The sequence below is a fragment of the Coffea eugenioides genome, chromosome 5 (assembly GCF_003713205.1).
Source record: "Coffea eugenioides isolate CCC68of chromosome 5, Ceug_1.0, whole genome shotgun sequence".
Classification (NCBI taxonomy): domain Eukaryota; kingdom Viridiplantae; phylum Streptophyta; class Magnoliopsida; order Gentianales; family Rubiaceae; genus Coffea; species Coffea eugenioides.
The window spans coordinates 44,654,646-44,773,567 of NC_040039.1; the positions used below are offsets into that span (position 1 = coordinate 44,654,646).

General features: G+C 36.9%; 18 protein-coding genes, 1 long non-coding RNA gene, 1 other non-coding gene and 1 pseudogene across 21 annotated transcripts in view; 8 read left to right on the forward strand and 13 right to left on the reverse strand.

Moving 5' to 3' along the window:
* Nucleotides 1-722, reverse strand: part of LOC113771800 (myricetin O-methyltransferase-like) — a 6,275-nt gene extending 5,553 nt beyond the window's left edge. The window contains exon 1 of the mRNA XM_027316359.1: nucleotides 714-722. Coding sequence (XP_027172160.1) covers nucleotides 714-722 — 9 coding nt within the window. The remainder of the gene's footprint in view (nucleotides 1-713) is intronic.
* A 5,883-nt stretch (nucleotides 723-6,605) lies between these two features.
* On the reverse strand, nucleotides 6,606-8,504 carry LOC113771801 (annotated as a pseudogene).
* Nucleotides 8,505-8,554: 50 nt separating this feature from the next.
* On the reverse strand, nucleotides 8,555-12,668 carry LOC113771802 (trans-resveratrol di-O-methyltransferase-like). Its single transcript, XM_027316361.1, has 4 exons — nucleotides 12,626-12,668; nucleotides 10,272-10,278; nucleotides 9,359-10,127; nucleotides 8,555-9,010 (listed from the first exon to the last, which is right to left on the reverse strand). The coding sequence occupies exons 1-4, from the start codon at nucleotides 12,666-12,668 to the stop codon at nucleotides 8,696-8,698; spliced, it is 1,134 nt and encodes a 377-aa protein (XP_027172162.1). The 3' UTR covers nucleotides 8,555-8,695.
* Nucleotides 12,669-13,690: 1,022 nt separating this feature from the next.
* On the reverse strand, nucleotides 13,691-15,673 carry LOC113770131 (trans-resveratrol di-O-methyltransferase-like). Its single transcript, XM_027314501.1, has 2 exons — nucleotides 14,837-15,673; nucleotides 13,691-14,223 (listed from the first exon to the last, which is right to left on the reverse strand). Exons 1-2 carry the CDS (start codon nucleotides 15,608-15,610, stop codon nucleotides 13,909-13,911), a joined length of 1,089 nt encoding a protein of 362 aa, XP_027170302.1. The 5' UTR covers nucleotides 15,611-15,673; the 3' UTR covers nucleotides 13,691-13,908.
* Nucleotides 15,674-23,058: 7,385 nt separating this feature from the next.
* Nucleotides 23,059-25,510, forward strand: LOC113771803 (putative OPA3-like protein CG13603). Its single transcript, XM_027316362.1, has 4 exons — nucleotides 23,059-23,407; nucleotides 24,265-24,399; nucleotides 24,487-24,538; nucleotides 25,389-25,510. Exons 1-4 carry the CDS (start codon nucleotides 23,279-23,281, stop codon nucleotides 25,508-25,510), a joined length of 438 nt encoding a protein of 145 aa, XP_027172163.1. The 5' UTR covers nucleotides 23,059-23,278.
* A 347-nt stretch (nucleotides 25,511-25,857) lies between these two features.
* LOC113772514 lies at nucleotides 25,858-27,982 on the forward strand. Its single transcript, XR_003468557.1, has 2 exons — nucleotides 25,858-25,953; nucleotides 27,630-27,982. It is a non-coding gene; the product is annotated as an uncharacterized LOC113772514 (long non-coding RNA).
* An 894-nt stretch (nucleotides 27,983-28,876) lies between these two features.
* LOC113771804 (putative disease resistance protein RGA3) lies at nucleotides 28,877-31,408 on the reverse strand. The gene has a single exon (XM_027316363.1). The coding sequence runs from the start codon at nucleotides 31,406-31,408 to the stop codon at nucleotides 28,877-28,879; it is 2,532 nt and encodes an 843-aa protein (XP_027172164.1).
* A 1,854-nt stretch (nucleotides 31,409-33,262) lies between these two features.
* LOC113770510 (putative acyl-coenzyme A oxidase At3g06690) lies at nucleotides 33,263-34,648 on the reverse strand. Its single transcript, XM_027314980.1, is given in 4 exon segments — nucleotides 33,263-33,663; nucleotides 34,038-34,139; nucleotides 34,224-34,328; nucleotides 34,412-34,648. Coding segments are annotated over 4 exon segments (564 nt in total). The 5' UTR covers nucleotides 34,520-34,648; the 3' UTR covers nucleotides 33,263-33,414.
* Nucleotides 34,649-44,882: 10,234 nt separating this feature from the next.
* On the reverse strand, nucleotides 44,883-48,347 carry LOC113771805 (putative disease resistance protein RGA3). Its single transcript, XM_027316364.1, has one exon. The coding sequence runs from the start codon at nucleotides 48,345-48,347 to the stop codon at nucleotides 44,883-44,885; it is 3,465 nt and encodes a 1,154-aa protein (XP_027172165.1).
* A 408-nt stretch (nucleotides 48,348-48,755) lies between these two features.
* Nucleotides 48,756-55,260, reverse strand: LOC113770509 (acyl-coenzyme A oxidase 3, peroxisomal-like). Its single transcript, XM_027314979.1, is given in 14 exon segments — nucleotides 48,756-49,160; nucleotides 49,572-49,673; nucleotides 49,758-49,862; nucleotides 49,946-50,007; nucleotides 50,010-50,091; nucleotides 51,355-51,474; nucleotides 51,553-51,688; nucleotides 52,436-52,566; nucleotides 52,689-52,763; nucleotides 53,074-53,173; nucleotides 53,287-53,459; nucleotides 53,584-53,691; nucleotides 53,786-53,903; nucleotides 54,697-55,260. Coding segments are annotated over 14 exon segments (2,061 nt in total). The 5' UTR covers nucleotides 55,197-55,260; the 3' UTR covers nucleotides 48,756-48,911.
* A 3,127-nt stretch (nucleotides 55,261-58,387) lies between these two features.
* LOC113771806 (probable E3 ubiquitin-protein ligase ZFP1) lies at nucleotides 58,388-59,209 on the forward strand. Its single transcript, XM_027316365.1, has one exon. The coding sequence runs from the start codon at nucleotides 58,388-58,390 to the stop codon at nucleotides 59,207-59,209; it is 822 nt and encodes a 273-aa protein (XP_027172166.1).
* A 259-nt stretch (nucleotides 59,210-59,468) lies between these two features.
* LOC113770004 (ras-related protein RABA1f) lies at nucleotides 59,469-62,287 on the reverse strand. Its single transcript, XM_027314350.1, has 2 exons — nucleotides 61,900-62,287; nucleotides 59,469-60,381 (listed from the first exon to the last, which is right to left on the reverse strand). The coding sequence occupies exons 1-2, from the start codon at nucleotides 62,118-62,120 to the stop codon at nucleotides 59,949-59,951; spliced, it is 654 nt and encodes a 217-aa protein (XP_027170151.1). The 5' UTR covers nucleotides 62,121-62,287; the 3' UTR covers nucleotides 59,469-59,948.
* A 2,700-nt stretch (nucleotides 62,288-64,987) lies between these two features.
* On the reverse strand, nucleotides 64,988-78,344 carry LOC113770003 (GTP-binding protein TypA/BipA homolog). Its single transcript, XM_027314349.1, has 19 exons — nucleotides 77,915-78,344; nucleotides 76,077-76,151; nucleotides 75,632-75,782; nucleotides 74,382-74,450; nucleotides 74,078-74,250; nucleotides 72,767-72,904; nucleotides 72,163-72,288; nucleotides 71,691-71,789; nucleotides 69,666-69,786; nucleotides 69,422-69,485; nucleotides 68,507-68,561; nucleotides 68,307-68,431; nucleotides 67,730-67,803; nucleotides 66,939-66,988; nucleotides 66,726-66,812; nucleotides 66,205-66,255; nucleotides 66,038-66,121; nucleotides 65,560-65,610; nucleotides 64,988-65,302 (listed from the first exon to the last, which is right to left on the reverse strand). Exons 1-19 carry the CDS (start codon nucleotides 78,278-78,280, stop codon nucleotides 65,219-65,221), a joined length of 2,043 nt encoding a protein of 680 aa, XP_027170150.1. The 5' UTR covers nucleotides 78,281-78,344; the 3' UTR covers nucleotides 64,988-65,218.
* On the reverse strand, nucleotides 77,238-77,336 carry LOC113772715. Its single transcript, XR_003468672.1, has one exon. It is a non-coding gene; the product is annotated as a small nucleolar RNA snoR113 (small nucleolar RNA).
* Nucleotides 78,345-81,784: 3,440 nt separating the features above from the next.
* LOC113771807 (LOB domain-containing protein 2) lies at nucleotides 81,785-83,076 on the forward strand. The gene is made up of 2 exons (XM_027316366.1): nucleotides 81,785-82,568; nucleotides 83,006-83,076. Exons 1-2 carry the CDS (start codon nucleotides 81,785-81,787, stop codon nucleotides 83,074-83,076), a joined length of 855 nt encoding a protein of 284 aa, XP_027172167.1.
* Nucleotides 83,077-84,187: 1,111 nt separating this feature from the next.
* LOC113771809 (glucosidase 2 subunit beta) lies at nucleotides 84,188-87,075 on the forward strand. Its single transcript, XM_027316367.1, has 4 exons — nucleotides 84,188-84,254; nucleotides 84,559-84,672; nucleotides 86,714-86,893; nucleotides 86,972-87,075. Exons 1-4 carry the CDS (start codon nucleotides 84,188-84,190, stop codon nucleotides 87,073-87,075), a joined length of 465 nt encoding a protein of 154 aa, XP_027172168.1.
* Nucleotides 84,291-90,441, forward strand: LOC113772312 (pentatricopeptide repeat-containing protein At1g06270). 2 transcript variants are annotated; one of them, XM_027316904.1, is made up of 6 exons: nucleotides 84,291-84,420; nucleotides 84,559-84,672; nucleotides 85,675-85,770; nucleotides 86,714-86,893; nucleotides 86,972-87,104; nucleotides 89,066-90,441. In XM_027316904.1, exon 6 carries the CDS (start codon nucleotides 89,124-89,126, stop codon nucleotides 90,153-90,155), a length of 1,032 nt encoding a protein of 343 aa, XP_027172705.1. In that variant the 5' UTR covers nucleotides 84,291-84,420; nucleotides 84,559-84,672; nucleotides 85,675-85,770; nucleotides 86,714-86,893; nucleotides 86,972-87,104; nucleotides 89,066-89,123; the 3' UTR covers nucleotides 90,156-90,441. The 2 variants fall into 2 exon arrangements, with proteins under 2 accessions (XP_027172705.1, XP_027172706.1); XM_027316905.1 differs by lacking the exon at nucleotides 85,675-85,770.
* An 851-nt stretch (nucleotides 90,442-91,292) lies between these two features.
* On the reverse strand, nucleotides 91,293-92,711 carry LOC113771810 (ervatamin-B). The gene is made up of 2 exons (XM_027316368.1): nucleotides 92,237-92,711; nucleotides 91,293-91,888 (listed from the first exon to the last, which is right to left on the reverse strand). Exons 1-2 carry the CDS (start codon nucleotides 92,709-92,711, stop codon nucleotides 91,293-91,295), a joined length of 1,071 nt encoding a protein of 356 aa, XP_027172169.1.
* A 5,088-nt stretch (nucleotides 92,712-97,799) lies between these two features.
* Nucleotides 97,800-100,710, forward strand: LOC113772015 (basic leucine zipper 61-like). The gene is made up of 4 exons (XM_027316552.1): nucleotides 97,800-98,470; nucleotides 98,889-98,979; nucleotides 99,115-99,241; nucleotides 100,514-100,710. The coding sequence occupies exons 1-4, from the start codon at nucleotides 97,923-97,925 to the stop codon at nucleotides 100,669-100,671; spliced, it is 924 nt and encodes a 307-aa protein (XP_027172353.1). The 5' UTR covers nucleotides 97,800-97,922; the 3' UTR covers nucleotides 100,672-100,710.
* A 3,459-nt stretch (nucleotides 100,711-104,169) lies between these two features.
* Nucleotides 104,170-108,975, reverse strand: LOC113771811. The gene is made up of 2 exons (XM_027316369.1): nucleotides 106,065-108,975; nucleotides 104,170-104,432 (listed from the first exon to the last, which is right to left on the reverse strand). The coding sequence occupies exon 1, from the start codon at nucleotides 108,973-108,975 to the stop codon at nucleotides 106,108-106,110; it is 2,868 nt and encodes a 955-aa protein (XP_027172170.1). The 3' UTR covers nucleotides 104,170-104,432; nucleotides 106,065-106,107.
* A 3,798-nt stretch (nucleotides 108,976-112,773) lies between these two features.
* On the forward strand, nucleotides 112,774-118,221 carry LOC113771812. Its single transcript, XM_027316371.1, has one exon. It carries the CDS (start codon nucleotides 112,774-112,776, stop codon nucleotides 118,219-118,221), a length of 5,448 nt encoding a protein of 1,815 aa, XP_027172172.1.
* Nucleotides 118,222-118,922: the final 701 nt, after the last annotated feature.

The window sequence follows — 118,922 nt, forward strand, 5'->3', positions numbered from 1 at the left end:
GTTCTCTGCCGTTATCTTTTCTTTCATCCGCCGTCCCCAGAAACCTTAGCTTTTCACAGCTTTTTATATCCGAAACTTCCTTCTGAAACCTAACATCTACGGCCCGAAAAAACTCCCTCTTCTCTTGCATTTTTACAGCCTTAGATTTTCATGTTTTCTGATCAACTTTGAATCAAGCCAAGTGTCTTCTATTAAGATCATCGGACGGAAGAGAAATTTGAGCCAATAACGGAAGAGAAAACCATTTTTGTATCTGCGGTTTTTTGTAGATGAAAATGTAGAGGAGTTTTGATTGTAGGCTTCTCGGGTGCATGGGCTCTCTCTTTTTTTTTAGTCCTCATTAATAGCTTTGAAACCCGCTATCGGGTTTCCTTCTTTTTTTTCTTTTTTTTTTTTTAACAAAATAAATAACAAACCTTCCTAATTTGAATCTAAAAATTTAAAGAATATTTTTTTGTGAGCAATTCTCTCTTTTTCGAAAAATCTTGAAATTAATAGACACATAAGCAAAAATGAATAAAATTAACAAATAAAACTAAATTAAAAGATTTGATGTCCAAAATGCTTAAAAAAATGTCTAAGATAAAATTTTGAGATAATTAAAACAAAATAGTAAATAAATCAACGAGTAAAAATTTGGTGTCTACAGTTTGCCCCTCTTTGTCTGAGTTTTGGAAAAACTTGAGACAAAGAAGTAGACACTAAATGCTTACCTGTGTCATTCGACCACAAAATGGTTCCGACGGACAGGAATTTAAGACGGGACCGACCCGAACATGAATTTAAAACGGGAATGACCCGAACAGGAATTTGAAGCGGGACTGACCCGAACAAGAAATTTAAAACGGGATTGACCCGAACAAAAATTTAAAACGGGACTGACCCGAACAGGAATTTAAAATCATGGGACTGACCCGAATTAAATCATGGGACTGGCCTGAACAAAAATTAAATCATGGGACTGACCCGAATAAAAACATCATGGGACTGACCCGCATAAAAATATCATGGGACTGACCCGAATAAAATTTAAAATCATGGGACTGACCCGAATAAAATTTAAAATTATGGGACTGACCCGAATAAAATTTAAAATCATGGGACTGACCCGAATAAGATTTAAAATCATGGGACTGACCCGAATAAGATTTAAAATCTAGAATTACTGGTGTAGATTCTTGAAGTTGGATTTGAATGAATTTTTGTGGGTTGCTTTCGTTTTAGTTTGTTCTTACCTGATTAGGGTTACATTTGATTTGATTGATGCTAATGAATTAATTTGGCTGCTGAATTTTGGGGGTTTTATGATTCTAGGAATCTGATTATTAATTTCACTGGCTTTTATCTATTGGGAACTTGAACTTGCAATTCTGACTATCTTTAAAGATTTAGGGTGGAGAGTTGCTTGACTTAGGCATTCAGTTTGTTCATTTGGAGCAGAGTTTCTTCTTTAGGATATGGACTATTGAGGAAGTTGTAATTGAATATGTTTGTTACTGTTGTTGATGGATTATCATTTTGTCCTCCTAAGCTTCTTGTAGATTTCAATTGTTGGCATTTGCTGGTCTTCTAGTGTTGTATACTAGTTTGTTTAGAGCAATGTCCTTTAATGATTTTTACGAAGCTGCACAATGGACATGGGAGCTTGGACTGTTTCATTAAGCTTACATTCTTGTTTTTGTTGTAATTAGTGGTTATTGCTTGTAGTATGATCAGATGAACAAGATGTTGATTGTGACTATTTAAAGACACTAAGCAATTTTCTCTTGGTGGAAACTGACCTTTGGAGAGTGCTCTATTTTTTCTGTCTGGAACCATAGTTGTCAAAAGAAGACATAGTTGTTAGAATCAATGTTGCAGACCTAACTGCATAATGTTGGCAATAGCGGTGTTGGTGTTGCTGCAAGCTGTGTATTGATGTAAATTCCTAGGATAAAGGTTTCAGTTATGATTATTTTCTGATTCAAAAGGTGTGGGTATTGGTAATGGTTATACTGAGGTATTCTCCTTGGCTTGTTACTTAAGTTGATCATCTGCTTACATCAAAGACGAATTATTCTTTCTTCAATTTTGTGTCGTAAATGACTGCATGTTTTGTGGTATTCTGCTTGGCTTGTTGCTTAAGTTGGTCCTTAAAGAAGATGATAATTATCTTTCGTCACCAGATACCAAATATCAAGTTGGTTGATGACCTGGCTGCACAATTTGTGACATTATTTATGTATTCTAGTTTATACAGCATAAATAAAGGTTGATTTGGAGAGAAAATTGCACAGCTTCCTAAGTTTTGGGTTTTGGAGAAGACGGTACAGCACTTGGGGCTGGTTGAACAATTTGTTGCAGATCGTTTCTGTGGCTGACAGTAAGATGTGCTTGCGATTGAACTTGTGCATACTGGATTCGCCATCAAGCTGGAGTAAAGAGAAAATATTCAGCAGTTTGGTCAGGAAAGAGAATTGGCAACGTGTGGTATTTTATGTATATCAGTGAAAGTTTTTTAAATTGTATCACTCACAGTAATGTCTTGCTGTATCCGGAACTGAGTACTACTGAAGATATATCATTATTCTGCAATCGACAAGTTGCAGTTGTTGGCTAATGTTATTACCCATATCCAATGTATCATTGAATGCGTTTCTCCTCAGAATCTTGTTAAAAGTTAATGCTATCAAAATAAGTTCTTTCACTTCTCCAGGTAGCATCCAAATGCTTTCTTTCTTCGAGATTGCTTATTTTTAAACTTGTACTATTTGGATCTGAGGTAAACTAAAAAGTTGCTAGGGTACTTGTCCCTGGAGTGGACCATTTTCCAAAGCCCTGATCACCATTCCAGAAATTTTAATAAGAAAAAGAAAGGAGTTCTTAGTATTGATTCCATAGTGATTAATACTCACAAAGTGGTTAGTGACTTAAAGGTTGAGAACCATGCTGGAGCTTGTGACGGTCGAAAAGAGTTGTTGCTCAGGTTCCTGTGAAGAGAATGTTGGTGACCATGTTCATCCTTGAGATTCACATATAGAGATCTCAAAGGAAATTTAAGTTTTAGATCCTTACACATAATTTAGGAAGCTGTATATGAATAAATATTTTATAGAAATGATAATATGATTATAATGGATAGAAACTAAAATTAACTTGTAATGAAATGAATGTTTTGAGAGTAGAAAAATATTTGCAATATATTAACAAACATATCAAAAAATATTTTCATTGACAAACCAAACACCGGAAAATTATGAAAAAAGGAATTTGGAAAATATTTTCACTTAATAACCAAACACTGGAAAATTATGGGAAAGGAAGTGATTTTCCAGGAAAATGACTTCGATGGAAAATATTTTCTCTAGGAAAATATTTTCAGTCCAACCAAACGGACCCTAAATAGATTGAAGCAGCCCCATTGATGGTGACATAAAAGTTGAAACAAATGGTTATGGGGGCTTGACTAGCTTTCCGAGGATCGACGGGGTAGCATTTGTTTTGCCTTATTCTTGATGGCAGACCTCTTCCATGTTACAAGCATTTACAGAAATGATAATCCAACAAAATGTTATCATCTTCCTTGTTCACTACAATGGTGGTCTGGAAATTTTTTTTAAGAAAATCTCAAATTAGTGTCGGGATGCTTTTTAATTTTGAATGGGCTCGCGAAAGGTCGATTCTCTAATTTTGACTCGTCAAGGAAATTTTGTTTAATGTGGCCTCTCACATAAAATAGTAGAAGGCTAAAGCCTATAAGCTGTATGCAAAAGATGATATTGTATTACTCAAGTAATTTTTTGTTGTGATCGCTAGATTATATTGGGATGACGTTAAAAACAACTTCTAGAATTCTAAACAAAAAGAAAAAATCTGGAATTCTAACAGGTGGTTTGAAAGATTCAACTTTATACGGCTGGATTAAGCCAATCTAGTAGTTAGAACGCAAACTGAGATAGGATTTGCCTAATGAAGTGCTAAGATACTGATTTGTTGCAGATAGCTTCGGGCCCGGGATTGCATTTTGAATGTTTTCCAAGTTGATTTTATTTGCATCTCTTGTGTATAGTATCGGTGTTCTTATGTGTACTTGAGGGCTTTTTCCATTGAAAAAATGTTATTGCAAATATTAGCATAAGTTTTACAGTTTGGGGTAAAAATAAATTATTAATTAATTTGGGCCCAAATGCATTAAATTTGAATTTTTCGATTTGGGCAAATAGGCATGCAGATTTTGCAGTCTGGGTGGAGACACTAACAAGTGGTTTTAGGCATAGTTATTAAAATCGACCGGGCATCAACTCGATGGGAGCAATGGGTTGGCAGATTAGTGATTTAACGACGGGTCACACTATATAATAAAAAAATATATAATATAATTAAATAAACATATAAATTATAATATAAGTAAAAAAATTCTTAAATATTAACAAGTCATAACATATTTATATTTCATAATTTATACATACAAGCTATACCTATACGTGTTCTTTAGTTCATGAATTCATGTTGATATTATACACAAATATAAATGATAAATCTAAGTGTCAAAGAAAGAAAGAAACCCTAATTCCCAAATTTCTTTTCAATTCTTCTCATCTAATTGTCAAAAAGACGACAATGCCAATGTTGGTGTGGTTGGTCAAATTTAAAAAATAAGTAAAAAGGTAATTTTAGAAAAATTTTCAAAACCAATTGGATTCATCAAAAACTACCAGATTTAATGGGTCATAGGTTCGACTATTCGAGTCAAATGGTTCGAAACGAATCATTTACAACTCTGATCCAATTGCTAAATCGACTCGGCTTCATGGCCGATCCACGGATTTGACCGATTCAGCATTGGGGCGGGCCGAGTTAGGCAAGAAAGTGTGGCATGGATCTTCAGAAATTAATTCATTTACAGAAAGAGCTCTCCTTTTCTTTATTTCTGTTTTTTTTTCAAAGCTTCACTAGTCAATAGTTAGTGACACCCTATTCTATTCATCTTCAGTTTTCATGCACAATACGCAAAGTGGAACGGAGTATAACCGACATGTAGGCACATTTGACTGTTAGCAACAAGGAATAAAGATTACGAGCAAACCATGAGTTTCAATCCTGGTTACGTATATCTATCTATGAAATAAAAAACTGAATTTATAAATCTTCAACTTTGGCCCGTGAACTTAGAAAACTACTCGTACATCATCAAGTCTCCAGGTGTTAAAAGCAAAATATATAAATATAGTGAGAGTAATCCAACTAGAAACGATTGTCCATCTCTTTTTAAAGTAAAAATTTACCTTGAATATATGGTAAGAGTTTGACATGAGCTCCTACACGTGATGTTTTCATATTGGATGAAGGGAAGCTGCAATACTGGTTAGGTGATACTAGTGCGAGTGATGTTTGCTTGAGCTCTAAAAGCTTTCCTTTGTAGAAAATTAAGAGGTTGTTTGAATTGCATTTTGAGGAAGAGATTTTGGGAAAGAAATTGCCATTATAATTTTTGGATGTAATGTTCATAAAATAAAATGCATTTTTGAACATCAATGGTGGCAATTTTGAAATTACTGTTATACTTTTTATCACTGTCCTACATTTTCAATCAGTACAATCTTGAACATCAACATGTTTGGTTGCACCTACAACTTTGGGTATTTGTCCAGCTACTCTATTGATTTTTCCCCCCTTCCAATTTCTGAATTGATTGGGTTGTGTAAAAAGTTTTGTTTATGTGCTATTTCTTTGCTTATTCGAAAAAAAAAAAGTGAAAGGAAAAAGTAACAAAAAGGTCAAACATGCTGTAATTTCATTATTGAGTTGTGTAAAAGCTTTTTCATTTTGATAATTGAACATGCATATAGAATTTATAATACCTTACTCTTGAAATTCTTGCCTTATCGTGTGAAGGTGAAAAGAAATTACTGCATAGTTATATTTTGATAAGTTGTATAAAACAATCAAAAAAGAAAAAAAATTAAGGTTTTGATGAGGAATTCAGAAATTGAAACCGCACGATTAGAGTTGATAGATGAATTAATCTATTCGATACTTGAACTGAATTTAAGAGTTCGCTCTAATTAGATTCGCCAACTAATCAATTCAAACTTGAATAGCATTTGATATTCGATAGCATTCAAATTCGATAAAAACTCGTTCAAGTTCGATTGGACAAATAAACAAATCAAAATTAAATAAAATTTTTAATTCATTAAAATAATTAAACCAGTTTAAACACTAGAGTGTTCATTTTGATTAAACTCATTTACATCCCTACGCACAATGGGCTAATTGTTGGGTCTAAGTTTTCTGCCCTATAGGCTGTCTCCTTGGGTTATACGAATGATTCCTCAAATACATTCCCTTGGACGGGCCATGAAATAAATAAATACTCAAGATCGTCCTAGGAGCTGTTGAGCATGAAACTTACAGGCCCGCCCTACAGAATTGCTCTGCAGAAAATTCTTGCATAGCTATTCCACCTCCAAAAAATTTTTTTTATTGATTTATTGAAAACGAAAAGAAAATGCCATAAAAGATTACAATTCTTTTTTGATATTTGTACGTAAAAGAAGAAAAGATAAACGAGTTGACTTCATACACGTCTAACAAAAACAGTCCAAAGAAACTATCCACAACTCCTAATAATAAACCTCAATAAGGGATCTCAAGCCCAGTACTGAAGTTATCTTATAGTCATTGAATCCTGCCTCTGAAAAGAGTTCTGCCCATTCTTTTTCATTTCTTTGTTTCCCTGTGACAAGGACCATCATCAGCATATCAAAGAAAAGTTGAGTTTCAATTGCCTCATCATCATCAGCTCCCTTTTGCTGGTCATTCAGTACCATGTCTATGATTATCGCCTTCCCTCCATTTTGCTTGCTAGAAATTGCTTCTTTACACTTCTTAAGTTTTTGTATACATTCCTCATCATTCCAATCGTGCAATATCCACTGTTTAAATTAGCATTCATATCACAAAGAATTCAAATTAGTCAAGAACACCATGTTAAAGTTATTAAAGAGAATTGAAATTGAAAACAGGTACAGAAGCCTTCCCCCCCCCCCCCCCAAGACAAAGATTTGCTAGTGCCCTATTTGTGAATAAACTTCCATGACTGATCCAATGCTTTACTGTAATATAGACATGGTCGTAATGAATCAGCAGCATATATAGATGTGTTTAGAATCAGTACTAAGAATGCCTTTAACAACAACAAAAAGGTGAATATGGATCTGTTGCATCTTCTTGGAAAGGTGGACTTACCTTCATTATAACAGCATCTGCAGGAGGAATAGCTACAAACATATCTCCTCCAACAAAGGCTAAATTCTTGTTGTTCGCTACCTAGCCATCAACCACATGAGTAAGATCGAGAACAATACAGTTCAAGTCAGGAAAAGCATCAGCAATTTCCTTAGCCAAAGTTCCCCAAAGTTCCGGTTCCACCTCCAACATCCACCAAAGAATTCAACCCTGAAAAAACATCCTTGCAATCCCTGATCAGAATACTGCCAACTAGCCTAGAATCGCTAGCCATTCCTTCATTAAAAAAATTATTAAGCTTCTGATCCTGGCCTGCAAGCTCCCACGCTACCTTGCCGTGACAAGTCTTGAAGGGATTCACATCACTGTTATTTTGGAACCACTAGCTCTGGTGGTACCATGGATCCATCAAGGTAGGATCAAGCATGGATAATAAAAATGGTGTCACGCTAAGAGGCTCATCTTTTAATAGAAGTTTAGAAGAAGAAGTGAGCATAAAACCTTCCTCTTCATCATGCTGACTAATTTTTGCCTCGATGAAGAAGTCTCAGTGGATTAGAATCCTCATCAGACGATAGACAAAGGGGCTTTTGCATTGCCAATTGGAAGAGCATTGGTGAGTTCATCCAGGGTCATTGGCTTACAATGCTTGTGTATAATGTCTGGTATGCCGAGTTGAATTGCACATTTGAGAGGCATGGAGTTTATGAAGTTGAATATGTGATTCCATATGTGAGCTTGAGCTTGAAGTAGCTCATTAGCATCACCATTTCTACCCAAATCCAAATCTAATATATTTGCAAGATCCAGAAAGGTGTATTTATGGAGAATGGGCTGGGACGGTCGTCAGGTGCCACCGTCCCAAATGATGAATGGGAAATATTTTCTCAGCAAGGCAGATTTTGATAATGTGCAGCCAAAAGCAAGTCACATAACTTTGAAATCACAAATATACACGGATTTACATGAACATTACTATATATGTCGGCATTTCAAAATTGATTAAATAATTTACACTGAATCACATTTTGTTCAAAAAGTGTTGTACAATTTAGGCAAGTTAAGAACTGAAAATCTTTCTCAGTTTTTTGCCCCTCTCATGTTTATCCTTTCTTTCTTCAATGTACATTCAATTGTAATCACTGAATTTAAAGTGGAATCAATGCATCCACTTCAACAATGTTGGAAACAATTATTGTCCGTGGCTACCTCAACTCCATAACGTTTGTACATAATGTGCTTGCTGTGAATTCCAGGCTGGGATTTGGACGCATCCCAGTAAAGTTTGAAGTACAAATATTTCGATTCTTTTCCCACATTTTGACATATTTGGTCACTAAAATTCAACTACCTTCCTGGCAGCAAACTTATATAACATGTTTAATAAAACTTACTCCGAATACCCTGACTAAAGATTCATCACTAGATCTTTAGCACAAACAATGTTAACAAGAAACTTTGTTAATTAATAATAATAAACCTCAATGATAGATCTCAAGCCCAATGCTGCAGTTATCTTATAGTCATTGAAGCCTGCCTCAAAGAAAAGTTTAGCCCAATCTTTCTCATTTCTTTCTCTTCCTTTGAGTAGAACCATCATCAGCATATCAAAGAGCAGTTGGGTTTCAATCGCCTCATGATCATCATCCCCTTTCTGCTGGCTTTTGAGTAAGATGTCAATAATTATCACCTTGCCTCCTTTTTCCTTGCTAGGAATTGCTTCTTTACATTTCCTAAGTATTTGTACACACTCCTCGTCGCTCCAATCGTGCAATATCCACTGCTTGATTGCAAATTGTATCACAATGAAAGAAAAATTTTGTCTGAAGCATAACACCCCATCTAAAGCTTTTGCGTCAGAAACAAAATCAAACTATTTTCTTATGGTACCAAATACATGCCATCAATTTGACGTTTAAAAATTGTTCCTTTTTTTTTCCCCATCTTCATGATTCAGTTCTTAAATTAAGCATGGACTCAATTTCCACTACTCAATCCTACCTTTGAAGTTGACACTTCTTATAATTGGTGAATTTTAATTTTATGAACTCAGGCAATAAGTATTAAAATCTAATAAAACTCCTAAAAAAATTTGTCGACTAAAAAACAAGCAACATCGATTTCATACCTTCAATAAAACTGTATCTGCAGAAGGAATGGCTTCAAACATGTCTCCTCCGACATAGGCTAAGTTCTTACTACTTTCCAGGCCATTAACAACATGAGGAAGATCAAGCACAGTGCATTTCAGGCGAGGGAAAGCATCGGCAATTGCTTCAGCAAAAGTTCCAGTTCCACCTCCAACATCCACCAAGGAATTCAAACCCTCAAAAACATGCTTATAATCTTTGATCAGCAGGCTACTAACCAGCCGGGCATCGCTAGCCATTGCTTCGTTAAAGAATTGATTAAGCCGCGGCTCATGGCCTGCAAGCTCCCAAAGTGGCCTCCCATGGCAAGTATAAAATGGGGATTCATCACTGTTCTGAAACCACTGGCTGAAATGGTGCCATGGATCAGTCAAGATGGGATCGAGCATGGCCAGTAAAAACAGCGTAACGCTGAAAGGGTTAGTCTTTAAAAGAAGCTCAGAAGCAGAAGTAAGCAGATAGCCCTTTTGATTATCATTCTCAGTTCCAGGTATCTTTGCTTCAATGAAGAAGCCTGAGTGGATCAAAATCCGCATGAGACGATAAATGAAAGGGGCTTTTGCATTCTTGATGGGAAGAGCATCGATCAATTGATCAAGGGTCATCGGCTGACCATGTTTGTGAATAATGTCTGGAATGCCTAATTGAATTGCGCATTTGAGGGACATGGAATTTATGAAGTTGAATATATGGTTCCAAATGTGAGCTTGAGCTTGAAAAAACTCACCACCATGATCACCAAGATTTCTAGCCAATCCATTTATTTAAAAAAAAAATTGTAGGAATTTTTTTTTTTTTGGTTGTGGAAATTACAAGTAGAACTGGCATTTTATAGGCGGGGAATGGGAGTCACATGAATAACATTGCAATGATTTCTTCTAATAATCTGACAACAACCCTGTTAGAAAAATCAATAAACAATGAAATCAACTCAGAAACAAGGATCCAAAGGCAGCTGATTGTTGTCAACAAGGAAAAGCTTGTGGGCAATTATATCAGTTTCATTTTCTTGACCAATTCATATACGAGTATATGGGTTACTCTAGTGTCCTACTTGGTGCAATAATTCAGTGTTTCTAGAGACTTGCTTAAATTCAAGTGTATAATCAGTACAAATTAATTAATTGTTCTTTGTGTCGACGTGTATTATCACTTGAGAAAATTGTACAATTCACGCTACTGCCGGTGCTTTCTTGTTTGGAAGACGAAGAAAAAGAAATTTAAACAGTGACAACTTTTGAGTCATGATTGAGTGGAAGCTTACATTGGTGTGTCATCATTCTTGGGCATAATTGCTATTCACAACAATCTGACCTATTGCAAATTTGCAATGCGTAAGAATCTTAGCTTCTTGTCCTCAAAGAAAGAAATACAGTTTTAGTTGGTAATGTTGGGCACCTGTCTAATTTTAGCTCCTAATGTTTCGACGCAAATAAATCCGGTCTCCAATATTTGACACTTGAGGCAACTTAGTTCCTAAAAAAATTTCAATAAAAACAAATATGGTCTCCAATATTTTCAATTTGAAATAGATTGAAGATAATTGATGAATTTTTTAAATTATTGATGGAATTAGACACGTGTTTGTTAAATTAAATTTTCTTTTTATTGTTTCTTGGTTAATTTATTAGTCACATATCATCACGTGAGTTATTCTTGGTGTTCAAAGTTAGCCGTTGTCAAAATTGAATGAATTAAAACTGCACAGATACTAAACATTGAAGCCTAAAACTGCATTTCTTCCCATCCTTAAATTAGGGATCAGTTTCTTAATTGGAACTTTGAGCCATGTTTTCTTCCTTTTATGATAGATTTACAACTCTGATGAATTTGAAATTAATACTAGCTATTGTTAATCAATACCAAATACTAGAATTTGATGAGAGGTGGAATTCAACAGTTTTTTTCTGACAGACATTCTTGATGCATGTAATTTTGGATAGCTTTCCTCCTAATTGTATGAAAGGAGAAAGGAAGTTTATACAAGCGTTAGAGGAACCAAAATCCTCACAAGAAAAAAAATATAAATTTGTAAAAAATTTGGTTTTGGATATTTGAAGAATTTAAACTTTTGTCCGTCATATTATTTTGAACGCCAGAATGGGCTAAAGTTTGTTTCACGACTTTTGCTGCTAAATTTGTTGTGGTGCAAATAGTCTGTCATTTGGACTTACATTGCACCATTTTGGCCTACAAAACCTACCACTGCTTGGCAATACTTTCCCAGGGTTCCTCTATTATAGGAACATTGGGCTTCTTACATTTTAAAAAGGAATTATCACGCCACAGATTTAAAATATACACATTTCTTTGGTGTAAAAAAAAAAAAAGAGATCTTTAATTATGTTTTGTCACTTTTGGTTTTGTTCCCAACATTACTTGCAAATGTCTGGATATTGGTGTCTGCAGATAACCCTTTACATTTCATTATCAGGAAGCTAATTTGCTTTTATGAAGAAGTCTGAATGGATAAAATCCAGTTGAGACAATAGACTAAAAAAAAAAAAAAAGTGCTGCTGTTTTCTTGATTGGAAGAGCAATGAATTGGCAGGCCATGTTAATATCTGCTTACGAAGATAAATCACACACCGAGGAAAAGAGAGTTTATGAAGCGGATTACATTAACAAATTTTTTTTTTGTTTTTTTTTCCACTCTGGAATGGTTTCAAATGCAAGTTTAGTAGAAATTGGAATTTATAACGCAGGTCACGAGGCTAAAATAAATAACGTAGCAATAATTTCTGTGAATAAACTTAACAAAGTCAACAAACAACGTCCTATCAAAATGAGCTTAGTGAGAAATATATATATATATATATATATATGTAAAAAAATGAAAAAAAAAAAAAAACATTACACAATGAGATCAACTAAAAACGCATTAAATTTGACAAATTTCAATTAACCTTTGTCACAACCATCTACAGCCTACCTCAACTCCATTTCAATGAGTTGCAACTCATCCAAAATTGGCTAGAAAACTTGTCCAAAGATTGATTTTTTACCGTAAATTCAACATCTTATTAGAAATTAAGAATTAAAAATAGCATAAACAAAACTTAATGCAATAATGGCCTCATATCCAGTTCCTTTCAATTAGTCATAATTCATCAAATTACGCAAGTAAATCAATGTGATGCTACTTTAATTTAACATTCACTTGAGCAAATTTAACTTGTTACTGATCCAAATTTGACTTGATATCTGTATCAACTCACTTGAATAAGAGATTAGTACCACTCAACCAGCAGCAGGACCACAATCAGCATCACCATTGCCAGACACCATTGCCAGACCGTCAAATAAACCAAACCAGAACAAGAGACAAATAAAGCCCCACCAGTAGAATGGTGGATAACTACATGGTGATTTCAGACTAAAAAGTGGTCAAAAACTTGGGTTGGCATCAAATTTTATTCATTTGAATCTATGAAGGAGGAAAATTTAACATTTTAAAAGTGAGTAGCAAAAAAATTCATTTAACAAATGTAAAGGGCATTTTGAACGATTTCTCCTTTTTTTTTCTATATAATGTCCAAATAATAGGAATCCAAATGAATCTCTCACGTTGCTAGACGCATCAAGAACGAGGCTGGCTTGATTACAAGTTTGTCCGTCAAACGCATTAACTGTTCTAGTGTTTAACCACTTATTTTGTTACTTCTTCAGCTTTCAAACACACACTAAACTACCGGTCCTCAAAACCACTGTTTTCATTCAGTCCAAAATTCCAGGTGGGGCTTAATGCTTTCTCCTCAATCCTTTTCACATAATTCAGCTTCATTGGTCAGGACAAATCCCAAGTGCATGGATATTATTCCAAGTTCATAATTTTTTGTAGAGTAGAAGTAGTGATATTCCCAGCAGCAAAGCTAGAAATATTTGCCTTGGAAAGCAAATCTCTAAACCAATTGCTAGACACATCAAGAGAGATGCTGACTTGTATACTCTCAGGTCACCGACATTCGTCACCGACATTGCTCAGGTCTGTTTCTACTTCAGGATAAGAAATTCATTTTTTCTCCACCTCAAGTTATTTAGCTGTTTAGCTCTTCTGTACTTCTGGGTCACTGAAAACATTGATGATTAATGCAAGAATCCTGATTGCAGAATTAATGGTCATTTCTGTGCAGTAAATTCTATTAGCGTAGAATATCTTGTGAGCTGATGGTAAAAGAATTCTTTCCACTTAAACCTTTTATTTTCCGAGATTGCTTAAAATAATCTCCTTTCCTGTCATAAGTTGTCAGCAACATATTTGTGGAAAATAAAAGCAGCCCAGATGTTGTATGAAGAACTGATGCATGATATTTGAAAATAAATGTGTTTTGCAGTTTAGGTTGATAATTCTGTACCATCAGATCATTTGAAGATTAAAAGAGTTATACTTCCTTCTCTATTAATCGACATATTTTGGTAATACAAATCATAGCATCAATACATATGTTCCATGTTTAAGGAAACTTATTTTGAAGGCCTTGAACGTAGATCCATCACTCTTTAGCACAAACAAAGTGCAAGAAACTTATTAATAATAATAAACCTCAATGATCGATCTCAAGCCCAGTACTGGAGTTATCTTATAGCCATTGAAGCCCGCCTCAAGGAAAAGCTTTTCCCAGTCTTTCTCATTTCTTTCTCTTCCTTTGGCATGAACCATCATCAGCATATCGAAGAACAATTGGGTTTCAATAGCCTCTGCATCATCATCTCCATTTTGCTGGCTTTTCAGCAGCATGTCAATAATTATCACCTTGCCTCCCTTTTCCTTGCTAGGAATTGCTTCTTTACATTTCCTGAGTATTTGTACACATTCCTCATCGCTCCAATCATGCAATATCCACTGCCATTAGCATCATAAAGCATTGAAGAATTTGTCAGAAAACTCATATATCCCATGTAAAATTTGTTGACTAAAATGATTAAAAGAAAATGATAGATAGTGTGGGAGAAGTTAGAAAATGATAGATAGTGTGGGAGAAGTTAAAAAGCAAGACTATCGTTATTTTTATCAATCAAAAACATAAAAGTATCACCAAGTTTAGTGAATGAAGAGTAATAAGGTGATATAATGTTTGATCACATACGCAAGGGGCAAAGATGAATCGCTCCATTGTATAAAATTTCATTTTTGAACGTGGAAACCATACCTTGACTATTCCGGAGGACATGAAACACAATTTGTTCTATTAATCATAAGATACGACTAGCAGTACTAGATCCTATCTTAAGAAATTAAAAACAATAGAAGGGTATTGAAATTGTATTTGTTAAAACATGTTTATCCTTTTCTTCATGGTGCAGTTTCCAAATTAAGCATGTGCCCAAAGCATACTTTCTTGTTTACTTGAAGTTGACACTTGTCTCTTTAACAGGTGAAGTTTAATAGTGGAAACTGAAGCAAAGTACACAAAGTTAGTTATTAAACCAATAAACTATTTCTGATTGATTTATACCTTCAATAAAACAGCATCTGCTGGAGGAATGGCTTCAAACATGTCACCTCCCACATAGGCCAAGTTCTTACTACTTTCCCAGCCATCAACGACATGAGGAAGATCAAGCACGGAGCATTCCAGATGAGGAAAAGCATCAGCAATAGCCTTAGCCACAGTTCCAGTTCCACCCCCAACATCAATCAACGAATTCAGCCCCGTAAAAACATCCTTACAATTCTTGATAACCATGGTACTAACCAACCGGGCATCACTAGCCATGCCTTCATTGAAAAACTGGTTTAGCTGCGGTTGGCGACCTGCAAGCTCCCAAACTGATGTCCCATGACAGGAATGAAATGGGGTTTCTTCATTGTTTTGAAACCAGTGGCTAAAATGGTGCCATGGATCAGTGAAGATTGGATCAAGCATGGCAAGTACAAACGATGTCAAGCTAAAAGGGTCATTTGCTAGTAGAAGTTTCGAAGCAGGAGTGAGTGCATACCCCTCTTGGCCTTCATTATCGGGAATCTTTGCTTTGATGAAGAATCCCGAGTGGATTAAAATCCGCATAAGACGACAAACAAAAGGGGCTTTAGCATTGTTGATGGGAAGAGCATCGATCAATTGAGCAAGGGCCATTGGCTGGCCATGCTTGTGAATAATGTCTGGAATGCCTAATTGAATTGCACATTTGAGGGACATGGAATTTATGAAGTTGAATATATGGTTCCATATGTGAGCTTGAGCTTGGAAAAGCTCACCAGTATGATCACCATTTCTAGCCAAATCCATTTTTTTTTTTTTTGAGATTCTAGGATTGTTTCTTTTTGGTCGTGTGAATTGCTAGTAGATCTAGCTAGCAATTTATAGGCAGGGTATGGGATTCATATGAACCATGTTGCAATAATTTTTTCTATCATACTGACAACGACGGAATAAGAATCAGCCTCGACGACCAATAGCTTGCGGGCAGCCAAGCTAATTGTTTTCCAGTTTCCTTTTCTTTAACTACCAAAGCACATGCTAGTATTTAATTAGCAACTCCCATCCCCTAATTTGTACAATCAGGATCAGGCCTCATAAGTTGAGTTTTGCCGAATTCAAATCGATTTCTGTAATTCTTTTTTACATTTAACATAAATTTGTGTTGTTTTGATGTGATCATGAATATTATACCAACTTACTCGTATAATTTAACAAATTTAAATTCACGTCTAAATTGTACAAATTTATATATAAAATTATAAAATTTATATCAATCAGTTTGTTCTAGATAGAACTCAACTTGTAAGGCTTCATTTTCATGCGGCTACAAAGTGTATCTAAACTTACTCAAAATTAGGGGCAAAATATAACAAGCAAGTGTACACTTTCTTCGTGTCTACATCCTCTGTATCCATATGTGTACTCTTTTACTTCTACCAGGATCCTGGGCACAAAGAAGAGGTACTTCTGTAAACTGATTGTGAATATGGCATTTGAGCATTATATTAATCTATCAGGTGTTTACAAGTGCACGTGTTGATACCGAACAATTTCTGCAACATACAATTTTTGGTGTGAACCATTCATCAATTTCATATCCAGTAAAAGAACCCGTTAGATAGTAGATATTGACCAAAAAAAAAAAATCAATGTCAATCTTAGTACAGCCAAATGACAGATTGTTGGGATTAGATGATGGAAGACCAAGCGTCAAGAGCTACCATTTTATATGATGTTCGATCGGATTACCTAAGCAGTAAATCTCTGACATTTTGATAGAAAGTTCATAAATTACAAGATTTGGTTCTTTATGTCGAGGCATATTAGATGGTTACAAAACCACACAATGCACAAGGCTGATGGGGCTTCTTGATTTGGTAGGTAAAACTGTGGCAATGGTTGATTCACACTGTGCAGAGTTGGCAAGATGGCATGGAAGTGCACAAAAACTTACATTGATATGTCATTCTTAAGAAAATTTAGATTTCACAGGAGTCTGATCTATCGCAATGGTTAAGAATCTTTCTTCTTTTTTTTTTCCTTCGTTTTATGATAGATTTACAACTCTGTTGAATTTGAAATTAATACTAGCTATTGTTAATCAATACCAAATACTAGAATTTGATGAGAGGTAGAGTTCATGTCATTTTGGGCTATTCGTTTTATTATTATGTATATAGCCAAAATTTGCAGCTCATAGATTTAGAGTCTTCGACCTATAAAGTATGGGTGTAATTGAGCATGGCATGATGCCAAAGCAAATGAATAACTCTTTCATCTGGAAGTCTTTTTTAGAGTCATCACTGACTTTGGCAACGTGTGAGCCCGCATTCATTTACCAGGAGTTTGTTTCTTTTCTCACCATAGTAGTAGTTTGTCACAAGAATTAGCAAAGGTCAATTTTTGTGATTTGAATGTGACAAATGTTTTACTGCTTAAGCCACGCCTGAATCTAGAGCTGTCATGGATGAGATTTTATTGGATTCTAGCATTTGATTAATGAGGAAAATTGGTGCTGCATGTCGAGCACCTTACTATTATAAATAACAGTTCATTGGAGTGCAGCACAGTTTGGGAGAAAGATAGGAAATAAATGAATTCAATTATTAAGTGAATCTTTGAGGAGATACGTCAAGAGTGAAACTCTAATAAAATTAGAACAGATATTCTCAAGAGCCAGACTCAATTATTAGTGTCTAGTATAAGTTAATTTTATGAGTATAAGAATACATGGTTTCATTAGCAAATTTTTTTTAGTTTTTTTTTTCACTCTTGAATGGTTTCAAATGCAAGTTTAGTAGAAATTGGAATTTATAACGCAGGTCACGAGGCTAAAATAAATAACGTAGCAATAATTTCTGTGAATAAACTAAACAAAGTCAACAAACAACGTCCTAACAAAATGAGCTTATTGAGAAAAATATATATATATGTAAAGAAACGAAAAAAAAAAAACATTACACAATGAGATCAACTAAAAACGCATTAAATTTGACAAATTTCAATTAACCTTTGTCACAACCATCTACAACCTACCTCAACTCCATTTCAATGAGTTGCAACTCACCCAAATTGGCTAGACAACTTGTCAAAAGATTGATTGTTTACCGTAAATTCAACATCTTATTAGAGATTAAGAATTAAAAGTAGCATAAAAAAAACTTAATGCAATAATGGCCTAATATCCAGTTCCTCTCAATTAGTCATAATTCATCAATTACGCAAGTAAATCAGTGTGATGCTACTTTAATTTAACATTGACTTGAGCAAATTTAACTTGTTACTGATCCAAATTTGACTTGATATCTGTATCAACTCACTTGAAGAAGAGATTAGAACCACCCAACCAGCAGCAGGACCACAATCAGCATCACCATTGCCAGACCGTCAAATAAACCAAACCAGAACAAGAGACAAATAAAACACCACCAGTAGAATGGTGGAATATTGGGTTGGCATCATCAACAACGTTAAGGAGGAGTAAAAGGCTACTATACCAAACATGAATAGAATCCGAACTCCAAAAGTCCACCACTCGTACATATCCTAGGCTACTCATAAGTCATATTCACCAATCAGTCCTCAACAGGCAAGTCTCCAAATTTTTTTGAAAGTTTTGTAGATTAGAGGGATTGCATTTTTTAGGAATTTTCTTTACTATAGCAACAGGCTCGGTTCTTATTTTTTCGGTCAAACCGGGGTCAAATCGGATTTTGACTTGGTTTGACTGAGTTTTAAATTTTCTGATTTTTAGAGTTAATTCGGACCGGACTAATGGCCGGTTTTCGGTTCGACCGGCCGGTCCGGTCAGAGTTTTAAAACAGTGCTAAAAAGTGGTCAAAAACTTGGGTTGGCACCAAATTTCATTCATTTGAATCTATGAAGGAGGAAAATTTAACATTTTAAAAGTGAGTAGCAAAAAAATTCATTTAACAAATGTAAAGGGCATTTTGAACGATTTTTCCTCTTTTTTCTATATAATGTCCAAATAATAGGAATCCAAATGAATCTCTCACATTGCTAGACGCATCAAGAACGAGGCTGGCTTGATTACAAGTTTGTCCATCAAACGCATTAACTGTTCTAGTGTTTAACCACTTATTTTATTACTTCTTCAGCTTTCAAACACACACTAAACCACCAGTCCTCAAAACCACTGTTTTCATTCAGTCCAAAATTCCAGGTGGGGCTTAATGCTTTCTCCTCATTCCTTTTCACATAATTCAGCTTCATTGGTCAGGACAAATCCCAAGTGCATGGATATTATTCCAAGTTCATAATTTTTTGTAGAGTAGAAGTAGTAATATTCCCAGCAGCAAAGCTAGAAATATTTGCCTTGGAAAGCAAATCTCTAAACCAATTGCTAGACACATCAAGAGAGATGCTGACTTGTATACTCTCAATTTGGACCATTCGTCACCGATATTGCTCAGATCTGTTTCTACTTCAGGATAAGAAATTCTTATTACATTTAATGTAAATTTGTATTGTTTTGGTGTAATCATGAATATTATACCAACTTACTCATATAAGTTAACAAATTCAAATTCATATCCAAATTGTACAAATTTATATATAAAAAAATTATAAAATTTATATCAATCAGTTTGTTCTAGATAGAACTCAACTTGTAATGCTTCATTTTCATGCGGCTACAAAGTGCATCTAAACTTGCTCAAAATTAGGGGCAAAATATGACAAGCAAGCGTACACTTTCTTCGTGTCTACATCCACTGTATCCATATGCGTACTCTTTTACTTCTACAAGATTTGGTTCTTTATGTCGAGGCATATTAGATGGTTACAAAACCGCACAATGCACGAGGCTGACGGAGCTTCTTGATTTGGTAGGTGAAACTGTGGCAGTGGTTGATTCACACTGTGCAGAGTTGGCAACATGGCATGGAAGTGCATAAAAACTTTACATTGATATGTTATTCTCAAGGAAATTTTTAGATTTCACAGGAGTCTGATCCATCGCAATGGTTAAGAATCTTTCTTCTTTTTTTTAAAAAAAAAATTTCCTCCCTAAAGTATGGGATCAATTTCTTGATATCAATAGAACTTTAAGCAATTGCTATCTTCCTGCTATGAGGGATTTAGAAATTTTCATGAATTTGAATTATCAGTAACGGCTATGTTAATTAATGCCAAATACTGCTAGACTATAAAGAAAGGTCCTCCGTGAGCCTTTGGCAAGAGTCTCGTGTTTCCCCTCCCCCTTTCCCTCTATCCCATATCGATTATGAGTGGTGTGCGTGTGTACTACTTAAGGTCCTCAGTGTAGCCTGAAAGTCAGCATGCCTTTTGGGTTGGGCTGTGGGTTTCCCTTAGGCAGTTTGTGTGTGTTGTTCCCTGTTGTTTGGATAAGGAAAAATAAAGAAAGGTGGAACCCATTTCGTTTAGGAGCTATTCATTTTCTCACAATGCACCCAAAATTTGCTGTTTTAGAATTTTTTTTTTTTTTTTAACTTAACGGCATATCTAGCCTAGTCTAACCTACTCCTACTCCTAAGTAGGGGTGGCAATTCCTGACACGACCCGAAAACACGACACGAACCTAACACGAAATTAATGGGTTTGGGTTGAGGTTTCGGAAGTTCGGGTCAGAATCGGGTCGAACCCGATGAACCCGAAAAAAAAACAGGTCAATTTCAGGTCAACCCGTGGTGACCTGATATGACCCGATGTGACCCGTTTACGAATTAAAACTAATTTAATAAACATTAAAATTATTTTATCTAACTAAACTAAATCATTCTTTTTTTCCAAAGACATTAATTACTTAATCCTAAATGAATTTATTTAACTTGTGTGAAGTTAAAATTATTATATTTGGACAAATAGTATATTATTTTATTTTTTACTTTTATGCTGTTTAATTTATTTTATATTTGGTTTGGGATAAAACACTTTTATGGTGTTTAATTTATTTTAGATTTGGTTTGAAATTATTTATTAAAATTTTTATTACTTGATGATGTAATTAATTTTGTGAAAAATTGATTTTATTAGAAATTACAGTGATAAATTAATAAATTAAAATTAAGTTTCGGGTCATTTCGGGTCGACCCGCCAACCCGCCAACCCGAAATTTTCGGGTTCGTGTCAGGTACCCTGACTCGTTTCGGGTTGGCGGGTCGGGTTCGAGTCAGCAGGTTGCTTGTTATACTTAAGCCTCAACCCGACCCGCCAACCCGAACCCGACCCGATTGCCACCCCTACTCCTAAGGGGAGGGGAAACCTACTCTATGGGGTGGCCCAACTGAGTCGGGGGAAACCTGATGGGGACTGAACCACCATCAGACCAGACGGATGTACCATACACCCGTATGGATTTAGAACAAACCTCATATCGAGGGACATTTATGGGAGTCAAGGTTTGAACCCTTGACCTCCCACCCCACAATTAATGTGGTGGCCAACTCCACTAAAGGAAGTTGGTTGCTGTTTTAAAATTAGAGTACTCCTTTTTTTTCACTCAAGTTACAACATCTATTACATATTCTATCTTATTTTAAGGGAAGCAAGGAACCCAACTTGGCTATCATGCGAGGAGTTAGAGGGAAAAGACTCGTCAAGATCAAAGATGTGTATTATTACACGTTCTTTGAATTTTTTTAAACTACAATCGCACGAATTCGAATACTTGATCCATAGCTCAGCGGAATTTTAAATCTCTCATCGGTGGCCAACTTACTAAAGGCAAGTCAATCTATAAAATAGGGATGTGGTTAGTGACGCCAAAGTAACTGAATTAGTCTCGAAAAAAGTAAAAAGGTTTTTAGTTTGAAAATTCAACATAGATAAACATTTACCATACCATGTGATTTGGAAAGCTTGCACTCCCAATTGTGAAGGAGAGAAGGAAATTCAACCTAACAGATAACTGCTAGAGGACCTGAGTCAAGTAGAGGGCCTTTGATCAATTAGAGAAGCCCTCGCCTGTACTGCTGTTTCCTGCGCGTAGGACCGTCTCCTACTCCGAAAATATGTTCATAAAAAAATATAAAAGTTTTTTTTTGAGGAAAAATGAATTTCCAAACAAGTTTGAATCTTATTCTACATTTTTACTTTAAATGTTTTTCATGGGTACACGCTTTCAACTCTCAATCATTATCTGAGAGATATTGCAAGGGGGACAACAAATGTCTCTGTTTGGATTGTAAGTTATTTGAGATTATTTGGGATATTTTTACTGTAGCACTTTTTGTGATGTGATGTATGTGAGATAAAAAGATATTGGGAAGATAAAAAGGTGTATTGGAAATTGTAAAGATGATGTAAGCAAATAAAATTGGGGAAATATGAAGCAATCCAAACAAACTGTATACATACTAGTTGGACTCTAGAAAAAATGTTGAGAACTAAATAGGAAAAACCAATAATATAATATGCTGCACTAAATAAAAGATTTTTAATTAATGCTTTTAGCCTTGTAGAGTTTTGTAGTGTTTTTAACTAATCCATAACGCAGTAATCATGGATTTTTGAAAGAATTAATTTCAATAAAGCCCTCCAATTGTGAATATGTGATACTTGAGTGCTCTCTAAATACTTTTGTCTATTTGGCCCCTCAAGTTATGATGTGTATCAATTCGACTCTCAAATGTACTACTACTTTAGTTTACACCCTTTATTTCCATTCTTATTACTTAGTTTCATTAGCAGCACTTAGAGAGCTTCTAGGAGCAAATATCATTAGGGTAGCTACCCCTCGTCTAATTCCAATTTAAGGGGCCTTAGGCCTCTCCTTTGTCCTTCAAAAAAATAAAAAAAAAATAGAAAAAAAGCCTCGCCTTTGTAACCAAAAAAAAAATACACACACAATTGGTCAATTTCACTATTTATCTTAAATAAGGGGAAGCATTGAAACGACAATTGATAGATAAGGGACCAAATTAGTAGAAAGGCTAATAATATATGAAGGCATGGAATGGTGGGGGTGCAATTATAAAATTTAAAAGAGGCAGAATTTAAAGTTGACAAATTGATTGGCATTTTCATGTTTTGGAGGATTCATTTAGACAAAATTACCCCAAAAAAAATTTAAAGAAAAATCCATTCTCCAAACGTAGTACTCTATCATGGCCTATAAAAGTAAGAAATGGCACGTATAAACCCATAGTGTGTGTTTTGTCCATTTTTTTTGGGTCGGATTTTTTTTTTTTTGGGGTGCCATCAAGCAACGTGAATGAACTCAGAAAACCCCACGATAAAATGCAAAGAAGAAAAAAGGTATCCACTCGTGGTACTGAAGTCTCCTAGTTGTCCGTACTGGAGAGTCTAGACAACTCCACTCAATCAACGAGTCCTCAAATCTCCAACTCCTTTTTCCTTTCAGTCCAAAATCAAACACCTGGTGGGTCTTCATGATTTCTCCTCAATCTTTTTCACATAATTCAGAATTACCCATCAAGACAAAGCCAAGTAGTTTGATATTTTTCAAGTTGATAATTTTGTAGAGCAGTAGTAATGATATTACCAGTAGCAAAGCTAGGAACACTTGCCTTAAAGACAATCTGCAAACCCATTGCTAGACGCATCAAGAAAGAGGCTACCTTTCACCCTCAATTTAGATTGTTCATCACCAATATTGCCCAGGTCTAGTTTCTACTTGATGATACTACATCCCTTTTTGCAGCTCAGGTTTTTTAGCTATTTAGTTCTTTTGTTTTTCTGGGTTATAATTGAAATTGAATGATACTGCAAGATATCTTGATTGTAATGTTAATGCTCAGTAAATTCTGCTGCTGTAGAATCTTGTAAGTTGGTGTAGTTAGATTTGCTTTCCCCTTCAGTATTATCTTCTGATATTTCTTAGAATTGATCTTCTGATTTGTCATGAGTCGTCTGCATTATATTTGTGGAAAATAACAAGGAGCCCAGATATTCTATGAAGGATTGATGGAATGATGTTTTGGAGAATAATTTCAAAGCTATAACATTATTTGAAGATAAATATATAATAAAACAATTGGTGGCGTTAAAGAGGAAACAAAAAGCATCGAGAAAGAATAAGGCTATTGTATTTTTTATTTGCTTTGGATAGAAGCCATTTGGAAACCATTGTGACTGTAACAAATGTATTTACTATTTAGGCCCTAAAGGACATCACGAAATGATCTGAAACATGTCACTGCTTTGTTTTTCAATGTAGGCCCTTGCTTGAAAACAAAGATTGTAGTTATAAGAAGTGCACTCACACGTTTGCGTGATAGCTGTAAGCAAATAATGACTCAGGGAACTTGATATTGCATTATTGCAATTTGAAGCCATACCTGTATTGTGTCGAACTGTAAGGGTAAAAGGGCGTAGGAGATCTGTAAAAGCTGAATCTTTCATCAGAGTTGGTGGAAGAATCTGTGAGTAGTATATTAGAATGATGCTCTTTCTTCTCTGCTTATGGGGATTTTCTTTCCTGCATAGACTTCACAGATTCTTTTCTGTTCTTGCATCAGGCAAACCACAGATTAACAACAACTATACAGAGGCAAATTTATGGACATGCGACAGACGTTGCAATTCGCCCTCTGAATGAAGAAAAAGCTGTTCAAGCTGCTGCTGACCTGTTGGGTGAACTCTTTGTTTTTGCGGTAATACTGAATTTCTTCTCATGTATCATTTTAGATTGGGTCTCTGAGTTCATTATTCTTAAAATCCTTTGTCTTGAACTTTTTTAGCGTGTAATTGATTTTTCTACCCCGTGGTTTGACTTGCTCTCAATTTGCTCTGGTGAGGATGTCCTGCCTTTTGGTCTATTGTTGTTAATAATTGTTGTATTAACAAATAACAATAGGTATGTTTCTTTTCAGTGATATTTAGAATTTGACCATGCTTGACTAACTCTGATGGTCATTGTGGGTAGTGATCCTGTCCACTTCAAGACATAAATGCCATCTTGCTTTATATTTGAGCAATTTTGTGCGTTCTGCTTTCTTTTGTTGTATTTAACTCTTTCAACAATATAAAAGTACCAATATTTTATGCCTGAAAGGACAGAACAAAACATGCTTGTCAGACAAGAAAGATTTATATATCTTAGAAGGATCTCACTGTTCTTGAATTTTTTCCCCTTTATGTAACTTTTAAAATTGAAAATATTTGTCATTAGGCTGTCAATGATTGTTCTACAATACGCTTAAGTTGTTCTACAACAAAATTTGTTGTTCTTTGTATTTAAAGGAAGTTAATTAAGAAGTAAAAGGTTTAATTTTTTATCACTACAAATGATGGTTGCAAAGAAAAACAAAAACTGACTGAATCAAATGGAGCACTTTTCTAGGCAAGAAGGAAGTAATAAGAGAGTATACCTATGAACAAATTCTATATATGGAAGTAAAAGATTTGCACCTACAGTGCAATGCTACATATGGTTAAATGAAAAATTAACCCTCTACGGACAAACTAATAACACGAAGAACTATGAAAATTAATTGAAGGTACATTTAAAGAGGAGAAAGGACCATAATATTTTGAGGGAAAAAATCAAACGGAGGGGAGGGCAAGAAAGTATAACAAAATCTTTTGGGGAAAAGTTAGGAGATAAAATAAAATTTATATAATGTTAGAAGTAAAAATGCAGTTTGTCAGAAGTTAGGGGCTACTGCTGCTGCTGCTCCCCCATTGCCTCCGCCACTGGTGATGGATGTTGTGAGTTGTGACTCAACTATATCCATGAATCACGTGAAAGAGTGCAACTTGTAGAATCAACCAACAGATGGCACTTAATTTTCGTGACTATATGGTGAAAAGTAGGATCTCTTCTGAAGGACGACATGCTTTATACTTGTTCTCGTTTGTTTTCAAGTAAAGGTAACAAATTTTACAGTTTTAGGCCAAATTGGAAATGGTGTATTGTTGGGTGCAAGTAGTAAGATTACCGTTCGGGAAACAAATTGTAACAAGCACAGTTGTTTGGAGGTGTAAGATGAAATTATTTACTTGTGTTATTTTGTAGTGCTAAAACTGGATGTGCATACTCTTTCAAGTTATTTGTTGTGATTCTCTTTCTTTGTCTTTCTGCTTAAGACACTATCTCATGGTCCATTTCTTTTTATTAGGTAGTCGGAGTGGCTGTTCTCTTTGAAGTGCAAAGAAATGCTAGATCAGAAGCTAGAAAGGAAGAAATGCGTAAACAAGAACTAGAGGTCTGTATTTTTTGTTCATGTAGTTTCTTTTTTCTCCTTTTCTGATGCTTTTTGTCTCTATTCTCTTTAAGATTTCTCTTTCAAAATAATTAGGCGGTATGTTCAATGGGGAAAATGATTGTCTGGACTTTTATGATGACCTATTATTAAAATAGTTCTCCATTTTGCTGTGATGAGTGCTTTTCTGTTGTCATATTCTGGTATACATCACTTTCCAAAGTCACTTGTTCCCTTTGAACTGTCTACATAAAGATAGCAACCGGATCAACTGCCAAAAAATGTAGGATATGGACATTCCCCTGATGGGATCCTGTAAATGTCCTACGCTTGTGAAATTCTAATGGTTTTGTGGACATCTCATCTGGAACGCCTTTGTTAGGTCGAAAAGAACATTATAATGAATTAAATGGCACACTGTAAAGACTTGTGAATATTTAAAAATCAAGATGGGACACATATCATAAAATTGTTTGTTTGAAGGAAGGTAAAGTGGATAAGGAGAATTGAATCTTGTTCTGTTAATGACTTATTCTTATGGTAAGTTCAATGTTCTGCACTGATCAATGCCAGTTGTTATTGTTTCCTTGTTATGGTGAGTCCTGTGTTCTGCAGTGATGAATTCCATTCGTTATTTTTTCTAATCACCTCATTTTTTAAATTTACCTGTTTCAATTTCACTAGTTCATCAAAGTCCTTTTTAAGAAGTATGGGATAGGAACACTTCCAATATCCCATGATTTTTATGGCTTACATGTGTAAGGCTATGACACTTGAAGGACATCTGGTGTGATATTTCTTTTGCTAATTGTAAAGTGAACATGAGTTGTTCAACCACATCGCTTGTTAAGAGACTTGTTAAGACTTGAACATGGCTCACCATTTTATCTGTTGAATATTGTAAAGACTGCCTATATTTAATCATTCTGATATATAGCAACTTGGAGTGCTCAGAAAATAAAAGCAACTTGGAGGACCCTGTACACTTTGATTTCCTCATGGTCTCATGGTGCATGGTCATTTGTGATAAAGCATAAATGACTGTGGAGACCATATAATGCATATGCTAAGAAAGTTGGTTGCCTTTAAACAACTCATTGCTATACTGTAGATTGCTAAATTACCATCTAGAAACATTGTGCATCTAGTACTGAAATAGGCTGCACATGTCTGCTGTGAAATTTTGATATGGCAGATTATCATGGGTTCTTAGCTTCTGTTGCTTTGGTCATTTGTGTCTGTGCAGTATGCTAGCTAGCTAGGTAAAGCCATACACTATAGCTAGAAGATGCTTAATCATATCATTCACAGGGAAGAGAAGTGCCTGTCTATGCGACATAGTTATTGTCAAGAATTTCTTGACATTATTCTTTTTGTTTTTTTTTTATTTAATACATTGTTGAGCAATCAAGCAGTAGTTTCTTGGTCCTCTTTTTAGCAGCAGAGTATCAGAGTAAAGTCCATGAAATTATCCCTTTGCTAACTTTGCGCATTTTCTTCACTAATTTGACATGAAACATGCTTATTTCTTCAATTAGTTTTTGAGCACGTAGGAAATCATGGTGTTAAACATTTTTCTGCGCAGGAAACCGAGTAGAGTTGAGGTTATTTCTCTCAATGTGAATTCCTTCTGCTTCTTTTTTTCATATGAGAAATTAATTTGTTGTCATTCATATTAGGCATTGAAGCAACGAGATGAAGATTTGTCCAAAGAAGTTGAGATTCTCAAGTACAAAGTCGTGGAACTGGAGCACCTTGTTAAAGGACGAAGGCATAATATTTTCAGCTTGACGCAAGCTGATAGCATGAATGACAAAGTTAAAACTTGATTTATTGTCGTGTCATGGCAGTAAAAACTTGTACAATGGGAGTCGAAATACTCAGAATGGAACTTTGACCAGAGATGCAAATTTTAGGCATTTCTGAGAATCTGTAGCTGCTCTTGCCAAACTAATATGACTCAAAAATTCTTGACTCCTTGCGGGAGCAAAATCAGATAATACAAGTTGTAGAAAGATGTATGTTCACCATCTTTTTATGTGGATCAGCTGGACTAGATAAAGCGCATTTGGATATTAAACTTGCAATAGGGAGCCGAAGCAGAGTTCTGTCTCTTTTGCTCTGCATGTCTATTAGCGCGAGTACATTTAGCTGTACTCTATTTTGTAGCATTTTCCTAATCAACCACCATCATCAGCCACTGTTTCATGTCATTCCTTCCACATTGAAATCGCCAACCAAAAACCAGAACCACTTCAAGCAATGGCTAAACACAATATCCAGAGAGTTTATTTGCAAAATGAAAAGATTTATCATGCTATTAGACCACCAGAGTGTGAATTTCGGGGACCAAAAATCTGGTGGCTATGGTTTCTTTTATGAAACTCTTATTATTATTATTTTTTGGTTGGTTATTGTGATTTCAATCTTTTTCTTGGTGGTAAACTCTTGCAATTTATAGGCAAAAACTAGTAAATTAAATCGGTGTTTTTTTCCCTCAATTTTCTGGTTTTAACACCATATATGATTGGGCAATTTAATGTCAAATTGACTCTGTGTATAAAAGGATTTGTTTTGAAGTGGTAATTTGACAATATGGTTTTGTTGGAGCAATGGAGGTGCAACAAATGTAAAAGAGCAATTGAAGGAAGAGTCGGGATTTGGCAGTAATATAGTAGCATTTTAAGGAAGCAGTTTTTTTCAAAAAAAAAAAAAAAAAAATTCTCCTTGTTCCTTCCGGGGATTAAAAAAAAAAAAAAAAAAAGAATTATAAACAAACCGAATAAGTAGAATAAAAACAGAACATTGGAAATATTAACTTACAACTTACAGTTAAAAACAGAACAGATAGATATCAATACGTACATTAAAACATCGGAAATATTAACTACTTAAAACATTAATTGTTTCCCTAATGCGAAATGAGTCAAACTTTGTTCAACGGATAGATATGAATACGGGGAATATGTGCAATCTTGGGCCACTCTGCGCCACTTCCTTTGGTGCATCTCTCTGCTAAAAGAGGACACCTGGTGATAGATAGATAATTTAAATTGGTGAGGTGTCGCATTGCTTCTGCAGAGGGCAATTGTCTGAGGTTAGAGCAATTACTAGTCACCAATTTTCGAAGATTCCGAAGGCTACCCATCCACTCTGGAAGAACTTCCAACCCCTCAAACCTGCAAAGAAGTAAAGTTCCCAAGGTAGAGAGATGCTGAATTTGGTCTGGGAGAGACGTGATTTTTGGCCATCCATACAATCCAAGACTCTCCAGAGAGACGAGATTGGTGGTGGAGTGTGGCCCCGGAAAATGATCAAGGTCGTCAGAGAAGCCACCAAGTTCCAAGTACCGGAGACTAGGGAATACCTTAATTGATGAAGAAGAATTCGAGGGAACCATTGCATCTGACCACTCCTCTAGACTTCCCATGTTCCGAAGCACAAAGCGCGACAGTTTCGGAAACAGAGTGACTGGTTTCCCATCTCTATTACTAGTGCCGCTACTACAAGAAGCGCTGCTCCTTGCATTAATATCGAGACCATAGAATTCAGCCCCAATGCGCTTCACATTGTGTAAGGAGACCATCTCTAAGGACTCGAGACAAGGCAAGTCCCCTAGTGGTGGTACTTGTTCACACTTACCCAATTCCTCCAACGTGAGGCGTACCAGATTCCGAAGTACCGTCACGCGATCCTTTGCCACCATCCACGACGGAAACCTTGAACCTTTGAAACCACTAATGGCTAAATCTTTCAAGTTTGGGTGAGGTTGGAGACCTTCCATGACACTGTTGATGTTGTCGTCACAATCTTCTTTCGTGCCATCCCATGAAAGTCTTAAACCTTGAATGCTTGATTTTTTGGACAAATTTGCTTTTGCTGCGGATTCAAAGCTGCTCACATTCTCAAGTCCAAAAATTTTTAGCTCGCCTCGGAGGTTGCGCAAGCATTCCAACTCCTCAAGTTGACATCCCTTGGCTTGGCTTATCCTGAAGTGGGGCAACGTCCGAAGATTAGCCAACTGCCCAATCCCTGGGAAAAAACATGATTGGCCCATAGCAGATGAACACTCGAAATGCCTCAAGTTAATTAAATTGCTAAACTTCTCAGGTATCTCTTTCAAGTAATACACTTTCAAGGTCATCAAATTGTAGAGCTTTGTGATGGAATCTGGCAGAACGGTGATTTTTGTTCGACTGATATCAAGATGTCTTAAATGTTTCATATCACCCACTGCAATCGGGAGATGAGTAACAAACCAGCAATCTACTATTAACACAGAAAGATATCTAGACCTTTCCAAGATGTCTTCGAGCATGATACCATCACCCCCAAAATAATAAAGCGTTTGCAAATTTGGAGGAATCCCTTCGATATTCTTTAACACCTTCCCTCGACTCTGAATGACGGTCAAATGCATAACTTCGTCATCGTGACTGACTACCATGCCATCCTCTGTGTTTAAGAAACAATTATTTGACACTTGCAATGAAAGATCATGCACAAGGTCGTGCATCCTGCAGAACTCGATTCCGTACTCAGGAGCAGCTTGCAACAAAGAACTCCGAAGCAATATGTTGAAGTAGTCGCTGCCTATATCCTCCATTTGCAAATGACCTCCTCCCATGGCATCATTAATCAATCCCTGGGCCATCCAAATCTGTATCAAGTTTTTTTTGTCCATGACAGTGTCCTTCGGGAAGATGGAACAACTTGCAAAGCATTGTTTCACTGGCAATGAAGGTAAGTTGTCGTAACTCAGCCTCAGGACCGACATGACTCCACCTTCATTATTGGTCGACTCGTTCCATAGTTCATTCTTCTCAACCTTCAACCATTCCGAGGCATCCTTTTTGGAATACAACAAACCCCCAATCACTTTGATTGCTAATGGCACGCCGCCACACTTTTTCAATATCCTTCTGCCAATGTCCACCAAATCTTGAGTCTTTCTTGCACCACCGTCTGCAAATGCTAGTTTTTCAAACAACATCCAGCTATGATCATCTGAGAGGATGCCTAGATGATGTAAACCAGATGTTTGCATTGCTGAGGCTACCTCATCACTACGTGTGGTAGCCAATATTTTGCTTCCTGTAGCACCCCCTATTGCCAACAGACATCTCCTCATGCGATCCCATTTCTCTCGATTGTCATTCCAAATATCATCAAGCACAAGCAAGCAACTTTTTCCTTTCAGATTTTCTTGAAGCTTCCTCACCAATGCTTCCCTGGTTGTCGTCTCAGCGCTTTTTCCCCCGAGGGATTGAAGCATATCATTCAACAGCCTTTCCACTTTGAAATCATCACACACACACACCCATATTGTTTTATCAAAGTGCTTCACTACACTGTCATTTTTTAGCACCAATTGTGCAAGGGTTGTTTTACCCTGCCCACCCATCCCAACTATTGAGATGACAGGTAAATCCTTCTTATAGTCTGAGCTAATTAACATGCTTACAACTTGAGATACCTCAACCTCCCTCCCACCGTTTCTGACTCGTCCACAAAAGGATCAGTCGACCGATCCTCTTTGTGATCAGCAGATGTCATGGGTAGTTGAGCTGGATGAAGCCCTTCTGATTTGCTTCTCTGTAAGCTTCCTCTAGAGATGCGCTAACTTCTTGATCTTGTTAGCCATCTCTGACGAAAGGAAATAGGATTTGAGAGAAGAAAAGAAGTTGCGTACCTTGTCGCGCTTCCGATTCTCAACCTTGTGCCGCAGAACTTCATATCCGAAGTCATCCAACACGATCTCAGCATCACGTGCTATGGACTGGAGCCTTTTGAGCCAGAGCTGCACGGCTTCTCTGGTTGATTCTCTGGTTGATTGCTTGCATTTAGCATCAGAAATCAAAGCTTGCATCATCTTTAGTTTGTCGGCAAGCTTCTTAAGGTCTTTCTTTACACCCCATACCCGGCTGACCTCGTCGGCAGCGAGTGGAAGTATCTTATCCAAGATCACACTAACAAAACTAAGCACGGTGTCAGCCATCTTCAAGGGAAACTCTTTAACAGATGAAGGTAAAATGCTTTGCTTGAAGTTGAACAGTTGAACTATATTTTTTTCAGGCAGAGATGGTCAACATTCAACAGCTAGCGTTAGAAAGCAGGGAATCCATTACTTATCTTCCATTTCACTTTTAACAAAACGAAATTTCCTACCAAGTCGGAAAACTAATAAAAAAAAGTACTGCTCCAAGAAAAGACTAGAGATGATGTCCAACGACCAATTCAGGACCACAGGGCTTGTGGGGTACCATTCAAATAATTGAATCCATAGACCAAACCAACTTTTTGTTTTCGTGGCAGCATTCATGTATTTGGGTAAAGTGACTACTACACTTGCAATCGAGTAATGCATTTTCAATCATCTTTGCATATGTGACAAAACTTATCTGTGCCTATGCTTACACTACATTACCCCAATGTTCTCATAATTCATTGCCTAACGCTGGAGAGAAGTGTTAAAAACAGAAAAAAAAAAAAAAAAAAAAAAAGAAGAAGCTTTGTTTCTTTCTTGAACAAAGCAATGCAGCAGCATGTATCTTCCACTTATTTTTTTTTGTTTTTCTTTTCCGTGGCTTTTGGTTGGGTCTTCACATGTTAATGCAAAATATGGTGCTTATGATAACAATAACTAGAATGGTATAAAAGTCTGGTCGGATGCAATGTGGGTCTCGTTTGGCAAATGAATTTTTGAGCGTTTGTTTAAAATTTTACTGTAATTTACTATAAAAGTTGTAAAAAAAAATTTTAAGATATAAAAACTTTTAGATATTTTTAAATGCATAATTTATAAACTTTGAGAAATTTTTTTAATGTACTACTATAATTAAATTTGCTAAAAAATTTGTAACAAATAAATTAATTTGTCAAACAGGATTTTGGAACTCAAAAGAAGACATGAGTAAAAGATTCTCAGAGAAAGGGTGTGAAAAATTAAAGAAAAGATTTGCCCAACATTGAACTTTCAACCTCTAGATGCTCAGAATGGTCTATACCTATGACTAAGTGTGCCCAGACAAGATCCTACAATATATGCAAATGCCTAACCATACATCCAAATCGTGGTCTCCACCAGCACATGTTCATAAAGCAACTACTGACTCACGGCACCAACCATGAATGTGGAGGGCCGGGAATCAAATTATTCCCATCTACTGAATTGATGGAAATATATCAGCTTGATGAGAGAATCAAGAAAAGAAACAAGAATGTAAATTCCCATGGACGCATCACAACAGCATTTGGTTGTATCATTTGACAATTTCAATACCTAAAGACCCTTTGACTAAAAGTGACAATTAACAACACAGTTAACCGAATATTGCGAATATAATACATACACTACAAGGTCTTTCATTCATTGAATCCAAGAGAAGTTTATTGGCAGACGCTATGAGCCGGAGATGTTTCGATTTTTCCTCAGTACATGCAAATATTATCAGGTACAAGAAGCTAGTGTTGAACAGAGGACCAAGAGTTTGTCTCTAACCAATTGAAGGCTATAGGGCTCAAGAACGCATCAGGAATGCCAAAGGAGCTGACTAACGAAAGTGCATGCGGTCTCAGTTCCCCACAAAGCTTTGCAACTTCTTTTCTCACTGCTGCAGCATTGTCTACTGACAGGAAGCCGTATCGGAGAAACGCAGAGTCTTCTTCCAAGGTAACGAGGGCATACATGGATCTCAAAAGACCTAATATACTCTGCAAGAAGGTTCACAATCGATTAACCATGCGCTGTAAGATGATAGTTAGCCAATGGATGTTGTTCATCTTATTTGTAAACATTCAATTATCAACTAGATACAGAAAATCGTATCAAAATTTCCATCCACACACAACATGATACTTCTCTGAAGTTTCCTAAACAAAGCCATAACAATCTGTGCTATCATTCCTCAAGAGGAGGAATTCTTCTGTTACTTGTGTTTTTCATATACGAAGGTTAAGTTGGACGCCAGAGGCTTCAGTGTAGGACACATTACACCAGAACACTTCATGGGTATGACGGCTTCTGTTTAAAACATATGGACATACAGAAACCGCAAAATGCTTATAGTTTATGCGGTGGCTATTACCTTAAGAGTGGCATCCGTTACAGTAGTCTCAGCATCCACAAAAGTTTGAAAAATTGCCCGGTCGGAAAACGCTCTGCCCAAGTCTTCAGCGAGCTGATAGCTCTGGGAAGATGGACACAGTACCCTTGAGAGAGAGAGAGAGAGCAGGTCTCACAATGGAACTTATATTTAAGAAGAGAATCTAACCATTACAAAAGCGTGTTCTTTGCTCTCTCCTTGTGCTTGGCGTTGTGAAATTTCAGAAGCAAAACGGTTCAATAGGTCTCTCTCTCTTAGACATCACATATCATGCTGTGACAAAAATGTATCAGAGAATTTACAACCTATTTCAAGAGGAATCAACTTAACGAGGAATGAAAGAAAAGCTTCATCACCTCAAAGTCAATGCTCCTCATGACAGTACTTGTTAGCTGAGAAGGTATAACAGGGGAAGGCTTGTTCATGTGCTCTAAACCCAACCCTTCGAATGGTTTATTCCGCATTTTTGCCGCTACATATTCTGCCAAGAGTGCCTTACTAACCTGGCACCAGACATCCCATTGTTAGCTGCTAGCATTAGTTGCAAAATCAACACATCAGTCAAAGAGTGCCATTTCAAATTACTAGCAACATGAGTGTCATGAACTGGATGACATTGTCATATGGCCTTAGAAATTTAGTTTGAGAGCTTGATGCATGGTAAACTTACTAGAGCAGATGGCTTTGTTTCATTCTTGAACAAAGCGATAGAGTAGCATATATATTCCATTTCAAAAATTTAAGAAAGAAAATACACTTGTTGTCTATCGTCTCTGAGAATCAAGAAAAATAGACACGTGCGCTTCGCGTCCTGCCTTGCAAACCAGCCAAAACTCGCGGGAGTCACACATGTGAAGTGAAACCCTTTTCATGGCTGAGATTGAGACTACTGACTGAATATTGCAAATATAATATACACAGTACACGATGCATAATTCAAATAATCACATTACAAGGATTTCATTCATTTAATCCAAGAGAAGTTTATATAATGACCGAATTTATTGTATTGTATTGAGATATCTGACATTTCTGCAGTTATTTTAGCACTAGAATAAAATAAAGGGATAATTGCTGAAACCTCCCCTGAGGTTTCTGACATTTGCACTGACCTCCTCTGTTGTTTGAAAAATTACACTGACCTCCCCTGAGATTACTAATCCTTTGCAAATTTAGTCTAAACAATTAAAATATTATTTTAAGGAGTAAAATTAGAATTTTGTACCAAATTTGCCCTTTGTGCTATATATCCAATGAATGACAAAGTACTATAACTATAAATCAATTAACAATTAATAAACTTTAAGGAGTATAATTTATGGGCAAACACGCATTACTCATTTAAAGTACCGGCTCTTTATGAGTATTTTACTTTCAAATATTTAATTTATGATAAATATATCAATATTTGTAAGTAAAATTAAAAAATTGTTATAGTAATATTCTTGCAAAAAGGAAATCGATAGGTTATTTATGTAATATAAATTAAATATTTTTTTAAAAAAAAATAAATGGCCCATAAAGTATTAATTTTTTATGACTTTCATCCATTACACGAGTAAAGTATTCGCTCTTTATGTGCATTTTATTCTGAATTATTTAATTTATGTTAAATACATAAATGTTTGTAACTAAAATTGAAAAAGTGTTATATTAATATTTTTACGGAAGAGAGATTGTTAGGTTTTGTATTTAACAAAAATTAAATATTTGAAAGTAAATACAAATCTGTATTTGAGCGTAAATATTTGTGTTAAATTAAATGTTTAAAAGTAAAATACCCTTAAAGAACAGGTACTTTAAATAGTTACAGGCTCTTTATAGGCAAACACACATTACTCATTTAAAGTACCGGCTTTTTACGGATATTTTACTTTCAAACATTTAATTTATGATAAATATATCAATGTTTATAATTAAAATTCAAAAAGTGTTACAGTAATATTCTTGCAAAAAGGAAATCGGTAGGTTATTTATTAAATATAAATTAAATATTTTTTTAAAAAAAAAGAAATGGCCCATAAAGTATTAATTCTTTATGGTTTTCATCCATTACATGAGTAAAGTATTGGCTCTTTATGGGTATTTTATTCTGAATCATTTAATTTATGTTAATACATAAATGTTTGTAACTAAAATTGAAAAATGTTATATTAATATTTTTACGAAAGAGAGATTGGCAGTTTTTGTATTTAACATAAATTAAATATTTGAAAGTAAATACAAATATGTATTTGAGCGTAAATATTTGTATTAAATTAAATGTTTGAAAGTAAAATACCCATAAAGAGCCGATACTTTAAATAGGTAATGCGTATTTGCCTATAAACTATACTCCTTAAAGTTTATTAATTGTTAATTGATTTGTAGTATTTTGTCATTCATTGGACATGTAGTACAAAGGACAAATTTGGTAAAAAATTCTAATTTCACTCCCTAAAACAATATTTTAATCGTTTGGACTGAATTTGCAAAGGATTAGTAACCTTAGGGGAGGTCAGTGTAAATGTCAGAAATCTCAGGGGAGATTTTTGCAATTATCTCTAAAATAAATTAGTAGTGATTGAACAGGTCTAGTTCTTTTTTGCATGATCTCAACTTTTGTTAATGTTGAGTCAAGTCGATCATTTGACCGATCACCTCATAAGTAGCTTGCTAGCTCTGTTTGATTAGTTTGCACCCCTATAACCCTATTGCAACTTGTATCTTTGACTTGCACCCACACGGGGTCAAAAATTTATGAGTCATATTAGTTTGGTAAGAGCAGCTACAGATCCTCAAAATACGCATTTAGCAAATCTATTTGGATCCTTCAATATTTCAAAAATTAGTTTTTCAAATAAAAATTTTTTAAAAATATTCTAAAAAGTAGTCTAAATTTTTTTTAATATTTAAAAAATATTCTAAAATATATTTTAAAAACTCTGCTACTCTTAAATATTTCAAAATACTTTTTAAAAACTATTCTAAAATATACTCTCAGAACTTTGTTATAGTAAATTTTTTTAAAAATACTTCCAAAAATAGCTAATCGAAACGGAGCTGCCTGATCAAAGTTCCATGAAAGTATTCTGGCTCCCAGTTTAAAGGTTTTTAGCGTCTGTGCCAAGTCACTAAATCAAGTCTTGAATTTGTCATCCGTGCTACCAGCTGGCCAGAAGTTGGAAATATGATGTCCTCGTCAAGGCGCTCCAGTTCTAAGACTTTGTGCTTAGGAATCTCAACTTCTTTGGGCAAATTTTCACAGACGACCAATTAAATAATATCTCATAGAAAAAAGCAAGGAGAATTAATCCCTAGCTCTGCCCTTTTTTTTGGGGCAACCCCTCACTCTACTTAGTTTCCTCCACGGTAAAAATGTTTCATTTGCCCAATTTGGACAATAGTGCATGATTTCCTATGTGCTCAAAAACTAATTGAGGTAATAAGCAGGTTTTCTCTTCTGGATGCCGCTTCTTTTTACTTCTTCAAAATTCAAATGGCACCTGAGGATGCTCACATCGGCGGTCCCTGTATGGCCGAGGTGATCTCATTTCGTCTCTCACACGGGCGAAATCTTGTCCTGAACATGACTCCCGAGCTCGGCCAGGTCCTGGTCTCCTGCTTAGATAACCTCTGCACCTCAGGCTTCCACCTCGATTGCCGCTGATGACGTCAACCCACCTGACACCATCCGGGACCAGTGCTTTATCTGAAAAGCACCTGATGCTCTTAATGGCTACTACATGAGCGTCTCCGTCACCCTGCCCAGGCGGCTACAGTGTCAGAGTCAGACCTCCTGACAGGAAACAGAGTCATAATGACAGGACATGGGTCCCACTAGCATGAGCCCTCCGTCCTGTCCTCCACCCCTGCTCTATAAATACCCCTCATGTACTTCCAACAAGTAAGCATACTGTTCATTCACATATACTATTGCTTTTCTCTCGTTCTCATATTAACTTGATCGTCGGAGTGATCCCAGGGGAGAAGTCTCGCCATTCACTTCGGATAAGCAAATACACTTCACTTCATCTGAGAAGGGACTAATTTAAGTCGGTTCAGTTACCCACAAAAAATCACCTCTTCAGCACCCATCAGGGAGCAATGTTGCATCTTCGTGTAACTTCTCTCTCTGTTTGGTCTGTTATTGTTTGCAAGATTCAACCCATTCATATTTTGGGCCAATTGGAGTGATCTGTCAGAGTCAAAAATTTCAGAATCAGCAACAACAACAACAACCCCCACCCCCACCCCCCGGCGGGCCAAAAAAAAAAAGAGAGAGATTTTGGTCCTAAATTTCTGTGTCACTGTCCAGGCAGCCTTCATGGAGGATCAAATGCAGTTGCACCATTGGCTCAAGAAAAATACCTATATTAGACGGGAGTATTTGAAAAGAAGATTTTCATTTCAAATTTGTTAATTTTTTTTTTTTTTTTAACAGAAGCACATGTCTATTGTAGTAATTTGATAGCAGTGTTCACAAAATGGGAAAAAAAAAAGTGAATTTTCATAATGTACTACTTCAATTATCAAATGTCTAGTGCTTTAAAGTTTTCTAGATTAATGAATCTTTTCAGTTAGAAAACTTTTAAATTACTTTAATCAGTCTTTTCAACAACTATAGAGCTCTTTAGAGTTTGCATAAGTTACAGCTTGATAAATAAATAAATAAATAAATAAAACAGAAATGCAACTTAAACGAGAGCAGGTAATGCATTAGAAAAGAATATTCAGAACATAAGAGAATGCTGAGTAACTCGAATAATTAGAAAGCAAACGAAAATGAAGAAAAAGGTGTTCATTCATTTACATGCAAAGAAGTTTATAATGAGAATACTTGCTGGCAGAAACCACAAACCTGAGATATTCCAAATGCTGTTAGCATGTAATACATGGAGAATCAAACAAGAAGCTAGATGAGAACGGAGAAGCAAGAATTTGCTTTCATCTGATTGTCATCTAGAGGGCTTAAGAAAGTCTCAGGACTGCCGACAGAGCTGACAAAGGAAAGTTCAGGTGGTCTCATTTCATAGCAAGCTCTGCAACTTCTTTTCTACGTCTATTCACCCATAATATAACAGGGCGGGCACACAATCACACATGGGCCTCAAGTAGCCATGGAAGCACTAGAAACAATTTGAACGACGATGATCAATTCGGGTGCCCCCTTGCAGATATCATGGTATTCACAAGCCAAGCTTGATGCACCTGCAGCATGAATTGATAGACATTAGTTAAATGGATAAGCAGTCTTTTGCTGAATCAAGAAAAATTTAACAGAACTAGGTGTTAAGAATTCTTGTAGCGATTACGTGCCAAAATCTCGACGAGCCTGACTGATTTCAGAGAAAATTTTCAGTTGTTCCTAAGGCTCTGCAGGCTGGAGCTGTCAGATCTTTATTGGCCCGAGAATGACATGGAGGATGATTACATTACAGAGCACAAAACTATCTCTACTGCATTAAGCAAAAAGCTATGCTTGTAGTTTTGAGCAATTGCTACCGGTAAAGAATCCCAGTAATCCACAATGATTGACAACGAACCATCTATGCAAATGGGCGATTTAGGATCAGATGCATATGCACCTGCGGCTAAGCTACCTTTGGCTCAAGGGAAATACCTATATTAGATGCGAGTATTTGATACGAAAATTTACACTTTGCTCCTAATAATTTGTAAAATTTTGTATAGCAGCACATGTCTATTGGAGTAATTTGATAGCAGTGTTCATAGTCTATACTACTAGACAGCTTCATAGCTTTAAAGTCTTCTACACAATTTAATGGAACTTTTCATTTTTTTTTTTTAAAAAAATTAAATTACTTTAATCAGTCTTTTTACTACTAGACAGCTTCTGACAATTTTTTTGGTTCATGTCACCATCTTCGTAGGTTACAGCTTGAGACAAAAACAGAAATGCACCTTACTGGACAGCAAGTAATGCGAGGGAAAAAAAAAAAGGACAATCAGCAGATATCTGGTCAATAATTGCCTCCAACAGCTAAAGCTTCTTCTCGTGACAGAAAGAGCATTTTCTTTCTCAGTGAAGAAGGGCAATGAATAACTTGCCTGAATTCTAGGCATAAAACAAAAAATAAAGATGCAAATAATCTATTGTAAGAAAACTGTAAAGATCAATTAAAGAATCAGGATTTGATAGTAGAATAGCATTAACGCCCCCCCCCCCCCCCCCCCCAAAACACACAGAAAACAAAAAAAAAAATCCTTCAAAAGAAACAATATAATAACAAGGGTGAATTACATATAACTCTTTATAGCTTTATCTATTGCTACTTAACCCCTATGATATTTCAAAATGTCCACTTCATCCTCTTATGGTTTTATGTAAAGGAAAATCGTTCAAAACATCCCTCACATTTTGTAAAATGACTTTTTTTGTCCCTTACTTTTAAAAGTATAATATTACGTCCCTTACAAATTTATATTGATCAAATTTGGTCCCTATATAGCTTTTCAACTAGTTTTTTGTCAGAATCCACCACGTATCTTGTATGTGATCATTTTTAAGGGTAAATTTGTCAAATCAAAATTTATATAATTCGATTCATAGTCCCTCACATTTCACAAAATAAATTGTTTCGTCTCTCATATTTCACAAGATAAAATTTTTCAACCCTCACATTTTCACAAAATGGATTGTTTCATCTCTCACAACTTACAAAATGAATTTTTTCATTCCTTACATTTCACAAAATAAATTTTTTCATTTTTCATTAATCATGTGTACAAATAGTTTTTTTTAAACCCATGTATATATCTATTTGGTGATGGAGGCCGGCCACGGGAAATAATAAAGGTCATCAGAGAAGCTACCGAGTTCCAACATGCTGAGATTGGCAGGATGGTTAGACCCTTTGTTCAAGAACCAGGGTCATGAGAAAAGATCAGCAAGAACTCGAGTGAAGTAAACTTCTCAAGATTATTACTCAATGAAGGATTCAACTTATCACATCCTGTACTATACTGTAGAATGCTAAATTTCCATCTGGAGACATTGTGCATCTAGTACTGAAATATGCTGCACGTCTGCTGTGAAATTTTGATATGGCAGTTTATGATGGTTTCTTATCCTCTGTTGCTTTGGTTATTTGTGTCTGTGCAGTATGCTAGCTAGCTGGGTAAAGCTATAGACTATTGCTAGAAGATGCTTAATCATATTATTCACAGGAAGAGAAGGGCCTGTCTATGCGACATAGCTATTGTCAAGAATTTCTTGACATTATCCTCTTTGCTTTTTATATTTAATACATTGTCGAGCAATCAAGCAGTAGGTTCATTTTTTTTGGGCAAATTACATTTTACCCCTGTGTGATTTAGCTTTTTTTTACATAACCCTCCTATGGTTTCAAAATCTATACATAACCCCCCTCATGATTTGGATTAAAGTGTCAAAGTGACAGAAATAGTCATTCGTAACGGAACTTCTAAAAATGTCGAAATTACCCTTATATATATGACACACTAATCCCGTATAATTTTTATATTTTACCATATAACTTCCTTATGGTTTAATATTTTACCATATAACTCCCTTATGATTTTTAAAATATACACATAATCCTCCATTGGTTAATAAATAATTTTCAACTTTACGTAAGGGTATTTTTGACATTTTAGGTGACTCCGTTACGAATGATCATTTTCGTCACTTTGACACTTTCATCCAAATCATGAGGGGGTTATATATAACTTTTGAAACCATAGGGGTTATGTAAAAAAGCTAAAACATGAGGATAAAATGGAATTTGCCCTTTTTTTTTCTTTTCTTTTTCTGCAGTAGAGCATCAGAGTGAAGTCCATGAAATTATCTCTTTGCTTACTTTTTTTATTTCTCCTCTAATTTTATATAAAACATGCTTATTACTTCAATTAGTTTTTGAGCACATAAGAAATCATGAATTAAACATTTTTCTGCACAGGAAACTGAGTAGAGTGGAGGTTATTTCTCTCAACGTGAATTCTCTCTGTTTTTTTTTTGTCATATGAAAAATTAATTTGTCGTCATTCATATTAGGGGTTGAAGCAACGACATGAAGATATGTCCAAAGAAGTTGAGATTCTTAAGCGCAAAGTCGTGGAACTGGAGCAGCTTGTTAAAGGATGAAGGCATAATATTTTCAGCTTGACGCAAGCTGATAGCATGAATGACAAAGTTAAGACTTGATTTATTATCGTCTCATGACAGTAAAAACTTGTACAATGAGCGTCGTACTACCCAGAATGGAACTTTGACCAGAGATGCAAATTTTAAGCATTTCGAGGATCTGTAGCTGCTCTTGCCAAACTAATATGACTCAAGAATTCTTGACTCCTTGTGGGAGCAAAATCAGATAATACATGTTGTAGAAAGATGCATGTTCACCATCTTTTTGTCTGGATCAGCTGGACCTTATTTTGTAGCATTTACTTTGAGCCGTAGAGGATCTTTTGGAATTCCTCTTCTGAATGCCGTGAATTTTTACTTCTTCAAATGGCACATGGTAGCCTTGTTGCATCTTCTGTGAACTTAAATTATTTTTGTTTCTTTTTGGTACATTACGCTCTGCATGAGTCAACTCTTGGATCTGAATATCTAAATTGGCCCCGTTTGGAGAGGTTGGGCTGTAGTCAACCTTTTTTGAGACAAAATAACAAAACAAAAATAAAAACAATTTTGGCCATAAATTTTTGCCGAGGTAGCCTTTTGATTCGTCCGGAAACTCAGTTTTCATTTTTCATGGATGAGAGTGATTGATTTTTATTTACCACCAAGGTTGATTTGCTAGTTAAGTACTGGAATGGCCCTCCCTACCGTTTGCATCTTTTTTTCCATTGACAAAAGAGTCACTATCCAATGATGCATCATTTCCAAATGAGAATGCTGCATATTACACTTGAATCAACAGTGATGAAACCATTTGAGATTTCTTCTCAGTTCTTGGGACGTTATTCATGAAGAAGGAAATTTTCACAGTAATGCTTGGCACAAGTACATAATGTCTAGACAGCTCTGTACAATTTTCTGGTTCACGATGAGAAATAAAATAAGAAATGCAGCTCAAAATCAAAAGAAATCTGGAAGCAAGATCATCATATTTTGCTGGATATGGACATGGGAACTGAATTTTAGGAATAGAAAGGCCAGAATTATACTTCCAGAAAATCGATTGTAATTGTGGGAATGTGCCCAAGATCCCAGCCTGCTCCACTTCCTCTTGTTCATCTCTGTGTTAGAAGAGGAGAGTCGATGATATGCAGTTCTTTTAAATTGGTGAGATGTTGCTCTGTTTCTGCAGAAGGCAATTGCTTGAGGTGACAGCAATCCCACATCCACAACTCCTCAAGATATGGAAAGCTACCCATCCACCCCGGGAGAGCTTCCAATCCGTCGAACTTCTCTATTTGTTAATCTTCTCAAGGTAGAGACATGTTGAATTTGCTCAGGTAGAGACATGATTCTTGGACATCCCGGCCATGCAAGCTCCTGCAGAGAGACAAAATGATGTTGCTGTTTCGTTGAGCCGGCATGCTTGACAGCGCTGGCAACATTGGAGATGGAGTATGGCCAAGGAAAACAATCGAGTTCGTCAGAGAAGCCACAGAGTTCCAACGCCCTTAGATTAGCTAGATGGTATAGATCCTTTGGCCAAGAACCAGGGCGCACACAAAAGATCTTCAATAACCCGAGAGTGGTAAATATCTGAATACTACTCAATGAAGAATTTAACTTGTCACATCCTGAGACAACGTAGAGAATGGGTGTTTTCCTTATCTAGGGAAGCATCTAAATTAGAGCAGTTACTCAGGGTAAGTGTTGAAGAGATGCAAGGCTCCTCAAATTCCTCATACAAGCCAAACTTCCACATTTCTCTATGCTTAAGAGATAATCAGAGTTGGTGGATATGAAAATAGAAAAGAGTTAGTGTGGACGAACAGGATTCATTAATCCCCCAAACATGTGCATGTGGTCTCAGCTGATCGCATGCAAGCTTTGCAACTCTTTTCCTCACTGCTGCACCATTGTCGACTCCCAGGGACTCAGTCACTCATAATTGGACGGATGCTGATTCTTATTCAGTTGTCTGCTTACATATAGCACTGTAAAACTGTAATTCTTTGGTCGTTCTTGGTGAGGAAAGGTCGTCGTTGTCCCAGCAGCATAACAAACATGAGCTCAACAAATAGGCAGTCATTTGCTGAATCATGAACAAGGAAAATAGTAGAACGTGTAAGAATTAGTTTAGCAAGCCATTAAATGCCAAAAACAAAATCAAGCTAAGTGACCGCAGCTAAATTATGAGTTGGTCGCAAAGGTGCAGGCCAAAACTATCACCAGGCGTTCGGTTGGATGGTTTATCCCTCCTCAATGGCTATTAAAAGTGTCTCGTACCCACAGATGGTGCTTGGTACACTTCTAAGGGTATGAAACAATCACTATCAAAGACCCAAATTTGGGTAATGGTGATTACCGACTAAATAAAAAACATTAAGAGCTACACGGAGGCGAAAAGAATAGCAGCAACTTGAAACAAGAATAGTACCTTAAAGGAGAGAGCAGGTAAATCCAAAAATAAATGAGACAATCAGCAGACACCTGATGTCAACAAGGAAGCAAGCTTGAGAAAACTGCGCTTCTACTTTATGGAGAGGAAAATGTAAAAGAGCAATTGAAGGAAGAGTCAGGATTTGGCAGTAATATAATAGCATTTTTAAGGAAGCAGTGGCATTTTTTATTTCCTTGTTCCTTCCAAGGAGGAACAAAAAAAAAAAGGTACTACTAGAATAATAAACAAACAGAATGAGTAGAATACAACATTGGAAATATTAAGACTAACTGTGTAGAGATTATGGAAATATTAAAACATCGGGAATATGTGCAATCTTGGGCCACTCTGCACCACTCCCTTTGGTGCATCTCTCTGCTAAAAGAGGACACCTAACGATATGTAGTTGATTTAAATTGGTGAGGTGTCGTATTGCTTCTGCAGAGGGCAATTGTCTGAGGTTACAGCCATCACTAATCCGCAATTCTCGAAGATTCCAAAGGCTACCCATCCACTCTGGAACAACTTCCAGCCCGTCGAACTCCCGTATCTCTAACCTTCTCAAGGTAGACAGATGCTGAATTTGGTCTGGGAGGGACGTGATTTTTGGCCATCCACGCAATTCAAGATGCTCCAGAGAGACGAAACGCCGTATTGTAGAATCCTTGGCATCATCACTGGCAACATTGGTGATGGAGTCTGGCCACGGGAAATGATCAAGGTCGTCAGAGAAGCCACCGAGTTCCAACCTGCGGAGGTTGGCTAGATGGTGTAGACCCTTTGCCCAACAACCAGGGTCACGAGAAAAGATCCTCAACCGCTGGAGCGTTGTGAACTTCTCAAGATTATTACTCAATGAAAGATTCAACTTATAACATCCAGAGATGCTTAGAGTGCGTAGGGATTGGGGGTTTTTCATATCCAGAGAAGCATCTAAAGCAGGGCAGCCTCCACCTAAGGATAAGGATTCAAGAGATGTAAGGCTATTCAAATTCCTTATACAAGACAAACTTCCGCATTCCCATATGTCTAACTCCGCAAGAGACGTTAAGTTCTCCATATCTGGTAAAACAGCCAACCTGGGGAGACCTTCGATTGTCAAGCACTGGAGATTAGGGAATACCTTAATTGATGAAGAAGAATCCGAGGGAACCATTGCATCTGACCACCCCTCTAGACTTCCCATGCTCCGCAGCACAAATCGCGTTAGTTTTGGAAACAGAGTGATTGGTGTCACCTCTCCGCTACCGCTACTACAAGTACTGCTCCTTGCATTAATATCGAGATGTGTTAGGAGACCATAGAATTCAGCCCCAATACGCTTCACATTGTGTAAGGAGAACATCTCTAAGGACTCGAGACAAGGCAAGTCCCCTAGTGGTGGTACTTGTTCACACTTACCCAATCCTCTCAACTCGATGCCTACCAAATTCCGAAGTACCGTCAAGTGATCCTTTGCCACTATCCACGACGGAAACCTTGAGCCTTTGAAACCACTAATGGCTAAACTTTTCAAGTCTGGGTGAGGTTGGAGACCTTCCATGACACTATTGATACTGTTGTTGTCACAATCTTCTTTCTTGCCATTCCATGAAAGTCTTAATCGTTGAATGCTTGTTTTTTCGAACAACTTTGCTTTTGCTGCTGATTCACAGCTGCTCACACATTCAAGTCCAAAAATTTTTAGCTCGCCTCGGAGGTTGTGCAAGTGTTCCAACTCCTCAAGTTGACAGCCCTTTTCTTGGCTTACCCTGAAGTAAGGCAACGTCCGAAGATTAGCCAACTGCCCGATTCCAGGGAACAAACATGATTGGCCCAAATCAGCACCCAATGAAAACTCGAAATGCCTCAAGTTAATTAAATTGCTAAACTTCTTAGGTATCTCTTCCAAGTAATACACTTTTAAGGTCATCAAATTGTAGAGCTTTGTGATCGAATCTGGCAGAGCAGTGATACGAGTTTTACTGATATCAAGATGTCTTAAATGTTTCATATTACCCACCACATTCGGGAGATGAGTAACAAACCAGCAGTCTACTTTTAATACAGAAAGGTATCTAGACCTTTCCAAGATGTCTTCCAGCATGATACCATCACCCCCAAGATAATAAAGCGTTTGCAAATTTGGAGGAATCCCTTCGATATTCTTTAACACCTTCCCTCGACTCCGAATGATGGTCAAATGCATAACTTCATCATCATGACTGACCACCATTCCATCCTCTGTATTTAAAAAACAATTATTTGACACTTGCAGTGAAAGATCATGCACAAGGTCGTGCATCCGGCAGGACATGATTCCGTTAGTGGAATTCTCAGAAGTAGCTTGCAACAAAGAACTCCGAAGCAATAAGTTGAAATAGTCACTGCCTATATCCTCCATTTGCAAATGACCTCCTCCCTTGGCATCATTGATCAATCCCTGGGCCATCCAAATCCGTATCAAGCTTTCTTTTTCCATGACAGCGTCCTTCGGGAAAATGGAACAACTCGCAAAGCACTGTTTCACTGACAATGAAGGTAAGTTCTCGTAACTCAGCTTCAGGACAGAAATGACTCCACCTTCATTAATGGTCGACTTGTTCCATATTTCACTCTTGTCAAGCTTCGACCACTCCGAGGCATCTTTTTTGGAATACAACAAACCCCCAATCACTTTGATCGCTAATGGCACACCGCCACACTTTTTCAGTATCCTTCTGCCAATGTCCACCAGATCTTGAGTCATTCTTGCGCCACCATCTGCAAATGCTAGTTTTTCAAACAACATCCAGCTATGATCAGCTGAGAGGATCTGTAGATGATGCAAACGAGATATTTGCATTGCTGAGGCTACCTCATCACTACGTGTGGTAACCAATATTTTGCTTCCTGGAGCACCCCCTATTGCCAACAAACATATCCTCATGCGATCCCATTTCTCTCGATTGTCATTCCAAACATCATCAAGCACAAGCAAATAATTTTTTCCTTTCAGATTTTCTTGAAGCCTCGTCACCAATGCTTCCCTGTTTGTCGTCTCAACATTCTTTTCCCCGAGGGATTGAAGCATCTCATTCAACAGCCTCTCAACTTTGAAATCATCAGACACGCAGACCCATATTTTTTTATCAAAATGCTCTGTTACGTTCTTATTTTTGAGCACCAGCTGTGCAAGGGTTGTTTTACCCTGGCCACCCATCCCAACTATTGAGATGACAGGTAAATCCTTCTTATAATCAGAGCTAATTAACATGCTCGCAACTTGAGTTACCTCAACTTCCCTTCCCACCATTTCTGACTCGTCCACAAAAGGAACAGTCAATCGATCCTCTTTGTGAGCAGCAAAGGCCATGGTTAGCTGAACTGGATGAAGCCCTATTTGATTTGCTTCTCTGTAAGCTTCCTCTAGAGATGCGCTAACATTCTTGATCTTGTTAGCCATCTCTAGACGAAAGGAAATAGGATTTGAGGAAGAAAAGAAGTTGCGTACCTTGTCGCGCTTCCGATTCTTAACCTTCTGCCGCAGAACTTCATATCCGAAGTCATCCAACACGATTTCAGCATCACGTGCTATGGACTGGAGCCTTTTGAGCCAGAGCTGCACGGCTTTGCTTGTTGATTGCTTGCATTTAGCATCAAAAATCAAAGCTTCCATCATCTCTACTTTCTTGGCAAGCTTCTGAAGATCTTTCTTTACACCCCATGCCCGGCTGATCTCGTCGGCAGCAAGTGGAAGTATCTTATTCAAGATTACACTAACAAAACTGAGTACAGCTTCAGCCATCTTCAAGGGAAACTCTTAACAGATGAAGTAAAAATGCTTTGGTTGAACAGTTGGACTATTTTTGGCAGCCAGAGATGGGCAACATTCTAAAGCTTGCGTTACAAAGCACTGAATCCATTACTTATATTTCGTTTTTTCCAAAACGAAATTTCCTACCAAGTTGGAAAACTAAAAAAGTAGTGCTCCACGCAAAGACTAGAGATGATATCCAACGGCTTGTGGGTACCATTGAAATAATTGAGTGTACAGATGTTCGTTGGTTTTTTTCGCGGTAACATTCATGCATTTGGGTATAATGGTCAATAATGGGCTCCAGTTATCAGACAAGATAATGCAATCTATGCAAACGTCCAAATTTGACAATTTCAATACCTAAAGACCCTTTGTCTAAAGATGACAATTAAAAAATGTTAAACAACACAGTCAACCGAATATTGCGAATATAATACATACACTACAAGGTCTTCATTCATTGAATCCAAGAGAAGTTTATTGGCTGACGATATGAGCCAGAGATGTTTCGATTTTTCCTCAGTACATGCAAATATTATCACGTACAAGAAGCTAGTGTTGAACAGAGGACCAAGAGTTTGTCTCTAACCAATTGAAAGCTATAGGGCTCAAGAACGCATCAGGAATGCCAAAGGAGCTGACTAACGAAAGTGCATGCGGTCTCAGTTCCCCGCAAAGCTTTGCAACTTCTTTTCTCACTGCTGCAGCATTGTCTACTGACAGGAAGCCGTATCGGAGAAACGCAGAGTCTTCTTCCAAGGTAACGAGGGCATACATGGATCTCAAAAGACCTAATATACTCTGCAAGAAGATTCACAATCGATTAACCATGCGCTGTAAGATGATATTTAACCAATGGATGTTGTTCATCTTATTTGTCAACATTCAATTATCAGCTAGATGCAGAAATCGTATCAAAATTTCCATCCACATACAACATGAGCTCAAGATAAGCTCCACAAAATGATACTTCTCTGAAGTTTCCTAAACGTTTTCTCTAAACAAAGCCATAACAATCTGTGCTATCATTCCTCAAGAGGAGGAATTCTTCTGTTCCTTGTGTTTTTCATATAGGAAGGTTAAGTTGGACGCCAGAGGCTTCTGTGTAGGACACATTACACCAGAACACTTCATGGGTATGACGTTATCTGTTTAAAATATATGGACATGCAGAAACTGCAAAATGCTCATAGTTTATATGGTGGCTATTACCTTAAGAGTGGCATCCGTTACAATAGTCTCAGCATCCACAAAAGTTTGAAAAATTGCCCGATCGGAGAATGCTCTGCCCAAGTCTTCAGCGAGCTGATAGCTCTGGGGAGATGGAAGAAGTACCCTTGAGAGAGAGAGAGAAAGCAGGTCTCATAATGGAACTCATATTTAAGAAGAGAATCTAACCATTACAAAAGCGTGTTCTTTGCTCTCTCCTTGTGCTTGGCGTTGTGAAATTTCAGAAGCAAAACGGTTCAATAGGTCTCTCTCTCTTAGACATAACATATCATGCTGTGACAAAAATGTATCAGAGAATTTACAACCTATTTCAAGAGGAATCAACTTAACGAGGAATGAAAGAAAAGCTTCATCACCTCGAAGTCAATGCTCCTCATGACAGTACTAGTTAGCTGAGAAGGCATAACAGGGAAGGTTTGTTCATGTGCTCTAAACCCAACCCTTCGAATGGTTTATTCCGCTTTTTTGCCGCTACATATTCTGCCAAGAGTGCCTTACTAACCTGGCACCAGACATCCCATTGTTAGCTGCTAGCATTAGTTGCAAAATCAACACATCAGTCAAAGAGTGCCATTTCAAATTATTAGCAACTTGATAGTCATGAACTGGATGGCATTGTCATATGCCTAGAGGTGGCAAATCAACCCACTTAATTAAATTTACCCATACCCGCCCATGAATAGATGGGTATGGGTATTTTAAATTTTTGTATATGGGTATAAATGGGTTACCCAATAATATCCATTTAATAAATGGGTATTATTGGGTAACCCATCAAACCCAATTAACCCATTTAGAATTCTCTTCCCCCCAAGTTTCTTCTTTTCCCCCACCCATTTTTTTTCAAATTTTTCATTTTGTCGTGATGTTAACTACTTTTGTTTCATTATTATTATTATTATTATTATTTATTGGTTTTATCTTATTATTTTATTTTCTCTTAGTTTGTTAACTTGCTCATTTTTCAGTATTACTAATTTATGATAAATTTTAGCCTATTTTCTTATCTTTCTAAAATGAAATTTTAAATTATATATGAAAAAAATGTTAGAGGTTCAAAATTTTTGGATTAAGTTTTTATATTAATTTTTATAGTACTTAGTTCGAATTTTTATATTCTTATTATTCAATTATTAAATAATAGGTAATTTTGTGACATAGAGTATAAATGAAAAAAAATTGGTAATTAAGTTTATTGAACATTATAAATAAATATTTAAAACTAATGATGGGTACAAAGAGTGGTATAAATTGATAACTTAGTTTGCAAAAATGAATTTAAATGAGTTTACAAAAAGTTAAAATAAATGGGTAATTGGATTACCCAATTCATTTTTTGACTTACCCATTTATACCCATCTAATTAAATGGGTATAAATGAGTTGACTCACTTATACTCATTACCCATTTTACCCAACCCAAACCCGCCCAAGTCACCCATTTTGACACCTCTACATATGCCCTTAGAAATTTAGTTTGAGAGCCTGGTGCATGGTAAACTTACTAGAGCAGATGGCAGCTGTCATAAAAGAGCCCTAATACCAAAGCTAAGATTTGTGAAAGAAACTATTCTGCAATAACTAATTGTTCAAATTGTTCACTGTTACACAGGATATATTCAGTTCCTTCAATTCACAAGTCAAAGTTTAATCTGACAGTTGAAGGCAGATACCCTCAATGTAAATCACAATGGACTTCTTAATTATGATTTTCCAATAAAGAACACTCAACTCCAATAAGACTGAGTGTACAAAATGATACACACCTGTTGCATAAGAACATTGTTGTCACCCTCAAAAGTAGATTGCACATCATATTCACCCTTCAGGTGACCAACGCGATTTTCAGTCTTCATACCTTGTCCACCACAAGCTTCGCGGCATTCCTGAATCATGTTAAAGGATGTCAGAAAGGTAATTGGATGGTGATAAACTTATTTTTTCTCTCAACTTGTGTTTCATACCTGAAGTGTTCGCATGTTATGCCATGTCAAAGCAGCCTTGAATCCACTAGACACTATATGAATAGTTTTGATCAATGCAGGTGCCCTCTTAACATATAAAGTTTTCAGATAGTTAGCAGCAAAGCTCATGGCATACCTGCAGCATAATTACCATCAACTGATCAGAACACAGTCAGTTGTTAAAATGGTAAAAAGAAAACGTGTTATCCAGATGAATCATTAGTGATTAAAGTGCATTGGCTGAAAACAATCAATCACTTAGTTGTTAAATGCCAAGTTCCAAGATTGAACTTCTGACAGACAGAATAATTTTGAATTATTCCTAGGGCTGCAGGCATAACCTGTTAGTCATTGTTGGATAGAAAAAGCTGCAATGGAAGAGCAAAAAGTACTTCCGAGTTCTAACAACTAAAATCAAACACTTCAAGTTGTCTTCCTCAATGAAGCAACTCCTTGATTTTGAAAGAGAGGGGGGGCAGGGATTTGACTGTACTATCAATTGTCAACAGGCTAGGACAGAAGTTATCACGTACCAAATTTTCTGAACACTTGCTTAATTACAAGCACCATGAAAAAATATTAGAATACTCAAATCTGCAAATTTTATCCTGAGAATGATTAGAACTTTTAACAGAAATTATACAATGATAAAAATCCAAAGATACACTGTAAGAGCCAAGCAAAATACAACCTCCAACCCCTCTGCAGCCCTACAATTCTGTCAAGAAGCTAAAAATAGTGCATCACAACAAAGAAGAGTACAGAAAACTATTGATTCATAAGAAATATAGTACAATTTATTCTGCATAGCAAACTTGTGGGCAATTACAAGAAAAACCAATTTTGTCTTAGTTATAGAAAAGGTACAGCATGAGATGCTTACGTCTTTGCAAGAAGCGGCAGAAGCCTCCTCTGATGACTAGGATAATCAAGCAAAAGTACTTCTGGCCCACTGGGTGTAACAGAGAAAGCTCTCCTCGTCAAAGAGTATCTTATGGCGATCGCTAAGCCAATCTAGTAAGGAAAGAAACCGTAAGACAGGTCACTAGATTAGAGTCTTCACTGTCCACATTATCCATCAGCTCATAGGAACTTTTGAGAAAAGGCAGCTCAGAAACAACTTCAGCTATGTTTACCTTTGATTGGTAAATTGCACTGACTGCAATAGTAACACGTCCAGAAGTCAAAGGGGCCAAGAAAGCAGCGAATCTCTGGAAACAATTATTATATACTGTGTTAACTTAGATGATGGACTTAAACTAAAATATCCAAAAAGCTATGCAATCATAAATTTTTTAAGACGGCCTATGTATCCAATCATGATGATAGTTGTCACTAATATAAGCCTCCTCATTTTTTACTTTGTTGGCTAGAAAAGTATAAATCGATAAAGCAAACAGTAATTGTCCCCATCCCTTTGCTATGTGAACAAAATGTAAAATTCAGTGATATTTGCAGAACTACTATACCAGGCATGGGATAGTTGTGGTTATCAAATGAGCTAAAAAGGAAAACCTTTACCTGGTCTGGATCCTTAATTGCACTCAGATATTGCCCATCTGGAGAGACATCCGCCACTGAATTTAGCAAATTTTCTCTAGGTATTCGGACATTGTCAAACCTACAAAAGGTGAATAGGTGCAAAGCCTTGATTTTTGCTCAATGAGACATACAATTGAACTGTACAAATCGAGGCATGCATAATGAAAATTGGCTAAAGAATCAACTACTCACCAGAGTCGACCATTGTCAACACCATTTAAACCAATCTTATGACCACAATCAGCAATACGAATACTGGGACATATATTTCCATTTGCATCTCTAATTTGGGCAATAAAAGCATGAACTCCTTGATTCCGTCCATTAATATTGAGCTGTGAAAATACTATAGTATGTGTTGCATGCTACAACAAATCTCAAAAGAGTGTTAGTTCTTGAATGTTTCAGGAGGAGGAAGAGAAAATGCAATCATATAGAAGAATCAGAAGTGACAAATGGCCTAGCAAATAGAAAAGAGAAAACCATTACATTAGCTGCTCCTCCAATCCAATATTTTTGAGCTGATTCACAAGGAGTGTTGATGATAAACTCTCTGGTGTTTGAATCATAAGTTGTAATAGTCTCAATACCACGAACCTGAATGTAATAACTAACAAACTTCCATAAACTACAGGAATAATTTCTTTAGAAGGATGATTGTGCTGACTGAATTATTAACAACTTCCCATACATTACTTCCATGGCCCAACTCTGTCATTGAAAAGCACCCTTTAACTGCATAATCTTCTGTGTCCTTCAACCACTTGTCATGATGACGCTTTGTACCAAAAAATTGAATGGCACCACCCCTATATTGTATGAATCAGAATGCCACGTTAGTCTTTTACTTCATCACTAGCTAAGCATTCCAAATTTATTGAATATAAGTGGTAGACAAGCACAGATGCACCAAATGCACTTTAAATAGAAGTACAGTTTTTTACTGAGGTAGAATTACTAACAGGTAGAATAAATAGGAGTATCATTTTCAGCTAGGGAAGAATCACCATTTGAGCAAAACAGTTAACGGAATAATTATTTCCACCAACAACGTAAGTACTTTATCGCACGTAAATTCAGCTGCTACGTGCTCAGGAGTATCCTCGGTATATAATAGACCAACCACGTGGGAAACATCAAATTAGAGATAGTAAAGGAAGATTATATTTCTGTGTGCCTTCAAATACGAATACAGGACATCAATCAACAAAACTTTCTTGGTAAATAAAAAGCAAAGTTCATATTGAGAAACAGACTATACCCAAGAATTAGTAGAAACTCAACTTAACATATATTTTTCTGGAAAATAATTCTCCACTGAAGAGTATGTAATGATATCAAAGCCAGATAGCTACATTATCAAATTTAAACTCCTCAATTCCCTATCAATTAAAGTCCAATTCATCAAAAAAATAACAAGGCAAAAACAGAAATGAGGAAATTTTTTTCCCCTATTCCCGAACCCCCTTCAGATGTACAATGAAACAGTCCATTCTACTAGACCAAGCATAAGATAATCCAAGGCGCATGGCAAAATTCATCAGAAAAAAAAAAAGCCAAGCAACTAAAAGAATAGACAAGGAATTGATAAAACCAACTAACCACAAGAAAAAATGCACTCCAATCTTGATAGCTAGAGAATGATCAAAGATCCCAACAACATCCAAAAAAGCAAACTTTCTCAATTCAGCTTCAGGCCCTTTTCTTGTTAGCCAACCTTGAAAGACCCCATTGTCCAGGAGATATTCAATTCTCTTCATAGTCATCTCTCTCTGCTGCTCCATTGACTGATTATAATCAGGTAACACGAAGATTTTTCCCCCTTTTTCTTGAGGATTAAATAGCTTACTTTGGACAATCAGATTATACAACCAGTCCCTATCCTCTATATTGTGACCATCCATTAGCTTTCTCATCAATTTCACATCAAAAAACGAGTTGGGCTCACAGAGCTCTGGTGGGGTGTAACTTAAACATGGTGAAGATTGGAGAAAAGGCTTGTCGCCGGTGGGATCATGATTGAGGTGTCTGCTTAGGACTTTGGTTCTGAAGTTGATTTTTTCCATTGATGAACATGAAGATGATGGAGAAGAAGAGGCCATTCTTGGAAGTTTCTACAGGAGAATGGAGAAATGGAGGAAGATTTATATCAGAAGAAGATCAAATATGAAAAGGAATAGAACGATCCAATTATTTAAATGTGCTCTGGATTTTGGAAATGGGAATGGAGCTGAGGGGACTCAGGGGTGAATTAATTTAGTTGAAGTACGCGCCAAGATTAGCAGGTGGGACGCGTGGTGAGAAGCACGTGGGTGTGGTGGGCGGCTGAATTTGTATTTAGAGCAAAATAGGATAAGAATAAGGCATGTTTTTTAGCACTCATTTGTTTCTTTAGGTTCGCTTACCAAATAAAGGAAAATAAGATCAAATAAAGATTGATCTTGAACACTCATTTGTTTGTTTAGGTTTCTCTTGGTTTTTGTATTAGAAGTGAAATTAAATAAAACTTTTATTTGTTAGATAACAAATGATTCCAATAAATAACAAAAATTAGCCACCAAGGCAGAATAAAAAAATAAAAAGGATATCAAATTAAACTTTCTATACAACTAACATGTTCCGCTAACATATGAGTTTCTTGAAATTAAATTAGGCTTAAATTTTTTTTAAATAAATTATATAAAAAGATGATTTTGATTTCCATCTAATTGTAATCACAATAGATAAAAAAAAATTTGTCCCTAATCTTTGAAAAGAGAAGTGAAGAGTTTAAAATACTATTTTATATGATCTACTTGAAGAGGGATAAATTTTGCCCTCAACATTATTCCTATTTCAAAAAAAAAGTTGAAATATAATACCATCAACAAGCATTATGTAATATCTCTCCGTTACTTGAGTAGTAAGAATATATCAACTTTACTATAATGCATTCTTCAGTTTTTGGTGAGTTATAGCAAGACTAGTTTTTATTCAAATTTGATATTTTAAAAAAAGATAATGTGTTAAAATTTCAAATGTTTATTTTTGTCTTTGAGGTATTAATATTTAAAAATCATATAACTTATAGATTTGTTTACATTTGCTTTAATTCCATAACATATTTGTAAAACAATATTCATGACACATCCTATATAAATCAATAATGATAGTCAAAGTTTATCCACTTTAATACTACTAGTTTATGAGTAAGTAGAGTTGTAGTTATTTTGGTTAGAAGGATGACCTTCTTTCATTAAAAATAATAAGGGAAAATTCATTGTACTAACTTTTATTCTAGTAGATATTTTTAAGAAATACTTTTCCTTTATCATTCCTTTAGCTCTCACTAGAAAAGAAACAAGAAAAAAAATTTCTTCTACAGAACAACTTATCTACCTGTCCAATGGACTAATCCAAGCTTTCAGAGATTGCAAGCTTTATTAAACCATGACAGCATGACAGTTTGTTAATTTTAATCTATATAGTATTGTCATTGCCAAAACAAAAAATTATTTGAAATTATTTCGGCTTTCTTCGATACGATAGTTTACCGTAAAGGGCAAGAAAGAAAAATAAAAATAAAGAAAAAGAAAATAAATAATCATCACTACTTTAAGAAAAAAGAAATAAAAAAATTATTTTTTCTCAATATTCATCAAAATTAAGGATAAGGAGATGGAAAATGGATACATATATATTATCACTACAAATCAAAAATCGTGTTCGCCACGCGACTTGGAGTGTTGTGGGCTTATTCATGCACCGGTTTTTCGACGTGGTATAAACGTTGCTTGACGAAGAAATGCGTGCGGTTACAAATTTCATCTTTGAAAATCAATCGGGTCAACCCGGGATAACCGGGCAAATCAATGGTGGATTGATGTCACCAACTTGAACGCCTCCACATTCTATTTTCTTGAAGTGCGCGCGATCTTATCTGATTTTACAAGTTTACAAACAGTTAAAATATCTTATCCTACATATCCCAAAATAGACAGAGTATATTTTTTCTTTTGATCAAACTGCTATATTTCTTTTACTATTTGGATCCGATTGCAATTGGATAGTTTCATAAGAATTCAATTGAATCTGCCTAGTGAATGTAATTTCCAGAATTTTCTGAGGTTAACTTGATCCAAATTACCACCAAAATTCAGAGAAAAGTCATAATCATGAGCAAAGTTAGGTTGGGAATCACACCATACAAGTACTTTTGATGATTGTACTTTGCATGAACTATTTTAGTAATTATAACTAAAACATCTACATTGCAAAACCATTTTGCTTCCCATGCAGTTTGGACAAAGTTTGAGGCTCATATAAATCATTCTTCGGATAAGAGGAGAGAGAAGTAATTACACTTCTATACATGTGATATTCCATCTTTCTTCATGTAATAAAATGCTAGAATGGGGTGTCAAATGAGTTATTCTTGGAGTGCAAAATCACTTACTTTTTTTTTCGTGTATAAATTATTAATTATCAATGAATAAGTTCACCGTATACAAAATGATAAGGGGTGTAAACGAATTTAATCAAATCGAATATCATAGTGTTCAAGTTTGTTTGATTATTTTAATGAATTTAAAATTTTGTTCAATCTTTGCTTCTTTTTTTTTTTTGTTAATTCAAATTTGAATAAGCATTTTATCGGATTTGAATGTCATCGAAATTATATCAGTATAAAATGCTGTTCAAGTTTGATTTGATTAGTTAGCGAACCAAGTTTCAACGAGTTTTTATCAAGTCAAATTTGATTCGAGTTTCAATTAACTTGATTCATCTTTCAACTTTACAAATGAATACTAAGCATACTACTTGTGGCCTTTTTATCATTATCTTATGCTATGTATGTCGAAGAATGCATGGAAATTATTATTAACTTCTTAAGTCCTAAGTAATTGTCCAAATTAAGACTAATTTTGCCCCATTTTTTAAGAACCTCTTCTTACGTATTTGTATTTCTACATATTAATTTCTCTAGTTACCCTTCAATTGCTCGTCTTATTTGTCCTAATCTTCTTGGTAAATTTACATTTTTCCTCTCTCTTATCCATAAGAAGAAATTAGATAAAATTAGAAGAAAACTCATTGATAAAAAACAAACAGCTTTAGGATCACGAGTTTCCTAAATTTAGGCTAATGTATGCTATACAGAGGAATTGCCAAAAATCGGACGTTGGCATTCCGAATCCTAACCTTCTTAGGAGTTAAGAATCGATTACCGCTCAATATATAATCCACCTATAGTCCTATTCAATCAATATCATTATACTTCAGAATTCTTTCAAACGATCAAAATACCAGAATTATGCAGCAGAAAAACGATAACAGCCCGCCAGAAAACCACCACAGCCACATTCAACAGCACCGCCGCCGCGGCCAACAACAACAGCAAAACCACCAGTATTACCCAAATTACTTTCCCAACCAGAGTATGATGTACCCTCATTCTCTGCTGCCCATTTATGGTTTCAGCAGCCTGGAATATCCTCCTTACCACCATTATCCAATGCTACCTGGCTCCAGTTTCACTCCTAGCGCTCTGCCATACAACACTGCAATGTTGATGCAAGGGAATTATGTGCAAGCAACGACTGGCTTTGATAATCATCATCACATCAGTCAACCAGCAAACCTCGTACTTCCTCCTCCGGCTGGGGAGTACGAGGAGAATAACACTAATAATACTGGTGGCTGGTTTCAAGAATCTGATGACCAATTTTCAAATATCTTCATGCGGATTAGGATTGAGCCAGAAGAAGAGACTGCATTGGTTGAACTGAGTCGTGGGCAGGAGCCTGTGGTGTTTGATCTGCATGAAGATTCGAATGCTGATGTTGAAGAATCGGATGGTCCTGGAGATGATTGGCTGGAAGAAACCATCTCCCAACATCTGAAGACTAGAAGATATCATACAACACCTGGTGTAAAACAGGCTGAGCATGAAGAGGCTGAAATTTGTGTGGTGTGCCAGAGTGAGCACGAAAACGAAGAGATATTGGCGACTCTTGCATGTGGACATGAGTACCATTCCAACTGCATCAAGGGATGGTTGATCAAGCGAAACGTTTGCCCAATTTGCAAGCGCACGGCACTTCCAAATTTTGACTGCAGTACGAGAATTGGATAGACACTAAATTTTCTAATTTTAGACTCAGATACTTGGCTTGGAAAGAAAGATAAAAATAGAATTCAATGTTGCTACAGCAATTTCAAAACATATGAATGGGCTGTTATGTCTTTAGTTTTAACCATTTGCCTGAATTGGATGATCCTAAGCAAACTGACAAATTATGTACGGTTTCGACAACCAATGGAGTTTCCCCATACACATAACCAAGAACTTAAAAAGAGTTGCTTCAAGACCTACAAATTTAGAGAAGATGCTATAATAAAAGCCGACTATTGCAATATATTTCTCATCCACATTGTGGAAATAATTACTCCTTTTGATCCATCCAAAATGAACAAATAATGAAACAATAAGATACAAGCAGAGACAATCATGTCGTAATCCGCACCTTAATTCAAATCTTGAGCAATCAAAGTACACTCCAACCTAAGGAATCCTAAAATATTCGAGCTAATTAGTAATACATTGTGGAAAAGCAATAAATGAGAGCAATGCCGACAAAACGAGGAAATCACTGAGACCCTAGCTCTTGGTGGTACTGCCAAACATGGGATAGCTGTAGACTCTCTTACATAATATGCTAACAAAGGCTAAGTAGAAAACATATGGTACTGAAGAAAAAATCTTCGTCATGAAAGATCTAAATGATTCAACACTTGTCGAGGAAATATTACTTAGCCACATGGGTATCAGAACTAAAAAAATGCCGCCATTTTCCTCCACTGGATTTATCTATCTAAGCAGAGCAGCATCCAACCTTTTTTACAGCTGAAACATCATCCTTAGTGCCAACATTAATTGTCTGTCCTTTAGGCAGTGCTGCTGGATCCTCTCCAACCTCAAGAGCTTTCCTGCTGACAACTCGATATATCTGAGTTAGCACCTCCGTGAAGGCATTTTCCACATTCATAGATTCCAGAGCAGAGGTTTCCATAAAAAATGTGTTTTCCCTTTCAGCAAATGCCTTTGCATCCTCCGTGGAAACAGCCCTTAGGTGGCGCAAATCTGCCTTGTTTCCCACAAGCATAATGACAATGTTCGAATCTGTGTGATCCCGAAGCTCCTTTAACCATCTCTCAACATTTTCAAATGTAACATGACGAGTGACATCGTAGACTAACAATGCTCCAACAGCACCACGATAGTAGGCACTTGTGATTGCACGATACCTTTAACAGAAGAAAATATTGAAACAGGGAAGTCAGTGAATGATTTTACCAACATAAAAGAGAGTGGAAAAATATATTATACAAAAGAAAAAACTTATCCAGATCTCATCAAGACCGTATCCAAATTGGTATCTTAGTCTTACCAAAAGATTAACATGCAGAAACCTCTACAACTTTTTAAAGGAATCAATATCTGCTTAGAAAACTTAGATATTAATTTAAAACATCAGATCATTGCATAACAACTTCATACAAACAATGCAAATGCCTCACACAATTATTCCAATTGCAAAGATCTTAACCATTTCCAGAGTGTAACGTATCAGCTTGTGCACAAAAACCATGGTTTAGGTGTCTTCATCTAAAAATATCCATAACCGATGAATATGTCAATTCAAGCATTTGAATGTCAAAAAGTAGGGTGCTGAATTCTAATCGAATTGCAATACAACTAACAATAATATCTTCTAAGCATCACAAAGTCTACCAAAAGGAATTAACTATAAAGATTTACCCTCTCCCATACACCACCATAAACTCACAGAATTGTAGCATGAAATAACAAACACTCGAGAAATTCTAACACCATACTCTAGGTTCCGCAAACAATTCTAAGAACTGCAAATATTTCTTGCTTTACAGTTTGCTTGCCCAGGTTACTACCCCTTGTCAATCCTCTTGTTCTACTATACTCGCTCGGTCACGGTGATCTTCATAAATCACGATAACCTTGCAATTAGAGGTTGCAACTTTCATGTATCTTAACTGGTTCTAGCACATTTATCTTCAGACCAATTCAAATTCCCCCAAGCATGTAGATCTCCCCTATTGCTCTCCTTTTAGGAATTCCAAGTCTCCAATAGGCTTTCCTCACCCTAGCTTGATTCGAAACCAGTAAGCCTCATTATTTGAATGGACAAGGCCAGCCTTAACCCTTATTCATCAGCTCATCCTAGCTAAGGAACAATCCTCTTAGCTCTCAATTTCTTTCAGGAAAGTAATTTTCTTATCGCCAGATGTAAATTATCCACTACTGACAAATTATGAATGGAAATGAATTTTTCACAGAAAATATTTTACGGTTTGACCTCGTCCGCCTGTCTCCGTCCCAAAACCCCACAAAACCCACCCACCATACTATTATCAGCAATGAGCTGATTGTACAGAACTCTCGCTTAAACCCAAGTTTCTCCCATTGATTTTTGCCCTCAGTAAACCAATTCTCAAGAAATACATCAGATCTAGCCTAAATCCATCTCAAAAATCACAAAAAAAATCACCACAAATTCCAATCCATCAAAATCCCAGATTCATCATCACAGATCTCCACCTTTTTCCCAAAAGTCCCCAAAAAAACTAAACCCAAGAACCAAACGTAAAACTTCACAGGCACAATGTACTCATCCCAGAGCAGAATCCGGAAAATCGCAACAGTAGATCACTAAGGCTAATAAACAAAGCAAAAACAAGACATTATGCGCAAAAATTAGGGGAAAATGGTGGAAAAAAATCGGATACCTCTCTTGACCAGCAGTGTCCCAAATCTGAGCCTTAACGACTTTATCATCGACGCGGATGCTGCGGGTGGCGAATTCAACGCCGATGGTGGATTTGGACTCGAGACTGAACTCATTGCGAGTAAATCTCGACAGCAAATTGGATTTTCCGACGCCGGAATCGCCGATCAGAACCACCTTGAACAAGTAATCGTAATCGTCGTCCGCTCTATACGCCCCCATTATCACCAGAAAATTAATCCTCTATCTCTAACTAAATACTCTTATTTTATTAGCGTAGATTGTTTGGAGATATAGGGAGAGAAAGGAATGGGAAAGAAGAAAAATGGAAATGGAAATGGAAAAAGGGGGGGATTTTGAAGGAGGAAAGAGGGAGATCTCTTCAGTGCATTTTATTTTAATTTTTATAAGTAAACTTCGCCCAAGTGGTCTATATTCCTTTTGTTTTCTTTTCTTTTCCGTAAACGGTATGGACCGAAGTTTTAGAAAAATCTTTTACGTACGTGATTTGATTACATTTTTTAATTATTTTTTTTATCTCATATTCATGAATTTATATTAAATTTTTTTATAAAAATTTTAGAGAATAATAACCCAAACGCAAAATACTACTACTATTACTGAACTTTATAAATTTTCGCTCTTTATAAGTAATCATTATTTTTTAAATTGGAAATGAACATAAAGAGGGTGAATATAATAGTTTTTTGCACTGTTCTTGACTTTTATATTCAAGTTTGTGTTTTACTTAATGTTGTTGTTGTGTATGTAATTATATATTTACTGGTTTTAAATTTGATTCGAGATTGAAATATTTTAGTATGTTTTGAATCTCATTTAAGTTCAATTTAATTAGTTAAAATTTGTTTTTTTTTTCAAGTCAAACTCAAGTCAAGTGTTTAGTCATTTTGTTCAAAATTTTCACCCAAACAATAGTAGCATTAAGAAGGTGTAATACATTTACAAATTTTAAACTTGATATGATGTTAAAATATTCGAATTTTATGTTGAAACTTGATTTTTTTTCATACCAAATTCAAAATTTGACTCGATCAATAGTGCATTAAGGAGTTTTTTTTTAATTACTTTATTTGGTGTTAGATTTCAAATTTTTCATTAGGCAAAAAGGTTGATTATAATTTTTTTAACAATTTATCCAAGAGTAGTACAATGTTGAATTTTGAAAAGTAACCACAATAATGACGGTTGTATGTTGTGGGCTGCGTGTTGGTAGTGGGAAAGAGGTGGAAACAAGGAAATTACCTTTTGACCACGACCAAATGTGAATTCTTTGAATTTTCTACAGCCTATCTCAGTTTCATTCAAACTTTCTCCTTTGTTCTTTTTCCATTTTTATGCAGTTTTTTAGAGGTTAATTACTTAATCGTTAAGCCTTTTTAAGAAAGCGCATGATTGATAATTAGTACTACTAATAACAGCATTTACTGCAACTTGATGTGGCACGTGAACAGGTGGACTGGTAATGATCTGCCCAAAGATTTCTTTCCAACCCCTTCTTCTTCGTGAAACTAATAATTACTACTAGCTCTGCAGTAGCCCACAGGCACAAATCCTTCTGAGGCTCCGTTTGATAAAACTGAATCTGAACTCTGAATTCTGAATTCTGAAACAATTAATTTGCTGAATATTAAGTACTGAAAAGAGATATATGAATATCTGAATCTTAATGCTGAATATATTTATACTGTTTGATAAACATTTATAACTTAATGCTTAATAAACTAAATTGTACAATTTTGCCCTTCTATCTTTCAATCCAAAAAAGAAATAGAACATATGATTTAATTAGCTTAAAATTGTTAGGTATGAAAATGTCAATATTTATTTTTAAATCAAAGTAATATAAAAGAAGAAATATATTATGAAAAAGTCCAAATATCGGTGCAAATATATTTTTAAATTAGAGTTTGATAAGAAAAGTCTAAATATAAGCAAAAGGAAGCTGCAATAAACAAGTTTTAAATTCACACCAAATTATATAGAAATTTAATTACTTCAATGGAAAAATGTTGAAGCAAAACAACAAATAATCAATGTCACTTACCTTGGAAAAAATGAATTTGAGATCGGTGAGTACGGTAGCAATAAAAAAAATTGGGAGTAAAAAAATGACAAAATTATGAAAGAGTAGAAAGATGGAAAAGGATAAGGAGTAGACAAATGTGAGGAGCATGAAGAAATTGTAAAAAATATCATTAAATAAGGAGAAAATAGAAGTAGAAAGCCATTAGACAGAGAATGTCAGGTTGTTTAATTAGATAAGGATTTTGGATAGAAAATATTAAATTGTTTAATTCAATAAGGATTTTGAATGTAATTAACAAACAAGGATAGATTTGGTAGATAAGATAAAGTAGTTGAAGTAAATCTCTTGTTTCTTATCAAATTAAGCATTCAGTTACAATTCTTATGCTGAAAAAAATACATACAAATTCAGCACCACTTAATAAGTTCAGCAGAAAAATTTTTATTTATCAAACACTCAAAACATCTGAATGTCTGAATGAATTCAGTTTCAGCACTTTTTTATGTTATCAAACAGACACTGAGATTGTCTGAACAACATAAGGCGAATAAATTCTACAATGCCATTAAGTATTAGAAAGATTCTACCGTCCCTTTTGAATATTATACCTTATGATAAAATTATAATTTAAACTTCTATCATTACATAAAAATTGAAAAAACGATTCTCTAAAATGACCGTAAAATTTTATTAAGGTATTATATATACTGCATTTGTTGAACATATTTATCTTTTCATTATATCGAAACTAATGAACAATTTGATACCCTAACAATAATATAAAACCTTTACAATTGGCTCAAGAAAAATGTCTCTTATTGTTAATAAAGAGTTCTTTCGCTGCAAATCAAGATTGAATGCATTTTCAAAAGAAAATGTATCCCTTCTTACTGTTTAATTGTCCACAGGAGAAATTTCAAAATATATATATATATATATATATATATATATATATATGTACGCCTAAAAGGGCAAGAATTCAGAAAATGCTGCTTGTCATCCAAAACCAATTGAAGTAGATTTCTGATTGGACTTGTGAGTATTTGAGAAAAGCAATTGCTATATTATTGATGGATCATAGCTATTGGTATCTTAAAATATTACTTTTGAATTGTAATACATCTTCTAAGCTGGGACAAAATTTTGATTATCACTCCCCAAAGTTGCTGAAAAAATGCACTTTAAACTATGTGGTATCTATAACCTATACATCAGGATAACTGCTGGAGCAGAACAGTAATGCAACCAGACGGAAAATGTCCAAGGACAGAGTCTATTCCTTGGTTCTGTTTCTCATTGCTTTTCGCTTATTTACATCAAGGTATCTTTTCCTTAACCTGATTGCTTTTGGAGTAACCTGCATGATCCAAAGAGTTGCAGGTTCAACAAAAGGCTAGGCTGCAGTACAAAACTGATAGATAAGTGCTGAAGAAGTGTGACAAACAGAAAGGCATAAGAGATCATCGACCGGTAACTCCCAATACAGAGAAAAGGGACCCTGACAAAATCTTTGAAAGCAACTTAAATTGCCTACTCATCAAACAAAATTCAACCATTTGTTTCCTGTCTCATTTTTTCATGCATTCTCAATTTATAGGAAGTACATTGACATACCTCAATTAGCTCATCTGAGGCTACATACCCAATTGCTTCTTCTAGCGTCATCTGCCACCCAAAAAGTCGGACAAAAAATGAGGACTACTTTATAACAACTGCATCACCAACGCATAAGCATATTTGTCGAGAATATTTTTGAGTTCAATCCGGGTGAACGCAATTAATTCACAGCATCTTATGATTAGGTTGCTTCATTGACAAGGAAGTGATTAACTATGCAGTTGAAACCAAAAATCAGTGTAAAATTCTAGAAATAATAATCTCAGGAAGACTTATTGACTCTAGGTGCAGCCATGGATCTAAAATCAGGGCCAAGGATAGTCCACTTCTAAAAAGGGAAAATCACCAACAGCAATATGCAAGGACACCAGTAATTCAATCTTATCAACAATTGTCCCACTTAAAATTCCACTAGCAGTGGCTTATACCCCTCAGAAGTAGAACCAAGTTAAAAAGTGTTGAAAGAAATACGTACAAGACGAGGTGGAGATAGTTTAACATTCTCATCCTTGCTAGCAGCCCGCACATTTGTTAGTTCCTTCATCCTTACTGGATTAACCTGTGATAAGCAACAACGATCATTTGCATCACAGTCAAGGGGATAGAGACCAACAAACAGTTTAAAGAGATGTATTTCCTTACATCAAGATCTGTGTCTCGAGAATGCTCACCGACAATCATGCCATCATATGTCTGTACAATTGCACAAATAATCACAAATATAACCTAAGAAAACTCCTATCCTAGAGTTGCACATCTAGGTAAGGTGCATTTTAATTATTTTCTAAATTTATGTCATTGACTAGAGAAGGATGCACCACAGAGAAATACATAAAATGTCACAAGTAAAAATATAGGGGAACTTGCATCAAACACCAGCCCCACAACCCACCAAGAAACGCTACAGAAGATCAGATATATACTGGCAGTATATATTCACGTATGATGACTCAAAAAAGAACATGTTCCAGATACAGTAAAACCCAAAACTAAATTTATGTGTGCGCGGATGAATAACCTATAGGTACATGAAGCATGAAGTTATTGTATAAATTAGAATAGCAGGAAAGACAAAGAAAAGAAAAGAGAGGGAGATTATGGGAAGGCAAACTAATTTAGCAGCGAGACAGACAAATAAGAAAAGATCGGCTAATTTAGGCAACCTCCATCCCAGGTGTGACGAAGAGAATCCCACGAGGTTCTAGACTTATTAGCGCATAAGCTGTAGTTGTTCCATAGCCCATGGAAACCTGTTGAACCAAGTTCAAGCAATTAGATGCATGACTGGACATACATGGACCAGTACAGCTCTCAAAGGTGGTTAGATACACATCAAATTTTTTAGAGTTGAAATTGAAAAAGAAGCACAGATGTACCAATACTCCTTTTCTGACATTTCCAAGAGGACCTCTATATTTAGCATAAGCTGCAGAACAAAGAGAGATGGCCATATATGAGAAAACTCATCAATGAAAAGTACCAGCAATGCAAGGAACAAGTGGTTATAATTATTAACAAACGGAAATGAAAAGAAACAAGCAATCATAAGTATGATTTCTAGCCAGATGGTAACAAGCATCCACGAGTATAATACTACCAGACAGATACAATTAAATTATCAGCAAAAAGCACTGGAACAAAAAAGGCATGTGCATAATTACATAGCAAAACATCTATCCCAAGGGATTACTTCTATCATGTCTGTCACATCACATATCAGTAATGGTACAACTTAAAGCAAAGGCTCTGGTTTGTCGTCCCAATTTGAACCAGAAGAAAAGTAACATGACTTTCTGTATCTATTTATGTCAACCCTATTAATCCAAATCCTTCTGAAATATGGTATAAAACAAAAGTCCAATAACCCAACCAAATAAAAAGATTGAGCTTTTCAGAGCTACAGGGTCGAGAGCAGACCACAAATTGCTCAACAACAGGTATGCAAGATTAAAATACAGTTTGCTACATGAATGAAGATGACTTAAATTACTCTGAAAAGAACTCATAAGATTGAAGTGCAAATAAATGAAAGAGAAAAGAGCATTAAATTGATTTTCCACCATATGGAGCAGCATATATGTCTACAAAGAGGTCCCAAATTACATAACCTCAAATGAAAAGCATGAAGGCAATGTGAAGAACTACAGAAGAAAGCAGAACAGCATACTCAGGAAAGCACGGTGCATAAATCCAGTTCCTCGTGTGTCACTGCTGAATACACTTCTGTATCCGACAAGGCCCCTGTAATGATGGGAAACAAGAGAATCGATACTCCTCACAAGTTACCTACGTTGACCCCAACTTACAGTTCAGAACAACAAAAGCAAAAAAAGACTAGACTTTGTAAATGAAATTTCCAGCCTAGAACACCCAGTCACAATAAGAATGTCAGTTGGTACGTTTGTTACACATAAATGTCTTATATGTCACATTGATTGGAGGAAGAAATTATTTGCATTAAAGGAGATTTATCATATCAGCTTGGAAACAAATAACTCTGCTGATATTTAACTGGACCACATTGCTATTACCACAGACCACGATAAACTTGTTCAAGGTTCACCGATCTGTTATCCATGTGAAAGTGGGACCTCAGATTCAACAGTCAAAACCAATCAACCAGTTCAACATATTTAATTTGTAAATACACACACGAGCAAAGACATGTCATGCCACATATACAAATCTCAGGTAAGAATGCCATGAGCAGCAAGAAAGACATCAGATTAAGAAATAAGAAAAACCTTGAAGGACAAGTCAGACAGATTTTAGTCCGATCATCGTGGCCTGGAACAGGACCCATGTCTGCAACCTCAGCTTTTCTGTGAGAAAGTGCATCCAATACTAAACCAACATGCTGTTCATTGACCTACAGAAAGCAACCTCAATTCTCTTCAGATTTCACAAGTCAAAGAAGAGCAATGTAACATTCAATTTCCCTCACCTCTATAGTCACTTCTTCAATTGGTTCTAGCTTCTCACCATTCTCTGTTTTGTACCTGAAACAGAAAAAAATTTGCTCAATCCAAGGGAATGTATTTGTATTTTGTTTTTTTGATTTTGGGGGCGAGGGGGGGAGAGAGAGAAGTGGTGAATAACTGTTCTGTTGGAAGTTCAAAACCAAAGAAGCATTAATGACTATTTATGGCAGTAAAAATCATCATCCCCTTTACTTTGCAAAGATACTTTATCAGGAACTTAGAAGGAAACAAAAATGGAAAATTTATTCAATTACAGCTTGCAAACTGCAACAAGAAGCAGGTAGCAGTCAAAATGCAGAGTATTTGATAACAATGTTCACGTGAACATCAAGATTTATTTGTAGGTAAAAACTAGTGAAACGAGAGGTCAATATTCATTTCTAGATTTGATCTTTTAGGCTGCATAAGCAGATTTCTTTTTCTCTTCAAGTAGATAGCAATAAGACATGAATAGGAAGGGCAGTATACTAAGCATATATTTGTACAGGAGAAGCCAAAAATACAAAAAAAAAAGAAAAAGAAAAAGAAATAGGAGATATGTGATAAGTAAAGAGGAACTGCTATAAACCTTTTGAAAGGAAAATGGAAGTGTCTTGTTTAAGGGTGAGTCGCTTTATATATAGTGATCAGTTCTCTTCCCTATTTATGAGAACAATGAAACCAATGAGATTAAATAACATATACGTTTTCTCATATTTTCTACACAGCCTTAAATCTGGAAATATATCACTATATGCCATTGTAACCATAATGACCACAAAACAAACTGCAAAGACAACAATAGCATCGCTAGCAAATAATTTACTGTATGCTATTATGCTATGCAAGGAACATAAAGTGGGAGACAATGCACCAGGGCAATGGAACAAAAAGCTTACATGACTTTAGGTGGTGAGACAGATAATTCAAATCCTTCACGCCTCATATTCTCAATCAAGATACCTACATCAACAAATGAAGGACAATATACTTAACTAACTAAACATGACATGTCCAATAAGGCTGGACTCAAAACACATTCTACTGACACTACAAGAAAACATAATCTTTCGTCTTGGAGAAAGAAGAACAAAGAATAAGTTGGATAGACTAATCTTATTAAAATAAATAAATAAAACTTGCCCAATTGAAGTTCTCCCCTCCCTTGAACTTCATATGAATCTGACAGGCCTGGTATAACGTTTATGGCGAGATTTGTTTCTGCTTCGGCTATAAGCCGATCCGCAATTTTTCCGCCAGTCAACTGAAAACATAAACACCAAATGTTGTGCTGTTCATACAATGGGGAAGAGTTTACTTTGTCATTAGGAGGTTAAAATATCTGATCCAAATATGAAGCATTAAGACATCCAATTGGCATGATTCAATCTGGGTGCACATTTGTCGCTTATCAGTCAATGATCAATTTCTTGTGGTCTTTCAAACACCCTTAAATGACACAGAAAAAATGAAGACAGGACAAGAGGAAGCTGGCAGATAGGGCTTTAAACTAGCGCTAAAATAGTAAAATATACTTGAGGAGTACTTGCTGTAAGTGGTGGATGTGAAGAATTAACCGATCACGCGATCAGAGACTTGATACTAGGAAAAAATTATAAGGTTGATGTTGTTCAAAATGTTTGACTTTATGATTGGCACAATTACTTTAGTGTAAACATACTTGAGCCCTCTCATGGCCCCTAATGACCTATTTATCAATCCTGCAACTAACGAAGTACGATATAAACCTTATCTTTTCCAATAGGGTAAAAAACAAAAAAACCCCGTGGCAAACCTAATATATAGAAAAGCCTCCTGTAATTTCAAAACATACAACACGACACCTCATACTTTGAACTAAATTGTAAAGGTGGCGAAATCTGTTAAAATTAACGGGAATGGATGAAATGACAAAAATGCCCTGATATAACTAAGCAAAAGGCAGCTCAACAAAATCATTTGTTTCATTCTCTAGAGAGAGAGAATTGGAGGCTAAGGGGTAGAACAGGTATATTTGTTAAAAATTAGGTATAAAAAATTAGTTTTTAGGTTCCAATAAATCATTTCCGTTAATTTTAACAGATTCTGTCACCTTTACAATTTAGTTCAAAACATGAGGTGTCGTTTTGTACGTTTTGAAACCACGAGGGGCTTTTCTGTTTATTAGGTTTACCACAAGGGATTTTTTTTGTTTTTTACCGTTTCCAATATACAAGAACAAAGAAACTTATTACAGCACTGTCCGACGAAAATCTATGCTCCTATTTTGTGAACTAAAATATGTTTGAGAATGAATTGAGCTACTCAGAGATCAACTGGAGTGTCAGCCAATCAATTCAACCCTAAGCACATGTTTACTTGGTTCAAGTGACATGATAGGTTTGAACACAAAGAAAACAGCAAAAACAACAAACTCAAGCTACATGAGTTCAGATTGATTGATTGAGAACACCTTCAATCATAAAGAAGACCAGCTTGCGTAGTTTTTGAGCTCCACTTAGCTCATTTATACCCTTAAAACAGAAACAACATAAGGAATCCCCAATTCTCCACCCTCATTTCCCTATGTAGGCAAACTAGACAGAATAAACAGGAAGGATAGACCACCCGACCAAAAATAGAGTAGCAGAAAATTACTGATGAAAAACCAAAAAAGAAATCCTAGCAAGGTCGTAATGTGAGAATGGCCCTCTCAAATTATAAATGTTTTAACATATCTTTTCATCTGTATGTGCATGTTTATAGTGTCTGTGTTCAATTGCCAGGAAGACATCATGGAGGTGGTCTAGAAAGAAAACAAAGTAAATAGAATATATTCATGGCTTTTGCTTCATGCTACCCTTGAGCATTTCCTAACCTTCTTCCCAAAACATAAAATTAGAAAAACAAAATAACATAAAAGATAAAAATAAAATAAAAGGGCAATGCTACATATATCAACACAGCTTTCTATCCTGCAGTTCACTGCTCCTACCTCTTAGGACTTTCATGGCTTCTAAAATGGAAAGTCAGATGATGTCCTATATTATATACAACTAAGCATTTCTCCACAAAGCATTTCTAACTTGTCATAGCCGATAGTTAACTACAGGCTGGTTCAAGGAGAACGCGTCAATTGGGAGGGTAGAAAAGAAAATAATAAAAAACTAGCCCATACAGGCCACTCACATGGGTACCATCACGTCCAGCCAAAGGAGAGTCATTCACACTGAAGGTCATTGAAATGGTTGGGGGATCAAGCTGAACTGTGGGCAATGTAGTCATAACCTACCATATATCAGGGTTAAACAAATAATCAGTCATACAGATGATCAAAAACATATTCAAAGATGTTCCTAAAAAATGTAGTCATAACATACCATATACCAGGGTTGAAAAAATAATTCAATCATACAGATGATGAAATATATATTCTAACATGCTGCTAAGCAATTGGACAACCTTAAGACAAGTCAAAGCAAGTATAACAGATTTAACTTCAAAGAAAGGCCCAAGAAAGTAAACAAGTTTCCTGAGAGATGAATGTTGAACACAGAAAAGCATACAGAATACTGACACTGTAATCATCTTAACACATAATGCCTAATCATTACTATAAGAAAAGAAAAAACAGCGCTGAAGCATTTGATTAACAACAAACCTCAACATTTGCAACTGTGTGACCTATTGCTGGCCTTGTCAACCCAGCCATTGACACTATGTCACCAGCACCAGCACTATCAACTAACACCATGCTAGTACCCTTCTTCTTCATCAGCTTCACAACCTATATGGCATGAATTTATTAGGCTAATCAAGTTCAAAACTATGATAAACAATGCACAGATTACTTTAAGCATATAACTACAAATGGAACATGAATTGAGGCCTCTCCTTGCAGAAAACATCAATCCCGATCTGAACTCAGGAATTTTATATTCCTATTCTAATTTCAGGGAAAAAGGAAGTAACAAGGGACAACCATCAGTAGCTACGCTATGATGGTGTAACCTGCAGAGCCCTACACATATGCATCAACAGGACATGAGAAACTAGTTAAATCTTGGGGCAAAGTAGATTCTCCCATAGATCTATGAAACATATACAATGTGTGGGCACAGATACAACTTTCCACCTTTTTTTTGGGGAAATGGGGGTTGGGGTGGAGGGTGTTCTGCTGTTGATTACCATTAAAATGTTCTTTTTATATAGAAATTTTTTGTTTGATTAATGAGAACTTCCAACAGCCATTGACAATGACAAACCTTGCCTTCTTCGATTTTGACAGTTCCAGAATCTGATTCACGAAGTCCATGGATTTTATCACCAATGTGCACTATTCCAGAATATATTCGCCCCGTCAAAATTCTCCCAAGATATGAATCTCGTTCCATCATGGAAACCTGAAAAGAACTGTTAAGGATCTTTTTCAATGTTTCCATGCAAAGAATGAAGGCATCAAAAGGAACAAGAAAATTTAGAAAAACAAAGATGAAATAACAAAAGGAAAAAAAAAAAAAAGAGGAAATCCGACAAACAAAAAAAATCATAAGCATATGCTAATGCGCTGATCCAAGTATTACTACCAGGACAATTAGGAGAAATACAAAAGAAAAGCATCATGTCTACAAGTTGCAAGAATACTATTCCCAAAATGCACTAGTCCAATTTCCTCACGAATCACGAATCACCAGTTCACATGGAAGAAAACCTTCATACACATTTCACGCATAGAAAACTAGAGAGATGGTATCCACTGGCATTACAGTCTTGTGAGGCTATGTTATATATGCTTACATGTAATTTCATCTCAAATCAAGCAATGCTAGTACATATAAACCCACTATCAAATTTTACAATACTTATTCAGCTGTAGGTATACAATTTTTCCTAAATTTAACAGAAAAAACCAAAACAAAATGGGCCATGGACCCATTTTGGATGCATTTAATCAGGTCGATAACTTATGTATTCAATTTAAGCCTAATGCTTGGCCAAAGCTCATACCACCAACTCCTGCTCTTATAGAGCAATAGCAACCCATTCACTCAATATCAGTGATGGAGTCACCAGATTTTGTCCCCAAACTAACAAGCTTCCTCTCGCATTGGTTTCAAATCTTCTAATTGATGAAGTAATTCACTTATTCAAACTAAAATACAGATTTTTGCACCTTATCCTGTCCTGCTACCAGAATCAAATTCCATTAGTTTTAGAAGTTACACAATTTTGCGATTCAACATATCAATTAAGAATTTGACAAGAAATGATAGTATAATACACTCCTGCCACCATCATGGCAGGAAGCACTGACAGATTTCTGCTACAGAATTAAAACAGGGTATCCTATGATCATACTACTTGGTTTAGATAGATTAATGTCAACCTCTTACTAATGCTTAGTAAAATCAGATAAAGAGCCATTAAAAGCCTTGCACAGTATGAGCATTGTTTGAACTAACGAACATAAGCTGCATCTATTACTCTATTGCGCGTATACGCACAAAGGGGACAAAGCTCTATGAACATGTTTGGGCATTAATTCCGAGAAAGAGAATGAACATTTGATAACCAACCAGCATTTGGAAAGGGGCATCAAGGCTAGCAGTAGGTGGAGGAACATGTCTTATGATTGCATCAAGCAGCTGAGACATATTTTTAGCATCATCTGGAGGACATTTTGTATAGTTGGATGAAGCCCATCCTTCTTTTGCTGAAGCATAAAGAACAGGAAAATCAAGTTGTTCCTCTGCAACAACAGAACCAAAAGAAACAAGAATCAGAAACAATTTTTATAATATCACAAGGCTTAAAAACAAAAGATATATGAAAAAACTTAAACACAAGAAATCAATCATTTGTGGAACCAAATTCCAGCACCTGAAGCACCAAGATTTGCAAAGAGGTCAAAAACGAGGCTCTCAACTTCATTGCATCTTTCCTCAGTAACTGGACATGCACAATCAGATAAATGAGGATCATATACCAGATGAAATAAACAATTTACGCCACAAAAGATGAACCAATTTGAAGTAGAAATCACTTGCTTCATATGATGAAATAAGAGCAAATTAGAAAAAGAAAAAGGGCAGTGATCTTGATAGTTTCACCTCTCACAAACCAAATGTCAAACCCAATGACCATGTGACACACTAAGCCAAGACAGTCATGACGGTCATCTACTTATGGACGGTAATCCCGTCAATATTTAAACGGTAATGCACCAAACGTTCTTGAAAATCTTGGCCATGAAAGACTTTAGTTCAGTCTACACATGCACACATAAGAGATCTTTGATTGTCTAGATATCGTTAGCAATTACTTGTCAAAGCAAATACAAGACTGGGTGATTAGTTACACAGTCTTCAAGACCTCAAAGTCTTAGCCTTCTGATTTTTGGCATGTTTCTCAAATATGATGAACCATCATCCTAGGTTTCACCACCAGAAGTTTCATCATGTTAATCAGTAGGAGGACAAACTAGAAACACAGAATTAGGAAGAAGCTCCTCACAACAGAATAGTTGTGCAGGTATAAATTCAGTAACATCACGGTAATTTGGAGAAAGTAGGGACTTTAAAAAAAATTGCTTGTGAACACAAACTATTAATTATGGTTTCTTTATGAACAAAATCACGAGGTGGAAAGTTGGATACTGCACTATTAGCGAGCAGCTACCAAATGAAACTGAATTCAATTCACTTTACAAGGATAAGGTAAGGAATACCAGCAATTGTATGAGCGAGAAGCTACCAAATGAAACTGAATTCAATTCGCTTAACAAGGATAGGGTAGGATACATGCAATTCTACATATCCCTGCCCAATCTATAGAAAGTACTAGAAGAATGAACTTGTGGAAAAAAGTGCAACAGATTTTGCAAACGTAAGTGATTGTAAAGGGAAAAGGTAAAAAGGAACTATGCAACAAAATATCCAACATTAGTACCAGTGCACAGGCAAATCTCACCAATAACCACTTCAAATACAGAAACAGTGATCGAACTCATAAATGCAGGTTAACCAATTCTTTTTAGAAGAATAGATCATAAGAAACAACATAAAAAGGAAAAACAAAAACATATATCACAAGTTCCTGAGAGGAAACAAGAATACCCACAGAACTTATACCTGCCGGTCGATCTACTTTGTTCAGAAGAAGAATAGGTCTCAGTCCATATTTTAAGGCCTTAGCAAGTACAAATTTTGTCTGTGCTAGTGGACCCTCACCAGCATCTACAACTAAAATTGCACCCTCAACCATGCCAACTACTCGCTCAACCTATGAAATTAGACAAAGGAAAAGAAAATTATAACCACTTGTGGAAAAAATAACAACGGTAACAGGTATTATTCCTCAAGCATTTCCTATATTCCTCTGAAGCTTTTTTTTCCTTCTAGTATTCTTCAATCTTTTCTTTTTTCAACTATCTTGAGCCCCAAGTTAAAGGAGTTTTTTCTGACAAATGCTCACCAGAGGCTTATCAACAACATCAGCTTCAGTTTCATAAATATTTACATCATTCACACCATATTTAAGTAAAAACTGTTTAAAACAACCCTCATAAGTGCATACTTCACCACCAAAATCTGCATGTCCAGGAGTGTCAACCATGTTTAGCTCATTTTCCTTCCACGAAATTAAAGTGACCTGCAAATGATGAGAAGATTATGAAATAGGATTCAGAAACATATACAACCACTAACTGAAAGCAGCGCTTTGCCAAGAATATAAGATAGTTGAAGAATCATCTAATTCACCTGAATTTGAAGAGATGCACATGAAAGTAAAAATCATGAAGAAATTCCAGAGACTTGATGACTAACAAATTAATTAGATCTCTATACCCAAAGATGACGACCTAAAAATATTGTTGATTTATTTGGTTCATTTAAAGCAGTAATTCAACCAATAGGACCCAAAAATAAAGTGTTCTGGATCACCTATGGATACCTGATTGCGTCCTCCTTCATTGCAAAAAATAGGGGTGCAAGGACAACAGAAATGTCTTATGAAGTAATCCGCCTCCTATGACACCATAGCAATACATGAAAGGCTAACTAAACCTGCTGTGAAATAAACATCATGCTAACCAAACAAACTATACTCGTCTTTCCATCTCAGAATAACTCTGGAAGGTCACATCTTCTTTTTACTTTAGGTATTTTCATAATTTCTCTTTCACATTTCTAGTGCCATTCTAACAAGCTAGTGTACTGATCATCACAATATAATATTAGAGAATATAAAATTATTACCGAAAGGATTACATAGTTCATTATTTTCAAAAATCAAAGAATGAACACCAAAATCTAATAGATAATCCATCACTAGAACCTTAAAATTGATTGCCTATTCGACAGTTCAATCCCCCAAGGTTATGAGTTAAATCCCACCCCAATGTCATCCTAATTCGCCCAGCAGACAAAAATGAAATAATAGCGTAATTAACAGCCAAAACGATCATACAAAGCTCTTTTATACTTAAATGATTCACTTATATGATAAAAGTAACTTCCCATAGAAGAATGCATGTCTAGGCAAAATGACAGAAACACTAGTTAAAGTAATCTTCTATGTAAACTGAAATATCCTTACCTATAGAACCCAAAAAATATATATATATATATACATACATATATATATATATATACAGAGATAGATAGAACCCCAAATATTGTTATCTAGAAATAAAGGAACAACTACCAAGAGTCCTAATAATTGTTAAATTCCGTACTGGCTCAGTGAAAAATACCTTGCTTGAAATTCATCAATCTACTACCAACAATAGACTAGGTAGCAGCCGTAAGTCCGGCCTTTTTTTCCTCATTGCCAGTCACTGGAAAGAAGGACAAAAAATACACCAGAAAATAACTCAAATCTCACTAAAGCAACTTCACTGGCAAGGTGGTACCAGAAAGTCAAAATCAACCCTCATATTATCCTGGAAAATAGACTTAATTTTCTTTTGTTAGTGTCTAGTGTATACAATCCTCTTCTATTCCTTTGCTTTTGACTATCTACTGTAAAACTTTCACCCAGTTGCATTTCTAAAGCAAAATGAAAAACAATTCGAATGAAACAACTTCACCCAGTCAACAACTGGATATGCAAGATTCAGCTGTGCATTTATCTGTTATACACATAAATTTTACGTTTCAGAAGACCAATTCCAATGCGTGATAAGTGTCCCATCATTATTCTATCACGTTAATTCATTTCAACTGGAAAAAAAAATCTTACTTCATATGGGAAGATTGTAAGCCAAGAGCCAAAATTTCCAACTCAAAATCGAAACTTTAGTACCCTTAGGATATTATAACACGAAAGTACAAAAAATAAAAAACAGTAGTAAAAAAAAACTGAGATAATACTAAAAAAGGTTGCTAAATTAAAGAAAATGAAGTGTAAACCTTGGAAGCAATAGTGATACCGCGCTCACGCTCGAGGCTAATGGAATCCATTGCACGTTCATGGGGGATATCGGCGCCGCACTGGCGGAGGAGCCGATCCATAAGTGTGGTTTTGCCATGGTCGACGTGAGCTATTACGGCAACATTCCTAAGCCTGCTGGGGTCAATTGCGCCGCTTGGAGCCGAAGCTGCTGATGCTGCACTCGTAGCTGTGGCCGCCGCCGAGAAGGCGCGTGAAATGCCGGCGTGGCGCGTGAATAAGTGGGTTTTAATAGAGAGATGGTTATGTTGGAAACATGAAGTTGAGGAGGAAAGGGATTTTTTAGTGGCAGCAGATAATAGAGAACGGAGCAGTGGACCAGCCATTTCCGGTGGCCTCCGGCGCCGGAGGAGTGGTGCAGAGGTTTTGGGGGTTTTAGAAATGAAAGGAACAATTACTTTAACATGTGATAGGGTTTAGCGTTTAAGCACTATCGAAAATGAGCATTTTTATTACTCCCTCCGTACCACTTTGATAGTCCTGTTTCTTTTTTCACACAGTTTAAGAAAAAGTAGTTAACTTTGTTGGAAAAGTAAATTTAGATTGCTATTTTCCTAAAATACCCTCACATTAAATATGATACAACTTTGTGGGAACTTGAATTGATGGTAAAAAAAGAATCAACTCTCATTAAATGGGGTAGGTTTATAGTAACAACTACTTACATTGAATAAGTGTATTTTAGAAAAATTAAAATATAACTACATTTTTCGATTGAAAAGTGGACTACAATTTGGGACAGATGAAAAAGAAATATAGGACTATCAAAGTGGGACGGAGGGAGTATTATTTTACTCCAAAAAAAAAGGAATAATCATTATGTGCCCATTGGAAAATGAAGATATTTATTGGAGTGATTAAGAGGGGAAACAAAAAGAAAAAGGATCTACCACGTAGATTGTGAGATATCCTCTTTTGCTAGTGTTTATTTATTTATGAAAAGAAACAAATATTTTCTTGATGAATTCTAAAATAAAAGTATAATTTGAATTCTAAATTTAAATTGTATGATATGAACATACTAGTGTAAAATAAACTTGCTCAAATCTCATGCTATTATTTTTGCAATTTTGTCATGCAAAAAGAGGAGTAAGAAATTTTTCGAGTAACAAAAATTAAAAAAATTTTCACGTAGTTTGTTGGAAAATATGTGTGTGTCAATCTAGAGTTTAGACCATCAAATTTGAAGCAAATAATAACAACACACTTGTTTGGTACTTGTCCAAATTGTAATTATTATAGTCCAAAATCGATTAACAATTTAACATCTAAACATTAACCCATGAATTGCATCAATGTTTAGATTTTTCTTTGCACATCCACCAATCTAATGATGTAACATATTAAACTGAAATCGCGACATATCGAAAAAATCTTTAACCATCTTTAAATGCGATATCTTGTGCACTCGTTTAAATCATATAAATGTGAGTAAGAATCATTGAATTTGAAGACGTTTTGACAATAATTTATTTAACACTGTCCATCTATACTTATTGATATTTGAAGTAGATTAAGAGTTAGATATTATACCATGAATTGCATTATTATTTAACTCATCTCTGACACATTCAATAATATGTGCTATGAATACTAATTTGAAATGGTTACATATAAAGAAAAAAGTTTAATACCTTCTAAATATGTTATATTGTGCTTGACTACCCAAAAATCACACCCAAAATAGCATTATAAGTTTTTTTTTTTAAAAAGTAGCTTAGTTGGGAAAAAAAAATACTTCTGGTTGGATACAATGTGTAATAGTACTACCAGAAATGTTAAAGAACCTTCTACCATATAAAGTCATTTTGTTTACCTCTATATCCATTTTTTTTTTCAGTCCAAAGCAGTTTAGACCTGAAGTATCAGGACCATCATCATCAAGTTAAGATCCTCAACTGCACAGCCACCTTCAAGTAAGAGAAAAGTCGTTTTAACTTTAATTCTTTGTATGTAGAAATGTGGTTGATGAATGATATAATGTGTTTTAACCATATGTTCTCACATTGAACTTTTTTTTTTTTTTTCTATCATAGGATTTGATTAACTTTTGTGAAAAGGAAAGATTTCATTCTTTTCAGATGTGTTTTTTTTATGACAGAATCCATCAAGAATATCTAACTCCTTTTTTGTTGTGACTCAAACATGGTTTTTTACTAAAACTTGAAGGTGATGATTGTAACAAAGTTGGATGTCAGCATATAGGTGCTGAACTACTTGTTAAAAAGGAACAAGAGATTTGTTGTTAGAACTCATGGATCCTTGGTAGTTTCTAGAGAGTGAAATCATATTGGTATTTGTTCTCAATTGCTTTTGATTGTGTAAAAATTAATTTTAGAAAATCAAAATAAAAAAATATGAAAATAGATACCTTTGATTTTCAACTTATTTCAGATTCAAAAAATCTAAAATCCGAATATAAAAATCAGTTGAGAACACAACAAAATACCTTCTTCAAAATCAAAATCTAAATTTAAAGTTAGGTCCTAAAAATTAGTTGAGAAAAGACTGTTGTAGCCTCAATTTCAAGAATTATGAGATGTCCATTATTCGCTCGGCAACTTTACATCACCAAAAACTAGAAAATTTTGAAATTAAATTTCTTTTTCATTCTTTCATTATAATTAATTTTAAAACCAATGATTATTTTGCAAGTTTTGATAGGTTCATTTGGATTTTTTTTAAAGTTTTTTGTAGAAAAATATCTTATAATTTATTTTTTGATATATTTGGGGTGAAAAGGTTTGGAGTTTTTGTAAAAGAATATATTATAAAGTTTTTTAAAAAATGTGATCTATGCGAGGTGAAAAGGTAGATACAAAATGTACAAGAGCTTATTTCTCAAAAACTCCAAAAAAAAAAAATTTCCACAAAAAGTGATAATCCAAACAGTTATGAATATAAATATTTTTCTCCTTGGTTTTTTTCCTTATCAAAAACATGTTGATAATGCAGTCATTCTCATGTTTTCATCTAAAAGGTATTTGTTCAGCCATTATTTAATAATAATTACATTTTGATATTTTTGGTATTATAAATTTTTAAAAATAGAACAAAATATAGCACTGAGTATGACTATATACTTTTTACTTGATGGTTTGGCTAATGTTTTGGATTTTTGGTTGTGACAAGAATAAGTTTTAGGCTCCGTGTAATAATAAGTGGGAGTTTTCTTGTGTTATCTGCTGAATAAATTTCTTTATTAAGAAAAATGTATTTTACAATCCAATAACTAGGTTCTACTTAAGGACTGGTGATTTAGTTATGGAAGAAAATAATTTCTGAAAATTGCATACAAAACTTTGTGCACAACTATAAGGTAATTACCATGCAAGTCTTCTTAATATTGATGGAAAAGTCTTATATAGTGGGCAAAATACTATAAAATTTCTAATTTTCTGCACATTAAAAGACTACGTGTATGGTAATTAACTTCAACCCATCATCTATCAAGAGCCGACTCTTCCTATGAGCTACCTACAATTTAATCTACCAATTGCAAACCTCCATTATTTTACAGTTGCCTGCAATCTTTACATGTTCTTCAGTGCAGTTTTATTCATCAATCTTCTATTTCTTCTACCTTTCTATTCTTTATTTAGGCTCTCTTTATCACCCCTTTTCAAGAGACAAGTTAAAACAATTATATATAGGTATGTTCCCTCTAATAATTGCTACTTCTTCCTCGTCAATTGTTATGACAAGATTCGTACATAATTTGCATGCTCAGGATATATGCACCAGTGTTGATTTTCTTGAATTTAAAAGGGTTTTCTTTTCTTGACAAATTTTCATGAATCTTGATTGTTTTAGTCCTTGAATTCAAGACGATGCAAAGGTCTACTGGGCTTCCTGCATGTGCATCGTGCAAACATCAACGCAAGAAGTGCACGGACAAATGCATATTAGCACCATTTTTTCCAGTCGAAAAGAACAGAGAATTTCAAGCTGTTCACAAAATCTTTGGAGTCAGCAATGTTGCAAAGATACTCAGGAGTCACAACAGTGAAGAAGAAAGAAAAAGGGCTGCGGATTCACTGATTTGGGAAGCTTTTGCTTGGCAAAGGGATCCAATCCAAGGGCCATCTGGAGAATTCAGAAGGGTTGTTGAAGAACTCAAGTTTTACAAAACTCAATACCAAAAGATTACTTCTCAATTGCCCCCAACATCACAGGTCACAACAAGCATGGGGTACAAACCGGCAGTTAACGCGGCCGTGGCATCACCAGTTTTGGTTAATGGAGCATGGAATAATGCTCGCAATAATAATGCTAATATTAACGGTGGGATTAGTACCATGATGAATAATATTCGTGGGCTAAGTAGCAATGGTGGTGGTTTGAGTGGTGTTCATGATCATCCTAATGGAAATTCGATTATTGATCATTCATCTAATCCGTTTGCTTATGGTGCTAATAGTAATCATCTGGTAGTCCAAACTATGGAGCATCAAAATGGTTCTGCAGCTGTTATTCTTTCCCAGCAGCATCCTAATGGTAACAGTAACGGTGTATTGCAAGGTTTCGAGCATCAAAATGGTACTGCAGCTGTTATGCTGCCCCAGCAGCATCACACAATTTCTGGTTTCAACCAGCAATACTATATTCCCACAGGTATAGTAGTTTAAATTTATTTAATTATTTTGATCAATTATTCGTGTAGTCTTAGATGAGTTTTTATTGTATATTTTTCAAGTTGGGAATACCAAAGAGTTAAAGGAGCTGAAGGGCCATGGGCAAGTATGCTGAGAATTTGCATGCATACCAAATTTTTGATCTTCTACGAGTTGCAGAAAATTTACAGGTCAAACACTAAAGTTTTCTGGATTATGTTCGTTGCATCAATGTTAAGGGGATACAAGTTAACACTAGATCATTCATGATCCTTATCTAAATTATGTTCATTGATTCGATCTGTAAGTGATAATGAATTATGTCTAGATAAAGTTCTAGACATGACTAACCTCTATTTTATCAAAACAACTTCAAGATTCATTCATTTTGTATCAAGAAATGTATCTGAATTATTATTGGTCTCTTCAATATTACAGGCCAGTACAATTCCTCAACTGATGTGAATGGCAAGACAGCAGAAAGTTCACCGTGGCATGGGAACTCATAGTCACAGTTGCTGATATCTACTATCTGTCATCCCTTTGCTAGGAGCCCTTTTATTATTTTTGTTATTTTGACCAGATTTATTGGTGCTCATGGCAAAGTATACACAGTGTATATCACTAGGTAGATGATTGATTCTTGGGATCTTGAATTGTTTAGATTAAGGAATCATGGGCACGATTGCCCCCCAAGGTAGAAACTAGCCAAACTGTTATTTTGTGCTGCACATTTTTCATAATTCTTGGTTGGCTATTTTGCAAACTTCTTCTTCAACAGACGTGATGACAAAATCAAGATTGTATCGAGCACAAAGCACAACAGATGGAAAAAAAGTGAAATATAACATAAAAATCATACCAAGAATTAGTTTACTCCTCATCATGACAGATATATTCATGTTTTAAAAACATAACGAGTTATAACTGCAGAATATAACTAAATTTTGTTCATGGGGCAACATGGTGATTATGATCTTTGTCCAATTATTTTTTTTCTTTTAAATTTCTTTATCCAGCACATTATTATTCCCGTTCATCTAAGAATAAATAAAAGTATGTGTCAATGTCACCAAAAAGAAACCTATAAATATTTCTTTATTAGCTTGGGACACATGATTGTGCTAATTAAATTCTGCAAAGATTGCTTATTTTTCGAACTGATTTGAGCACTTATGCTAGCATATAAAATTTTTGGTATTTGCTTGTACAATTTAAGCATGCTAGACACCTATGAGGTGACCAATATTTATATTAAGACATAAACAATACACCCAAATATTTGTTTTTGTGAAGTTAAACTCAAAAAAAAAAAAAAAAGATTCGCCTTGGAGGGTTAAGTTGAAAAACCACGTATCTTCGAAGGGCCAAATTAAAGTTAACCAAGAAATGATGACAAGAAAAAGATCGATTTTTGTTGGTCCTTTGTGGATTTGGGGCAGGGACGGTCATCTGCACGGTTAAGGATCAAGATTTGCCTTCAAAATTTTGTGCGGTTGAGATTACACCATGTAATTCGATTTTCGCACTAAGTGTGGGGTCCATCATTAGCTGTTCTGAAAATACATTCTGTGAAAAAAAAGTTACACGATGTACAAAGAAAGTTACGCGCAGTTGATAATGACCACAATTGCCAGGACGGTTGCACCTGCAACCGTCCGTGCCCCGAGTCCTTGTTTTTTGTTGGGTAATTAGCTCTCCGTTTCTTGACTTCGTGGGCTATATAAACAATGGCCAAAGTCCAGTTCCAAGTCTAATGGGTGCAAGTCTTCTAATCAGTCTTCTCATCATTTCCCTCTTTCACTTGGCCTATTCCTCTGCTTCTCCTCTACCATTGGGAGCTCATCCTCTAGGTCCTCATTCTCTCTTCTTCAACCTCTTGCATAATTTCTGTTGTTCATTTTGTTGATAACTTATCATTATTTTTAAGCTGAAGTCAATTTCCAAAATAAACACTTTTTAAAGTTTTTAACATGTTGGATATTTTACAGATGAGAAGTTCTATCAATCAGAGGTGATCAAATGCAAAGACGGGTCCAAATCCTTCACTAAAGACCAAATTAACGATAATTTCTGTGACTGCCCAGATGGCACTGATGAACCAGGTACTCGAAATTTTTGTTTTCCAGCAATCCCTTTTGAGTTTTTTAAAGACTTTAATTTTTACTTGCAGTAAATGCTCGGAGCTAATTGATTATGGGGGCTTTTTGTAATGTTTGTTTGTTTGTTTTTTCCGTCGTTTTGACAAGTTCCGTACTTTTTGGGTAAACTCGTAATTTGGCAATATGATATTGGTCTTTATTGTGGTATTTGGCAATATGGATGTTGGATATGTGAAGCTTAAACAATTTTGATGCATCTGAAACAAACAAATGTCGGAAATGCATATATGAAGTTAAACATTTGATCACAAATGATTTTGGAGTAAGCCCTGCATTCCAAGGTTAATGCTTTTATCATATCTTTCAATCTCAACATTGTTTTTCTTTTAAGATTCTATTATATCAAAACATGATTGACGAAAAAGATGGCGGCTTTATGATTTTTTTGGGTGAAGGGGGGAGGTGACTAATGCATGTGAAGGATTTAATGTTTTACTGAAACAAAATTTTTTCCTTGTCTGGTCTCGATAGTGAGCAACTTATTATAATGCTATCCTCTATTTTCAGTGGCTTGGCTCTTGACAAAAGCTGAAAGTGACCATTTCATGGCATTTCCAAATTAAGCGAATTAGTTCCTGGCAGTTACTAGAAAAAGATTCACAAAACTCTATTGGATCCAAATCCAGGCACTAGGACAAATATTAATGCTGCAGTACTCTTTGGCATTTTCTGGCTCTAGCTTGTGTTATCAATTATTAGGATAATTTGACGACCCTAAAATTTCTTCTTCTTCCTTTTCTCTCCTCTTATTCTTACTCCTAGTGGAGATGACCTCAAGAAATCAGTTTTTCCTCTTCTTATACAGAACAAGCATGTAATTTCATTTCAAGCCATATAAGTTGCTGTTTTTAATGTTTAGTTGGCCATCCATTAGCTGTATAATAAGAGTACTTTAGTATTCTGTCCTTGTACGTAAGTCATTGAGCTTCTTCATTTACCATGCAGGAACCTCAGCATGTCCTGCTGGAAAATTTTATTGCAAGAATGTAGGAAGCACGCCCAAGTTTTTGTTTCCTTCTCAGATAAATGATCAAATTTGTGGTACATACTTCAAGTAATTGTATAATATTTTTAATTTGGCTGCTTACATCATCCAAGTCAAATGGAGGGTTTTTTGTTATTTAGGTTGTGTTTGCTTAACTTCTTATCTACTGTTTGAGAAACAATTTATTCTTGTTCCTTTTTTTTTTCAAATATAGTTTGGGTAGACGGGAAAAGAGATGAATGTGTCTGATAACTACTGTTGACCTTTATGGAATGACAGTTTGCTAAAAAACTCCAGTTTCTTGACCAGAATAATTTTGATGGTGCTGTTTCTAGAATTTCTAAGGCACACTATATACTATGGTTTAATGCCATTTGGTTCTCGGACCCCAATGAGCAGCCAGTGATACATGAAAGTCACCTAATTTTTCATCTCAAATACATCATTGTTATGATTAACATGCGCATGGCCAGTACATGAAAATGACCGTTTTCTCTCTACCTATGCATATTCAGTGTGTATTCATAATTACCAATACATTATTACCAATCCAATTAGTGTTTCTTTCACCATCAAGTCAAACATAAGGATTTTGAAAGAACTCTCAATGAAATCTGTGCTATTTTTGGTGCAAGAAAAAGTAGGAAGAGACCTACTTCCTTGAGGAAAAATTAGACAAATGATTATTTTAAGATCCTTTTTCAATGCAATGCAGTTGAACTGTTGGAAGATTATGTTAATAGGACATTCAAGTAGTTTGCTTTCCCATTCAAAGTAATATCTTGATGGATGCAGTATCCAATGTGATGAAAATAACATAATTCCTTGTCATTTAAGATTTGCTTTAGACAAGCATGCTTGTCAACATGATTGACCTGCAATGATGCACCCCTTCCAGCCTAATGCGGGGGCAACCCTCTTGGGTGGCTTCCTTCTTAAAGATTCTATTTGTGTACTGATTTTTTGGAGTTTGCCTTTTGCTGGTTAAACCACCTCTAGATTGCTGTGACGGAAGTGACGAAAATGATGGAACTGTCATATGTCTCAACATTTGCATTATGGGTGGGACTGTTGCTTATAACTCACTAAATTATCGCTCAACAATCAGGCACCAGAGTTCAGCTGGTGCAAGGACGAAAGTCAACCTAAATTCTGAAGACTCACTTGGGAAACTTAAAGGTATTTCACTTTGTTTGTTAGAGCAGTCTTACAATAAGTGGCAACCTGCTATGATAATAATTCCATTGGTGATTTCAGGTCTGAAGACATTAGCAACTCTACAGGTTGCTCTTATTATAATTGTTGTGGCAATTAGGAAGTTTCCTCGGCGTGTTAGGGCCAGAAGAAGGCATCCTCGTTGAACGATTCTCTCAAGCTCATGTTGCTGATGGTAGTACAATTGCCATAAGTGTTATTTGTTTTAGTTTTTAATTTTTTCTGAAAAAGTCAAAACTCCTAGTCGATGCTTATCTCTTTCTCTGTCACCCATGATTGTAGCAATAGATTAGCAGAGCCATCTATACTTATTTAACCAAGGTAGCAATTAGCTTATGTAAAGTCCATCCATTGCTTTATATCGATGATAACAATACAATATACTTGTTTAACTCTCATAGCAATTAATCTTGTAAAAGTAGTATAACTTAATAATCTGCTCCTGAAGAAGCTGCTATAGGATTGTTTGTGTAGAGCAATTGGTTTGCTAGAAATGGAAGTCCAAGCTACTAGCCTACTGGAGATGGATTTTTAGCGATGATGGCAATGACTGGATTTGACACTTTCACTTTTAACACTAATAAAATTGACACAAAAGATATCCAGTATCACTGTAATGTTTGGTTTCTCAGAGGTATTTCCTTTGGCTCTTTGTTGGGCATCTGGCTGGTTGATGTCTGATAAGACATAAGCTCAGTGTACATCGTGAGAGTAGAAATGAGATATAATGTCTGACATTTAGAACAATGTAAAGGGTGAATTGGACTTAAATTCTCGCAATTTAAACTCACATCAGGACCTAGATAACTACTAAGTAACCTTGGTTTGTTGCCTTTGGTTTTCAGTATCCTTTTTTGTTTCTTTTTTTGGATTATGATACTTTCATAGGTATAGTTAAATAATGAATAGGTGATGTTGGAGAAATTGATTATCACTCACTTGTTCATAGTGACTGTAGCAACATAGATTTTCAGTTATTTTAGGCCAACATTATTTTCACCTCTTTTTTTTAATTGATGTAGAAATGATTTAAGGCTCTACTGTCATTTGTTTTGGGTCTTGAAAGAAGAGAATTTTGACCTCAAATAGGATTCCAGTGTGTGGCTAGACTTCTATAATATCGTATTGTAGTTCATGTTTGACTTTTAATGGAACTTTATGGTTAAGACTTCTTGTAAATCCATTTCCGAGTCAGACTTTGAGTTCTTGTGGTAGAACTTTAGTACTTGGGCTAAATTAGCCAACCATGTTGAATAAAATCTCTTGGTTTTACTTTAAAATGAGCTCCACTTAGATGGATCTTTTGTGGGGGTATTTTTAAACAAAATTTTACTGTAGCGACTATATTGAAAAGAGCATATTTGAGATGAAAGGTGGTTGGACAATGTGTAAAAGTTTGTTAGAAATAATGCTTACAAACAGGTCCTAGATTTTGATTGTGAATTGCATCATGACTCTGCCTCTTTGTGCTTCTGCTTTTGCATTAGGAAATTCTAGGACTCCAAGAGACCCAGTGCTGACTAGCATTCTTGTGGTCCATCTTTTGGCAATGGACTCTGAAAATTTGATATTTTACCCGCTGTGTGATTGAGGTGTTCTGCAATGAAAGTAGAGTCATTATTCAATTAAAGAGTAAAGAAAAAAAAGGAACATCAGTTTCGTCTTTCTTTGTTTTCTTCGTGTGGGTGGATTTTAGTCAGTTCTTGGCCTTATCAATTTGTGCTGAAGAATGTTGAATCTGGACTATATATGAATGGATGGTGTATACGACTAGCAAGATGCAAAAATTACTAGTATTAATATTTTAGTGTTTTCCAGTTGCAACCCATAGACAAGAAGTGGAATATTCTTTGGTATGTGGAAAAGATCATTTGTTGTCTGGTACAGACACATAGTCTCTACTTGATTGATGTGATGCATATTCTCTGCCTAGTTAGTTTTCATCTATCGTTCCATTGGCTTAAATTTTGCCAAGCCTGTATGCACGTCTCCTGCTCTATAAAAGCAAGGTGTTAGAGCTTTCTGGTTTTGATTAGGCTTTTAGTTTTTACTACAGTTCAGGGTTCCCTTACTTACGTACTGCTGCTCCTTGATTTATAAATACAAATTGGTAAAAGACTTTGCTCAATTGTGCAGGATTTGTATTGTTTTGCGCTTGCTTGTCCATTCAAAATTGGTTTCTGAAGTGATAGTTATGGTAACAGTAGCAACAAGACTTTATTCATCTCCAAATCTGATTCGTCATTCTTTGCTAAGATTTTCCTCAGTTTCCAAGTTTTCTCCTCCAAATTATCTTGAGGAATCAATTAAAGCTGCAATTGAAGCCAAAAATTATGGAGATATTCCCAACATTCTTGCTGCTTCAAAAGGATCTTGCCAGAATGCCAATCCCTTTTCATTCCTCTCTGCCTTTCCTGTAAAAACAAGAACAAATATTGTTGACGAAATTTTGCAATCTTTTATTTCCCTTAGACCTCGTTCTCGTCCTGGGTTTGCATATTCTTGTCTCCTTTCCTACACTCTCCAAAGTCCCAATCCCCTGCCACTTGCCCTTGCTGTACTCCAACGCACACTTCGTTCTGGTTGTCTTCCTGTTCCCCAAACTCATGTCCTACTTTCTACTGCATGGCTTGAAAGCTGCCGCCATGCTAAGTCGGTCTCAAACATACTGTTGGAGATGCAGTCCATTGGGTATAATCCTGATTGTGGCATATGCAATTACCTTATTCTATCACTATGTAAGGTTGATCAGTTAAAAGAGGCAATCAAAGTTTTGAAAGGTATGAGTGGTGCTGGTTGCTTTCCAGATTTGGATAGTTATGGAACTATAATATGTGAAATAAGTGAGCTTGGAAGGACTGCTGATGCTGTTAGAATGATGAAGGAGATGGTGGCAACCTTCAACTTGAGCCCAAGAAAAGAAATATTGGTAAAGATTGCAGCAGCATTTCGAGCAAATAAAGAGACCTTGAGAGCTGTGGAGATGATTGAGTTTTTAGAAAGGAGAGATGTGGATGTTGGGTTTGATGTATATGATTTGGTGCTTGAGGGGTGCTTGGAGTGTCGACAATTTGTCCTGGCAGGAAAAGTTGTCATGAGAATGACTGGGAAGGGTTTCATACCATACATCAGTGTGAGGCAAAGGGTGGTTGCAGGCCTGGCCAGTGTTGATGAGTGGGAGCTTGCTTCAGCTGTGAGACAGAGATTTTCAGACATGAATCCTTAGCTACTTTAACTGGAAATACTTGGTAGTGATGTTATTTTGTAAGTAGGAAAGGAGCATGCACGCCCTTCTGCAATTAATTGAACAGGATCACCTCGATAAAATAATTTACTAGGAATTTGTTGAAATCCTCTCTTGAAGTGCCGTATCACAATACTTCATCATTTGTGTTGTCAAATATCTATGGTGCTTGGTGTCCAATTCTGAAAGAGCTGAATTATTACCACTTACTCATGTTTGATGATGTTATGAACTTCAAAAGAGGTAAAAAAGTGCATTCCATTTTGAACTTTTCAAATCTTCACAAAGCATCATCAAGTGCCTTTGCTTGATTAAGACTGTTTGGCTGAGGATCCCCTCCTGAAAATACATTGCTGGTGAAAGCACTATGTCATTAGTTAATTAGCGTATCAGGAAGCAATCCTTTGGTCGGATGCCAATGAGAATTGAATTTTTTGAAGTGTTTGTATTGGCTATATTCGTTTAAGTACCTAGGTTTGCTGCTAAAATTTCAATTAACAAGGTCCTTCTTGGGGCTCGAGAAGAGATATGCACGCACATACGTTCTGGGCTGGGGGCCAGGAGGTTCTTCTCGTGCAATGGACACGTGACCATTGATAAAGTGATGCAATCTCAGAATTACTCAACAGTTGAGTATGATGATATGTTTCTTCAGTTTGATGAGAATGGAGGAGTACCTTTTACTTGTTTGGATTTAGTTTGGCGACGCATGGACTTAAATTGCTGATAGACTTAAAAGGGCCTCACCAAGGAAAGAAACCAGGAGACTTGACACCCCACTGTAGGAAAAATAATCATGATTATTCGATAGATTTGAGTTTGAGTAGTTGGTTCTTTGTTTCTTCAAATGGCATTTGTGACTAGAATCCCTGTAAGGCAAAGCTTGCCCATTTATAACTAGAAGGATGTTAGTCAATCATTTAATACCAATACCTGCAGAAAATGACATTCAACTTTGCAACAAAGATATAGGTTTGTTCCTCGGTCGTGTGCATCAGGTCCTAGTTATACTGGTTCTATTCTTAATATGTCTCTTTCTTCTTTGGTTGTTATAACTTGAAATCAGAGATTGTTTTATGTTACAAAGCTGCAGGACCTGATTTTTGTTGTAGAATTTCCTCAAGATTGCTTAACAGGGTAGCTAGCTTCCAAATTAATGCCACATAGACCATCCTTGTCTTTGGTTCCACGTTCCATCTTGATGTAACCAGCTTCACCCCATTCAGTGCCCCATGAATTCTTTACAAGCCAGTACTTTTTGCCACCTTCTTCTCCATAGCCAACTACAGCTACTCCGTGATTAAGGTTCTTGTCACAATAGCCAGAGTAGACTCCTTTAGAGTACAGTTGAAAGTTAAAGCCGCTAGCATCAATTGCAACTGATACTGGTTGCTTGGCAGCTGCAGTTTGAAGGGCAAGCTCATTACTTTTGGGTATTTTCCCATAGCCGGTGATTGTGACTGCATGATCTTTTTCTTTGGCTCTGTTGCATTTGTCCCTTTTTCCTTTATAAGGATAGTCACTTTCGGTGGTAATTCCACCATTTGCTTTAATGAACTCAAAAGCTTTATCCATGAATCCACCATTACAACCTTCATTATTCCTGTTGTAATCACAGTCCACAAGCTCCTGTTCTGACAGAGACACCAACTTTCCAGTTTTGATCTTGTTGATTCCTTCCACAGCAGCAATTGCAGAGAATGCCCAACAACTTCCTGGAGTGAAGAAATTTATGGTAACACAAGATTCTATTCTTCGACACAACCTTCAATTCTAAACAAGCTAAGTGGTTCAAAGTTGTACTAGTTGCTTTCTTGAGCCACTGTTCTGTTTTACTTTGGCCTGAGTGTTAATGCTGGGGTCTATGGTCAAATCAGCTTAGACAAACTTGGACATATTGACTTGTATGCTGATACTTTTCTTTGTTGTTTGTAATAAGCAAATGCTAATGTTAGCCTTATAAGAATGAGAAATAGCAGAATAGAAATCGATGCACCATTCCTTGAATAGTTTGCTCAAGAATAGTTTCAAAATGGAAAAAAAAAAATGCAGGTTTTGCCTACCACAAGCACCTTGATCCTTGACTGGAGTCACAGCGCCCTGCTTTCTCCAGTCGACAGTGGCTGGTAACTTAACTGGGTCAGACGTAAAATTTTGTCCATCCCTTTGAAGACTGCGAGTTTTATAACCCAAGTAGGTAGATATGAACTCCTCATTGGTCATGTCTGCATATTGATTGTCAGTGAGTTGATAAGAAAGGTTCCGAGAATTGATATAGTCAATATATTGGACATTGGATTGGTATATCCCAAATCGCATCTCCCATTCATCTCCATTAGCGTAGGTTCGTCCATACTTTTTTAGCCACTCTTCGTACCTCTTAAACACAGGTCCCCGGTCATAAAGCTTCCTGCCTTCCCCAAAACTTGCACTTGGACACAAGAATAAAATGCAGAGAAGCACAAATGTCGTAGTTGTAGTAGTAGCAGTAGTGCTAGTAGTAGTGCAAGCATTTCTCAATGCAGAAAGCTTATTCATGTTACCTTCAGATGCATATGAAGAATGGGTTGGTGATATTTAAATCTTTCTGAATCAAGGTGTGCAAGAGAGCACGTTTCTACATTTTGCTTCTAGGGCAATAGTCTTCTTGTGTTCTTGGTATCTTCATTTTTGTTGTCCATTTTAGCGTGTTGTAACCTTCAGCAATTCAGTTGGGATCATGCAATTTGTTCATGTTCTAAGCTCTAGTCTTTGAATCGGGCAAGACAGTTATTAGTTGGGTAAAATTCACTTTTTGTCCCTAAACTTTGAGTTAGGGATACATTTCATCCCCAAACTTTTAGACGCACTATATTTAGTACATGAATTAATTATTTTTTGCCACATTTAGTCCAAAAACGGTAAATTGCTTAATTTTGGTTGGAGAAAGTCACGTCTTTGGCAAATAAAAATAATTTCTTAGTCAAAATCAACGGCCACGTCAACCTTCTCCGTCCAAATTGAATATTTTTTTATTTTTGGACTAAATGTGGTTCAAAATAATTAATTCATGTACTAAATGTGGTGCGTCTAAAAGTTTGGGAATGAAATGTACCCTTAACTCAAAGTTTAAGTTACGAAAAGCGAATTTTACTCTTATGTAGTTTGGGCATGTAGTTTGCTTTTAGTGTTTGCATGCAAGTGAAAACAGGATGCAGCAAGACAATGGACAATGTTGCTGGTTTTTAGGACTTACAGTAGTTTGGGCTTGAGGGTTTTCTCCAAGTGATACTAGATAAGAATTAGGTGAAGGTGCCAAGGTTGCTAATGCTAGGGCCATTTTTCCCATCTCCAGTCTTGTGTTGAGAACGAAATTAAGGCAGGCCAAATGGAAAAGGTGAACAGAGCGTTTCACAGATAAAGAAAACACGAAGACATTTCTCAAGGGAGACTTGTCTTTCAATATTTAATAGATCCATGTGATGGAAACAGAAATATGAACTTGTCCATCCATCAAAACTTGTCAGCGAATTCATGGACGTTGTACTAAAAAGGGTTCCATTCTTTAAACTTGTTGAAAAGATATTCACTCATACAAGTGATATTGTCAATGAAGAATTGAGTGGCTTACTATAAATGATAAATGCTTGAAGAAAATTACAGTGAAATGCACTGAACTCAAGTCACATGCAAGCATCTACATTGGGTTACCATATTCTAAAACATTGCTTTAAAAGCTATTCCATCATTATGAAACTGTTCCCGGCAGCTACAGCTAGCAATTATGTCCTGTGGAAACTGGAAAGAATTAGGATCACATGCCATTCTCCACACGCTCACTTTGCCTGCCATTGCTGTGGAAATACTTTAGAACAGTGAATTAAAGGTTGGTGGTGGTGGTGGACACGGTAAAATAATTCTGCTGTTCCTTTATGTGCTAGTATCAAGTTGTAGAACAAGGTCGGTGATCAGGAAAAGTTTTCAAAGGTAGAATATGTGGTTCAAGTTGGTAGAGAATACAGAATCATGTATAGAACAAAAATGGTCAGGGATTTCTTTTTTTTTTTTTAATCTTTTTGCAAGAATGAGGGTTTTCATGTTTTCTTTTAGGAATATTGGAACTGTATATGTCACATTTCTGCATAATTTTGCTAAACAAACCCAAAATTTTCTTGACAAACCATATATTTGTCAACAAGACTAAATTACAGCATCCACAAGGATCAAAACCTAGCATATATTTGCCTCAAAGTTTATCATGATCATTAACCTTTGATTTGCCAATGTATTGTTCCTTAACAGGTAAGAACTTGGTTTTTGTGTTGGTAAGCTCTAGCTTTGAAATGGTGTGAGCTTTCTATCCTAAACTATTTGCTTACCAACAAAAAATTAAGCTTTGAGTCTTCGACTGTCCAATTTTACATGAAAATTTTCTTCCGCCAATTTCTACAAAAGCGGTAAATATCGAATTAGTTCGAACTAGTAAAAACAAGAATAGCCAAAAAATAAATAAATAAAGTATTGTGTAATAAAAGTTGAGGCCTTCATCTTTTTATTTTAAAACTTCCCGTTTTGTTTTGTTTTTTTTATTTTTATTTTTTCATCAGCAGCTGAGATAAAATATTGATAAACAAATCCAAGATGTTGGGCACACAATCATATCAAACTTATAATTGGTGGTTGATTTTGATGAATTGTGGTACAGTGACACATGCAAACTGTAACTTGGACACTGACATAGATACAGACATCCATTGATGATCAGTATCATCTTAATAATTGATCCAAAATTGGTGACTCTCATGTGCTCGATTGGGAAGGTAAATATAGCAGTGATCATAAACAGATCAAAAGGTTGGACACAAATATCCTGTTGGGATCGATGCATGTATCATTTGAGATTGTTTTTTTTTTCCCCAGATTTTATGGTCCCAGAAGGCAAAATCGTATCTTGTTTCACAATTTGATTGAAATATACCCTTTTCATTGAAACATCTTGTGTGAAGTAATTAACTTCGACCTCTGCAACCAAAAGCTTCAGTCAAACATGTGAAATAGTTTGAATCATTTTTGCTAACTGAAGAATGATGGGAACATGTGGATGGAAAAAGAAAAAAAAAATTTTTGGGGTGAAATTTGAAGTTCAATTCAATACTTTCACGGGATTTAGAGTAAAATGGGAACTTAATTGGATGGATAATAAACCTGTTATAAAACTAATAAAATAAACTACTATAATAGGAATTGAAATATTAGAGAAGGAAATAGAGAAGTAGAGAATGATATTCTTATTGTTCCAACTAATCAAAAGTATACTCAAGAGGTGCTAAGGTACCTCTATACATAGGTATTACAAAATTAAAGGTACGTTATTAAATTCTCATTACTACAAGAACATGAATAGTCATATAAAACAGTTCATCCAATACATAAATAGCTCTTATGGATTGAAACAGTTCGTCCAATGTAATTCCTTTACATAATGTATCAATGAATTATGAATTAATCCTCTTGAAAATACAAATGGACATCCACACTTTTAGTTATTTCATAACAAAACCTAATTTATCAGCAAATATTTGAACTCATTTTCTTCCCCTGCTGGTCCACATTAATCTCATCTTCTCATTCTATTCCCTACAAATGTGCATCAAGACAAAAGAAATTTATTATGTGCGCATGTGGACTATGGAGCACATTTATGGGAAACAGTAAATTCATAAAACTGATGTATCTTCTCAAGTGTACCACTATTGAAAGTTATCTCTAATTCTCATTTATGTCTTCTTCTGCATTGTTTTCACCAGTGAAGTCTTAGTCTAGCAGCAAATAAAAGCCTAGAATTAAAATTTTAAGGTGCAATAAAATGTCTTGGGGGGTTAAAAAATCACTAAGATAAGAACTGTAATTGAGCTTCAAAGTTAGTTCATGTCTTTAGACAAAGGTTGCTTTTTTCCATCAAAAAAAAAAGGAGAAAGCCATCGATCTTATTCTCAATCAAGAAAGGACCTATCTGGCTTTACTTCTTAGCACTTTCTTAATCACATATTAACTTTGGAAATGAGTCAATGACATGTTCCACGTTGCGGACTTTCCTCTAATCATAATCAATTAGTGCCTACCCGACAGTTAATTCCATTACTAAGATCCATAGTTATATTGCAAATTGTGTGGTTTTCGATGTAAGCTAGATAGAAAAATATGAGCAAGAAAGAAAAGGGTCCTTGTGCATGCCCTAGAGGCTACATGTGGGCATAGTTTGGAGACAAAGTAAAGAAGCTTAGGGCGTGCAAACAATTCACATGGCACGACATTATCCCTTCCAAGCTTCCTCACTTTCCACAGCTCATCCTCCAAAATCCCACAACTCTAACAACGTATTATTCTCTTTTACCCTCCTGCCATTATAGCATTCCGAAATAGAATACACAGGCAACCTCCTCAAGTACCATTGTAGTACAGCACAAGGATTACATAACCATGGTCATGATTCACAAAAAAAATTCTTTTGTTTTGTTGACAAGGGAACCACAGCCGCTACCTAAGAGTGCGCATTGAATAAATTTCACTTCGTACAATAATCCGCCAACCACACGAATGAGTAAGACGCATTATGCAAGACCTGCGCAATGGAAGAGAGGTTCGAACCCAAGTTAGCAGGAAAACATGACACCAACTCTACCATCTCAACCAACTCAAGGCACATGATTCTCAAATTTATTTGGCAACACAAGTGACACTATTCAGCAGCAAAGGAAAAGTTACTCCCATTAAGCTTATGTGGACCATTATGGTCATTCCTACTCATATTTTTGCCTTTCATGTCTCAAGAATCGTGCGCTAAATAAGTTCAATAAATCTCAAGAATCGTGCGCTAAATAAGTTCAATAAAACTCGTAAAGTTGATATGGAAGAAAAAAATCCCATTATTATCTGCAATCTTTCAATGTATGATTATATTTTTGTTGTTCACTTTACAAGAATCATGCACTAAATACATTCAACAAAAGTCGTAAACTTGACATGAAAGAAATTCCATTATTACGCGGTTATATATCTCTCTCCATGCATTATTAATACTACTTCAAGAACGAATTATGCCCACTAACTGATTTTTATCCGTGCAGATGACTCAAAAATTGAATGCCACATTGATGAGGTTACACATTACACACACACACTTATTTGCTAGGTTCTTGATCACTGGCACAGCTCATGGGATCCATCATGTGATCCAATTTGATCGAAGTTGTTTGATTAAGGCCACTTGATGAATCTAACGGTAGTAAGCAATGCATGCAAGACGGCATCCATGAAGACAGACTACAGAGGAATGTTCTCTGGACGTAAATTATGAGACTATTATAAGCTTGGAGCTGAAGGGGACGGTCACAAGGGCACGTGGTCTCTGATTCCTCTTAATTATTAAACTACTGCTACTTTCCAGTAATACCGTTGGGGCTCAACCTCCCAACCAGCTGTAGATAGCTGTCCCAATCTCCCCATGTGACCCCACCATGCCACCATCGGGGAAAAGATTTCTAATTTTTAATCACTTCTTGATCAAAGTTTAGTAGAGCAGATTGTGATGATGATGATGTTGGACCTGTTCTTTTGGCTATGTTCTTTTCTAAGTCTGCATCAACTAGCATAAGTATATATAACACCAATTGCTGCATAGTTCCCAAGTTTTTGTTTGGTTTTCTCCTACTAGGATATAGTTATATATAGTCACTAGTGGCCATACTTCTTTGGATCATAGTTTTCAATATGGCACAATTGCCTCCAAAAGCACCAAATATGGCACCAAATTGGCCTGACTTTTCTCACCAAAAAATTCACACGCTGGATAATTTAGGAGGAGCAAATGCTACTAATAACCATAACTCTTCGTGGGTTGATGAATTTCTCGACTTCTCGTCGGCGAAACGGGGTTTTCACCGGCGATCTGTAAGCGACTCGATTGCGTTTCTTGAGGTCCCAATGGTGGAAGAATGCAGAAGATCAACAATTATTCCTGGCTCTGGGGCTACTAGTGAATTTGAGAAGTTTGATGATGAGCAGCTCATGTCTATGTTTACTGATGATATTCCAACTTCTGTTGACCCCAAAATGTCCTGCTCGAATCCCTCGTCGCCTTCTGATCATAACAGCATTAATGAAGATAAGCTGAATCCTTCTGATCTGCAGCTGCAGCAGCTAAAGAGTGAGCCTGAGGAAGTGCAAAGCTCATGTAAATCTGATGGACAGTTGGCTGCTACTAATGAAACTGTGGACAATTCCAGTGACAAGATTGTTGATCCAAAACGGATCAAAAGGTAAGAAAATGCATCTTAACGCTTTTCCAATAATAATACTGATGAATTACACACATATTCTTGCATGAAGAACCAGCATTGCATTGTTATTCATCTTAGAGTTGGAAACAACTTCATTTTTTTGCATGAAACATGCACAAGTTTTCCTAATTCAACCATGAATTTGTTTTTTGTTTTTTGTTTTTTAGCATCCATCTTATCATTTTATTACAAACTGATTTCATTGTAAAGATCTTAGCCATCAAAAAAAAAAAAAACTGCATGCATTATCCAAGATACAAAGACTTTTGTCTCTAAATAATCATCTCAACGGAGAATCATTTAGTATCGCATTACATGATTTTTTTTAAAAAAATTTTGTGTTGATTAATATCAAAATAATTGATCAAGAATACCATTTTTTTTTTGGTTTTTATAGAATCTTGGCCAACAGACAATCAGCTCAAAGATCTCGAGTGAGGAAACTGCAGTACATATCAGAGCTAGAAAGAAGTGTAACTTCCCTTCAGGTACATTATTGGTTTATTGAACTTGTTGCAGATTAATAAATGAAGTTCTTCTTTTGTTTAACTACTGCAGCTGGCAATTGAATTCTCACATGGGATCGTCTTCTTGTTCTTGTTTGTTTGGTTAATATTGTTAAGGCTGAAGTTTCAGTATTGTCGCCAAGGGTAGCTTTTCTGGACCACCAACGTTTGGTTCTGAATGTTGACAACAGCGTTCTCAAACAAAGAATCGCAGCTCTTGCCCAAGATAAGATTTTTAAAGATGGTAAGTCTCAAATGCTACTTCAGAAAATTTTAAGCTTTTGGGCAATTCATAATTTGCCGTGCCAGAAGATACAAGAATTGTTTATTCGGCAAGTGGATACAACGTTTAACATAATTTTGCGACATAAATGAAAGCAATAATTGTGCATTATAGGATATGATCAAATGAATGACGTCTAACATGGGAATAATCAGCTTTTGGCCTTGGATTGTATGTCCTAAACTGTCTCCTTAAACCTGTCACATCACAATTTAAGGTCATCCCACATGATATCGGTTGTACCCTATTCAATCATTAAAAGGATTAATTAGATAGTTAACTTATATCATCATCTTTAGGGGTAAAAGACTTGAGATGATACTTGTTAAGATGAGTTTTAAGTATTAACTTTCTAAGAAAAAGTGAAGTTCAGTAATAAATTAAGTATTTAGGTATAGGTGTCAATAAATGTAGGTGTCTGAATTTAAATGATAGTTTAGGTACAAATTATGTATATCATTGAGTACCAAAGAAGCACCGATTAGAAAAGCAAGGTACTATTGAATGATTGAGTTCAATGCTAGAACCGTAGGCTATTAGTTCCTCAGGTGAATCTCTTAATTATGTCCTATAATCTTCATGGACCTCACAAAATCAATATGGCAACCAAGAAAGCAAGCTGGGTCATTTTCTAAATTTAGCTGGCATTCGAAACTTCTTTCTTGCTTAATTGCTTAGTGTTGACCCATTCAGACATCGTGGCACCATAGCACTAATTTGTGTCTTCAACTCGATCCCACATGTCCAGCTTTATAGCTATCGTTTGAAGATTGATTTTCATTTAAGAGACAACGTAGTTAATTAATGCGAAACCAAACTAGACACCAAGAAAGAGTGGCATTGATTTTTTATTCTTTCGACGCGTCCAATAATTTATTTAGAACCATGACATTTCTTAGACTTGGGTCTATGACATTGTGGTTTATTCATCCTACTGAATTTGCTTGTTACGTAAAAAAAAAAGATCTCGTTTTTATGTTTATCAGCTATATTTCCACCTATCTACATTGTCAAACCAAGCCCTACAAAACAAGAACTGCTAAGTTCAGAATTCGAACTCTGAACTTAGCAGTAGAAAGAACTCTAAGAGTCCTCTCATAATCATTGAATGTTTAGAATATCACGTTTTGAGATTATTGTAAATATTCTAATTTGTTGTAGCTGTTGTCCTCTCTTTTTTATTCTTGAAAAGTTTCGCGGTCCAGTTAATTTTGTTTTCTAATGAAATTGCAGCTCATCAAGAAGCCTTGAAAAGGGAAATTGAGAGGCTAAGGCAAGTCTTTTACCAGCAAAACTTGAAGAAGATGGAAAATGCTACACCACCAGAGCCAAAAACACAACCTGCTACTGCTGGTAATGCCTCCGCAGAGAAGGAGCAACTTGTTAATTGAAGCACGTTTCTTTTAATACGTGGAACATTGTTTTTCAGGTATGCTAATAACTTTAGATACTTGATAAAAACTTATACGATGTTTAAACAAAATATAAATGACATGAAATTAAGGGTCAATGAACCAATAGGTGCTTTGTGAGGGGAAATTAATTTGAGCTCTCCAAACCAATTTTTTAGATCACTTGTTTTGAAAGTTAATACGTATTAGACTCAATTATTATACCTTAGTTTGAGTATTGATAATTTGTATTCAGTTTTTCAATGCCTTGCCAAAGAAGGAACTGAGAACGATATGCATGCTTGAGAACCCCCACACACAAAACGTTATACCAACAAGAAAAAGAAATTCAATTGATCAACAGGAATTTTCAAGTTAAAGATCTAATTTTTTTTTCCTGTTATAAGTTGATTGGATTTTCTTGAATGGTTCTTAACTTCTCTTAATTACCATGCAGGAAAAAAATTCAGTGGATGGTAGTGTTGATGGACATTCACATGATGTCTTAAACATGAAAATAGGGTCCACGGGAACTTCAATGTTGCAGAGGACAAGATGAGGCCAACTTGCATATCTTTGCAATGTAGGCCAAAGAATCAATATCATAATCAATTTGTTTCTTTTCTGCTCCTCAGGCATGGGTGTGGTTAGTTTCTGGTTAGCCAATCATCAATTTGATGATTTTTTTTTTCTCTGTAACATGGGGATGGGTGTGGTTAGATTTTTGTTAACCAATCATCAAATTTCTTTCTGCTTTTCAATCTTTTTTTGTTTTGGAAAAAAAAAAAAAGTTGTGCTTAGGCAAGTGTGTTTTAGTGTTAGTGGGATTTGTATTGGGATGTATGAAAGTAAAGAAGGGGTTTGTCGGGTAGTTGTTTTGATGTCAGGCTATGGCATCATTTTTTTCAATGTTTCTCTCGAATTTATTGCCTGGTGGCATTCTTTATTTGTAGTTCTTATTGTCATCAATAATAAAAAAAAAAAGAATTGTAAATATCGTTATTTATCTTGGGTGTAAAAATGAGTAGTGATTAATTTCTTTGACTAATTTGACTTAAAAGTAACAGGGCACAAGACTTCTAATTTACAGATTTGAGGTCTAGGGTTCCTCCCAACCCTCTAATGTTCAAAGCAAGAAAGTTTCAGTTGGGAAGATGTCATGTTTTATTCAAGAAGAAAAGTTTTTTTTTTTTTTTTTTTTTGAAAGTTCTTCAGCATATATATTTAGCAAATTTTTCACCATTATCTCTGTTGGATGTAATGAGCAATCACCAAGACATCAAATCTTGACTAGGAAGTTATCATTTTACCAGTAGGTTTTTTCCATATTTAACTTTCTAAGGAAAAATATGCATCTGAATACACTAAAAAGCCTCTCCATGTGCATCTTTTGTGCCACAATTTTATTTCTGAAATAGTGCAAATATGCGAGAAGGATATAGTACAAATAAGCATTTATTTGAAGAAATCACAGCAAGCAAGGTTGTTTTGGGGGGGTTGGGGGGGGGGGGGGGGCGGGGTGGGAAGAAACCAATACAGCCAAGCCAACAGATAAAAAAAAATGGCTCTTGGGAATCAATCCTTTTCCTTATTCACATGTGCATTTGCAGGGAACAAGTCTCTTTCCCCTACAAGGTGACAGCTTTGATCATATTCATATGTGATAATTTAAGTTTATTAGCACCAACTTTTACTTGCCAGTTGCCCATCCCCTACTAATAATCAGTAATCCCTTTTTGAAAAATATTTATTATTAGCCCGGTCACATGCTCCGCAGTATCTGCATCAGTACTCAGCTCTCTTTCTCCCACTTTTGGTTTAGGGAATTAAACGTTCAACAGTCTACCTAACATTCATTCAATAGATCTGAGTCACTTGCCTATTGGCTCAGTTAGAGGTGTACTCAAGTCGAGTTAAGTTTGAGTATTAGACTACTTGAGCTCGATTTGAGGCAAAATAACTGAGCTCAACCTTGTCAAGCTGTTAGAAGTGGAGCTCTGACTCGAGCTTGAGTTCAACTTTAGTTTACCTTATTTGAAGTCGAGTTTAATTAAATCTAATCTAATCTAATCAAGTTTAATAAAGCTTATTCGAGTCTAATTGAACTTAATCAAACCTACTCGACCCTAATCGATCTCACCTAATAAAAAATTAATATTTTACATATGATTTAAAATAAAGGATATAATTGACATTTCACAATAATAAATATAAAAAATTAAAAATATATATTATAAAAAACTAGATTAGATTCGTCAAGCTTTTGCATACGAGAATTTGGAGCTCGAACTCGACCCATGAACTCAAACACGTGGCTCAAACTCCACCTTGACCTTGATCAAAACAAATTTGAGTTGAACTATTGATTGAGTAGCTTGTGAAGTCGAATTACTTGGTTCAGCATCACCCCTACATTCAGTCATTTGTTGTGATTTGAGGAATCTATAATAATCGTAGGTGGAATTGCAAAGGCCGTTTATTTGATTTGATTTAAACCTTTTTAAATTCATTTTGAAAGAAAATAAAAAAAAATTGAAATTGAAATTTATGTTTTAATCGAGCGAAGTCACTAATCCGATTTGAACTTGAAACTAAAGACAACCTCATTCCCATTCATTAGGAATATCTGGATTATTGCATGGCGCGGGTTGAATACCTAAGAATGTTGAACTTGAACACGTAGAGAAAGGAGAGTTGGGTTTGATAGTAAGAAAAAAGGGATTGTAAATAGAAAAAGATAGATTCAAGATCTCTCACGTAACACAAAAAGTAACACATTGAAATCTACAATGCGAAATGTTACTGAAGCCAGGACACGAATAGTCAAGTTGATTAGAACTGAACTTAAAAGTTCAAAAATGTAGATACCCAAGAAAAAAAAAATGTTCAAGCAATCCGGCACTAATTTCATAACTAGTACACTTCAGCTTGAGAAACCAATATTTCAGGCCTCTAAGGGAAACCATGAGGCCCTCTCAAGCATGAAGATGGAGAATTTTAATACGAAAGAACTCCAACTTGGGCCAGGAGCATAAAGCAGCTGAACAGGGGTTCACCGTAAGGGCCTAATGAGGTTGTTCTCCCAAAAATGCAGAAAAGCCTCTCACCTCTCAGCCCAGAATTCGAGATCAGTTTGAGAAAAGAAAGATGCACTAAGTTTGTTTCTAGACAGTTTTGCTTTTCTTCACAAAATTCTACAAGAAAATTTAGAAGGGCGAAAGCAGATCCCTATTAGTTGTATAATCGACTTCAACCATGAGACAATATCATTTTGAAGCTCAAGCAGATATTCTTCAAGCAAAATTTTATTGAAGATTTGGAAGGCAATCATGAGTGGCTCATCCGACAGCCCCATTCAGGCAAAAGAGTAGACAATAGATCAGACAGATAAAAGGAGAAAGAATACAGCAAAAACAGGAGCAGCTTCATTTGTGTGAACTCCATCGGGACAAATCTAAACTACATTTGAACTAGGAATAAGCACAAGTTTTACAACTCTCATCCTATAACTGATAGACAGTCTCAAGAGGCCACATACCAAGTAAGCAAACATTTAGTCAACTATGCACAGATTCATGATAAGTCATAACTCAGTTCATATGAATCAGGATCCAGCTATGTTGCCAGTAATGGGGCTAGAGTTGGCGGATACGATTACGATACGTGCAAACAAATATATTTCAAAACAGTCAAATCCTTTGAGCAGAAACCCTAGAAACTCCACCAGCAATTATAGTTTCTTCATAGTGAAGTCCAACATTCTGCAAAATATAAAAAAGCAACAGATTATGTCAACCGAATTAATACAGGTTTTCGGCAACAAAATGCAAATGAGAAAGAATTTTCGAAGTTTAAGTTAGCATATGAATTTGAGAATCTGGTGCAGAGAAAATCTCCTCAGAGGACTCTTAACAACAGCCTAACATCTAAGTCTACCTCAGGCACGTTGCAGTGCATGATTATAGCGCTTGCTTAAACTACAAAACCTCATTCCAAACTTCCAGAAAAGCAATCCTTACAACTTACCCCATAAATTATTTAGCTCCCTCATTCCAGAAATCATGAACAATTTTACAGCTCTAGACACAGAGTAGAGCAAGTAATGACAGAAATTTTTAATCATTTAGGTCAGAGCTGTTGTCAATAATCATGCAGCTATAATTGTGATAGTAAGTGCTGGTTACACCCCTCATGAGTTGATTCATGGTTAAATGTGCCACTATTTGCTCAGATAGAGAAAATTGCCATAAACTAAACAATAGCGACATAGGCCAAAGAAATAATCCACTCTCCTTTAAATGAATACTTGATGATTAGTACTTGATGGCAAATTTGCATGCTGAAAAAATAAATAAATAAATAAATAACCATTTTGACAATTAAATGCGAAGTAGCTTCATAAAATGGCTGCAACATGAGGGATAGCTGTAGATAAAACATAAACATGTGTTTCCTTGCTTTCCTTTTGCATGGGATCTTACATGGAAGAATTCAAAAACATAAATATAGAAAATAAAGCAGTAATATATCCTATTCTCACTTTCTAAAAGAAATGAGGAAGCTAGTTGTTGCATGATGAGAAAGAACAATATCCCAAAAGTATCACAGATCACTCTTATACTGAGAGATAAAGACAGCTCACAAAGACAGAGTATCATCAAAAAATCCCTCTCTCTTTTTTACATCTATTCCTTTTTTCCAGAGTAAAGAAAAACCATACATTGACCTAACATCAGGTAGTAACAAAAAAAGAGTAATCAGAAAGATGGAAGAAGAATCCAAAAATTTTCTTACTTTTACTAGATAAGCAAACAGAAAGTACATCAATCCTAGCAAACCTCAGCTAACTATTCAAATCTTGGTAATTATGAGTAGATGAATCCTCAATATCTCTCACCAATGACAAATAAATGTGCTCAAAGGAATTCACAATAGCTAGAGGATAAGAAATTCAAAGAAGAATACTGATAAAAGCAGAAACAAAGACATGAAAGAAATCGAGGATTTCTAAATCACACTCATAGCCACAAATGAACTGGAAATAAATTGATTTGATATGCCAGCAACTACAGCACTAAAGTTTGGTGTCCTAAAGCTAATTACTGACCAGGTCTTGCTCAGTAATTTAAACACAACAATCACACAATAAAAAATGCTCAGAGCACTAGTCAACCAGAGAAACAGAAAGTATAAAAGGGACGTGGTATTTAGTGCAAATGATAACAGCTTAAACCCTGCAAATAGAACACTAAAGGACTGGTCTATCTTTTTCTATTGGGGGAGCTGAGCAGACACAAAGAACCGTGACAACAATCACTTCATAGGGTAAACAAAAGTATTCAGTCTAAGGGCATCATACAACTGTAGATTGAGTTTTGAGTGATAGATTTTACCTTCACTTCAGCCAAACAAAAGTAAATATATTGGGACGGCACTTCATCCACTTGGAGGACATTCTGAAGTTTTCACAACTTTCTCTTCAGTTTCCATTTCTGAAGTTTCCGCAGCTTTCTCTTTGGTTTCCATTTCTGAAGTTTCCACAGCTTTCTCTTTGGTTTCCATTTGCGAAGTTTCCACAACTTTCTCTTCAGCTTCAATTTGCAAAGTTTCCACAACTTTCTCTTCAGTTTCAGTTTCTGAAGTTTCCACAACTTTCTCTACACCGCATTCTGAAACTTCCACAATTTTCTGGTCAGTTTCAAATGCTGAAGTTACAATGACCTTCTGTTCAGTTTCAAATTCTGAATTTTCACCAGCTTTCTGTTCAGTTTCTGAAACTTTGGCCTTTGAATGATAATCTCTAAGCTCTTCCACACCCTTCTCAAGGTCTGCCAACCTCTTATCCAGCCAAACAACCTTGTTTAGGTATTCCCCAAATTGGAATGCATATCCTTCCTCAGCTGCCTTAGCCTTCTGCTCCAAAATTAAGCAAGCCAATCTGTATTCTTCTTCTTCTTTCAGACGTTGCTTCTCTATTTCTGCAGTGGTCAATACAACCCCTCCCAGACCAGCATCTTTGTAGATTGGTTCTTCAGGAAGCTGACATTTCAGCCTATATTCAGCAAATGCTTTGTTGGTTTGCTTTAAGGCCTTTCTGTAGTCTTCCAAAATATTTCCCATTAGATATAGCTCACGTTGTAGACGATAGATCTCTGCATCTCTTTTCTGTATTTCTTCACACTTGCTCTTATGCAAATGCTCGATCATACTGTCCCTTTTCTGCACCTCATTAAGTAATATCTGCTGATTAAAGCTTGCTTGTTCCTGAGCCTGCACCTTCTCCTGGTACATCAGCCTAGCCCGGCCCATAAGTTGTTGCATTTGGTCCATGCAGGTCCCAAAATCCAATGGTTTGTTATCCCATGGACCATCAATCCTTAATCTCTTATTGCTACCATTAAGAGGCTGATGAGAGACCTCATGGTCATGGTCAAGCTCTCTCTTACCTGTGTTACCATAGAATGATGGACCACCTGCAGCCATATGCTGCAAGTCATTCCTATCAGCAACAAGATCAACTGAAGAATCGTCATGAAGATGTCCTTGTGAACCATATGTAATCTGTGTTGTCTCCATAGCTTGAAGAAAATTGCCCGTTAGTCCATCCCCTTCAAGAGTATCATCATGTGGTCCAACATCAAATCCATCCTCTTCCTCTTCTTCTCCATCCTCCTCCTCCTCCTCCCTCTCCCCCTCCAGCTCATCCCCTTCCTCTTGCCTCTCCTCAAGACTGTCAAATCCACTGGCATCTTCCATATTACAAGGTTGCATGAAATGCTCACCTACATTGTTTCTTCCATGCAAAAGCCACTGTCTGTGCTCCTGCTCCTTCTCCTGCTGCTCCTCATCCTGCTGCTCCTCATCCTCCCTGCGCTCCTCAACATCCATCACGTCAGCAACTTTCACGTCTTCCTTTTCACCAACATCTTGCCCAAGAGTCAACTCAATATTCGGCCCTACCAATACATCATTTTCCTGTTCCGGAACTTCACTCAAATCACCCTTTGTCACATCACCAACGTCATTACCACCATCCCCTTCCTTTTTTACCACAGGATTCAACTCCACCATGTCCTGCTCTGCCATCAAAACCACCTTCTCCACGTCCAACTCCACTCTATCCTGCTCCTTTGCTACCACGTCCTCCTTCCCATCCAATTCCACTTTATCCTGCTCCTCCCTCACTAACACCTCCTCCTCCTCCTCCGTGTCCAAGTCCACCATATCCTGCCCCTCCCTTGGCTCCCTCACCATCACCTCCTCCCGCTGCGACTTGATCAAATACTGCAAATGCGACGCGTAATAGCAATCAACCAACTGTTCCCCTTTCAACAACTCCTTCTCAACCATGAACCAAAACAGCCCTGCCCAATCCACCTTTTCAGGATGGCCGTCTTTGATTGCCTTAGTCCAATTCAACACCTCATTCGGCATCATCCAAGTATCCTCGTGCAAAAGCACCCAATTAGAAACAAAACCCTCAATGAAGCTAATGGATTCCTCGGACAATGCCTCGAAATCCAAGTCCACCCCCTCAGCAGCCACCAAGTTCCCACTTTTCTCTTTCTTAACAGGCAACTTAAACGCCCTCGCTAAGTCTGCCCGATTAACGGCAATCCTAAACTCATTAACATAACTACACCTTAGTTTAGGATCATAGGTAGCAATCAACTGAGCAATCAAGTCAGACCTTATATTCCTATCAAATTCAATATGGAAAAAATCCCACAACCCCAGTCTCTTGAGCAACTTCTCATGCTTGGTAAAATCAAGAATCTTAGAGGGTATAAAAGGAACAGGCTTCAAATTCTCCAAAAGGGTATGCAATTTCTTCTGAATGGTCAGCTGTTTCTTAAGACTCCCTTTACCCTTCTTCCTCTTATTAAGCCTTTTTGGAGGGTTCAGTGACGGCATCCTGACGTCAGCCACAACAACATCAATGGAAGAAGGGGGAGGAGGAAAAGCAGACAGAATTATACCTGGGTTTTCTTGGTCCTCCTGATCTTCCTCCTCTTCTTCCTGTTCCAGGTCGTTTTGCTGTTGCAGGCGATCAAGATTGGATTTTTCCTGATGTGGGTTCTCTTGATCCGGCTCGGGTTGATTGATGGGGTTTATGGGCTCTAGGGTTTGGGGAGATTCATTGGCTTGATATTCTTCTTGGTGAGGCTGTTGAAGGTGAGAGGGACTACTACACATTGGGGTTTGGGAGGCAGAGGAGGAGGAGGTGGTGGTGGTGGATAAAGAGTAGAATTGGTGACGTCCCTCCGTATTTTTGCGCCTCTTGAAGTGAAGTGTAAACTTCATGCGACGGAGCCACGGAGGAGAGAACACAGGACTCTGACTTCAGCGTACTACTATAGTAGTCCAAGTACCACTGACGGGTGAAGCAGTATATTAGCATCTTATGTAGTGACCTTTTTCCTCGGCCAATTGTAATGACTAATGAGCATTATCTTTTTGTATTAATTACACTTGCACCCTCGAACTTAAGTCCTTGTAAGTTGTAACACTTTTACCTCTAGTAGTCAATTTTTTGCCGGTATTAAGATGAAGTTATATATTTTATGATCAAAATATTCATATCTAATTCTTAAACACACCTAATAATTGTAACATAATAAATACCTATTTTTTTAATAGTTGTAAAATACATTATACTATGCATTTCGATCTTTTAGCACTAAAATAAATTAAATAATTCACAAAAAGGAAGTCTAAGCAACTTAATGTATTTATCTCAATGTCTATAGCAATATTTATTTTTAAAATGAAATAAAATTAATTAATGCATTCAGGAGAATTATTTGTTTTTATTTTTTATTGTAACACTTTTTAATGTGTTTTATATGAGGAAAATGATTAAAAATAAAATTGTATGGAAAAATATATTCAGAGAATTTTTAATTTTTTTAATGTAGAATTCAAACAATATACAAAGCATGGTATGAATGTGGAATAAAATTACCAAATAACAACTTATTGGCTCGTGAAATCTTGTGAAAGCTGCAAGGTAAATAAAAATTATCAAAACCAATCCATTTACAATTTAAAGGAAGAAAAATAAGTGATGAAAAACTTGTCCATGTGTTTTAGGAATTTTAAATTTTTTTTCTTCCACAATACAATTTTTCAATTCTTTGGTATTATGTCATCTTTTATTTTTTTAATTTTTTGAATCATGTGACTTTCTGTTTTTTCTAATAAGATGTTTCACATTCCGACTAAAAGCATAGGATTATTCTAAAACTATTATGTAAGGGTATTAATGTTATTTATTAAAATTTTGGATGGAGAATTCATCATTAACATCTGACTAGTGACAAAGGAGGCAAAGTGCATATATTTATAATTTAGGAGGGTAATGTGTTATAAATGACCAAATTCAAGGGGACAAATTGTAATTAATCCTATTCATTTTTCATTGGGTGAGAGAAAGGGTGTGCAAAAATGCATAAGGGCTCTATAATGACAGGATGGACTATGGATGGTGAGGTGGTGTTAATGGATTGGATGATTATGCAACTATGTAACAGTAATTACATAGTGCAATTAGCTGTTGAGAGGTGCTCAATATGAATTTAGATGGATGAGATTGGATGATTATGCAACACAATTTCTTATGAATGGTACAACTTGTCTGTTATTGCGCTATGTATGTAATATGCTGCGAAAATATTTACATTCGCTGTGTTAGTACAAATATATAAAGTGTAATTAAAATTGATAATTGTAGAAATTTACAATTTGTCTGTTATTGCCCTATATATAGCTTAACTTTCTCACCAATACTAATAAAACGCCACGAAAATGTCAGGAGAAGAGACTTCTATTATGAAGTTAGAAGTGACTCTCGTACCATAAGGTTGGGAATGTCTAAACAAAATTATCATATTCAAGATTAATGACGACTATACGTTAAGAATTTTTTTTTACAAATTACATAAAACCAACTTTATTGTTTTAAAATGAATCCTTTTTTTTTTTTTGGCTTTTTCTTCCTCCATGTATTATGCTGAAGTGATAACACGTCTCGTCTTTGGAGAAAAATTTATGGTTAGATGCTCGTCTTCTCCAAAAATATTTTGAAAATTTTTCTAACTTAGATGGACTTTAGAATCTGCTGATAACTATTGATCCAGACTCATAAAATTGCTAGTTTGCTGTGCTTTTGAATTCATGTGGCCTGCTTCATAGAATCATAATAAGCAGATCCCTAGCTCTTTAATTGGAAGTCGCAAATTTTCTCAGCACAAAGTACTATACTGATTGAGGTCAAGAAATCAGGATGAAAGACAGAAAATATGCATGCAATTTTAGATTATATAAAATACATAGAGAAAATTAAGGGAAATTAATGAAGCATTATGAGCCATCATGACAAATGATAACGTAATGGACCAGTTCTTTCTTAGCCATGAATATTTTCTTTCCCTCTAATCTTTGCCTAATTATGGGGTTCACTTATTTGTCAAGGCATACCAAAAAAAACCCATTGCCACTACCTAATGGATTTTTTCTAACGCCTCGAATCCTCTTTTTCAAAATGATAATCAGTTTACTTGAGTTATCAATCAATTTGCTTTAGTTATTAATGCATCAGTACATATGGCAACTAATACGGAATAAAAAATAATTTCGAGATAGAAGATTCTAAGTGCTTTTTAACGGGTGCTTAATGGACACTTGTTAATAAACCTAAATTATACTTAATTTATCATGTTTATATACTTGTTCGAATTAACTACACTTTTCTGTAAAACTAACTCTTAAAATATTTTCAACGAACATCTATTAGACACCCTGTTAGCCAAACTAATACGTACATAAGCTCAAATGATCATTTATTCAATTATTGATTATGATTGCCCTTTTGAGTGCACTGTCTTGACAACTAACACCGTAATCCTATTTCCCACGCAGAATGAAATTTTCTTTCTGAAGCAAGAATCTTTTTTTTTTTTTTTTTTGGAAATTAAGCAAGAATCTTTTCTTTGCCGCAATTATTTTCGCCTAATTATTGGATTCAGTTGCTTTCGAAAAGAGATTAAAAAAAAAAACTTACTAATAAACAACACTAAAAAGTTCAACTCATAGGATTTGACGAGTACTCATCGAATGTTAGCATATCCGCCATCATAGGATGATCGATTTCTTTCTTAGACAAGAAGATTTTTTCTTCCATTATTCCGTTGCCAAATCATGGGATTGATTTACTTTCCAAGATGAACAAAAACTTTGCAATATATAAACTCTCTTGCAATCCACAAATCCAAGCATACAACCAGAGCAGCGAAGATCAACAATGGCTGACATCAAAACTTGTTTCCTTATTGCCCTTTTTGCAACACTTCTCTCCTTTGGCCAACCTCAGTTCACCACTTATCAGCAGATCTGTCAAAGGACGACTAATAGTAAACTTTGCACTCAAATCATCGATGCATCCACTTCAGCTAGGTTGAAGGCAAATGTAAATTGAGGATGCTCACCTCGGCCGCCCCGCATGTCCGAGGTGACCTCACCTCGTCCGACATCAGAGCTCACCTGTGCCTCGGGGATATCCCTTAAGCTCGGCCGGATCCCTAGTCTACCGTGTAGGTGACCTCGGCACCTCCACCTCAGCTGCACGCGGATGAGACAAGTCACCTGACATCATCCGGGATCAGTGCTTTATCTGAAAAGCACTGTCGCACTTAATGACTACTGCAAAGGACTCCTCGTCACCCTGTCCAGGCGGCTACAGTGTCAGAGTCAGGCCCCCTGACAGGGAACAGAGCCGTAATGGCAGGGCATGGGTCCCACCGACATAAGACCTCCGTCCTGCCCTCCACTCTCGCTCTATAAATACCCCACACACTCCAACAAGTAAGCGGACACTGTTCATTTACTCATACTCTAGCATATTTCTCGTTCTCATACTAACTTGATCGTCGGAGTGATCCCAGGGGAGAAGCCCCGCCATTCACTTCGGACAAGGAGGTTGACTTCGGATCCAGGAGTTCACCTCACCTCATCTCAGAGAGGACTGATTCAGGTCGGTTCAGCTACCAACCAAAAATCGCCTCTTCAATTGGCGCCGTCTGTGGGAACGAGATTACTGCTAAAATGAGATCCACGCGTTCCAGAAGCGGAAGAGTTCCCTCAACAGGGGCTGGGCAGACATCCGGAGCCCAGCAAGATCGTATCTCTGAGGAACATGGGTCCCAAAGGACCCAGCCCAACAATGAGGAGGCCATCGCCAAGATGGCCGAGTTTGTCACGGACAACCCCAACATCTTTGAGGAACTAGGAAGGTACCTCAAGAGGCAGGGAAAAGAAAAAGCCGAGTCTTCCAAGAGGAGACCGACGAAGTCCCCTGAAGTGCCCTCAGGCGAGGACTCCGAAGATGGGCGTCTATCTCGGAGCACCTCCAGGCGAGCCTCATCCAAGGCAACCTCCAAGATTGCCTCCATCTCCCGAGCGTTTTCTCGGGGACTACTGGGAAAACGAGCCGAGGACCCACCTCGGCGCCCCGGGGGCCTAGCTTCTGACTACATGAGGGCTCCGCCCTTCACGGATGACATCAATGGGGAGATGGTGCCCCCAAACTTTAAGCTTCCAAATTTGCACACCTATGACGGCCGAGGTGACCCCGAGGATCACCTCCGCGCCTTCATCTCCGCATTCCGACTCTACTGCGTCCCCGACGCCGTGATCTGTCGGGCTTTTCCCATCTTCCTACACGGGACTGCCCGAAAGTGGTTCTGGAGTTTGGAGCCGGGGAGCATTTCCTCCCTGGATGAGCTGATAGACCGGTTCATCCACCGCTTTGTGTCGTCTCGACCAATAACAAAGACTTCAGCTTACCTCTTGAACCTGCAACAGGGTCAGGGCGAGTCACTTCGCTCGTACGCCCAAAGGTTCAACGAGGAGAATGTACAGATACCTGACCAGAACGAGCAAGTAACTATTGCTGCTTTCACCAACGGGTTAGTAGCAGGGATCTTTAACACCGAAATCCATCGGCAGTACCCCCGTACACTCCGGGAGCTCTGGGAAAGAGTGGACCAGGGAATCCGAAGTGAAGATGTAAATCGCATGAAGCGAGAAGCCCAAGCATCTCGTACGGGGCAAGATCCCCGGAGGAGGAAAGACACTGGCCGAGGTGAACCAGGCTCAAGTGGCACTTCAAACCAACCCCGAGACCGCCGAAGTGTCTTCGACCGGATCGTGAAAGGCAGATCGTCCACCTCGGACGCCGAGCTGACGCCCCTCAATTCGAGCCGGACCCACGTCCTGGCTGTGATGAGGCAGAATCACCTCGGTCGCAACCCTCCCGAAATTCCGGGGAGGAGAGATAAGAGGAACTCGAACCTCTACTGTGCCTACCACCGTGATGTAGGGCACGAGACTGAAGACTGCAATGACCTGAAGCGGGAAATCGAAAATTTGATCCGGCAGGGATACCTGAAGCAATTCGTCCGCAAGGATGGAGGCTTCAACCGAAGCGTCTCCCACCGGGAGAACCGAGGCCCCCGCCGAGACGACCGACGGGACACGAACATGCATTGCCGAGGTCCCGAAAACCGTAGGGAGGACAAGCAGCCACCACGCGATGGCTCACCGGGCTACGGCCCCAACATCGCAGGGGTGATCAACACCATCGCGGGAGGACCAACGGGAGGAGACAGCCAGAACTCCCGGAAGCGGACCTACCGCCAGGCCGAGATGGAGGTGGCCGAGCCGAGCTCTCGGCTGTCCGAGGTCATCACCTACGGTCCCGCTGACCCCGTTCCTGCGGCCTCCAGCAATCATGAAGCTCTTGTGATTGAAGTCCTCACCAACAACTACGTAGTCAAAAAGGTCTACGTAGACCCCGGAAGCTCGGTAGACGTCTTGTACTACCGGACTTTCGAAAGTTTGAAGCTGACAAGGGAGCAACTCACTCCTGTCAGAACTCCCCTCGTGGGATTCGGGGGACACGTCGTCCACCCGGAAGGCATGTTGACCCTGGTGGTAACAATCGGGCGTCATCCACGCTGCCGAACTGTGCCTGTCAGTTTTGCAGTGGTCAAAGCAGACTCCCCCTACAATATGCTGATAGGCCGGCCCACGCTCAATGCCTTGAGAGCCGTATACTCCACCTACCACCTGAGCTTTAAATTCCCAACATCTGCGGGGGTGGCCGAGGTAAGCAGCGATGTGGGCGCCGCCCGAGAGTGCTACCTCGCCACCATTCAAGCAGCAGTCACCCCCCGGCCCTCACCGAGGTCAGAAGAAAAGAGGCCAGCGGTCCTCTCCATAGACTGCATCGACCCTCAGAAGGCAGAAGAGCCCAACAGGCTGGAGCCAGGGGATGAAGTGGAACTGGTGGTAGTGGATGAAGCGAAACCTGACCAAGTGGTCCAGGTAGGGGCGGGACTCCCCCCACCCCTGAAAGAAGAAATGATTTCTCTGATCAAAGACCACCGAGACGTCTTCGCGTGGTCCGCGGATGAAGTGGTCGGAGTGCCACCCGAGCTCATGACTCACCAACTCAACGTTGACCCGCAGGCCCGACCTGTGCGACAGAAACGAAGGCACTTCGGCCCCGAACGTAGCCAAGCCATATCGGATGAGGTCGACAAGCTCTTGCCGGCCAAGATGATCCACGAGGTCCAATATCCCACCTGGCTGTCCAATCCAGTCATGGTAAAAAAGGACACCGGGGGATGGAGAATGTGTGTTGACTTCACCGACCTCAACAAGGCCTGCCCCAAAGATTGCTATCCTTTGCCAAGGATAGACGCCCTCGTCGACGCGGCGATGGGGTATGAAATCCTCTGCTTCCTAGACGCCTTTAAAGGGTATCATCAAATAGGAATGAGTGAGGAGGACCAAGAGAAAACGGCGTTTTACACCGACCGGGGTACTTATTGTTACACTACCATGCCCTTCGGGCTAAAGAACGCCGGGGCGACCTACCAAAGGCTGATCAACCGACTCTTCCAGAATCAGATCGGTCGCAATGTGGAGGCCTATGTGGATGACATCCTCGTTAAAAGCCTCACCACTTCATCCTTTCTGTCAGACGTGAGGGAAGTCTTTGGTGTCCTGCGAGACTCGAGGATGAAGCTGAATCCCAAGAAGTGCGTCTTCGGCGTCACCTCGGGAAAATTCTTGGGGTATCTGGTTTCCCACCGGGGAATCGAGGCCAACCCCGACAAGGTGAAAGCCATTCATGACATGTCTCCACCCCGGAACATCCGAGAAGTCCAACGGCTGAATGGACGCCTGGCCGCGCTGAATCGCTTCCTGTCCCAATCAGCTGAGAAAGCTCTGCCTTTCTTTAAGGTGCTGAAAAATGCTGACCAGTTCGCCTGGACTGAGGAGTGTCAGGCTGCTTTCGACCAGCTGAAGCAGTACTTGCATCACCTACCAACTCTCGCTTCACCTCGGCCCGAGGAGAAGCTCTACCTCTACCTCTCCGCAGCCGACGAGGCTGTCAGCGCTGTGCTCATCCGAGATGAGGGCACCCAAGTGCCGGTCTACTACGTCAGCCGAGCCCTCCGCGGGCCGGAGACCCGATACACGCAAGTGGAAAAACTTGTGCTGGGGCTCGTCCACGCAGCTCGGCGGTTGAAACCCTACTTCTTAGCCCATCCCATCTCGGTCAGGACCGACCAGCCCATTCGGCAAATATTGGTGCGACCCGAAGCTTCTGGTCGCCTCACCAAGTGGGCTGTCGAATTGGGAGAATATGACTTGTCCTACGAGCCACGCACCGCCATAAAAGCTCAAGCTTTAGCTGACTTCCTTGCTGAGCTCACCTTCACGGAAGGTCCGGAGTCCACTTCAGCCTTACCCGAGGTGTCCACCTCATCCCTGTGGACATTGTATGTCGATGGATCCTCTAATGGAGACGGCTGCGGAGCCGGACTGCTCCTGGAAGGACCTCAGGGGGAGGTTTGCTCTTACGCCCTCCGCTTTGACTTCCCGGCCACCAACAATGAAGCCGAGTACGAGGCTCTAATCGCTGGACTCCAGCTAGCCCGCAAGCTCGGCGCCCAGCAAATCCATGTCCGCAGTGACTCCCAGCTCGTGGTACGCCAAGTTATTGGTGAGTACGAGGCCAAGGATGAGACCATGCAACGGTACCTCTCCAAAGTTCACCAACTCACCTCGTACTTCAAGTCATTCGAAATCCAAAGGATCCCTCGGTCCCAGAATAAGCGAGCCGACGCCTTATCCCGGCTGGCTTCCACTTCATTCTCTGACCTCAACAAAACCGTCTTGGTGGAGGTCCTGAGTGAACCAGGGTACGTGGAAGAGGTGGCCTGCCCCGTGCACTCTGAAGAAACTTGGATGACCCCGTTCATCCTTTTCTTAGGTCAAGGAGTCCTTCCCGAAGACCGAGCTGAAGCAAGGAAGATACAACGCAAAGCCCCTCGGTATGCGCTCCGCGAGGGAGAACTATATAAGCGCTCCTACCTCGGCCCATGGTTGAGGTGTGTCACCCCCGAGGCAGGACGCGAGGTCCTCCACGAGATCCACGAGGGCCTATGTGGGGCTCACATCGGCCACAGGATGCTGGCTAAGAAGGCTATGCTCCTGGGATATTTTTGGCCCTCACTTCGGCAAGACTCTCAGGACCTCGTTCTCGGCTGCCCTTCCTGCCAAGTCCACGCACCCGAGCACCACCAGCCTTCAAATTTCATGGTCCCCATCACTTCACCCTGGCCGTTTGAGCAATGGGGGACAGACATCATAGGTCCCTTCCCCAAAGCCGTCGGGGGTTATACTTTCTTAGTAACCGCTGTGGATTACTTCACCAAGTGGGTCGAGGCCGAGCCACTTCGGACCATCTCAGGGCTGGCCATTCAAAAATTCTTTTGGAAGTGCATTATCTGCCGCTTCGGCATACCTCAGATCATCATTTCGGACAATGGGAGACAGTTTGCCGAGAACCCATTCAAGACTTGGTGCGAGAACCTCGGCATCAAACAACACTTCACTTCGGTAGGCCACCCTCAGGCCAATGGTCAAGCAGAGAACTTCAACCGAACTCTCCTGCATGGTCTCAAGATCCGACTACACCAAGCTGGGTCATCTTGGGTGGAGGAACTCCCCAGTGTCCTGTGGTCGTATCGAACCACGCCGAGGTCAGCGACGCAAGAGACCCCATTCTCCCTGACCTACGGCGCCGAGGCGGTCATCCCGGCTGAGATCCTTACCCCCAGCCCTCGGCTGGCAGCCTATGCCGCCGAGGTGAACGACGAAGAGAGGCAGCTGGACCTCGACCTCGTCGAAGAACGAAGGAACCTCGCCTCAGCCCGGATAGCTTCTTACAAGAACACACTGGCACACTACTACAATGCCCGCGTAAAACATCGTAGATTCCAACCTGGAGACTTGGTTCTGAGAAAAAACTCGATCAGCCGAGCTGAGCCCCAAGGCAAACTGTGTCCGAAATGGGAAGGCCCCTACCGGGTTGTCGAGTCTAATCTTAAGGGATATTGTAAGTTAAGCTACCGAGATGGCTCATTAGTGCCGAGGTCTTGGCACGCCGAGAACCTCAGATTGTATTATGTTTGAATTTTTAATCAAGTTATGACTTCGGAAATTGTGTTATTCTTCAACATCGGTATTACGCTATCAAAAAATAAGGGGGACAAGCAAGGGATGAAGTCAAAGCAAAGCAAGAAATTAAAGAGCTGAGATGAGAAGAAACAGACTTTCATTCAACAGAGGTGTTACAAAAAATACAAAGCCGAGGTCTGAGTGCTGCTCAACACTTCACCTCGGCCACCCCCTTAGAGCCTACGAGCCTAAACCCCCGTATCGGCTGCATCCCCGGTCTTGGCTCCCTCCCGGGGATCCTTTTCTTCGGCCTCCTTTCCGCCGGAGTGAAGTTCATCTCCATGCTCTTTGCCGACGTCTCCTTCGACGTCGTCCCCTCCGGCTTCGTCTCCCTCAGCGTCCTCTCCTCCAGCTTCTTCCACTTCCACCTCCTCGAACACTTCGTCGAGTTCGGACAACCACTTGTTGAACTCGACCTGGACTTCGGCCAAGTTCCTTCCCGCCTGGATGCCTTCGGCCATCCGATCGCATAGCTCCTTGGAGTCCTCGTTATAGCTGGTATGGTTTTTCAGAGACTCCAAGACTTCGGAGGGGAGGTGAGCCGCAGCCTCGTCAACGGCCGATGTGAAGCCAAACATGAAGTTAGGCGTAAGTAGTTGGCCGAGGTCCTTGATGAAGGCCTCGGACTTCCGAAAAGCGTCTACGGCCGAGGCTCC

What these genes read in the sequence shown, in the direction of transcription:
- LOC113771802 (XM_027316361.1), bottom strand. Translation starts at nt 12,668, where the DNA reads ATGGTGTCTGGCAATGGTGATGCTGATTGTGGTCCTGCTGCTG. An exon ending in CAGATACAGTTTTATTGAAG is followed by an intron (nt 9,011 to 9,358) that starts GTATGAAATCGA and finishes GCAATCAAGCAG; the next exon opens with TGGATATTGCACGATTGGAG.
- LOC113771809 (XM_027316367.1), top strand. Translation starts at nt 84,188, where the DNA reads ATGACCACAATTGCCAGGACGGTTGCACCTGCAACCGTCCGTGCCCCG. An exon ending in GAGTCCTTGTTTTTTGTTGG is followed by an intron (nt 84,255 to 84,558) that starts GTAATTAGCTCT and finishes GATATTTTACAG; the next exon opens with ATGAGAAGTTCTATCAATCA. An exon ending in CTCACTTGGGAAACTTAAAG is followed by an intron (nt 86,894 to 86,971) that starts GTATTTCACTTT and finishes TGGTGATTTCAG; the next exon opens with GTCTGAAGACATTAGCAACT.
- LOC113771804 (XM_027316363.1), bottom strand. Translation starts at nt 31,408, where the DNA reads ATGTTAATTAGCTCAGACTATAAGAAGGATTTACCTGTCATCTCAATA.
- LOC113771807 (XM_027316366.1), top strand. Translation starts at nt 81,785, where the DNA reads ATGCAAAGGTCTACTGGGCTTCCTGCATGTGCATCGTGCAAACATCAA. An exon ending in GCAATACTATATTCCCACAG is followed by an intron (nt 82,569 to 83,005) that starts GTATAGTAGTTT and finishes TCAATATTACAG; the next exon opens with GCCAGTACAATTCCTCAACT.
- LOC113771803 (XM_027316362.1), top strand. Translation starts at nt 23,279, where the DNA reads ATGATATTACCAGTAGCAAAGCTAGGAACACTTGCCTTAAAGACAATC. An exon ending in TCATCACCAATATTGCCCAG is followed by an intron (nt 23,408 to 24,264) that starts GTCTAGTTTCTA and finishes TTCTTGCATCAG; the next exon opens with GCAAACCACAGATTAACAAC. An exon ending in GTGAACTCTTTGTTTTTGCG is followed by an intron (nt 24,400 to 24,486) that starts GTAATACTGAAT and finishes GAACTTTTTTAG; the next exon opens with CGTGTAATTGATTTTTCTAC.
- LOC113771811 (XM_027316369.1), bottom strand. Translation starts at nt 108,975, where the DNA reads ATGAAGTTTACACTTCACTTCAAGAGGCGCAAAAATACGGAGGGACGT.
- LOC113770131 (XM_027314501.1), bottom strand. Translation starts at nt 15,610, where the DNA reads ATGGATTTGGCTAGAAATGGTGATCATACTGGTGAGCTTTTCCAAGCT. An exon ending in CAGATGCTGTTTTATTGAAG is followed by an intron (nt 14,224 to 14,836) that starts GTATAAATCAAT and finishes TGCTAATGGCAG; the next exon opens with TGGATATTGCATGATTGGAG.
- LOC113771810 (XM_027316368.1), bottom strand. Translation starts at nt 92,711, where the DNA reads ATGAATAAGCTTTCTGCATTGAGAAATGCTTGCACTACTACTAGCACT. An exon ending in CAAGGATCAAGGTGCTTGTG is followed by an intron (nt 91,889 to 92,236) that starts GTAGGCAAAACC and finishes TCTTCACTCCAG; the next exon opens with GAAGTTGTTGGGCATTCTCT.
- LOC113771806 (XM_027316365.1), top strand. Translation starts at nt 58,388, where the DNA reads ATGCAGCAGAAAAACGATAACAGCCCGCCAGAAAACCACCACAGCCAC.
- LOC113771805 (XM_027316364.1), bottom strand. Translation starts at nt 48,347, where the DNA reads ATGGCTGAAGCTGTACTCAGTTTTGTTAGTGTAATCTTGAATAAGATA.
- LOC113772312 (XM_027316904.1), top strand. Translation starts at nt 89,124, where the DNA reads ATGGTAACAGTAGCAACAAGACTTTATTCATCTCCAAATCTGATTCGT.
- LOC113772015 (XM_027316552.1), top strand. Translation starts at nt 97,923, where the DNA reads ATGGCACAATTGCCTCCAAAAGCACCAAATATGGCACCAAATTGGCCT. An exon ending in GATCCAAAACGGATCAAAAG is followed by an intron (nt 98,471 to 98,888) that starts GTAAGAAAATGC and finishes TGGTTTTTATAG; the next exon opens with AATCTTGGCCAACAGACAAT. An exon ending in GAAGTGTAACTTCCCTTCAG is followed by an intron (nt 98,980 to 99,114) that starts GTACATTATTGG and finishes AATATTGTTAAG; the next exon opens with GCTGAAGTTTCAGTATTGTC.
- LOC113770003 (XM_027314349.1), bottom strand. Translation starts at nt 78,280, where the DNA reads ATGGCTGGTCCACTGCTCCGTTCTCTATTATCTGCTGCCACTAAAAAA. An exon ending in ACACAGTTGCAAATGTTGAG is followed by an intron (nt 71,790 to 72,162) that starts GTTTGTTGTTAA and finishes GATATATGGTAG; the next exon opens with GTTATGACTACATTGCCCAC. An exon ending in CTCGAGACACAGATCTTGAT is followed by an intron (nt 66,122 to 66,204) that starts GTAAGGAAATAC and finishes TGCTTATCACAG; the next exon opens with GTTAATCCAGTAAGGATGAA.
- LOC113770004 (XM_027314350.1), bottom strand. Translation starts at nt 62,120, where the DNA reads ATGGGGGCGTATAGAGCGGACGACGATTACGATTACTTGTTCAAGGTG. An exon ending in GACACTGCTGGTCAAGAGAG is followed by an intron (nt 60,382 to 61,899) that starts GTATCCGATTTT and finishes CTTCTGTTAAAG; the next exon opens with GTATCGTGCAATCACAAGTG.
- LOC113771812 (XM_027316371.1), top strand. Translation starts at nt 112,774, where the DNA reads ATGAGATCCACGCGTTCCAGAAGCGGAAGAGTTCCCTCAACAGGGGCT.